Source organism: Gracilinanus agilis, chromosome 1 (genome assembly GCF_016433145.1).
Source record: "Gracilinanus agilis isolate LMUSP501 chromosome 1, AgileGrace, whole genome shotgun sequence".
Lineage (NCBI taxonomy): Eukaryota > Metazoa > Chordata > Mammalia > Didelphimorphia > Didelphidae > Gracilinanus > Gracilinanus agilis.
In genome coordinates, this window is record NC_058130.1 from 783,968,319 (window position 1) to 784,092,274 (window position 123,956).

General features: G+C 47.2%; 1 protein-coding gene across 2 annotated transcripts; it reads left to right on the forward strand.

The window, feature by feature from the left end:
* Positions 1–37,712: 37,712 nt before the first annotated feature.
* Positions 37,713–115,491, forward strand: MAPK1 (mitogen-activated protein kinase 1). 2 transcript variants are annotated; one of them, XM_044674716.1, is made up of 9 exons: positions 37,713–38,021; positions 91,255–91,437; positions 95,797–95,986; positions 103,289–103,405; positions 105,829–105,943; positions 106,513–106,644; positions 108,235–108,344; positions 109,506–109,632; positions 112,913–115,491. In XM_044674716.1, the coding sequence occupies exons 1-8, from the start codon at positions 37,906–37,908 to the stop codon at positions 109,620–109,622; spliced, it is 1,080 nt and encodes a 359-aa protein (XP_044530651.1). In that variant the 5' UTR covers positions 37,713–37,905; the 3' UTR covers positions 109,623–109,632; positions 112,913–115,491. The 2 variants fall into 2 exon arrangements, with proteins under 2 accessions (XP_044530651.1, XP_044530658.1); XM_044674723.1 differs by lacking the exon at positions 106,513–106,644.
* The last annotated feature ends 8,465 nt before the right edge of the window (positions 115,492–123,956 follow it).

The window sequence follows — 123,956 nt, forward strand, 5'->3', positions numbered from 1 at the left end:
AAGACCACCAAAGGGTCAAGATGGGAAAGAGGAGAATGTGGCCAGGGCAGGGGTGATGGCAGGGGGGAAACCCAAAGGGTCAGAGGTATGACTGAAAACAGGATTAAGAGTCATAAGACAGAAGGAAAGGAGACTGTGATCAGATACAGGCATCTCAGCGTTTGTGAACGTAGAAGTGGACCATTGGTGGGTGGTGGCAAGATCAAGCCTCTGAACATCTCAGTGGGTGGCTTTGGTGGGATGGAGGAGTAGCTCATGGAAAATGAGTCAGTGGAGGAATCGGGAGTTTAGAGTGCCTGAGGGAGGCACCGAACGGAAGGAGAATGTCCCTTGTGGGGTAGTGGCTGGGGGATTGAAGGAAGACTCGACGGGCCCCTTGGGGTGTCATTGGGCTGGCAGCATGACCCCTCGAGATGAAGGCTTCTGCTGGGGCTCCTGCTGCCTCAGCTCTGAGCTTCCAAAAAAGAGCTAATACACTGGTATGCCTGGGAAGGAGGAGCCCGGAGAGGCCTGCCGGGCCCCTGCAGGTGTCTCCTAGGAAACCTCCAAGGATGCTGAGGAGCTGAATGACGGCGACTTGGGTACCAAATGGGAACTCTGCCACTGCAAGGCTGGCTGGGCCTCCACTTGTTCCTCTGGCCAACGGAAGGCTCTCGGGCCCCTCCTAAATGTGGTCCTGGGGGTGGGAGAAGAGGCAGAACTGAAGGGGAGGTGGATCGTGGGACGTGGCCCCTGGCCTTCCCCACTGGGTCCTGCCCTTCTTGACTCCAAAATGTGTCTCCCACAAGCCTGGGCCCATTCAGTGAGTTTTTGCCACCTGAAATCAAAGTGTGGCAGTTGGGGCTCCCAGAGCCCCGGGACGAGGGCAAGGGGAGAGGGGGCTGCCCGCCTCTGTTGGCAGAGGGGGAGGGTGCCCTTCCTGGAGCCAGCTCCGAGCCGCCCTGGCTGCTTTCTTCTAGCTCGTGCCCCCACACGGTGTCAAGGCAACAGCTGCTCCGAGGCCCGCGTGACTCCTCCCAAGAGCCGCTTTCAAAGCATGTAATTAGAGGGAGGGAGTGCTAGGAGACGGCAACCAGGGAACACGAACGGAGCCGCAGGCTGCCAAGGCACAGGGAGCCAGCGCCTGCCCATCTCGTGGATGGGCGGAGGGCACGCGGGCCTCCTCCCTCACAAGCTGTCCTGGAAATGCAGGAAGGCCCTGGCGGAGGCCGTCTCCATGCGGCCTGCTGGGGAGACTCAAACTCTGCCCTCCGGGAGCCCACGGCCTGGCCGGCCAGGAGCAGAGCCACCAGCGCTCCGACCAGAGTGCCCTGCTCTTTCTGCTGGGAGTGATCCCGAGTCAGCCTGCATCCAGGCCGCCCACCTCCCATCCTCTGGCTTCCCCCACCAATGCCTTCTCCAGACCCCCCAAGTTGTTCCCAAACCAGACAGCCCTAGAACCCTCAGCCGTACCTGCAGCCACTTCCACCTCCTGGACCGTAGGGCCCAACCACCTCCCTGGGGGAAGGCCTTCAAAGAGCGAATCACCCGCCTGCCTCAACAGACCTCTCTCCAGCCACCGATGCCCTTCCTGGACTCATCCCTCCCTGGTTAGCATCCTCTCCTCCCATCAGACTCTCCCCAGCCACCACTGGACAAACCCCATGTCCTGTCGCCCTCCCCCTAGCCCTAGACATCCCTCTCCGAGTCTATCCACCCCTTCCTCCGTGCTCTCTGGAATCCCTGTTCCAGAGCTAACAAACTTGCTTCATCTGAAATCTTTGCCTCTCCTCCTCCTTCTATCTTCTGGCTCCCACCGAGACCAGCTCCCTTCTCATGGCCCAGCCTTCTTCCTGGCCACCCTTTCCAGGACCAATTACACGTTCACGCCTAATCCCGGATGCCCTAATCAAGGCAGGGCAGAACCCTCCTTGTTGCCTGTTACCACTTCCATACGGTCCCTCCACCACCATCGCTTGGCCAACGCTGCTCCTTTGAGGTTCATTCAACCAACATTTGTCACCCCACCCGGATCTGGGCGACTGTTATCTACCAGTTCCCAGGAATTTAATGCTTGATTTAGTCTTTCTCTCCTCCCCAACTCCTGCCCTCATGCTGACACACAAGCAGATTTACTGATACTTCCTCAGATACCTCCCAGTTCCTCAACTGACCATTTTCCATGACCACATCAGGTGCATGCAGAGGATCAGAACCTTGGTTTCGCCACCATCTATCTACAAGTGGCCCACTCCCATGCTCAAGAACTCTGAAATTCCTCGATCTGGTCATAATATCTTATTTCATCTTTCCTTCTGTCTCAACCACTAACCCTGGTTTTGGTCATGACTATGATCTCCAATTCCTGCACCCCTTGGTTGTCCCTCCTGCCCTAGCTATACTCTTGACCCCTTGGGTGAACTGGTCCAACTCTACATTGTCTTCTTCTCCTGAATCTCTTGCTCCCGTATCCTATCACTGATCTCTACTGGTCAAGCTTCAGTCTTGGGTTTCTCCTTTGTACCTGCTTGCAATCACTGAAACGAGCAGGAGAAGACCACAAATCTGTTCTGGCCAAGTTTGCTATGAATTTATGTTCCATAATCTTAACTGGGCTCTCACTGCAGCAAGGCATTTCATTTACATGTACCTCCCTTATTGATTCACTCTCCCACCCTCCATATCAACTCTGCAAATCTTTTTATTCCTCCTTAAGCCTCCCATAGCTCTCCCTCCTCCCATCCTCTCTGCTGAGAATCTGGCCTCATTTTACTGAAAAAAAATTTTATTTTTGAAACTTATTCAATGAGAGTTCCCTTTTTTCTCCTCCTCCATTCCCCTGCTATTTCCTTCACCTTTATCTCACATGAAGAGGTGGACCTTCTCCTTTGATTCCATCCTACATCCTCCAGCAGATAATTCTCCTTTTCTCACTCACCTTCCATCTCCGCCTGTCTACTGGCTGCTTCTCTATTGCTTACAGAGATTTGTGTCTCCCCTGCTCTCAAAAAACTCTCACCTGATCCATCCATCCTCACTCCATAGCATCCCATCACTCTTCTTTTCTTTGGCCAACCCTCTTGAGACAAGAGAGACAAGAGGTGCTGCCACTTCCTTCCCTCTAGTTTTCTCTTCCAAACTTCCTGCAATTGGACTCCAATCTCATCATTCGACTGACCCTGCTTCTCAAGGTTGCCAACAATTTCTCTCTTTAAAAATGATTCTATTTTATTTTTATCTTACCTAAATTTCTCCCTGTATCCTTTCTCCTTCCTGTCTATAATAAGTCATGCCATAGAAGAACATTTTTAGAAAGAAGAGAAAAAAGGAGCTGTCTTCTTCCCGGTATTCTTTGGGACCAATTTTTGTCTCTATCATTTGGCAACATTCGCTTTCACTTCCTTTGGGGTTGTCCCTCCTTCCTCATTTCCGCTGTCATGGTCCTAATGACCTCATAACTAACTCAGGCTCCTCAGTATCTAGCAGAGAAAACAATCCCACCACTCTACTAGACACAAGCCTTCCAGAAATGGTTTCTGTTCATTTAATGGAAAGGTTAATATTATTCAAAATCAAAGTGTTTCTAGTTTAGAGAGAAAGCAATCCTAACCGATAAAATCCCCCTACGCCCTTGGACGTCTCTCGACCAAAGATAATCTGGAAGAACATTTACAGGAAACTTGAAGGAGGAAAATGCCACAACATGATAAAATGCAATTTGGGATTCCCATTCTTCTATGTCTGCCATTTTTGTTGTTGTGTCTGACTCTTTGGCAGACCCCCATTTGGGGTTTTCTTGGCAGGGATTCTGGACTGGTCTGCCATTTCCTTCTCCAGCTCATTTTGCAAATGAGGAAACTGAAATAAACAGGGTAAAGTGACTTGCCTAAGGCCACACAGGTAGCAAGTCTCCGAGGCCGGGTTTGAACTCACGAAGATGTGCCATTCTGATTCCAATCCCCACACCCTATCCACTGGGCTGCCTGGCTGCACGTGCTTTCACAATATATCTAAGTCCCTCCTCTTCACTCACACAACCACCTCCCTGTATTTCCAGGACTCTTCTGCCATTCAGAGACTCTGTCCCATGACATTCGCCTTCCCCCTCCATGGCCCTGGGCTGGCTGTCCTCCATGTCGAGCACGTTCTCTCTCCTCCCCTCTGCCTCCCTGCTTCCCTTGAGACTCAGCTCTGATACTTCCCTCCCGCCTCCCCCCCAGCCCACTTTACAGGTCTCTGTCTTGTAGGCACAGAGTGATATGCACGCAGAGATTGTGGGAAAATAGATGGAAGAGCTAAACTGGAGCCAAACTGTAAAGGGCTTGGAATGCAAAGGGAGGGCTTGTGCTTGATTCTGCCTAGAGGAGCTTCCTGAGCAGGGGAGGGTCCTGGTCAGAACCAAGCATTAGAAACATCAGTATGGCAGCTCTTTGGAGGAGGGATTGCAGAGGGGAGATACCAGATGGGGCCACCATTTGGGAGGCGAGTGGCAAGAGCCTAGGCTGAGGTGATGGCCATGGGGGCAGAGAGGAGGGGATGGATGCAAGAGCCAGCGATTCTGGAGACAGACTCAATAAGACTGGACAAAATATTGGAAAAGGAGGACAAGGGGAAAGAAGGGAGTCCAGGAGGACTGGGGGGTTGTGAAGCCCAGTGCCTGGAAGAATGGTGGTGCCATAGAAATCAGTAAGTCAGTCAATAAGCACCTATTGTCATTATCTGGGACAAGATGGAGGCCATTTGAATGACAGGACTGGCAACTGAGAATCTCAGAATGTCCCCAGGTGCCGTGAGACAAGGGCAAAAAGCAGTTGGCCCCAGCCCTATAAATACCCCCAAGTGACAAGGCAAGGGAGTTCAGACAAGACAAGGAGCAGGGACTTGGGAAGGTGGGAGGGGAAGGGTGAAGGGTAAGGCTGAAACCTGTGACCTGTTATCCTACTGAGAGAGCTAGTGATCAATCAACATCCTTGTTAACAGAGCTGAGAGAGTTTACTGATTCATCAATCAACATCATCAAATAGCCTTCCCTAATCTCTGGCTTGGCTGTGGCCAGGTCAGGTCAGAGTTAGTGAGAGGGTGAAGAACCTCCAGTGTCTACAAACCTGGCTATCTCCAGACCTTGATCAACAACTTAGATTAATAGCCAATCAATTAACAATAGGGTTCCTGAATCCTCAATCCTGTTACCTTGTTTCCTTACCCCATTAATAGATTCAATACAGTGTTTACCAACAAGTATCTTTCCTGAGTGGTGATTATACCAAAGCCCTTGAGAAGGGGAGATCAATATGCAGCCAGATAACAATGTTTCCAATAGCTAATCAATAGCCTTATCAACAACTAATCCAACCTCAGGTTGGGACCTAGAGAGGTCAACCATCCACACAGCCTCTCAGGGGTTCCCTGCCTGGGCAAACTGTTAGAAGGGGATAACTGACAAGCTCATCCAACCAAGCTTGTCAGGGAGGAGAGGCATAGATTATACCAACAACAGCTGAGAGAGGAGAGTGTGCTTTCTCCCTCACCAACTATAGCCAGCTTAAGCCTGGGCATACTATTCCTCTTCCATCCATATTATCTGTGAGATCCATCTATACAATCAATTCTCAAAAGATCCAGAAAGATCAAGAGAGATATATATCTCCATTTCTTTTAACACTACTAAGTGTCAGGAATCAAAGAAAGCTGCTCCCAATCTATTGAGGAAGTTAGGGAGAGGGAGGGCTGGGGAAAACCATCATTAGTCCCATTTAGGGCGCACTGAAGGGGATGCTGGTGCAGCCTGTGCAGGCAGAGCTTTCTGGGAGGCTAAGGATTGCTGAGTGGCCCTTTCTGATTGGGTCATTTTATTGCCTTAAAGGGGCCAAAACAATTGTGTGGGAAGTCCTGAAAAAAGTGGCCTTTGGGAAGAAAAAGGCTTATTAGCAGAGCTGCCAGTAAGCTAAGATGGGCTTTCCAATCGCTGACTGTGCCCAGCAGTAGACCAAGGATGGGGATGCCTGTGGTCCAGAGCTCTGGTGTGCCCATCCACACGTGGGTTCCCTCCTCATCCCATCAAGTCCCAGCTGAAACCTGCCTTCTACAAGAACCCTTTCCTGTTCTCCCGAGTCTCCGTGCCTTCCTGCTGTTGACCATCTCCAGCATATTCCGTGTAAAGTGTGTTTGTTCATAATTGTTGGCATGTCATCGCCCCATCGGACTGGGAGCTCCTTGAGAACGAGGACCGTCTGGGGCTTTCTTTGTGTGCCCAGCACTTAGGGCAATGCCTGGTATAGAGCAGGTGCTTAATAAATGCACATGGACTAAGGAGCAATGCCTACCACTGTGCATGGGATGGAGCCCAAGGGAAGCCCCTGGATCTAGCAGTTAAGCTTAAATCAGCCATTCGAGGTGCTCCAGATGGATGAATTTCTACTTGTCGAAGTGAGGCGAAGAGATGAGCTACTCACTGAATGCCGACACTGCAGGTGAAGCCCCCATCTGGGGGAGCCTCCTTTCATCCGTAGAAGAAATCTGGATGAAGCCGTGTTTTGTGTCCTTTCTGTGGACACAGTAAAGAGTTTTCTTGGAAGCGGAGCCATGTGGGGACGCAGCACTTGCATGATGCATGTTTAACGGTTTTTTCTCCCTTTCGTAAAAAAAAGCAGAGCGGGCTTCCAAGCCCCTTCCCCTCGCGAGGAGAGCAGCTTCTTTAAAGGGCATCCTCAGCTGGACTCTGCGAGACAGGCCCCCTTCTGAGGCTACTGGATGCGTGTGGTCCTTAGGGTCCTCAGGAGAAACTGCCCGTCATCCCCGTCCTCCTCCCCAGGACCTGCCCTCCAGAGCTTACATTCGAACGGAGGACGCTGCCTAGGAGGGAGCCCTAGAGGGATAGGCTTGGAGGAGGCATCCCTAGGAAGGATGACTCCCCCCTCCCTACCCCCCCCCCCCCATTGATCCCTGATTGCTTGGCATTCCTTCTTCTGTGAGGGAATAAACGACTTGATTCATGGCAGTCCTTTGGGTCCCTCTTTGGACGTGCCCTTCTCCCCAGCTAGGGAGAATCCTAAGTGTAGAGCCTTGAAAATTGGGGGCCTAGAGTGGTCCGGCCACTAATCCCAAAGTGATGGACCTAGAAAAGGCTTCAAGGCCAGATCCACTGTGCAGAACTGGCATGTTACAGCCCCAGATTTCATAGAGAGACAGTCATGGGTTTGCCATAATAAAATAGAATTATTTTAAACTCTTACTTTCTGTTTTAGAACCTATACTGTGGATCGGTTCTAAGGCAGAAGAGCAGTAAGGACTAGGCGATGGGGGTTAAGCTTTGCCCAGGGTCACACATCTGAGGCCAGATTTGAAGCCACGCCCTCCTGATTCCAAGCCTGGCTCTCTAACCACTGAGCCATCTCGCTTCCCCCTGCCCACCCATCCCCAGACTTTTTTAAATTAAAAAAAAAAGAATTAGAAATAAAACCTTTCACAGGGGAAATCCTTTATAGAAACATTTTCTGCGAAGGTCCGAGGTCCAAGATGGATTGGGAATTGGCACTCGTGGAAGTGAATCAAAGCCATTTCCTGGGAGGTAAGTGGTCCACGTGGGCAGACTCGGGAAGAAACCCCACCGTCCCAGGCCCGTGAAAGAATGCGCCACGTCATTAAGAAAAGGACAACAACTGGGAGAGCCCACCATGGACGCAGCAGTGTGGCCACGATGGTGTGTGGGGGCAGCTGATGGGAGAGCTGTTCATTGAAGCAGCAATGCTGGAAAAGAGGGTGAAACAGCCCCCCGATGTCATTAGGGGGCACGTGTGCAGCCAGAGAGGACCCACAAGGAGGGAGGACCTTTGTGCATGAAAACAGCCAGAGCCACGCTCTTAGCAAGAATTCAAAACAGGCTCCCCGATTCCCCTCGGTAGGAAAATGGCTGAGCAACTTGTGGTAAATGAAGGCAATAACGTCAGGGGGCACAGTGTGGAGAGTGCACTGGGTCTGGAATCAGGAAGATCAGAGTTCAAATCTTGCCTCCAACATTTACTTGGCAATGGGACCCTGGGCAAGCCACTTAATTTCTATTTGCCTCAGTTTCCTCAACAGAAAAAAAAAGGGATACAAATGGTACTCATCTCCCAAGTTAGTTGTAAGGACCAAATGTCTGTAAAGTGCTTGGCACAGAAGCTGGCACAAAGTAGGTGCTATGTAAATGTTAGCTATCGTTAATAACAATAATACAGGGGCAGCTGGGTAGCTCCCTGGATTGAGAGTCAGACCTAGAGACGGGAAGTCCTGGGTTCAAATCTGGCCTCAGACACTTCCCAGCTGTGTGACCCTGGGCAAGTCACTTGACCCCCATTACCTATCCTTACCACTCTTCTGCCTTGGAGCCAATACATAGAAGTTAAGGGTTTAAAAAAATTGAAAAAACAAAAACAATAATACATTTAGAGTCCTAGACTTGGAATCAGGAAGACTCCTCTTCCTAAGTTCAAACCTAGCCTCAGGGACTTCCCAGCTGTGTGACCCTGGGCAAGTCACTTCACCCCGTTTGCCTTGGTTTTCTCATCTTTAAAATGAGCTGGCGAAGGAAATGGCCAACCACTCTGGTGTCTTTGCCACGAAAGCCCCCTATGGGGTCCCACAAAGAGCTGGACAAGCCTGAAATGACTGAACAACACAATGACAGATTCAGAATAATCTGGAAAAACTTGCATGAATCTAGGCAGCAAGGCAGCATAGTGGATAGAGAGTTGCGTTTGGAGTCCCAAAAGACCCAAGTTCAAGTCCAATCTCAGGCACTTCTTAGTGGTGTGAGCCAGGACAAGTCACTTCACTGCAGACTGCCTCAGTTTCCCCCTCTGTGAAATGGGGTAAGAGCCGCCGTCTTCAAGGACTGTTGTGAGCATCAAATGAGAGATAACTTTGCCAACAAAGTACGGCGTAAATGCTGGCCGTCGGGATTATTAAATGATGCCGAGTGGAATTCATAGGATCTGGGAACAATTTCCAGAAAGGCGACCGAGCTGGAAAGACTCAGAGCTCTGGCGGATGCAATAACAAATCGTGACAGCCGAGGAACGCTGATGAAACCCGCCACCTGTGCCTTGGCAAGCGGGATGGAGGAGGGAGGCAGCAGGAGCCGGGCCAGAGCACCCAATGGTTCTGCTTGAGCACAATTATCCCTCAGAGTGGAGCCTTCTGCGGGGGCGCTGAGCGGGGCACCCCAAGAGAGGGGGAGACCACCGAAGGCGCTCACGGGGCACAGGCGGCCGCCGGCGGCCACCTTCTCCCACTCCAGCGCGTGCAAGTGCAGAAAGAAGGGCGCCAACAGCAGAGAAAGAGCCACTGATGGGGCCCAGGAAGGGCTGGAGAAGGCGTGGACCCCTCGTGGCCCCTTTGCCAAGGGGGAAGAGGCTTCCCCCATTGGACTCTCCATTGTGGGCCTGAAGAATGGCACCCCCTTGGGGTCTTTGGAAAGGGAAGCTTTGTGCCAGGGGACTCGCTCCAGAGCAGAAGATGATAGTGGAGGGGAAGATGGTTCTTCCCCTTCCCTCCCCCCCCCCCAATTGGCCAGAAGGTCTCCCAATGGGAGTGAGGAGAAAGAGAGAAACAGAGACAGAGACAGAGAGGGAGAGAGACAGAAAGGGAGAGACAGAGAGAGAGACAGAGAGTGACAGGGGGGGGGGGGAGAGAGAAACAGAGAGGGAGAGACAGAGAGAGAGACAGAGAGAGTGACAGAGAGAGTGACAGAGAGAGAAAGAGAGAGAGAGACAGAGAGACAGAAAGAGAAAGGAAGAGAGAGACAGAGAGAGAGACAGGCAGAGTGAAGAGAATGATGGAGACAGAGAGACAGACAGACAAATAGACAGACAGACAGAGGGAGAAAGAGAGAGACAGAGGCAGAGACAAAAATGGAAAGAGAGAGAGGAGGGAGGAAGCTCCCTGGAGTGGGGACCCCAGAAGAAGAGAAGAAAGACAGCTCTGGATTCAAGAATCGGCCCCTGCAGCGGGAAGTCCAGGCTCGGGTGGACAAGGTCCAGGTTTCCTCTTGGGGAAGCTTGGCGAGGGCTCGGCGAGAAGAGAAGGCGCTGGGGCTGCAGCTAGAGATTCGCCCGCCCGTGGCCCTGCGTGCCCTCTCCGGATGGGTCTCACTAGCCGTGTTCTCGGAGTTTGTGCCCTCGATTCCCGCTGATGCTGTGTGTGTGGTTGCTGATGGATGTGTCCCAGGGTGTGGGCAGGCCAAGATGGCCTGGACAGATGGGAACAGATGCCGAAGAGGGGTAAGAGGCAGCAGCAGATGGAGAGAAAGGCACACCAGGGCACGCAGACAGGTGAGGGGGGACGAGATGAGGCAGAGGTAGACCCAGAAAGCCTCTTTAGCAGGAGGCACTGGGGGGGGGCATTTGGGCAAATAGGGAGAGCGGCCCATTCTTCCAGGTCGCCACCCTGGGTCTGGAAGTCTGGTCAGCCTGAAGACTCTCTTGCGGATGTCTGTCTGGCTTGACATCCCCTCAACATCCCATCTCTCACCTCCATACCTTTGCATATGGCGCCCTCCATGCCTGAAATGATCGCCCTATTGACCTCCATCTCTTGGAAGGGCTCAGCTCAGTGGCACCTCCCTGATTGCCCAGATTTTTGCTGCCTCTGTCTCTCCTCAACACCCCCCCCCCCGGGGAAATATTTGCATTTCTTCTCCATCTGCTTTCTCCAGAAGAATGGAAGCCTCTTGAAGGCAGGGACAGATTCATTTTTGTCTGTGTCCCTAGCACCTGTCCAATTAACTGATTGAGGATAAACATTTATTAAGTCCCTACTGGGTGCCAGGCACTGTGCTAAGTGCTTTCCCAATGTAATCCCAGATCCAGGCCTCTTTCCCTACCCAGCACCTAGCACAGGGCTTTGAACACAGTAGGAGCAAAATCGATTCTCTGGGATGGAGCAGCTCCAAGTGGCTCTCAGGAGCTGATTGTTAAACGTTCAGCCCGAGCATTCACACCTCAGAAACGAGCAAGTGTTAGAAATGGGTGCTTGATCCATTGTTTGTCTAGCATCAAAAATGTTGAGAACATGAGAATAACGCAGAAGAGACTGAAAATTGGGTTGTGAACACAGGTCTGGTAGGGTCTAAAATTTTTTAAAAATATTTGGAGAGCCAGTTGTTAAATACTTCCCAGCATACCCAGCAGGTAAGGAAATTTTAGCCCAATGGACGGGCCGTTTAATAGCACGGCATAGCCCGGATCACAGACTATAGACAACTGGCCTTCTTTCGTTGTTATTCAAAGATATTTTCTTTTCCCCATTACTCTTCAGAACAATTTTCAATGTGCATTTTTCGAAATTCCAAAATCCAGGTTGTCTCCCCCCTCGGTCTACATCATTATCACATGAACAAACGTCCATAGTGGTCATGGATGAGTGGATTCTTCATTCACGCAAGGTCGTTGGAGCAGAGGAACCCAACCAGTGTCCTGGGGCCATGGAAGCATGGTGGACCTGGACCATCTCTCAGGAAGGGGGAATCCCACTTCCCCTTGGGCACTGCTCAGAGCCTGCTCCCCACTTCCTGGCTAAGCAGTGGAGAATGACTCATTGGGTCAGCTAGGGGGCACCAGAGGGTACAGAATGAATGCAGGACCTGGAATCAGGAAGATTCATCTTCCTGAGTTCAAATCTAACCTCAGACACTGTCTAGTTGTGTGACTCTGGGCAAGTCACTTCACCCTATTTGCCTCCCTTTCCCCATTTTGGAGGTGGCTAAGTGGTACAATGGATAGTGTGTTAGGCCTGCAGTCAGAAAGACCTAAATTCAAATCTGGCCTCAGAGATCTACTAGCTAGGTATAACCCTCTATGCCTCAGTTTCCTCATCTATAAAAATGAAAGAAATGGCCAACCACTCCGGGATCTTTGCCAAGAAAATCCCAAATGGGGTCATAAAGGGTCAGCTATGACTGAAAAGTGATTAAACAACATGATTTCATTGATGCAAGGACTTACTATAGGACAAAAATATATGAAGAATTTAGTGGAGGACTCAAATGTCATAATGGCCATTTAAACTTTTATTCTGGTGGCTAAAGGCAGACATGAAAGGTTTTTAAATAAGAAAGCACGGCAGTCATTGTGGATTAGGACTATCAGTTTGGCAGCCAAGGAAGGATGGAGTGGTGCATGAGGGGAGAGACTAGAAACAGGGAAATCAGTGAGAAGTTTGTTCTAGTTGTCTAGGAGAGAGGTGATAAGTGCTTGACTATGTGAGTAGAGAGAAGGGTCTATAACAGAGTTTGGGGAGACAGAATCCACCCCGGCAACACTCTCAGACTTGGGAACTGATGGGAGAGAAGAAGGAGTCAATAATATCCTGGAAACTGCCATGGCTGGAGAATTCCCCACCTTACAACCCATCTCCCCAGTGCTTGCCAGTCCCAGCTAGGTTAGTCCGTCACTGATACCATCCCTAAAACTTTTCCATCATGGTAGAACTCTTTGATGTTTGTGCTTGGCTAACAATAACTTCCAAGAAGGAATTCCATGTGAACTGGAACAACCTCCAGGAACTGATACAGAGTGAAAGGAGCAGAACCAGGAGAACCTTATACACAGAGATGGATATACTGTGGCACAATCGAATGCAATGGACTTCTCTACTAGCAGCAATGCAATGATCCAGTACAATTCTGAGAGATTTATGAGAAAGAAGCTCTCCCCATTTGGAGGAAGAACTGTGGGAGTAGAAACATGGAAGAAAAACAACTGCTTGATCACATGGATCGATGGAGATATGATTTGGGATGTAGACTCTTAAACGACCACCCCAGTGCAATTATCAATAATATGGAAATAGATCTTGATCATGTTAAAATCATTATCTGGGACAAGATGGATGCTACCTTGAATGTCAGGGCTGGCAGTTGAGAGTTTCAGAATGTTCCCGGGTGCCATGAGCCAGGGGTAAAAATCGGTTGACCCCACCCTATAAATACCACCAAGGAACAACAGTTGGGAGCTCAGACTTGAGCAAGCTCTTTGCAAGGACTTGGGACGGAGGGAGGTGAAGGGTGAAAAGGGTAAGCCTGAAACCTATAACCTGTACCTGACTGAGAGAGAGCTAGTGATCAATCAACACCATTGATAGTAGAGCTGAGAGAGTATACTGATTCATTTGTCAACATCAACATCATTAGCCTTCCCTTAATCTCTGGCTTGGCTGTGGTCAGGTCAAGTCAGAGTTAGTGAGAGGGTGAAGACCTCCAGTTACTACAAGCCTAGCTAACTCCAGATTTGATCAACAATTAGATTTATAGTCAATCAACTAGCAATAGGGTTCCCAGATCCTCAATCCTGTTACCTTGTTTTCCTTACCCCACTAATAGGTTCGATATAGTGTTTATCAACGAAGTACCTTCCCTGAGTGGTTATTATACCAAAGCCCTTGGAAAGGGGAGATCAATATGCAGTCAGATTCCAAACTGTGTGACCCTGGGCAAGTCACTTCACCCCCATTGCCCACCCTTACCACTCTTCCACCTATGAGCCAATACACAGAAGTTAAGGGTTTAAAAAAAAATGTACTCAGATAACAATGTTTCCAGTAGCCAATCAATAGCCTTATCTACAACTAATGCAACCTCAGGTTGGGACCTAGAGAGGTTAACCATCCACCCAACCTCTCAGGAGTTTCCAGCCTGGGCAAACTGTTAGGAAGGGAACAACTGACAGGCTTAATTAATCAAGCCTGTCAGGTAGGAGAGGCACAGATTACATCCATAGCAATTGTGAGAGGAGTGTATGTTTCCTCCCTCACCAGCTATAGCCAGTTTGGGCCTGAGCATACAAGCCCTCCCCATTCATACTATCTCTGAGATCCACATATACAATCAACATCTCATTTCTTTTTAACAATCAATGATACATGTAAAACCCAGTGGAATTGTGTGTCAGTTGGGGGGGGGAGGGAAAGAACATGAATCATGTAACCATGGAAAAATTTTCTTAATTAATCAATAAAAAAAACCCAATAACTTCCAAGAATTATGGGTCACTTCAGCACCATGATAAATAAGGAGGCAAGATAGGACTCTGGGCAGATCCTGCCACCTTAGGACTCCATGAACTCAGCAGCTTTCTTAGTCTCTCTAGGATCATATATGAACTCCTCTTGTATTTAAAGATCTTTGTGAACTGGCCTCACCCTACATCTTCTGCCTTATTACATATCACTTCCCTCTACGCACTCTTTGGCCAACTAAATTGGACCTCACAAATCCCTCACACAACACACCATCTCCCATCCTCGTTTCTTTGTATTGGCCATTCCCCACATCTCTGACGCTGAGGGAGACAGCCCAGGATGCTGAACCCAAGAGCCTTAGGACAGCAATGCTCCCAGCCCAATATCCAACCCTTGTGGAGATGCGCCAGGCCCATCTGGAACCAGAATGGAAAATTCTCGTCTCCAGATTTCTTGGCCCTTGTTGAATTCCTCCAGATTCTTGTTGAATCAAACAGTTCAGCATCAGAAGCGGATATTCAATCAGTTGAAATATTAAAGAAAAAGGGTTAGCCTTGGCTTTGTTGCTAAGGACCATGGGACTTTTCCATCTGCCCAACAGCTGAAACCATCCCAATATGTCACCTTATTAGTGTGCGAGCTCCTTGAAAGCCAGGATTGTCTAACTTTTTTAATGTATCCCTGGCGTTTAGCACAGAACTTTATGGAGTGAGGCCTCAGTGAATGCTTTATTCATCCATTCATCCAAGAAGGACACACTGATGCCTTGTTGGTGGAGCTCTGAACTGGTCTGACCATTCTAGAAAGCAACTGAAATAAGTAAAGAAAGTGGCTAAAGCATCCATGGCCCGTCCATGACGAAAAGAGAGACAAAAGTAGACATGGAAGCCTTTTTTGTGATAGCAAAGGACTGGAAGCAAAGCAAATGCCCATCAGCTGGGGCATGGCTGGACCACTTGGGATACATGAGAATGGCTATTGCGATCTAAGAAACGATACACACATAAGGGCATTCTGGAAAGTCTAATCTGATGCAAAGCATTAGAGCAACTTCCAAGGTACTGGCTTAATGGTTACAGCACCGGGCTTGGGTTCAAGGAGCCTCATCTTCCTGAGTTTAAATCCAGCTTAGACACTAGCTGTATGACCCTGAGCAAGTCGTGTGATCCTGGTTGCCTCAGTTTCCTCATCTGTCAAATGAGCTGGAGGAGGAAATGGCGAGTCACCCCACTGTCTTTGCCAAGAAAGCCCCAAATGGGGTTCCGAAGAGTCAGAACCCACTAAATAGTGACTCAACAACAAAAAAGTGATGTAGACACAGCAAGCAGGAAAGCAACATCTACAACAATTTAGAGCCACGTTGGTGGAAAGCACAGCTAGCTTGTGCTGGACCCGAAGGCTGTGTGGAGGATTGTAGGGACCAAGCTCGGCCCTAAAAAGGAGCCAGGCCGGGCCCCTCCTCGATTTTTTTACAGAAGGAGGAGTCCATGGGGGCAGAATACGATCGATGCTCTCATTCTATTCTTGCGTGGTTGGCTCAATTCTGAAGAACTTTATTTTTCTTTCTTACTCTTTTTAAATGTCTTTATCATAAGAGGTGACTCTCTGGGAGGGGGCAAAGGGAAGGATGCGGTGGGAAATCCTCAGATGAGCCCTGGCTGTGTAACCCGGGGCAAATCACTTCGCCTCTGTTGGCTTCAGTTTCCTTGTCTGTAAAATGGGGATGATAATAGCAGCCACCTCCCAGGGTTGTTGGGAGCCAAATGAGATCATCACTGTGACGCCCACCCCAGCAGGGACTGGCCTATAGAGGCTCCTTAATAAATGCCGGTGAGTTTATTGACCAGTTCCCTTTCCCCCTCGTAGAATAGGTGGCCAGATGAGTGCTCTGAATTCGGATGCTCTGAATCCTTGCCATTGGCTCCAGCTCAGTAGCATTGGTGGCACTGACCCATCCATCGGCAGGATTTCTTTGCTTTTTTAGTCCTCGGTTGAACTGTTGAGTCTTAGATCTGGGGACAGAGCACTGGGCAATTGTAGCCGAGATGTTCCTCCGGGATGCTGGGAATTCTTTCAGGGAAATTCTCCTTACAGCTGGATGGCCGTACGGATGCCCGAGGGGCAGACCCAGTCATCCAGCCCACTCTCCTCCATCTTGGCCGGCAGGCCTCTGTCAAGATCCCCCCCGATCTTTTTGGTCTGGGATATGGTGGGGTAGGGCTGGCTGAGAGCAGGCAGCCCCGACAGTCCCTCTCATGGCCAACTTTCCATAGCATTGAACATGTCCAGCTGAAAAGGAACCTTTGAGCTCATGTCGTCCAACATCCTCATTTTACAAATGAAGAAAGCGTCCCAGAAAGGGGAAGTAGCTCTCCAGAGTCACACGGGCAGTAGCGGGCATCGAGGTGGTGCCACCCTACATAGAGCATTGGATTCAGAGTCAGGAAGATCCGAGTTCAAATTCACCCTACGCAGGGCAAGTCACTTAACCTCTGTTTGCCTTGGTTTTCTCATCTGTAAAATGGAGAGAATAGCATCCACCTCCCAGGGCTGTCGTGAAGATTAAATGAGATAATAATTGTAAAGCACTTAGCACAGTGCCTGGCCTGTAATATTTTGTTGTTTCTTCATTTTTCAGTTGTCTTCAACTCTTCATGATCTCCTTTTGTGGGTTTTCTTATAAAAGATACTGGACTGGTTGGCCACGTCCTTCTCCAATTCATTTTACAGATGAGGAAACTGAGGCAAACAGGCTGAAGTGACTTGCCCAAGGTCACACAGCTAGGAAGTGTCTAGGCCCAATTTGAACTCCGGAAGATGACCACATAAAAAGAGTTATGTAAGTGTTAGCTAGTGATATGATGATGATGATGGCTATTATTATTATGTAACAGAGTTAAGATTGATGACTGAATCCTGCTTGTTTTTCGCTGCCCAGACTGGCCCCAGAGGGTGACGGAATAATCGAGGAGGCGGTCTTGGGCTGATGGGAAATGGGGACGGGAGGGATCCCTTTGGAGAGCCGGGATGGCCCTGCTCTTGGAACGTCTGACTTTGGGACCCCGCAGACCTGCCTCATCCGCCCAGAGGCTCTGGCTTTGGCTTCAGACACAGACTTCCACCCACCTGGCAGGCACTGAAGATTTTTCACCCCCAGGAGATACGCCTGGGCTAAGGGCTAGCCGGGCACCCTGAACCACTGCAGGATAACCACAGCAATCATCATCATCAGAGCGCATTGCTGATGGCCACCCATTCTGGGGCTCTCTGAAACTTAGAGCAGTTTTTGGGGTAACATCCCTGCAGGACAGGTAAAAAGGTGTAACGGGGTGATGGGGTGAACGCCGGGGCCCCTCTCTCTCCAGCCCAGCACACAAGCCCATTTCCATGGAAAGTATCCTGGCCAATGGGGCCACTCTTGGAGCTGGGGAGGGGAGATCCCTGCTTCCCTGCTCAGAAAAGGACTGTCTTATTACTGTCCTCATTTACAGGCTGAGCTCCCAATATTGGGTCCAGGATTTGAACTCGGGTCTCCAGAATCCAACCTCAGAGCCCTCGCCACACTGCGCAGCCTCCTTTAGCCAAAGAACATGGCGGAAGACACAACTCATGTGCCACCTCCGGCCGTGCACAGGCCAGCCGGGCCCCAGTCGGCTCTTAGCTGTCTGTCACCTCCCTCAGAGGAGGGATTGGATTACTTGGCCCCAAATCCTGCCAGCTCTATCTTGGCTACCCCACCATGACTAGGCTGACCTGATTGGCCGTCTCCATGACAACCCTTGTGCTTGAAGTTCCACCTGTGCTTGTTGGCATCCCAGAATTGTCATCTGGGATGACGGGGGGATCCCACCTGGTTCTGCGCCCTTTCAAGGGTTTGGCCCTACGTGTGCCCCCGAGACAGCCCAGGACACGGCCTCCCCCTGCCAGGGCTTTCTGCCCCCCAAGCCCAGGCAGCTTTTATGAGGCAAATTCTAGGAGCAGAGATTGGAGGCAGCAGGGAGCTTGAAGGTCATCTTCTTTTGACAGTCAGTCAGTCGGTCAACTCACCATGAGCACCTACTATGTGCAGGGCACTGGCTGGGATTAAAAAAAAAATCAAAAGGCAGTTCCTGCTCCCAAGGAATACACAGTCTAATGGGGGAGACAACCCGGCAACAGCTCGGTACAAACAAGCTATAAATAGGAAAATGGGAGGCAATCTACAGAGGAGGCGGCGTGGGAATTAAGGGGGATTGAGGAAAGACTTCCTGGAGGAGAAGGGATTTTACCTGGGACCTGAAGGAAGAGAGGGAAGCCAGGAGGCAGGGATGAGGACGGAGAGCATCCAGGCTTGGGGGACAGCCAGAGAGAATGCCCAGAGCCAAAAGATGGAGGGTCTTGTTCTAGGAACCGTCACAAGGCCAGAGTCACTGGGTTTTAGAGTATATGGGGAGGGCAGAACCGTATAAAGTATAAGAAGACTGGAAAGATGGTGGGTGGGGGGCATGAGCCTTGAATGCCAAAGTCAGGATTTTGTATTTGGTCCTGGAGAACCATTGTAGTTTGTTGCCTGGACTCAGGGTGATATGTTCGGATTGGCTCTTGGGTACCAGGGGGAGAGTAGACTGGAATGAGGAGAGACTTGAGGCAGCCGGACCCCCCGACAGCTATTATAATACTCTGGGGGTGAGACGGAGAGAGTCTGCACCAAGGTAGGGGCTATCAGAGGAGAGTACTGGGGAGATGTCATGTGAAATGGATGCGAGATGCTGCCGCGGTGAAATGGACGGCTCTTGCTTGGCACCATCTTGGATATGGAGGGCGAGAGGCAGGGAGGAGGCCAGGATGACTCGGGGATGATGCGGTCTTCTACAGTAATAGGGAAGTGGGGGGGGGGTAGATAATGAGTTCAGTTTGGGACACAGTAGGCTTAAGATGGGACCTTCGGGTCAAGCGGTCCAATGGGCAGGTGGAGATGGGAGCCTGGAGGGCAATCGAGAGCTTAGGGCTGGCTGAATAAATCCAAGAATCCTCAGCCTGGAGATGGCATCTGAATCCACGGGATGGGGGAGATGACCCGGGCCAAGAGGATGGTGGGAGAAGAGAAGGCAGTCGGGCACTGTGGGACACCCAAGTGTAGCAGGCCCTTGGATGGAGATCCTCCAAAGAGAATCGTGAAGGAGTGGGGGGCCACGCATCTAGGAGGAGAACCAGGAGAGGAGAGGGCCCCAAACCCAGGAAGAGGAGTGTCAGGAGGAGGGCGAGCGAGACTACGAAAGGCTGCGGAGAGGTCAAGAACGATGAGGTCCGAGAAAAGGCCATGGACCAGATTTGGTGGCGAAGAGGCCATTGGTGTTGGAAGTCTGAAACTAGACGATAGGGTAGGAAGAAGGTGCGAGGAGAGGGAGTGGCGGCGCCTGTGTAGACCGTCTCCTCAAGGAGGTTAGCCACAAAAGGGAGGACAGATATGGGACAATACCCAATGGGAACAGATGGACCACGTGAAGTTGTTTTTGAGGATGAGGGAGAAATGGGTGTGTTTTCAGGAAGTGAGGAAAGAGCTAGGAGACTGGGAAGGCTGGAAAATGAGTGAAAGTGTAAGGGGATAGCAGGGCAGTCTGGTGAGGACGACAGGATGGGACGGGATCGGTGGCTTCACATCAGCAACTGCTTCATTTTAGTTTTAATTTTTTTTAATATTCTAAACACCAAGTGCAATAAATCTTTGTTGATTGGGAAGTCCATTGAACTGAGTTGTTGGGATAGTCTCCTGAGGCTGGTATCCCTTATCCCACCTAGCCTCACACGCTAAATAGGTCAGTCTGCCTCCCCATCCCCCAACTCTCAAACATTTCCCATGGCTCCCCCAGGATGAGAGATGAGATCCTCAGGGTGGCCCTGAAGCACACAACAGTCTGGCTCCCACCTGTCTTTCCAAGCCCTTTGTGTTCCCAATGCAGCTGGCCAGAGAGCTGCTCCTCCTGGAACTCACCTTGTGACTTTGCAGAAATGGTCTCCAGCTTGTACCTGGACCATCCGCTCTCCTCATTTCTATCTGGTGGAAGTCTTGGCTTCTTTCAAAGCCCCCGAGGCATTCTCTCTCTTCTGGTCTCTTTCTTTCTCTGACTCTGTTGGTCTCTATATCTATTTCTTTCTGTCTCTCTTCTCCCTTTCTTTTTCTCTCCTCTCTTCTCCCCTTTTTCCTCTCTCCATTTGAGTCTCTCCTCTTTGTCTCTGTGTCTCTCTCCCTCTCTGACTCTCTTTGCCTCAGACTCTCTGTCCTTCCCTCATCTCTTTGTGCCTCTCTCCATCTCTCTGCCTCTGTCTGGGTGTCTTGGTTTCCTTGCACCCCTTTAGCAGAGTGTAATGCCTTCCTTGAGAACAGAGAATCTTTTTTCCTCGTATCCCCAGTGTCTGATATATAGTAGGTGCTTAATAAGTGGCTGTGTCCATTCTTTCTCCCTGTAAGTATATACTCAATTGAATGTAAGTTGAGCCTCCAGCCACCTCCTCCTTCTGTGACCAGGAGCTCCTGAGGTTTTGCTTCGAATCCTGAGCCCTTGAAACTAATAATGAGAATATCTGCTAACATTTACACAGAGCTGACTATGCGCTAAGAGTCTCACAGTGATCTCATTGGATCCTTGTAACAACAGGGAGGAAGGCGCTATCATTACCCCCATTTTAAAATGAGGAAACTGAGGTTGAGGTGTGATAGGAATTGTTTGCTGAATTGATTTGACCTCAGAATCCATTCTCCTGTCTGTACCTAAAAATAGCCAGCATGATGGAATACTATTGTGCTATAAGGAATAATGAACTGGAGGAATTCCATGTGAACTGGAATTGATGCAGAGTGAAAGGAGCAGAAACAAGAGAACATTGTACACAGAGACTGATAGATACATTGTAGTACAATTGAACATAACGGACTTCTCTACTAGCAGCAATATAATGATCCAGGATAATTCTGAGGGACTTATGAGAAAAAACACTTTCCACGTCCAGAGAAAGAACTGTGGGAGCAGAAACACAGAAGAAAAACAACTGCTTGATCACATGGGTCAATGGGGATATGATTGGGGATGCAGACTAAACGATCACCCTAGAACAAATAATAATAATATGGAAATAGATCTTGATCAATGACACATGTAAAACCCAGTGGAATTACTTGTTGGCTACAGGAAGGGGGAGGGAAAGAACACAAACATGTAACCATGGAAAAATATTCTAAATTAATTAATTAAATACAATTATTCAATTCAAAAAAGAAAAAAAAATAACCAGCAGCAAAATGCTCCCTAACAAGCCTGCCAGAGGGTCAGCGAGCCTTAGGCCCAGAGGGAGCCCAGTGCATTCTGGAAGAGATTTGATGCTAAGGGAATCTGTCCTTACAGTCAGACCCAAGGTTGCTGCTTGACACCTTCCCCTCCCTGGCCCAGCCCTGCCTCCTGGGGCCAAGCAGAATGAGCCTGAGCCCACTTCCAGGTGGTCCATCCATTGGAAGACTCTGGGAACCAGGGTAGGGCCTTGCCCCAGGGGCCTGGCAGTTCAGCACATAGCAACAGCTCTCCTCCCTCCCCTCCCTGCCCACCCTGCAGCTCTCTCAAACCAGGGACCCCCCCCATCTCCTGAAGCTTGTCCTGCACCCCAATAACTCTCCTGGCTTTTCTGGGGAGCCTGGCCAACTTTCTCCTCCACTTTCTCTGGGCAGGCCAGAGGCCTAGGCCAGCCAGTCTCTGAGGTCCAGGATCTAAACCTAAAGTGGCGGGATGATGGTGAGCCGGAAGGGAGGGCTGTGGCCAGTGGCTAAGCCCATCTGGCTGGCGGGGAGTCCAGAATCAGAATCCCCATCAGAAGCCAAATGGGAATCAGAATGTCCTCCAGTCCCTCCCTTGGTCTCACCTTTATAAGCCATTTTCTCCACCCACTAGCTCTCCCACATCACATCTCAGGAACCAATCATAGTTCCTTAATTTGCCTGGCACCATGGGAGAAGGAGGGGGAAGAGTGCTTGTGAAATCAGTTTCCTGTGTCATTGGTTTCAACTTCCTTTCATTATGGGCATGTGTATCCCTGCACATCTCAATGGTAAAGGACCTCCAGGTCCCTAATTGATTAAATTAAAATGGGAGGGGAATTCCAAGTCCCTGATTGATTAAATTAAAACAAAGGGAGATGAATTCCTTTCTCACACTTCTTGACCAGAGTCCTGGTAACACATAGAAAAGCTTAGGTTTGGCTCTTGTCTGAGGGAGCAGAAAGACATTCGCTGTGTGATAGAGTTCAGGTAGGGGACAGTTATTTATTTCCTTCACACAGAAGACTCACAAGCATGCACTGGCAGAGGCTGACCCATGAAGAGCATTGGTTTGGGCTCCTAGGTGACTTCCCCAGAGGCCAATACCCAAAGCACCAATATGTGAAACACTTTCTAGGACAGGCACTTGTGCGTTTTACCTTCCCCTCAGCTCTGCTGGGTCTGAAGAGCTTCCTTGAGGTAAACATCTTTGGATAAATGTGGAGATTAAAATCAATATGCAAAATACTAAATATTATATTTATGAATACTTTATTAATAATAAACCAACAGAGACCTAACTAAAAGGTTACTAACCAGCCCCCTCCCAGGAACAAAAGAGGAAGCGGGAGGAGTTACAGCCAAATATAAAACAATAAAGTGACCAAGCAAACGTGGAGGTACAGGAGAGTTTAAAGGGAATTTTGGGAAAACTAAGGGACTTATGGGGGATGAAGTCTAAGGTTCAAAATCTCCATTTATACATAACCAAGGTCAAGGACTGGGCTTGTCTTTGTGGTCATCCTCTCCAAGAAGCACCAGACGACTCATGGTGGGGACATGGTTCTGCTGACCTGTAGCCCAAGGAACCAGGCACTCTGGAGGATCCAAAAATGCCAGCCACATGATTGCTCTCTGCCCACCTATGTTCAGGGAAATAAACCTGAAGCAGAGAAGGCAGAGTCCCAAGGAGCAGGCTCAAGCTCCCCTTCTCTCCATCCCCACCCCTTCCAGGAAGCCCTTGAGAGGGTTACATCCTCTCCATTCTGGAGGCTAGAAGGCAGGAGGGAGCTGCAGAAGGCACCATCGCTCATGTCGAGGTCTACTGAGTGTGTGGCTCTTCCCGGCTCGGTGGCCGGTTCCCTCTGCTACAGCTTTGATGCAGCCCTTGTCTTATTATTCCAAAGGAACAAGACTTTCAGCAGTGAGACAGAACTCATGGACCCCTAGAAATGTTCCAGGGCCAGCAGATCAGGGTGCCATTACACAGATGGTAAATCAGAGACTTGGAGAGTTTCAAAGACCTGTAGCCAAACCCAGGACTCTAATTACTACCCCAAGTTGTTCTGTTCTTTCTCATATTATCCTTTGTGCCAAGAGGCCCCCAGAGAAATAAGGGTCTCCATCAGGGCTCCATCAAAGTCAATGCAGATGGCAGAGCCTTGCACTGATCCCTGCAGTCTGAAAATTGGACCACAGGATGGATGGATAACCCAATCAGAAAAGAGCTCAAGGTTATATCAGTTACAAAATGTATTTCTACATATAGATTATACCTAGTCTAAACAGTCTTCAAGGCTACCAGAACCTCACTTTATCTAAGTTTTATTTTAATAAAAAGAACCATCGACATATTTCAAAAGTGGATTAAAGTGTGAGAATGTTTGGGTTCATGGGGTTAAATTCAGTGTGAGAAAGCCATCCAGCGAAGGTATTTTTTTTAAACCCTTACCTTCTGTCTTGGAGTCAATACTGTTTATTGGCTCCCAGGCAGAAGGGTGGTAAGGGTAGGCAATGGGGGTTAAGTGACTTGCCCAGGGTCACACAGCTGGGAAGTGTCTGAGGCCAGACTTGAACCTGGGAGCTCCCATCTCTAGGCCTGGCTCTCCATCCACTGAGCTACCCAGCTGCCCCCCAAGTATTTTGTTTTGAAAAACCATGCTGTGTCCTTCTTGAGACAGAGAAAGAGAAAGATTAAAGCAGCTTCTGCTATTTTACTGAGGGTCTGAACTATTAACTCATTAAATGCTGGTTTATTATAGAGTAGGAAATTTCTATAAAGGGATTTTTATAAGGGAATTTCTATACTACAAAACTTGAGGCTATCCTAAAAATATAGATTATGACAATTTCAATAAAAAAAAAGTGTTGGTCAGAAGAGAGTCACACAGAGGGGTCTGATTGGGTTATCCGTCCATCCTGTGGTCCGATTTTCAGACCGCAGGGATCAGTGCAGGGCTCTGCCATCTGCATTGACTTTGATGGAGCCCTGATGGAGACCCTTATTTCTCTGGGGGGCTCTCGGCACCTTTGTGCAAATGTGTTTATAAATTTTATTCCACATACCTCTCCCCACCCTGAGAATGTAAACTCCCTGAGGACCAGGGCTATTTTTCTGCCCTGGACATTGTACATCCATAGTTGCTGGATTGGAAGAGAAGCTTGTTAACAAGGAAATTACGGGGATGACGATTCTCAGGAGCACAACTGAAAGGCTGGGCTGGGAAACAGGCCCAGGAAGGCAGAACTGGGTGGAAGAGACAAGCATGAGGACTTGGACCACTGTCTCTGGCTCTGGTTGCCAGGAACAAAGGGAGAAGGAAGTTGTTAGGGATGTTGGCAGGGCACGTTAGCCTCAGAGGAAGGGAAGGCCAGAATAATCAGAAACGGTCGAGGCTTTATCTCAGAAGATGCCATCTTTCCCTGAACTGGCACGAAGGCCGTTTTCTGAGAAGCTGAAGGTGTCTGGCATTGATGTGGGGGTTGCCCAGCTGTGGATGGGGGAAGGGAACTCGGTCTCCCCTCAGAGCTCCGGGCCATCACCGGTTAGTCATCGGGATGCTCACTAATAGAATCCAGTTCAGAACTAGAGACTTGAGAGGAATCAGATCGATAGAGGAGCTGGGGCCCCAGGGGGCACTCTCCCTGCTTACTGGCACAGTGAGAGGGCAAGTTTTATTATTATTATTATTTTTTTTATCAACCCTTACCTTCCATCTTGGAGTCAATACTGTTTATTGGCTCCCAGGCAGAAGAGTGGTAAGGGCTAGGCAATGGGGGTCAAGTGACTTGCCCAGGGTCACACAGCTGGGAAGTGTCTGAGGCCAGGTGTGAACCCCACGGCTCTATCCACTATGCTATCTATCTCTCCCCTTACTATATTGTCTAAGTAAATATCCATTTATAAAAGCTAATTGAGGTTAATTGGCTAAATGGACCTGAGTAAAGTGGGTTGGGAAGAGTCTGTGCCAGATATGGGAAATTTGAATCAATGACAATGGAAAAAAAGACACAAATCCTTCAGCGGAACCCTGGAGCCTTTGCTCGGGGAGAACGAGGCAGAGAGGTACTAACCCTACATCCTAATAAGACAAAGGAAACTCAGACCTCTAGGAGAGGGAATTCAGGGGAAAAGAGTGATGGGAGTAATTGGACAATTGATTGGCACAGGAAATGGCAGGGTTGATGTGGTTACTGTTCTCCACGACAGAACTGGGAAAGGGCCAGGATGGAATTTAAAATGGCATCCAGCATGACACCCAGATGGATGGGAGTTGACAGTGTAGGATTTCCAGACCCTGTTCTGGGAGGATCCTCATTAATCCATTACACAGATTAGGAACCCAAAACCCAGAGAGGCCAGGGATTGGCCCTAGGTCACACAGGCAGCTTTCTCTTGTGGCTCATTCAGTGATCCTGGAGGAGGATTCCTCGTCCCACACTCTTCCTCTTCCACCATCCATGGGCCACTTGTTCTCCTCTGTGTTTCTCCATCCATCTACATTGTCCTTTCCAAGACCTGCTGGGCATTTTTTGCCACCCAGAGCTCTTCTCTCCTCCTTCTGAAGGAGTCCAAGCACCTTCCTTTCTAATCCAAAATGTGACTTCAAGTTTGGGGACTTCAACCCGTATCTTATCTATCTTCCTAAATACACTGTCTTCTAGTTCTCCTTCCTCAACTCCACTGCTCAGCAGTGATGGGGCCACAGTGAGCTTGAAGTCAGGAAGACGTTCAAATTTAGTTTCAGACACTTGTTAGCTGTATGACTTTAAGCAAGTCACCTCACTTCAGTCAACACCCAGTCTTGCTCCAGATAAATTGTTTTCTTTCTTTAAATTACAGAGGTACAATCAAATGCAATGGACTTCTCCACTAGCAGCAATGCAATGATCCAAAACATTCCTGAGGGACTTCTGAGAAAGAAGCTCTCCACATCCAGAGAAAGAACTGTGGGAGCAGAAACACAGAAGAAAAACAACTTCTTGATCACATGGGTCAATCGGGATATGACTGGGGATGTAGACTCTAAACGATCACTCTAGTACAAATATCAATAATATGGAAATAGGTCTTGATCAATGACACATGTAAAGCCCAGTGGAATTGCATGTCGGCATTGGAAGGGGGGTGGGTGGAGGGGAGGGAAAGAACATGAATCATGGAATCATGGAAAATTTTTCATAATTAATCAATAAAATAAAAATAAATTAAAAAAATAAATAAATTACGGTGGTAACAACCTTGCTTCCATTGTCTGAGGGTCAGAGTAACCCAGTGCTTTACACATAGTTAAGTGGTTTTCTTTGCTTTTTTATCTTTATTATATTTTTTCCAGATTACAGGTAGATATAATTTTTAATCATTGTTTTCTGACATTTTGTGATCCATGCTCTCTCCCTCCCTGCCAACCTTCTCCCTTCCCAAGAAGGCAGGTAATATGATATAGGCTATACGTGTGCTATCATCCAGTCCTCATGTTCATCATGTTGAAAAAGAAGACTTGTATTGTTTATACTAGAAAAAAACTCCTGAAGGATATGAAGAATGGCCTGCTTCGATCTGCATTCAGATGCCACCTGTTCCTTCTGTGCTGGCGGAGGGCCTTTTTCATCATGAATCCCTTGGCATTGTCCGATTTGAATCCTTGCAATGATGAAAATACTTAAGTCCTTCCCAGCTGGTCATCGTACATTGTTGCTGTTACTGTGTACAGCATTCTCCTGGTTCTGCTCCCTTCACTTTGCATCAGTTCATAGAAGTCTTTCCAGGTGGTTTTGTGATTGACCAGCCCATCGCTTCTTCTGGCACAATAGCATTCCAGTACAAGCATAACCTGCTCGGCCACCTCCCAATGGATGGACATCCCATCACTTTCCAATTCTTTACCACCACAAAAAGAGCTGCAGTCAATCTTTATATACAGATAGACGGTTAAGTGTTCAATGAAGGTTTCATTGATTCATTTGTTCTTATCTCTGCAGAACTTCCTTTTGCTTTCTTTTCTGTTCATTTAAAAATGTTATTGATGCTCTTTTTCTGCCTTTTCTTTTGCATTTCTGTCCTTTTCTCTAAGCTCCCCCACCCCCAAAACAGCCCTCCCTCGTTAAAAATTAGTACAGTCAAGCAAAACAGATTGCTGTCTTGGCTGTATCTCAGACTGGCCGTCTTTCTGCACCTTGAGTTTATGACCTCTTTGGCAAGGGCAGGAGAGCATCTTTCAGCTTCAGTTTTCTGGTGTTTCCATTGGTCACCGCATCAATCAGAGCTCTGAAGTCTTCCAAAGTTGCTTTCTTTTACAAGGATGTTGTTCATTGTCTAAACTGGGCTTATTCATTTTGCTCCGTGTTGATTCACATGAATCTTGGCTGGTTTCTCTCAATTCTGTTCTCTTGCCATGATTTCTTCAGGCCCTTTGTGCTTCCACTTCGCTTCCAAGGAGAGGTTCCCCTGTGACTGTCTTTGTCCACGGAGGTCCTTTGCGCTCTGTGGGAGATAGGCCTCCTAATGGTGTTGCTGGCTCAGGGGGCACATCGTTTATGACTTTGGGCAGATAATTCCAAATTACCTTCCAGGATGGTCGAACCAGTGTACAGCTCCTCCCACAGCCTCGCCAATGACCACCATTTTCCGTTTTTGTTATCTGTGCCAATCTAATGGGCATGAGGTGAAAATTCAGGGTTGCTTTACTATGTTTTTCTCTTCATGATTGCTAGTTTACATTTCATCATCTTTTTATTTCTTTTGGCCAGATTGCTAATGAGGAATGGCTCTCATTCTCAGAGCAGTCCTTTATGTGAGAAAGTTCCTACAAAGATATTTTCTGAGTTTATTGGGATGCCAGTCTTTCTAATTCTATTTTTTAAGTGTCTTGGTAGTTTAGTAGGCATAGCACTGAAAAAGTGAATTAATTTAGGTAGGATTGTCATTTTTATTATATTAGTTCGTCCTACCCATGAGCAATTGATGTTTTTCCAACTGTTTAGATCTATTTTCATTTGTGTGAAGAGTGTTTTGTAGTTATGCTCATATTGGCAAGTAGATTCCCAGGTGTTTTATATTGTCTAGAGTGATTTTAAAATGGAGTTTCTTTTTCTAACTCTTGCTGCTGAGTTTTGTTGTACGTATATAGAAATGCTGATGATTTATGTCGGTTTATTTTGTACCCTGTGACTTTGCTAAAGTTGTTAATTATTTCTACTAGCTTTTTAGTTGATTTTCTTGGATTCTCTAGGTATACCATTATATCATCTGCAAAGAGTGATAGTTTAGTCTCCTCGTTGCCCACTTTAATCCCTTCAATTTCTTTTTTTTCCCCTCTAATTGCTACTACTAGCATTTCTAGTACAATATTAAATAGTAGTGGTGATAATGGGCATGGGTTGCCAGTCTTGCATTGTCATTTGTCAGCTAAACATCTCTACCTGAATGTCCTATGGGTATATCAAACTCAGCATGTCCAAAATGAACTCACTAGTCTCTCCCTTCCACCAATCCATCTCTTCTAGAGGCAGCTAGGTGGCTCATTGGGAAGAGCACTAGGTCTGGAATCAGCAAGATGAGTTCAAATTTAGCCTCAAACACTCATTAGCTGTTAATCTTTGTCTGTCTCAGTTTCCCCAACTGTAAAATGGAGGTGGTAACAGCATCTACCTTCTGGAATCAAATGAGATCATATTTGTAAAGGGCTTAGTACAGACCTAGCGCATAGTAGATGTTTAATAAAAGTTTTTCCCTTATGCCTCTTCTGTCAAAGGTATTTCCTTTCAGTCATCTAGGTTAGTAACCTCAACATTGGCCTCAATTCCTCATTTACCTCTCCAACCAATCAATTGCCAAATCTTTTACATTCTGTGTTCATGTCTGTCTGCCATTTTGTCCCCTTCCTTTCTATCTCACATGGACATCACCCTCATCAACTGCATTTCCATAACTTCTTAACTGGTCTCCCAGGCCCTGGCCCAGTACTGTCTCCAATCTTTCCTTCCTCCACATGGCTATCACTACGATATCCACATAGATATCACTAAAGCACAGGACTTCCTTTACTCAAGAAGCTTCAGAGGCTCCCTATTGCTTCTAGGCCAAAATGCAAATCCCTTTGTTGGACATTTAAAGCTCTTTATACAATCTGGGTTCAACCTCTAGTTCTAGAATAGTTTCACAGGAATGTCCTTCGTGTACCTTACTGCCCGGGAAACGGGTCTGTTTATAGTTAATCTGTACAGAATGTTCCATCTCTTGTCCCTGTGTCTTTGTTCTGGCTGACCCCTCTGCCTGGAATTCATGTCAGAGTCAATCCTTGCTCTTGCCTCTGGGAACACCTAGCTCTCTTCAAGGCTCAGCTCAAGTGCTTCCATGAAACCTTTCCCAATCTCCTCAGCTTCCAGGGTCTCCTCCCTTCCCTCACCCATTACACTGTATTAATTTTAAATTTGCAAAAGGATGTTTATGATGTAGTCCCCAAAGAAGTTGAGGAAACACCTCTTTCCCTCCACTTATAGAGCACCGATGATTGTTTAACGGCAACTTCCAAGGGAGGTAGATGGGCTCCATCCAACTTTCTGAGAGGATCCAAGGAACTCCCTGATTGGTTACCAGTGGCTGGCATGGCCTCCAAGAAGTTTGGCAACTGAATTGGGGAGACGGGTTCTTGGTGACAGAGATGCCTTTTCCCCTTCAAAGAAAGTTCAAAAGCAGCCCATGCTATCTTAGAACCTTTTCTTTGTCTTGGATTTTCAGACCTGAGTGTTCAGAGAATTGAAGAGAACATTCTTCTCTTCCACCATGCTCTCAGAGTAGAAAATGGTGACTTGCCGACTAAAGCACACGACTCAAAAAATTGTTTTAAATTTTATTTAATTGATTAATTAAGAAAAATTTTCCATGGTTACATGATTCATGTTCTTTCCCTCCCCTCCTCCCATTCCCCTGTAGCCAACACGCAGTTCCACTGGGTCTTACATGTGTCATTGATCAAGACCTATTTCTATATTATTGATATTCGCATTAGGGTGGTTGTTTAGAATCTACATCCCCAATCATATCCCCATCCATATATGTGATCAAGCAGTTGTTTTTCTTCTGTATTTCCACTCCCACAGTTCTTTCCCTGGATGTAGACAGTGTTCTTTCTCATAAATTCCTCAGAAATGTCCTGGATCATTGCATTGCTGCTAGTAGAGAAGTCCATTACATTCGATTGTGCCACAGATGACTCAAATGTATTAAATGTCTATTATGTGCTGAACACTGCAACTACAAAAACAAAAGTGCCCCACCCCCAACAGAGAGGGGAATTTCTGGACCTCCAGTGTCTGGCTGCCTTCTTTCTGGATTATTTGGTTTTTTCCTCTAAGATCAGGTAATGGACTTCTCATGTCTTAAAGGGGACTTTGTGGGGTTTCCCAAGTTGGAGAGTTTCTAAGGAACCCAGAGTTTCTGAACCGAAGCATTTAGACACCAGGCTCCCTAGAGGGAGATTTCCTTAACAGAGTACTCTTTAGAGAAGGAAGATGTCCACTGATGTGGGCTCCCCAGCCAGAGGCCTGGAGCCATATCAAGGAGTCTTGGGACTTGCGAATCCCTTTCCAGCTATTGTCATGAGTCACTTGGACAAGGCAGGCCTGGGGCAAATAGGAAGGAAGTATAACATTGGTCCCAAGCCCATTGCTATGAGCCTCTCTCTTTACTGGAGGAGATCCTTGCCCATTGCTGCTCCATGTGAGGGCAGAGCTGAATGAGTGAGAGTGAGAGAAGGGAGAACTCTTGAATTTTCTTTGAATTTCTTTGGGTCATGGAGGTCTCTTTAGGCTCTGGGTGCTTTTGGCTTCCAGCTTCAAAGGGAAAGATGGAAGGCGTCAACCCCACTTCAGGTAGCTCAAGAAAAAGACTGGGAAGCAGTTGCTAGGAGAGGAGATGGTTACTCACTGCATTCAATTCTTTGGGGGAAGTTCCCATTGGGTGAGATCTAGGATTTCCTTTCTTGGTTGAGATGAGTTACCTCACTTCCCATTCCTGATACGAGAACTCCTTCACTCAGGGTTGTCTGGAAAGTGGGCTCACATTTATACTTTCTCTGATTTCTACTTTGCTTCCTATTTGGATAAACAGGTTTCTTGGCTAAGTTCAACATATATTCATTGTGGAATTGGCATTTGGTGGGAAGAGAGCCACGCCTTGATCTAGAGCTTTGGGTTGGTCCTGCTTCTCCTCAATGAATGGGAAAAGAAGTTAGACTGAATCTGAAAACTTCACCCTCCTAGACTAAGAGTATTTGAAGGAGTAGATAAATGTAATTCTAGCCCAGGACCCCTCTCCCTGAGGAGAGCAGTGACCAACCTTTCAGTACCAACCTCCTGCTTCCCCTCCAGGCAAAAATGTGTCTCCTTTGGAGCAGGGCAGAGGAAGAAGAAGCTAGAGATGTGGCATCTGTGTCTGTCTGAGCCATACAGTGACACCTCCATGCTATGTGTGAGGGACAGTCCTCCCCACAGAAGCATTTGCTCAATGCCTTTTTCTTTCTCCCTCCTCCTCCCAGAAAAGGATCTCTGCTTTCTGAGGGAGCCTAACGGGTTACTTGAGTGCTTTACATTTCTTCATGGGCTCCTTCTAGTTGTTGTACAGGGTGAAATCACTTCGAAGTGTCTGAGGCAGGATTTGAACCTGGATCTTCCTGGTTTGAATCCTAATGCTTGGTCCCCTGTATCACCTTGCTGGCCAATGGAAACATCACGTGAAATCTTTCCTCTTTCCAAGTGATGGAATGTTTGATGTCTCTGATGCCAGATTTAGCAAGTTGATGTCAGGTGGCAGAGGACTGGGACTGAGAGTGCTTGGTCTCAGAGGGGAGAACCAGGACCAGTGGGAGGAAGTCACAAGTTGGGTTGGAGGCTCTTAGTTCGTCATTAAGGAAACACTTTCTAACAATAAGAGCCTTCCCAGAATGGCATGGGCTGCCTCCCGAGAGCTTCAGGGGCTGGCTGATTGCTTGTGAGGGAAGTTGTACGGAAAATTCGGGCTTCGGGTAGTCTTTGGTGCCGGAGCCACCTCAAACCTGTGTTGTTGTCCCAAGCAGACTGTTCATTTTCAGTGTGAGCATTTACACTTCCAGAATTAAGGAACCCACCAGATGGAGACTTTATCCATTGTCTAGACTTCGGAAAGTGATGGGCAAAGCGCCCATGATGCCAATTAATCTTTAAAGGTGCATCATGGGTACATAATTTTGGAGGACTAGATAGGAAACACCTCTGGTATGCTCCCTTCCACATCAAAATAATGGGAAGGCCTACTGACTGTAGAGTTCAAGATTGGTAAAGCACTTTCCTTATAGCTCGAGGTAAGGAGCACAGGATGATTGCCCTGTCCGATGACTTACCTAAAGTCACCCAGTCAGTAAGTGTCCAGGAAACAAAGAGAACTCCAGATTTCCTGGTTTGAAGATGGTAGACCATGACGAGGCTCCTGGGCTTCCCATCATAGACTCCAAAGCTTTCTCTACCTCAAGGATGGAAACTAGGGCTTGGGAAAGGACTCTGGCTATCTAGGGGGCTCCTGGAGACGTGGCTGGTTCAGAGTCAGAAACAGAGTCACATCACGAGTGGGGCTAGAAATCACAGACTTCCCAGCTGAGCCCACTGACTGATCACTCCATGCCAGTGAAGGTGGCTGGCAGGACCTTTAGTGGGTGAGAACACTTCTCTGATGAAGGCATAAAGCAGGGCTTGGAGAAGTCCTTAGTCAATTCTAAGATGCACTCTACACCCCAGAAAGCGTGGCAGAATTGGTTGAAGAACATTAGCCCTACCCTGCAGGACTTGGATTCAAAGAGCCAGCCAGGAAGAAGCCAGGTGGCCAGCCCTTAGAAGGGAGATCTCAGGAACGTCCCCCTGGAACACCTTTGTCAGAAGATGAGACCGACCAGGCAAAGGAAAGACTCTAATAACAATAGCTAGCATTTCCGTTTGCAGAGTATCATTTTTTTTTAAGCCCTCGCCTTCCGTCTTGGAGTCATACTATGTATTGGCTCCAAGGCAGAAGAGTGGTAAGGGCTAGGCAAGGGGGTTAAGTGACTTGCCCAGGGTCACACTGCTTGGAAGTATCTGAGGCCAGATTTGAACCCAAGACCTCCTGTCTCTAGGTCTAACTCATCATCCACTGAGCTACCCAGCTGCCCCCCACAAGAGTATCATTTTTAAATAACCCTTTCCTTCTGTCTTAGAATCGGTCTGTTCCAAGACAGAAGAGCCGGAAGGGCTAGGCATCTGGGGTGAAGTGACTTATCCTAGGAAGTGTCTGAGGTTGGATTTGAACCCAGGTCATCATGACTCCAGACCTGGCTGTCTATCCACTGAGCCACCTAGCTGCTCCTGTTTGCAAAGCATTTTATAAATAATATCCTCACAAAGTCCCAGGGAGATAGGTGCTATTATGATCCCCATTTTACAGATAAGGAAACCGAAGCAAGCACGGGCTAAGTGATTTGCTGAGGGTCACACGGCTAGTGAGTATTTGACTCCAGGACAAATGCCTACCCACCATGCCACTTGGCTGTCTGAAGGGCACCTATCATGCCCAGTAAAAAGCTATACATGCTGAAGGAAGATGGCAAGAGGATTCCATAAAGGGAGAAAAAGAATCCCAGAGCCTAGGCACCAGGAGTCACCTACCCTCTTAGCCAAGCGTTCTCTAGGACGGAGCCCATTTTCCCCAGTATTCTCCATGTTCTCATGGGATAGTGTGTCCCAGACTTTTCTGGGGGAAGCGTGGGAAATGTGGGAAATATAATTGTACTTTGGTCTTCTCCTTGCCTTCTCACTGCTTTATAAAAGCTATTTTTTTAAAAAATGTAGGTCATGTACCATTAGGAGCTTATCATAGCATTTGTTGCTGCTCAGTCATTTCAGGCCTGTCTTACTCTTTGGGAGCTCATGTCAGGGTTTTCTTGGTAAAGATACTGGAGTGGTTTCTCATTTCTTTCTCCAGCTCATTTTACAGATGAAGAAACTGAGGCAAACAGGGTGAAGTGACTTGGCCAGGGTCATACAGCTAGTTATTGTCTGCAGCTGGATTTGAATGAGGTTTTCCTGACTCTGGGCCTGGGTTTAAATGGCAAACCACTCCAGTATTTTTGCCAAGAAACCCCTAGCCAGGTCAGGAAGAGTTGGACCTGACTGAACAGCCACCAGAGGCTAATTGATGATAGTTGCTGATGGGGCCAGAACAACTGGTTAAATAAATGATACTGGGAAGCACACCAGGAGTTCCCTGCTCAGGAGGACGATAGAAGTTGGAGCCTTCTTTGTTGGACCCAGCCTGTCCTTGGAGAGTGGGAAGGAGAGATGGGGAAAGCAGCCCCAGACCCTGAGCTTCCATAGAGCTGCTGCAGATCTGGGTTCCTCAGAGGCCATCCTGTTCAACCCCCTTCATTTGACAGATTAGGAAACTGAGGCTCGGGAAGGAGAAGGGACAGGTCACGCAGGCAGGAAGCAGTAGAGGTAGAATTGGAATCCAGGCCCTAGACCTCTAAAGCCAATGCTTTGCTTTTCTCCTGGCTCTTCCTGCCTTCCAGAGCAGAGGAGAGCAGGGCTGTTCCCTCCCTCGCTTCCCTTAATCCCACCCCAGATGGCATCATCTTTTTTTGGCTGCCACAACACCCTGCTGACTCATATGGAACTTGCAGTCAGGCCACTCGGTCTTTTCTCATTCGATCTGTTATCTGGCTCCATTGCCCTCACCCTGGGTTCCGAACAGTCGGTTTTTCGGGAAATGAGAGCATCGCATCGATCTGGTAATCAGCAGCCTTTGAAGAGTTTTCCAATTAGCCACGGAGGCATCCACGTGTCCTTGGACGCACTGCTACCTCTTGGCACCGTCAGACCTTTTTTCTTTCTTGCTGAGCTCCATCTCTTGGGCATCAACAGCCTCACAGCCAGGGAGACTGGCAAAGAAGGAGATTCATTTAGCCTGGCATACTTTATTCTCAGTGAAGTCATCTTGGTTCCTGGCAATGACCACTCTTCTCTCTAATGGGTCACAGATCATCTGCTGGATAATATATTCTAGCATCTTAATGGGCACTTGGGTCCAGCCCAGAGGTTCCTATTTCCCAGAATCCACTGCGTTTCTCTTTTCAATCAATCCTCAAGCCATCAACATTTATTAAGTGCCTACTATGCGCCGGGCTGGGGATCCCAAAGGAGGCCAAAGACAGTCCCGGCCCCAAAGGAGCTTCTCTGAGCCTCTCCAGGTGGTTCTGGTGTTTCCTCAGTTTACTAAGAGCAGCTTTGGCATCAGAGAGGCGAGAGACGTTCCCCTGATGCCCTCCCAGCTCCCCACTGGGTCACGTCCAGTTTGTACCTCCTGCTTGAGGCACAGTGGCTGAGTGGGTGGATGGTGGTGGCTTATCTCTGGGTGTCTGGGTGTGTGTGGGCGACATGGTGATGGGCAGAGACAGGCAGTGGGTATTTCAGAGCAAGAGTGTGCGTGGGTGCCTCTAGGATGAGGCTGCTCTTGGGGCTGTGGAGGAGTGCGTGTGGGAAGGGGGGGCCAATGGGCTCCGTGCCTGGGGGGAGCTGAGGGAGGTCTGAGTGGGCTGTAATGGGATGCACAGAAAGAGGCCCCTTCTGCGTGGGGGGCCTCTGAGACTGTATCCCTGCTGGCCTCTCCAGGCATGTATAAGCCGCATCCTGGACCATTCTGTCACCTTTTGTCTTCCACACTGAAAGGGACCCCAGGAGGCGCTCAGTTCATCCTCCCCTTCCAGATGAGGGATCCAAGGCTCTGCAGGTGGCAGGGCTGGAACTGGTCCCAGGTCCTCTCACTTCAAAGCCAGGGTTTCCCCCCTAAAGCCTTGGCCCAAGAAACCTCTTTCAGCTTCATCTGAAAAATGGGGACAATAATAGCATTACCTGCTAACATGGTGGTCAGTGCTCTGCAGACCTTCTATGGAGCAGTTAGGTGGGGCCTGGAGTCAAAGGGCCCAGAGTTCAAATCTAGCCCCAGTCCCTTCACCACTGTTTGCCTCAGTTTCCTTCTAGCGCCTCCCTCCCAGATTGTTGCCAGGATCAAAGAGCTCATCTTTGTAAGGTGCCTGCGCAGCTCCTGGCAGGGAGCCAATAGTAGTGTCCTGTTAGCAGTTAGAATTTATTATTAGCTCTTCTTGCACTGGACCAAGATGAACCGTGTGGGGTTCGGAGTGGGCTGGAGTGACCTGTCTCTGGGTCTGGCCTGGCTCTGAATGTATGACCCCCAGTGTTTGGGCAGTGTGGGTGGGTGGGGGTCTGGCCACTGGTATATCTCCCAGGGGATCCTGGGTACAACCTCGGGGTGTGTCCCTGGGACCCCCCCCCACCTGAGTCAGTGTCTGGGGTGCAGGGGGGGCGGGGTGGAGCCTCAGGCTGGGACTCTAGGAGTGCCAGTGTAGATCAGGCCGCTGGGGTGTTTCTGAGGGGCCGAGTGGGGGTGCCTCGGCTGTGAATGTCTCGGGGTGTGGTCCTGGGACCCCCCACCTCTGAGTCAGTGTCTGGGGCGCAGACTCAAGCTCTGGCTGTGTGTGGGGCCCAAGCAGGAGTGATGACTAGCTGCTCCTGTGGGGGCGGGCGTGCGTGCTCAGGCATCCCCAGCCTGCGGGCCCTGGGCGGAGACTGGCCTCAGTGCGTGCCTGGGCAGATGTCTCTCCCGCCTGGTGTGTCTGGGGGCTGCAGGAGGGGCCCCTGCCTAGCCCAGTTAAAGCACAGCCGGGTGCTCCCCTCCCCCATTAGACTGGCAGATCCTCGAGGGCAGGGCCTGACCCCAGCCTCTCCCAGCATCCCCAGCACGTGGCACAGCGCTTGGCACACATTTAAGGCTTAACCAAGGATTCCTAGGTGGCTTAGTGCGCCGGCGCACACGTGGGTGGGTGGGTGGGTAGGTGGGTGGATAAACTGGGATTCTGCCTGCAGGGGCGCGGGGCGCATGTGTGGTTCCTTCTGCTTGGCTCTGGGTCCAGGACGTGGGCCGGTACCAGTGCCGGCCTGCAGGGGCGCCGGCAAACGGTTGCGTGTGGGCGGCGGTCGGGGGGGGGGGGCGGCGCATGCGCATTCCGCACTCTCTCGCGCTCTGTCAGTAGGGGGTGCGTGGGCGCGGCGGCCGCCTCGCTTGGCCTAAGTCCTCGAATTCTTCCTCTGAAACCTCCTTCGGTGGCCCCGGCCCTTCTCTTCGGCCTAGTCGTTGTTTTCCTCCCCGACTCTCGCCCCGGGTAGCGGCGTGTGCGCATGCGCAAGTGCATGCCCCTCCCCATGACTCCCCGCTAGTTCCCTGTCCACGTGACCCCGAAGTCGGCTCTTCTCCTCTCCAGCTTCTCCCCATCCCCGCCCGGCGGCCGGTCCTTCCGCATCGGCGCGCACCCGCGCAGGCCCCGCCCCTCGACGCGCGCCCACCCGCCCTCCGGCAGCCAGTCAGTCAGTCAGTCCGTCAGTCAGTCAGCGCCTCTGTCCGTCAGTTGGGCGGCAGGCAGGCGGGCAAGGAGGCAGGCAGGCAGACATTCCACGGGCCCGCCGTAGCGCTCCTTCGGTGGTTGGCGCCCGGCGCCCCCTCGTCTTCCTCGGCTTCGTCCTCCTTGTCCTCTTCCCTCTCCCCCTCGGCCCGGGCGGCGGTAGCGGCGGCCATCATGGCGGCGGGAGGCGGCGGCGCGGGTCCCGAGATGGTCCGCGGGCAGGTGTTCGACGTGGGTCCGCGCTACACCAACCTCTCGTACATCGGCGAGGGAGCCTATGGCATGGTGTGGTGAGTGCGGGGGAGGGGAGAGGACCCCTGCCAGGAACCCCCGCGGCGTCGTCCCGCCTCGGCTGCCGCCCAGGGAGGGCGAGGCCGTCCCGGGCGGGGCGGGAGAGGGTCCGGGTCGGAGCTACCCGCGTCCTCCGCGGCCTCAGGGCCTTCTCCCTGGCTTGCCTGGTTACCAGTAAGGGGGAGGGGGGGGCAGGGGAAACATGATGTGAATTTCAATGAGAGCTGGGCAGGGAGGGGGGGTGCAGGGGAGCCCGGAGCTGCCCAAGATGGCTGTTGGGGGGAGCCCAGCCCCGTCTCTTCTAAGGGTCCTCACCTGTACCCCCTGGGCCGCTTCGGTGCAGATGCGCGACGCCCTTCCCAGTGGAAGCAGCAGCTGCAGGAACGGTGTCAAGAATAGTAACAGTACCCAGACACGGGGCTGGCAAAGGGCTTTCCTGCCCCCGCCCCACAGGGATTGCCCCCATTTTACAGATGAGGAAACGGAGGCCCAGAGAGGGCTTACTGAAGGTCACCCAGCCACGGGCAGAGTTGGGACTCCGGGTGCTGCCTCCGACCCCGGGCATAAAAACCCTTCCGGAATTTCCCGTTCCAATTTCGCTGGGAGATGCCTAAGGGATGGGCCTACTTGAAGAGAGGAGCGGTGCTGCCACTGCCTCACCTTAACTTCCCTTCTCTTGAAGAGCTTTCAGGAGCGGCCCCTTCACGACTGCCTCCATCGGGGGTGTAAACTCCAGAGGGGTGCGGGACTACGGAGAACCAGTAATGCTTAATGGGCCCCCGCATTAGAAACTTGCCCTGACCCCGAGCCTTTTAGGTGGGCAGTCAAGTGTTACCCACTTGTTAACAGTGAGGAAACCTGAGACTCGGAGCTGCCCAGAGTCCCGGGTGGTATTTGAACTCAAGGATCCTCCCTTCAGCAAGTCAGAGTTGCCGTGTCTGTCACTGGTTTTTCATATTGACATTCAGCAGCATCTCAATTTTAACCATCCGTTTGGAAAGCCCTTGGGCCAGATCCCAGAGCCTGCGTTTTTGGGCAATGAAATGACCATCAGACTCTTGTTTCAAAAAACCCTGTTGTGTGATCTAGCATTGACATCCCCCAGTAAATCAAAGGCTCCTTAATGGCAAAAACTGCCCCCCTTTTTTCCTCTCCTTGTCTGTGACCCCCACCTGCTTCATTTCCTTGCCTGCTGTAGGTGTTTAATATTTGTTGAATTGAATCCTGTGAACATTGGTTAAACATTATTGCTTTGTGATCTTTGGAGGGTGGGGTTGAGGCTTGAATTTATTTATGCATTGGGCTTTTCCAAAAAACAGATTGATTGAACGATTAATAAAATGACAGAAGTATGGATGTGAAATTTTTCAGGTGTTTGGTTTCAAACCTATTTCTTCTCCTGTTCTAACCCCCAGATGGTTCCTGTGGATTCAGTTGTATTTTTGTTGTCAACCTAGGCATGCTTGTTTGATGTCCTAATAAGATAGGCAAGACCATATGGATTCAGTTGAATTTTTGTTGTCAGCCTAGACCTGCGAATTTGATGTCCTAATAAGATAGGTGCCTCCATATGGCAGCATCAAGTGGAGAGTGTTGAGATTGAGAGCAAATTCTTTATTAAAATGTATTGTTCAGTGATACATATGGAAATTGTTATTATCTTATTATCCTGCTCAAAAAACCCTTTTAGTTGCTGCTTCTTATCTGTGGGGTTCAGGCTTTTAAATTATACTCCTCTGAGCATTGTCCTCCTGCAATCTGACACTTTCTGCCCATTTATTGCACTGTTCCCCAAAGTGAGAGAGCTCAGCCGTGGTGGTCCTTTATTGAAGGCTTGCTCTTAGAATGCAGCAAGCGCTAATCATCTCTCCAGGACCTTTGCTTTTCAGCTGGCAGGCCTTTTCCCAATGGTTATTCTAGGACTTTCTCTATCCTTCAAGATTCAAATGAAGTCTACTCTCTCTCCCACGATGTCTTTTCTGTTCCTTCTTAGAACTCCATTAGATGTGTGCTAGGTCATTTAGCAGGAAAGAATATACTGCTTTATGACTCGTATTCTCTTAAAAAAAATTGCCACCCAGATCTTCCCTGTTATCGAAGCAGCAGAAGGCTGAACCTGCAGGAACGATTTTGTGTTGGGAACCATTCAAACTTAGAACACTTAATGATATGTATAATTGTTATTGGACATATGTAATTGGGCAGAAATTATAAGCAGTACTCAGAATTGACTGGTATTGCTTTATTCGTGGAAGGGAAATCTATCATTTTGATTGAAAACATTTCTTATGGCAATACACCATTCAGCATGGTTTCTACATTTCTAGAATAGAAGATACTGCCTTGTGTTATGTTGTGATGCATTATTCTGCATTGTCGATTGAGAATATAGAGATGTGAAAATACACTTTAGGTTTCTTTTCATTAGTAGAAGGACTTGACTGCTCTTGGAATTTACTTTTAAGAAAGGTTTTATCTATGCTTTCCCAGTAAAATTAATTTTTTTTCCCTCCTCCTGGAATTTAATTTACCCCCCTCCCCTGTTGATAGTTTTCTGCAGTACCCACATATGGTTAAATGTGAGCTCATATGTTGATATTAAGGAACCAGGATCCAGCTTCCCTGTGCCCCCATCTCCTTCCACCTGAAAGATGTGTCTTTTACTGGGTATCTCTCTATCCTGCTAGTCCCAGGTGTTCAGGTGCTGAACAAAGACCCCTAGCTAGTAGGGCACAAAGCGATTTCCAGTATAATTGCCTTGCTATGAAGTGAGGGTGGGAGCAGGTCTCAGGGTGGTACGGAGTTGGGAGAGAACACAGTGAACATGGACTTTGGACCCTTGGCACCTGCATGCTAAGGGTAGAAGGAGGAAAGGAAGAAGGTCACTGGGGAGGAGGGGAACCATTTGATGGCAGTGGCATCTATAACCTTGGGGAACTCATCAAAGCTTAGAATCCCAGAATTAGAACTAGGGACCCTCTGCAGGAATCCCTTCTCCAGCTTCTTCCACAGTTGACTATCCAGGGTCTGTTTTAATATCTTCAGTAAAAGCAAATTCATTGACTCCTGAGACAGCCTATTCCATTTTGAACAGTTATAGCTCTAGTAGGTAAGGGCTGGTAGGTGGTACAGTGGACAGAGAGGGACCTGGAGGCAAGAAGACCAGAATTAAAATACAACTTTAGAAGTTTATTAGCTGTGTGATGCTGGGCAAGTCAGTGAACCCTGTTTGTCTCAGGTTCTTCATCTGTCAAATTAACTGGAGAAGGAAATTACAAACCACTCCAGTATCTTTGGGGATGAGAAGGAGGGAATAGTAGAACAGAGATAATAGAGCATCAGTCTAGAATTTGAGGGTTCCTAGGAGACCATCTGTTCTTTTTAAACTAATATAATATTGCAGAACTTCTCTTCCTCCTACCTTTATCCCCTTCCCCCCAACAAAGAACCACCCAGCCATCTCAGCAGAAGAAACAATAAAACTTGGGAAATCAAGAAAAGTAATATTTTAAAGGGAAAATGGATCATTATGCTGCAGAAAATAAGCTAGCCTTCTCCAGTGTCTTTTGTTAGTCATGTCAGCAAACATTTATTAAACACTGTCAACAAGCATTTATAAAACACTGATGTCCCGCGCACTCTGATCACTAAGTGATGGGGGTGCAAAGAAAAACAAGGAACAATGCTGGCCCTCAGAGAGGCACAATCTAATAAAAAACCATCTCTGCACAGAGTTCATAGGAAGCTTCTTCTAGGGCCAGATGGGTTTGAGGTCATCTAGTTCAGCCTTTTCCTTTTACATTTGAGGAGCCATAAGTCATAGAGGAAATAAATGTGTGAGCTGGGGTATGAAGCCTGAACTGTTGACTTTTTAGGCTGGGTTCATCTTCTCTCTGCAGTTGTATCATAGCTTGGGGTCTGGGATCATGCAGCAGCTTTCCTTGTATCCCTTGCTGAGCCCCTTGGTGAACAGCATTACACACATCTTAGTTCAATTAATCACTAGAAATAATAGAAGGTTAGATCAGAGACTTATTTGCACAATTAAGGAATGTTGGGAATCCTCGCTCAAGCGATATTTATTGAGTGGCTTATATCAAGAAGGTTCAGGGCCTACTAAGAGCAAGATGAAGGCCACCAACAGGTGGGGTGGATCTTTGTTTAGACAACTTGGTGGCATGTACAGGGTATTGAAGCCAGTTCCTTTAATACCCATGTGACCATGGGAAGCCAGTCTATTTCTCTTTAGTTTCCTTAGTTGTAAAATGAAAGGGTTTGGACTAGATGGACTTCAAAAAAAAAAAGGTCCCTTGCAGCTCTAAATCTTTTGATTCCAAGATTGATGGGAAAACACAGGTAGGAATTGCACAAGATGAGAAGGTTTCCATCTGGGGATATGAAGAGGGAGTCTTTGCCCTCTTGGAGTTGTTGACCATTCAGCGTAGACCCAGAAATCTCTAAAATGCAGGTGTTTTCTGGATACCATTATCCATTTCTGACTAAAAATGTGATCCTTTGGGAAAACAGAAGGTCTAGTAGGGAATCATCAAGGAAGAGCTAAGATAAGAGTAGGCAGGGTTTGAATAGGGGGTCTTTTTCAGTGAGTAGGATGAGGACAGGGACAAAGGGAGAGAGACGGGAATGATTTTTTTCAAGGAGACTGGATTTGACTAAAATGCTGGATGTATTTTGGGCATTGTGGGAAATCTACTTGAACAGGTAGTGGTGCCATAGAAACCTGGGCAGACAGTTTTGATCAGCATTGGTAGAGAGAGCAAGCATCCAACTTACCCTGGTGAGTCCAAGAATCTTGAAGAATTGACAGGAACAGGAGTTTGGGGAATAGAGCAGTGGCTGGATTACGAGGGGTTTTAAAAGCTGACAAGAGGGATATGGGCCTGACCCAGTAGGCAGTAAAAGAGCCCTTCATTATAGATTTTTGACTGGAGAAAGATGTGACCCGCAGTGTCATAGGAAGAGTGTATAGGATGTGTCAAAGGGGTGATGCTGAAGGCAGGAAGACCACGAGAGTTTCAGGGTTGATAAGGACCTGGTTTGGGGTAATGAATGGCAGTGGAATGAAGGAGAATACATGAACCTGAAAGACATTTCACAGGAAGAGCCAAGATTTGGAGACAAATGGATTAAAGAACAATGGTGCTGCACGTGTGGCCTGGGGACCCAGAAGACCTGACTACTTTCATGGGAAGTGGGGGCGAGAATAAGCAATTGATATAGCACTTGTTCTATGCCAGGCCCTGTGCAAAGCGCTTTTTACAAAATCAGCCTAAGACATTTTAGTTCCTAATATGGTAAATATCAATAGATAGAACCCACATAAAGAAAGGTTCTTGGTGGCAGTGAGGAGAAGGGATCCTTAATAATTTTTAAGTGTATTAAGCAGTCCTGAGACCAAAAGTTTGAGAACCACTGTTATGGAGGATGGAAATAGGGGACATGCATTGCCTATCCTTTCTATCTTTCCATTATATCACCCCATGATTACAAGTCTTTATCAGCCCAGTGAAGGGCTTTCAGTAGCACTTGACTGAACTAGCCTTTCCTTCTCTACGCAGAGCTTGCTATTGTCTCCCTATCACCTCTCTGAGTAAAGTTCAAACTTCCTGGTTAGCATTCTAAGCTTTCGATAAGTCCTGACCTCAGAGTTGAGAGGGCCACCTTAGAAGTTCTCTAGGCCAGCCTCTGCTAGATGATTTCCAGTGATGGAGAACTCGACTATTCTACTTTGTACCACTCTTTTATGAAGGCGTCCTTTGTATTGACCCAAGTCAAAATTTGCCTTTTTTAACTTCAATTACTTCTACTTCTACACCCAGGGAGAATAAATGAATCACTTTTCCATGACTGCCCTTCTTATACTTAAAGATCTTTGTCATGTCCCTTCAAGTCTTCTCTCACTCCCTCTTGCCTCCCTCCTCCTTCTCTTTCTCTCTCTCTTTCTCCTGCAGTACTTTAATTGATCCTTATTAGAGCCTGGGTTCTTAAATCTCCTTCCTATCCCATCTCTCCCTCTTACCAAATGCTGTTTGTCTCATGGGATCTTCTTTCCTCATCCTTCAGTCCATCGGAGATCATCCTCCCCTAGACCTCACAGCACATTTGTCCCTGCCTCTTAAGAGTTACTTGTCTTTACTCCCTATTAGACTAGAAACTCCATGAAGGAAGGGTCCACCTCTTACCTTTGGAATTATCTGCTGTACTGAGTTAAAGAAATGACTGACTGAAATGAAAGGGCTGGTCGAATGAACAGGCTAACTTTTCTTTATTTGTGCTAAAGCCGACTCCTCCTCCTTTAACATGGCATTTCGTGAGTTTTTTTAAATGGCCACACTGTTCCCTTCAGTATTGTCTAACGTTTTTCCATTGGCTGTTGTTTGAACCTGGAAGAATTTTCCTCTGATTTTTATCTTGTTCTTCCCTCTGACAAAGAACAGTATGTATTTTCAACTGTAATGACTGTCTAGAAGTCATGTCTGGTAAGCCTTATTTAAAGTGAAACATGGAGTCCTTTTACATACTATGGGGGAAAGAGCATGGCACTTGGCTCAAGCCTGGAGGTTTGGGTTCAGCTGCTGACACTATCACTAGCCATATGACTAAGCATGTGGCTGTACAGGAAAGAAGTCCATGCAGAAGAATGATGCTGATGGCTTCAGGTGGTGTGGGCCACTTTAGAGTGAAGCTCTGAGCCTGAGCTTCCTCATCTGGGAAATTGAGATCATTCCTTCCCAAGCTAATTGTCTCCCAGGGGCTTTGGGGATGAAATGCTGCGTGTGTGAATGTACAGTGGTTTCTACATTTCAGATAGTACTGTTATTTATAAGATCCCCTCGCGCACTCGCTCTCTCTCTCTCTCTCTCTCTCTCTCTTGTTTTTTTACCCTAAAATTGTCTCTCTTATGACTTGATGGAGCCTCTTCTGGGCTGCACTCTACTCATCTATAAAATGAGGCTAATACCTCATATTTTGCCTACTTTACAAGGTTGTTGTGAGGAAAGAACTTTTCTGACAGTTATTATTTCAAAACAATCTTCAGACCTGAAGCTCCGACTAGGGGGATTCGGATCTGTCCCCAGTTGTTTTGTGTATGCCAGTGATATATTTAGTTCTTGTCCCAGGATAATAGAGAGGCCTTTGAAAAGTTCTCTGAAATAGCTCATTAGAATTGTGAAAGGTACTGAAACTAGGTAATAGCATGCCAGCAGCTTGGGTTTAGTGCTCTTGGTAAAACAGCACCCCCCCCCCCCTCCCGAGAGTGATGCAGAGATTGACTTTGTTTTGCAGAGGAAAAAATGGTCTCAGAGACATGAAGCAACTTGAACATGGTTGTCTGGCTGGGGAGTGGAGCTGGGCTTTGAACCCAGAAATCAACCTTGATTCCAAGCCAGTGAATTTTCCACTCTCCCTTATTGCCTCATAAGCAAGGACCAAGATGGGCTTCTTTGAGGCCCAGCTCTAGGGCTTCCAAGAGGTGAAGGGAAGAGTGTTGGAAGAGTAAGAACAGAGTAGGAATTGAAAAGGTTCAGAACTCCTTGGCTCTGACTTTGCTTCTGTCTCTCAGAAAGAAACAATGATTTTGAAACGGGAAAGGGTGGAGCAAACATGGGAGAGGGAATTGGAGCCCAAGATTCCAAGTTCAAGGACTCTCTGGCAGTTGGAAGGAGGAGGGACCTTTGAGGCCATTTCATCCAATCCCATCTGCAGGACTCCCTCTCCTAGATTCCTTAGAGATCTCCGATTCTGGTCCCATTCACCAGCTTTTTTTTTTTTTGCAGTGTGCTGGCATATGGTGGTTCATCTGGGTCTTGGCACTTGGATTTCAGTGCCCCCCAACCCTTTTATTGAATGTTCCATCTGGTCAAAGGAGCTTTGTCCTCATCAGAGGAAGCAAGGAGCTGTCTTGTGAATTATCTGTGATTGTTCCATCCTACCCAAGCTGAGATAGTAGTCATTCTTGGGCATCCTTTCTCTGCTGCTTTTTATTGGCCTTAAGCTCACTCACTTTACCTTGTTTTAAGCTTCTGACACTCTTGTTTCTGGGCCATCCCACTCTCTTGTCTTCCTCCTTTTCTGCCTTTGTTTTTGTATTTTGTAACAAGTTCTTTTGAGAAAATCATTGAAATGGGCTAATGATTCATCTTACAGTCCTCATTGGTGACTGAATGGGTCTCTAGTGGACCTTGGTCCCTACTTTTGCCTCCCTTGGGGTCCACATCTACCAGTGGTATTACTCAGTTGGGATATAAACAGTTTAGTCATTTTTCTTGCATAATTCCATGCTGAAATCCTGAGTCATTGGACCCCCTGGCAGCTCTGCCAGCAGCCTACCAGTATGTCCTCCCTGCCTGTCCTTGGCAATGTGGACTCTTCTAGTCTTTGTTCATCTTTTCCTGTTTGCAAAGAATGAGCTGGGACTTGAATCTTTTCATTTATTAAGAAATAAAAAATGAAGAGAACTCTCACTAAGTGGTTTGGCATATCCTCATGTGGTCCCTTACAGCTGCAGTTCTTTGGGAGCATTGGCAGCCTTTGACGTGAATTCTGTCTTGTACCTATTGAATTTAAGGTTTCCGTTGGATGTCCTATAGGCAGTGGAGATACATGACTAGAGCTCAGAGGAGAGAGGATGGATGGCAGTTCACCTTTTCCTCTTCATCAGAATTTTCTCTTTATGTCCTTGGAATTTCAATCTTGAGATGTCCTCATGCTTCTTCCTAGACAGACTTTTTCTGTAAAATTTTAGTGCCTGGGATCCTACCAATATTTAAGTCAATAAGTGTTTGCTAAGTACTTGCTACTGTGCCTGGCACTGTGCTGGGGCAGTGGGCACAAAGATCCGAATGGGGTTCTTGCCCTCAGAGAGCTTACATTCAATGGGGGAGGAGAGGGGAGACAACATTTACATACATAAGGAGTGCAAAGTAAATGTAGTTGCTTGGGAGGGTAGGGGGAGGCTCTAACAGCTGGGGGTGGGGTAGCATGAAAGGCCTCATGAAGAAAGGGAGGTGTGCTTGATCTGAATTTTGAGGGAAGCTAGAACTTAATTCTCAGACATAGAGGTGAGGAGGGGGCTGCATTCTAGGCTTGGGTAACAACAGCCTATGCAAAGGTGTGGAAATGGGAGATGGAGCATTGCGTCAACAATAGCAAGAAGTCTGGTCTGGTTGGACTGGACTGGACTGTGTGTAAAAGAGAATGATGTGGAACCATCTGGGAAAAGTCCAAGGGAGCCAGAGGGAAGGGTCTGGAAAGCCAAACCAAGACATTTGTATTTGATCCTAAAGGCTCAGAGTATTGAGGAACTGCTAAAGTTTCCTGAATAGGAGTGACCTGGCACACCTGTGCCAATGTATGGAATGTCACTTGGGCAGCTGTCTGGGGACAGGTGGGAAAGGGGAGAGGCTGGAAGCAAGGAGCCCCATTTTGTTCAGATGAGAGAGATGAGGAGGGTCTGGCCTTGGGGCAATGACTGTGTGATGGGAGAGACATATTGCGGAGGTGGACTGGAAAACAACTGATTGGATGTTGCTGGGAGGGAAGGGTTGTGGAGGACTTTGATTCAAGATGCATGTCCCACCACCCCTATCCATTCCTTTTCTATCACAGGCTGATTGCAGGAAGCAGTCACTTTGCCTTTGAAATTTTTTGTCTCTTTTTACCTCAGCAACCAGTTTCTTCTTATTGGATCTGAGTCGCCTTTGTTGATTCTCCCTCTTTTTTGGAGGATGACAGCAACTCTGTTCTGGGCAGAGAATGCCCCAGTGGTGCTCCGGATAAGGGGATTGACCTTTCCTCTTTACTGAGAAAATTGAGGGCATCCATCCTTTACTCCATCAACCTTTCTCAGTGCCCTGCTGCATTTTCACCCACTTCTTTTGTTTTAGTTCTTGAGGAAGAGTTGGCTCTTGTCTTCCAAGGTTAATTCCATTCCTGCTTGCCATTTCATCTTTTCCAAGGAGCTTGCCCTATCCGCAATTACACTAATCTTCATTCTCTTCCTATCTCTTGGCTCCTGTCCTGTTGTGTTACAAACATGCTAAAAAAGGTTTCACATCCCTGAAGAGTCTTTACTTGGTTTTGCTCTCCTATCTCATCCCTTTTATTGTCAGATTCAGAAAGAATGATCTGTTCTTGCTGCTTGCCTTTCTTCACTTCTCAAACACTTGCAGTCTGGCTTGTGATCCCTGGAAGCTTCTCTAACTAGAAACCAAAAGCCTTCCCGCAGCTAAATTCAAAGGCCTTTTTCTTCTGTCCTCATTCTGCCTGACCCATCTGAAGCTTCTGACACTAGTGACCATCCCTTCCTTCTGTGTACTCTTCCCTTGGCCTCCATGACACTGGTTCTCCTTTGTATCTGTCCCAGGGAATCTTTACTCTTTCCTTTGTTGTGACTCATGGTAAGACTCAGCCTGTCTCTTAACCTCTATTTCCCCATCCCTGGTAGATAGGATAATTCTTCTCCATTTCCCCAGGCACAATGACTAGTACATAATGAGAGCTTAATATATGGTTGTTGGTTGATAGGAAGGGAAGGGGATCAGATGTTTCCTGAGGTTTCATTTGGAGAGGCTAGAAGAATGGTGGTATCACTGACAGAAATAGGATCCCATGATTCCTTGTGTGGGGAGGAGGAGGCAATTTGTAAGGAAGATGATGAGCCAATTTTGGACATTTGAAAAAAAATTTAATTTAGCCCCACCCCCCAAATAAAAAGCTGTTTTCTTTCTTCTCTCATCCCCTCAATTAAAACAAAAAAAAGAAAAGCAAAACTTTTGTAACATATGTGCATGGTCAGTCAAAAATTTCTACATTGGCTATGTCCAAAAAGTTTATGCTTCAGGCTGCATTCTGTGTCTATCAACTCTCACTCTGAAAGTGGGAGCACGTTTCTTGACGGAATTGTGGCTGGACATTGCATTAATCAGAATTTACAAGGCTTTTAGAGTCATTTTGTCTTCATGATGTGGCTACTATTGTATGAATCACTCTCTGGGTTCTGTTAATTTTGTTCTGCTGAATCAGTTCTTACATGTCTTCCTAGGTTGCTCTTGAGACTGTTCCTTTCATCGTTTTTTTTTTTTTTTTTAAACTGCCTGGTAGTTTTGGGGGATCCTCTGTTGAGTTTTCAGTGGGCATAGACTTACAAGAAATTGTAAACCCAAGCTCTGTAGGCAAGAATTCAACAGTGAAGATGCAGGTGGCTGAGACTTTTCCAGCTTTGTTGAAGGAAAGAATTTTTAAGAATTTGCTTTTCTTAAATGATCTTTCTTTGAATCAGGATGATGAAGTACCTTAGCTTCATTCCCAACTGAAAGCTGCAGCAATTTTGTAAAAAGCCTTTCTTTCATACTTTCTTTTCTGAATCTCAAACTGAATGGGAACAAACACCAGAAAGGATCCTCATAACGGCACCAGCAGTGCTGAGGGAATCAGGCCAGGGTGCAGCTGACCCTCTGTTTGCTAAGACTGGTGAAATTGAGTATAATCACAGCATTCTGGGAAATGATATTTGATTAGGGTTTTCTCTCTGCTCTTACTCATATCCTTCTGGAGTTGGAAGGGATTTGAGAAATCATAGAATCCACCCTCCCACCCAGTGTACTAATGGCTTGTATAACCTCCCCGACAGGTGGTCTTCCAGCCAAACTGAGTAGATTTCCTTTGAGTAATTATGCCAAACTCAGAAAATGTTTACATAGAATATTCATTTGGGAGTTGAAGAAATGAAACCCTGGTGGGAGGTGACATTACAAATCTCCAAATGTGTGGAGAGAACTTCTTATCTGTTTTGAAGGATAGCATGTTAAAATCGCTAGGGTGGGGAGGCACCATGGAAAACGGTTAGTCATAGCTCACATTAATATAGAGTTTGGGAGTTTTAAAAGTGCTTTAATGGCTTTCTCTTGTTTGAGCCTTGTAACACTGTGAGGTAGGTGTAATTATCATCCCTGTTTGACAGATCAAGAAACTGAGGTTCAGTGAGGTTCTTTGTCACCTCCAAGTGACTGGTTCAGGGTCACACAGTGAGGTAAGTGCTAATGTGCTCTTTTGGTAGAGGGGGAAGAAAACACACATTACTTGTGTGTAATTTTAGAGAAGTAGGTCAGCTGCTGGTGTGATACCATATTTTTTGGAGCAAAGATTTCTGAATTATCTTTGAAAAGTAGACTTTTAGTAATAACTCAGTCAGTCATTATCGTTCAGTCACTTCAGCTGGGTCCAACTCTCCATGACCCATTTGGAGTTTCATCAGCAAAGAGACTGTGGTGGTTTGCCATTTCCTTCTCCAGCTTACTTGACAGATGAGGAAACTGAGGCAAATGGACTCACTCAGGGTCACACAGCTGATAAGTGTCTGAGGCCAGATTTGAATCCAGGAAGGTACATCTTCATGAGTACAGGCCCCATACTCTATCCACTGCCATCTGGCTATCCCTCAGGGAGCTCCTAGTCTAATGGGGGAGACTGCACACAAACAGCTATGAATAAGATAAATTGGGGAAGGCATTGAGATTAAGGACTGGGAGAGGCTCCTAATAGAAGGTGAGTTTTAGCTGAGATTTGAAGGAATCCAGGAGATGGAGACTTAGAGGGGTGGAGGCTGGCCAGTGAAGATACTTAGAAGCAGGAATTAGATCACCTTATGTGAAGACCCTCAAGGAGGCCAGTGTCCCTAGATCACTAAGGATGTAGAGGGGAGACATTGCTAGTCAAGGTAGTACAAGTGTTCTTACGTTATAGATGAAGAAATTGAGGCTCAGAGTTCAGAAGACTCGACTGAGGTCCCATGGCCACTGAGCATCACAGCTGATATGGTATGAGTTTCACCTGGATAATTCTTTTTTTTTTTTTAAATTTTTTTTTAGAATATTTTTCTATGGTTACATGATTTATAATCCCCCTCCCCCTTCCCCCCCCCCCCCAAAGCCAACAAGCAGTTCCACTGGGTTATACATGTATCATTGTTCAAAACCTATTTCTGTGTTATTTGTATTTGCAGTAGAGTGATCCAGTAGAACAAAAAACCCTAATCCTATCCCTATCTCACTACATGATTGAGCATATATTTTTCTAATGCATTTCTGGTTTTACAGTTCTTTCTCTGGATGTAGAAAATGTTCTTTCTCACAAGTTCCTCTGGATTGTCTTGGGTCATTGCATTGCTGCTAGTAGAAAAGTCTTTTACATCCGATTGTGCCATAATATATCAGTCTCTGTGTACAATGTTCTCCTGGTTCTGCTCCTTTCACTCTGCATCAATTCCTGGCGGTCTTTCCATTTCACATGGAATTCCTCCAGTTCATCATTCCTTTCAGCACAATAGTATTCCATCACCATCAGATACCACAATGTGTCCAGCCATTCCCCAATCAAGGAACACCCCCTAATTTTCCATTTTTTTGCCACCACAAAGAACACAGCTATGAATATTTTTTGTACACGTATTTTTTTCTTCTTATTTCTTTGGGGTACCAACCCAGCAGTGCTATATAGCTGGATCAAAGGGTTGACAGTATAATGGGGAAAAATCAGGGGAGGTGCCTTAAATATTACTTGTGGGCTCACTGGGGTGGATAGGAGACAGGAAGGGAGAATGGGTGAGACTTTACAAGTCTGGGAACCAGGTTTAACTATAAGGGAAAGACTATTGACTGAAATAACAGTTAAGCCTGACCAACTGTCACTCAGCCCCACCCAGCCTGGAATAAATACAGATTAATACATACACACAATGAGGACCTAAAATTACTAAAACACACAGGGAATCAGTTTAATAATAATATGAGGGGATTGGAAAGGGGGTTAGGTAAACTATGGCTAACAACCCAGGACTGGAGTCAAAAGGGTAAGATCCCATGCCAACCTGGCTTCTGCCAGGCTTTGACAGCTTGGCTAAGGACCTGGGAAGAGGGCTTGAACTTGGGATCTCACAACTCTTCCAGGGATGTTACAGGATGCCAGGAACCAACTCCTCCAGAACTGATGTAACCTGCATTGAAGTCTGCAAGCTGTCCACCAGATCACAGGCCACTTCCCTACTCAGTGCTGTCTTGCAGGATTGATGTCCTCTGCTTTCAATCTTCACCACACTCCAAGATCCCAGGGAACCAGGGTGCAACTCCACTAGCTCTGAGGTCTCCCAGGGTCAGTTACAGCTTGTCTCAACCACCATGGAGTCTTTCTCAGAGAGAGAGCAAGCCACTTCCTGCTTCCCCATTCCATGTGGAATTCTCCAGCTCTTCCTGCTAAGTCTCCTATATAACAACTAAATAATCTTCCTCACAACAACAGTCATTTAAAGCCATTTGTGCATAGTTCCAAATTCCCTCCAGAATGGTTGGACCAATTCACAACTCCACCAGCAATGCATTAATGTCCTAATTTTGCCACATCTCCTCCAACATTTATCACTTTCCTTTGCTATCATATTAGCTACTCTGCCAGGTGTGAGGTGGTACCTCAGAGTTGTTTTACTTTGCATTTCTCTAATCAGGAGGGACTTAGAACACTTTTTCATGTGCTTATTGATAGTTTTGATTTCATTATGTGAAAACTTCCTATTCATGTGCCTTGACCATTTGTTAATTGGGGAATGGCTTGATTCTTTGTAAATTTGACTTAGTTCCTTATGTAGTTGGGAAATGAAACCTTTGTCAGAGAATTTTGTTATAAAAATGTTCTCCCAGTTTGTTGCTTTCCTTCTAATTTTGGTTGCATTGGTTTTGTCTGTACAAACCCTTTTTAATTTGATATAATCAAAGACATTCATTTTGCGTTTTGCAATGTTCTCTGTCTCTTGCTTGGTCTTAAAATCTTTCCTTTCCCACAGATCAGACATCACCTGGATAATTCTGTGGGTAGTGCCATTGCACTCTTATGAACTGGCTTTCAACACTGTCTTCTTGGCTGGGTGGGCCTGCACCAACTAAGGAGTCTTCTCCCTAATCTCAGACCTTCCTATACTAGTTAGTCATCACTTTCCCTTCGGCACCCACAGTTCAGGCTTCCCTAGTGGGGGCAGTCCTGCTACTTGCTCTGACCACTGCCCACTCTTTCCTTTATTTTCTGGCCTCATTAAAACTAAACCCAGGCAATTCTTTTGGCTTTGTAAGCCTGGGACAGTGTGGGTTGGTCAACTCTGGCCTTCAGGCTGGACACCTTTGGTGGGCCTTCTTCCTCCAGCCATTTTGCCCCACCTTGTCTTGGCCCATCCTTTCCAGGTGGCAATGCTGAGCTCTCCCTCCTAACCAAATGAGTTTTTCTCCTAGTCTGTCTACCCTGTGGAAGTGCCCAGAATGAATCAGTCCAAAGCAGTGATGGCAAACCTATGACATGCATGTCAGCACTGACATGCGTAGCCATTTTCGATGACATGCAGCCACATACAGAGAAGTATGAGTCTGCATCCCGAGGATGAAACTTTTGCTGTGGTGTAGTGTAGACACTCTGTGCACTATAGATGACAATTCTATCTATATTAATTTACCTATTTTGGTTTATTAAATACAGTTATATATTACAATGATACATTTTTGTTATTTAAACTACAAATATCACGAAATTATGGTTTTCTTCTCACAGTGACACACCACCCCAGTTATTCTTGTTTTTTTGGCGAATTTTGACACACCAAGCTCAAAAGGTTGCCCATCACTGGTCCAAAGACTGAGAACTCAAGTCAACCTATGTTAGTTGGTGATTTCCATAGTTCTGTGATTCTTTAGTGGTCTTGGAGTCGTCTCATTTCCTCCACATCATCAAAAGTCAAAATCCTCTCCTCATGAGCTTTCTGTCTGGCTTTTCCCCTTCCTCATCCATCCTTAACACAGCTGTCCATTTGTCACTCCCATGTTCAAGAAGTAGCTTCAGTGGCTTCCTGTTCTCTCTAGGAAAGCTAAAGCACAGCTGAATAGTACAGCAGATGGAGTGCTGGGTCTGAAGTCAGGGAGACCTGAATTCAAATCCAGCCTCAGACACTTGATGACTGTGTGGTTTTGGGCAAGTCACTTAACCTCAATAGTGCTTCCATAGTTGTTATGAGGCTCAAATGAAATAATAACTGTGAAGCATCTAGCACAGTGCCTGGCACATAATAAACATTGGATATGTTAGCTATTCCTTGTTATTCTTCATGTTGGTGTTATTATTGTCATCTGAGGTCCTTTGCAGTCTGGCTCCTCCTCCTGACTCATTCTACATGATTTGGTAGACCCCTCAAGCATCAGAAGACTTGCTCTTTCAGCCCATCTCCAGTCCTTAACCACATAAGACCGTGAGGATTGGTTCTTTATGGTGAAATGGGAGGACTAGTTTCACTGCCTTTTCCTCAGGATGCTTGTGAGGAAAGTGGGCTGCTGTAAAGGCTTTAGGATGGGAAAGCCTTCTAGTAGTTGAAGGGCTATCCTGGGGAGGCTTCATCTCATAAGAGATTAGACTTGGGTGGAACTAGGAACACTAGGTGGAGGCTGCAGAATTATCATTAAAATTAAAATTGAGACTTGGTGTCAGGGAAAATTTTATAACGTTGAGAGCTCTCCAGAAGTGGAATAGGCAGCCCTCTTCCCTGGAGATCTTCAGGTCAAGACTAGGAGACATGAGAAGGGGAACTCTTGTTCTCATCTGCGTTAGCCTCTGAGGTCCCCTCAGTTCTGCAATATGGTGAATGTTGAGATTTGTTCTTTCAGCAATCCTAGGAGGAGCCAACTTAGAGGCCCTTAAAGGGTGCTGTGTGGATTTTAGGGGAATGGAGCCAGCTGGTATGGAACAGTCATTTGGTAATTAATGGGAAAGGGAGAGAATGGTGGCTTTGAGAGCCAGCAGGGTCAGTGCTAGGGTACTTTTTTTCCCTTAAAGATTAGGGAGCTCTCTAGATGTCCCCATTAGTACCTTTCACACAGGAGCTCTTGTTTTTTCTCACCCACTCTATTAGCTACTTCATCTCAGCCTTCTGACAAAGGGTTATTGAATTGAATTTGTTCTTTTAGATGACAAAAACATCCCTCCATTTCCATGGTAACTCAGTTTTTAAAAAATAGCCATTGATGGACATTTGCCAACAGCTTCTTGAAGTGTTTGCTTTTGCCCTGTGGTTTTTCAGGATCATTTCTCCTGGAACCTTGAGACTGTCTTCTCAAACCCAGCTGTTCCCCTTTGCTTTAGGTTTCTACCACATTGGTTTTAAAAAAGATTTTTGATGCCTTTTTTCCCACTTCACTTTTATTTTCTTTCAGGCCTCTCTTTTGTTAAAAAACAAACCCCAAAAAATCAAGCAAAACTGTTGGCACAAAAACTCCTCAAACAATGTATGCCACATTCTGTACCTTTAGAATGCCTGTTAGATGTCTCAAATCGGTTGTCCTTTCGACATCTTAGACGAAGCATGTTCCAAAGCAAATTCATTATCTTTTCTCCCGTCTTCTTTCTTCCTAGTTGCCCTCTTAATATGTGGCTACCACAATCATCCTAGGCACTCAGATTTACAGCCGCAGTGTCATCACCCATTCATTACAGCCAGTCTGTTCTGCCCTCTCACCATTCCCTAGATATGTCCCCATCTCTTTTAGGACACTGCCACTATCCTGGTGGAGAGGCCCTCATTACCTCCCACCAGGGCTAGTACAGCAGTTTTCTGGCTGGTCCCCTGCCTCAGGCCTCTCCATTCCAATTCATCTTCCATTTAACTGCCAGATTGATGGCCTTAAGTGCAGGAATGGCCATGCCACCCCTTTATTACACAGCAAATTCCAGTGGGCCCTGATTGCTGCCCTGGTCAAATAGGAAATCCTCTGTTGGGCTTTTCAGACCCCCCCCCCCCCTTCCTACCTTCCCATACTGATCTGCACAGCATGTAGGATTCATTGCCACAGGCCTCCTTGCAGTTCCTTGAACAAAACCCCATGTCCAGATCCCATACCTTTTACTGGTTATCCCTAGAGCATGGAATGATCTCTACTTCCTGGCTTCCTTCAAATCTTTGCTTAAATCCTACCTTCTACAAGCACCCCTAATTAACGTTACTGCTTTCTCTCTGAGATGATTGCCAGTCTATCCCATGTCTGTGTCCTTTTATGTATATCCTTGTGTCTGTGTGGTTTCCTTCTTTAGACTAAGCTCCTGGAGGCAGGTACTGCTTCTGCTTTTGTTTGCATTCCCCAGGGCATACATATCTCAGGCCCTGGAACATTTTTGTTGTTGTTCCCTCATTTCAATTGTGTCCAATTCTTTGTGAATCAGTTTGGGGTTTTCTAGGCAGAAATGTTTACCATTTTCTTCTTCAGTTTATTTGACAGATGAGGAAATTGAGGCAAACGGGGTTAAGTGGCTTGCCCAGAGTCACCCAGCTTGTAAGAGGCCCGATTAAACTTAGGTCTTCCTAACCCCCAGCCCAGTACTCTCTCCACTGCATCACTAGCTGCTCCCTGGAACATAGTAGGTGCCTAATAAATCCTTGTTGGCTGATTTTGACCCCTTCTCCTTAGCTTTGATTTGCACTGTTATTCAAATCTTTGCCTCTCTTTGTAGACTTGTTAGGCTAATGGCCCTGTTAATCTATTCGAATGTACACAGGGAATCTGCTGGCTTTTCTCCCTTTCTCCCTAATTCTTTGCATAGTGCTTAGTACATAGTAGGAGCAGAAAAATATTTTTCCCCTTTGTTCCTTCATTCTCTCACGTTATTGTTTAATGCGTGCTGGTTGAAGATGTGAATGAGTTTTTTTTTAATTCTAAAGAAGTTCCTAAGCTGCCTGGGCCTTAGTGTCCTAAGGAATGTGATTTGAGTTGTAGTCTATAGTTTCTAAGGTCCCTTCCTTCTAACGATAACTTGTAACTGATTAATATTAGAATATGATCTTGTGTTTGCTCAAGGATCCGGCACCTCTGCCCATTTTTTTTTTGTGTGTGAGCTTCCTCTGACAGTGCTGTTTAGTTCAGAAGTAATTATAGACAGGGGACCAACCAGGAGGTTATTGCTAGAGTCTTAGTGACAATCAAGGCCTCAACTGGATTGGTTGGAGTGGGAATGTAAAGGAGCAAAGTTTGACCCCCTAGTTAAATGTAGGGAAAAAAGAAGTCAGAGATAATAATGCTGGGTTTCCAACTGAGTCATCTGATGATTCGTGCGAGAGTGGTAGAGATATTGGCAGAAGCAAGAAAGCCAGGAGGGGGAGCTGATTACAGGGGTGATATAGAAAAGAAGATGTGGTGAATTTGAGGTGCCAGAGTACATTCATGCTAGAAGGATCTAATAATCAGCTGTAAATGTCGAGTTTAAGAAGCAAGGACCAAAGACAGAAACCAAGGGGACCTCTGCCTGGAGTGGGCATGAAAAGAGAGAGGAGATGCAAGGATAGAGAAGAGGGAAAGGATCCTGCTGAGCAGATGAGATAAGAAGAAAATGGCAGAGAGAGGTGGGGACACCAGCCAGCCGGTGGAATCAAGAAGGTCAAGGGAGGAGAGAGAAATTTCAGCAGGGTCAATCAGGTACTCTAGAAAAGGCATTTGGAATATTTACTTGAGATCAAAGCTAAATTGCCAGGAGTGGAAAACCTGGAGGTGACAGAGAGGCCAGATTTGAACCCTGGTCCTCCCAACTTTAGGTCTGGTGCTTTATTCACTGTGGTACCGGAACCGCCCCTTATTTCTCCTTTTTAGAGCCTGTTTTCTTATGGGCTTGTTATCTCAGTTACTTTGAAGAATTGTTTTGCATGCAAACTTTAAGTGCCAGGTAAATGAATACTGATCACAAACAGTTCTAGCCTGTTTGCCCTGGCCAACTAATGGTGGCACTTATGAGTGGGTTGGAGCATGCTGGCTTAGAACCTAAACTCCTTTGCAAAAGAGAATCATGATGGAAGATGGAATTGCACTGCCTTCTAAAATAGACAGTGGTACAGAAAACTTGATGTAAGATCCGTGAGTATTTAGGAATGAAATGAGAAAGAGCAGAATAACAAAGTCCTAGAATCTGGAGGGACCTCAGAAGCTGCCCAGCCAAATACAAACCTGAACAAGAATCCTCTCTAGGACGTCCACCAAGTGCTAATCTCCCCTTTCGAAGGAGCCCATTGCACTCTTCGGGAGTGAGGAGGTTTTTCCTGCCCTCTAACACTGAGGAATCTAATCTCTCTTCCATGGGACTGCCCTTCAAATACTAGAAGACAGTTTCAGGTCACTCATGTCTCCCTCTAGCCCATCTTCTCTTCTGTAGGATAAACATCCCTAATCCATTCAGTTGGTTTCTTTTGGATGTCAAGAACCAAAATATCATAGCAGTTTTCATCGAGCCTTAATCAAAACCTCATCTTTTTAACACCTGGTTACTTGTAGTGATACATTCTGTGGCTGTGAATCTTGGAACACCACCGCCTTCAGAAAATCTCAGGCTTGAGTCACCCCAGTGACAATAGAGAGCTCTATAGTGAGTGTCATTAAGTAGCAGCCTAGAGCCAATTACTGTGTGCAAGAAACATCAAAGAATTAATCAAGGAAATGTATGCTCAGGAGAGGTTGGCCAGCCACCTAGTGAGAGGGATGGACAGGAGATGGAAGGCTTAAATGCTACAGCATACACCCCGATTTCGGGACCTGTATAATGCTAAGAACCCTAGGGGGAGTCCTCTTCTAAGTTAGGGTTTGTAGGAAGACAGGAAGGGATGAAGTGGATTTCAGTCTGTATTTTGAATGGAGAGCCTAGTCAAGGAGGTCACAGGACATTGGGTTGTAGATTCAAAGCTGGAGGAAATCTCAGAATCCATTTAGTACCAACCCCAACCCCTTTCCCATTTTTTTTTTAAACCCTTGTACTTCGGTGTATTGTCTCATAGGTGGAAGAGTGGTAAGGGTGGGCAATGGGGGTCAAGTGACTTGCCCAGGGTCACACAGCTGGGAAGTGGCTGAGGCCGGGTTTGAACCTAGGACCTCCTGTCTCTAGGCCTGACTCTCACTCCACTGAGCTACCCAGCTGCCCCCCATTTTTTTTTTTAATGAGTAAGGAAGCTGACTTAGAATAGTACAACTTGCTTATGGTCACAGAGCTGGGATTTGACCCCGGCATTAATTAAATTATTGAAGGAATAAGGAGAGGGTTTGGTTGAGTTTTGAAGTATGAATTTGTTGTGAATCTGGTTATCATGGTTTAGTGACTTTCTTGCAGATCTTCAGTGGCCTTTAAGAAGAGAGTGACTCAGTCTGCGGGGTGGCTCAAGGCTTGACATGGTAAGAGGCCCAGGGGAGTAAAATTTGCCTTGCTTCAGGGACTCACAGCAGCATGGAAATGCCTGGTGGCCTATCCTGGGGAGGATATCCTATCCTGTGCTGTTTCTTATAAGAGTCTGAATCTCTCAGTTGTCACCAGCTATAAATTCCCTGTTGCACTAAGGGCTTCAGTAACTCATTCCAAAGATATGTACTGTTAAAGTAAAATAAACACACAGAACCGTGGCTCTCAGCTTATACGCCAAATGTTCATGCATTCCTAGAGGACAGATGACAAACTTAGCACCATTAGGATACCCTCCAACTTAATATACCGTCTAAATGTGGCCTAGCTCCTCTTGTAAGAGTTAGTGGCAAGGTGTTCTGAGCAGGGCAGCAGTGCTGTTATGGGAGGAACTGAAAGCCCCCTGGCCCAACAGATTTCATGAAGGGGAAGAGAGGAAGGCCTCTGCCCTGTATGTCATCAGGGCCTCATCTGTCCTAGAGGCCCTCCATTTCCCCTCTATTGTATCCTTTATGATAAGTATGTTGCCTCTGCCTCCTTCATAGAAATATTCCCAGATTTAGTGTTTCTTTTTTACTGGAGTTGTGGTCTATCATATTAATGAGTTTTATCACATATCAAAATTACTTGTGGGCATGAAACTTTCTGTTTAAAATAGAGCCTCACCACTATTGTTCACAGAGAGTGATTCCTATTATAGATTCAGGCACCAGATTTTTTTTTTTTAACCCTTACTTTCTGTCTTGGAATCAATACTGTATATTGGTTCCAAAGCAGAAAAGCAGTAAGGGCTAGGCGATGGGGGTTGCCCAAGGTCACATAGCTAAGAAGTGTCTGAAGTCAGATTTGAATCCAGGACATCCTGTCTCTAGGCCTGGCTCTGAAACTACTGAGCCACCTTGCTGCCCCTCAGGCACAAGATCTTTAAAAAACTGTTTCTTTTTCACCTCCATTTAGGCCTTGATAACTGCCATGAAAGGGTTTCTCAGATGCCTTCTTCTAAGTGAAGGTAGTGGTAGGGTTTTCAGAAGCTCTGTCAGAATAGCTATCCGGCAAGTCCCTTGGATGTCTTGTCATCTGCTTTCCACTGACACCAAACTCCTTCCTGTTTGGAAGTGAGTGCAAACTTGCCTCACTGCTGGCCATGCTTCACCAACTTCAAATATGTTGCTATTTCTAGAAACAATGATCAAATCAGACCTGGAAGGGACATTTCATGATTCTCCAGACCTTCCTTGGCTACCATTCCTCCATCGCTTTTGTCTGTTAGAAGATCAGCTCCTTGAAGGTCGGACCTTTCTTACTTTGGGGTTTATATCCACGGCCTAGTACGTTATTATCTGGCACATAGTAAGCTCTTGATAAATATTTTGGATTTCATCTTTATTTCATACCAAGCCAATAATAATAATAATAATAATAACAATAACAATAACACCAATAATAATAATGGCAACAGCTAGGATTCCTGTAGTGCTTGGTTTGAAGAGTAATGTAAAGAAAAACATCATCTCATTTTGGTGTTTAGGCCTAGTAATGGGCTTTGTGTCTGCCACTGAAGAATCATTAGGTTCAGTTTTGAGAAGTTTTCTTCAGAGGTGCATGCTAGAAAAAGGTGGATCTCCACATATGTATCATTGGACAGCCGCCACTCATAAAGACTGTTTCAACATGACAAAAAGGGGAATACCCTCACCAAGGAAACCACAGACTCTGGCTAATCAGTTTTAATCGAAGAGCTTCCCCAAGTCCCCTTTCTTTCTGCATCTTTGCTGACCTCTCCCATCCCCTGCTCCCTTTGCTGTTCATCCTTTAGTCCCAGAACCCCCTGAACACTAGCCCAGCCTTGTGTTCTCAGAAGCCTGCCACTTTATCTTGGAATACACTGGCATCGCAGTGTAACAAGAAGCAGAATGTTAAAGGCACTGAGAATAAGCATCTGTTGTCACAGAAAGTTTTCATTGGATTGAAATGGATGTAAACCATCAAGGGCTTTTTATAAAAAACTGGCTCCTCCTGCTAGCGGGGCCTGGGAGTGGCCTTTCCTAATCGTGTGAGGGTGAGCCCCCTTCCTCTTTGGACTGCTGAAGGGAGACTCAGGCCCCTTGTTCTCCAGTGTGTGCCAAGGTGAGAGTATTAAAATCAACATTTGATGCAGCCTACAGATGTTTTGTGGGGATGAGGGAAGCCCATGGTGGTGGTGGTGGTGGGGTCATCTGCTTCTCTCTAAGGTAAGCTCAGAGATCTCTGAAAGTGAGGTCAGATGCCATTAATAAATGTGCTGTTTTTCCAAATTTCAGGGATTCTTTGTCTTGTGATTTGTTGTTGTTGGGGAGCTGTGGTGTTTTGTGAAGCTAATAGGGGTTGAGCAGAGATGCAGAGGTGCCAGGCATCAGAAACACTGAGATTTACTGGATGAGAAGCTGAATTTCAATCAGTACTTCACAAAGCATGTGGTCAGTGGTCTCTGGAAGCTGCTTTTCCCTCTCTTCTTTCTCCTCCCAGCTCTGAGCTCTCTCCTCGACACATTCCCTTATCTGGGCCTCTTTATGCCTGGGACATGTTATTAAAACAATAATAGGGCTGTCAGTCTCCTGCCATGAGACTTGAATTCATTGCTGACTTTTGAAAAATGCCCTTTGTGGATTTCCCTTTCTTTTATGCCCTTCATAGTAATCCCTGGACACTCCTTGGCACCTTCTCTCATCTCTTCCTGGGGCTTCCTTTCCTCGTCCCTCTTTTGTCCTTCCCTGCCACTGCCCAGGAGGTTGGTGCCCTTCAAACTACCATACTGGCTCCTCCTTGCCCCTTCCAGGGAAGCACAGGCAGCACGTGGCAGGCTTTCCAGGTGGTGTACAGTGAAGAAAGAGACTTGTTTTACATTGCTAAATGGGGGCTTTTTTTCAACTGGCAATTTACAGTTATAATTATCCATTGCTCCCCCTCCCCCCAGTTCTCTACCTAGTTTAGCATCTGTTATGTAACACGACACCACCTGCTCGGATGAACAAAGCGTTCTTGCCAATTTAGGCATGAAGACTGTGTTTCGTTTTTGTCCATCGACATCTCTCCGAGGTCTGTAATGGTACCTGCGTTGGCATTTGCCCAAGGTCTGTGCTGCGCCTTTCCTGGGGATCTCAGCAGAACTGAGGAGACCTAGCTCTGGGCCATTTTTCATCTGACCAGCTCTGCCCAATCCTGCTTCTTTTGGCTCCTTAGAAACACCCAGTGAGGGGCGCCTCCTTTCAAGAGAGCCTCGTTTTCCCTGCAAGGCACAGAAAGGAACATCTGCTTGATCCCTGACCCAAGTGGGCAGTAGTCCAGCTCTTAAACTTGGGCCAAAAAGAGCTCTCCTTTCCCTGGACCTTTGCTTAATTTGGAGTGTGGCACAAGGCACACACCCTGCTATTCATTTGTGGCTTGCCCTGTCCAGGTTAGGACAAGCAGCCAGAGCAAACTTCTAGTGCCTGGGCATGCCTGCTTTTCACTGAGCTTCCATTTACCCAGCGGTTCTGGGGCGGGGCGCGGGGTTTCTTGGCCTGCTCTTCACCTCTCTTGGATATTTGTATCCATTCACTTGCCACATCTTGTAGCCCCTATACATGGCCTTCTCGCCATCTTGGCCACCGGACTGGCTCGTGCTTTTATTACTTCTCCCCTCCGGTATTGGTAACTGCTCAGCTTCAGTTTCACCCCAGTGATTATCTGGACAACTGCCCAGCTGGGCTACTCAACACACAGGTTCAGCCTGCTCAAGAAAGCCGTCTTCTTAGACTTTTTTTTCTCATCGATTCCTTTGATATTCTTGACCTTTTGCTCTTCCAGATGAATTCTGTTATTATTTTTTTCTAGCTCTATAAAATGATTTTTTCTTAGATTGTATTATAAGGAATCTTTCTGTTCCTCCCTCTTGAAGTGACAGAGACAGAGCTCATATGGAGACAGCGTACAAATTAAAACCTTCCTCTGATCTAAAACTTCTGCTTCTAACAAGAAATGAAGAAATTCCTTATAACAGTTGATATGGCACCAAATAAAAAAATTAGGTAGAACTGCCATTTTAATTTTTTTGACTCAGTTTATGCATGAGCAATGAATATTTCTCCAATTTTTTAGATCCGATTTTGTTTTAGTGAAAAATGTTTTGTGTTCATATAATGCCTTGGCTTTGTCTTGGCAAGTAGACCCTTAGTTTTATATTGTCTCCAATTACCTTAAATGGACTTTTTCTTTCTATCTCTTGCTGCAGGACTTTGTTAAAAATATATAGAAATGCTGATGATTTGTGTGGGTTTATTTTATATCCAGCAATTCTACTTAAATTGTTTATGATTTCCACTAGTTTTTTAGATGATTCTCTAGGATTCTCTAAGCTTATCGTGATATCACCTGCAAAGAGTGATCGTTTTGTTTCCTTATTGCCTATTCTAATTCTTTTAATTTCTTTTTCTTCTTTAATTGCTATAGCCAGCATTTCTAGTATAATATTGAACAATAGTGTTGATAATGGGCATCCTTGCTTCATGGACTCTGATCTTAATGGGAAGGTTTATCTCCATTACAGATAATGCTTGTTGATAGTTTTAGATAGATACTGCTTATCATTTTCAGAAAGCTCCATTTATTCTTATGCTTTCCTTTTTTTCCTTTCTATAATAATAACAATAATAATTACTATTATTATTATTATTTTAAACCCTTACCTTCTGTCTTGAAGTCAATACTGTGTATTGGCTCCAAGGCAGAAGAGTGGTAAGGCCTAGGCAATGGGGGTCAAGTGACTTACCCAGGGTCACATAGCTGGGAAGTGTCTGAGGCCAGATTTGAACCCAGGACCTCCCATCTCTAGGCCTGGCTCTCCATCCACTGAGCTACCTAGCTGCCCTCTCCTTTCTATTATTTTTAATAGGAATGAATATTGTATTTTGTCAAAAGCTTTTTCTGCATCTGTTGAGATGATTATATGATTTTTTGTTGGTTTTGTTATTGATATAGTCATTTATGCTGATAGTCTTTCTTCATTTCCTTGTATAAATCTCACCTGGTCATAGTGTATGATCTTTGTGATTTATTGTTGTAATCTCTTTGCTAGTGTTTTATTTAAATTTTTTTTCATCAGTATCATTAAAGAAATTTATATTCTTTCTTTCTGATTTTGTCCTTCCTGGTACCAACTTTGTGTTATAAAAGGAATTTGTTAGATTCCTCAGTCTATTTTTCCTAATAGTTTATATAGTATTAGAATTAATTGTTCTTTTAAGTGTTTGGTTGAATCCACTTGTAAATCCATGTCTTCCTGAGGATTTTTTCTTAGGGACATCATTGATGGCTTGTTCAACATCTTTTTCTAAGATAGGGTTATTTGAGTATTCTATTTCCTCTTCTATTAAGCTGGACAATTTATATTTTTGTGAATATTTATTCTTTTCACTTAGGATTGTTTGATTTATTGGCATATAATTGGGCAAAATAGATTCTATTAATTTCTTCATTAGAAGTGAATTAACCTTTTTATTTTTGATGCTGGCAATATGACTTTACTCTTTCTTTTTTTAAATCAAGTTAACCAATGGCTTATTTTATTTAGTTTTTTTCATAAAATCAGCTCCTGATTTTGCTTATTAGCTCAGTGGATTTCTTATTTTTAGTTTTATTAATCTTGCCTTTGATTTTCGAAATTTCCAATTTGGTGTTTAGTTGAGAATTTTTAATTTGTTTTTGTGATATTCTTGAATAATTTTATTAGATTTCAGATATTAGCTATGCAAATATATTTTCTTTATTAAGCATAATGAAGTGTTGTGGTATCGGTGTTGGTATTGTGTTCCAACTATTCATGATCTCTTGGCAAAGGTATTGGAGTGGTTTGCCCTTTGTTTCTCAAATGTGTCTCCATTTTACAGATGAGGAGCTGAGGCAAATAGATGTTAAATGACTTGCCCAGATCATATAGCTAGTGTCTAAGGACAGGTCTAAACTCAGATATTCTTTTCAGGCCTGACACTCTGCACTATATCATCTAACTATCCCACAGTGAAGTGAGGTAATTGCAAAACTGAGGAAGAATAACATGCAGCAAACAATATTAATTCTAGTTATTGTGTTTGCTGTCTGATTTGTTGAGGTTAAGGGGGAAGAGGAACTAGGTACCTGGGATAGGCAGAAGTTTCAGAAAGTCTCCTGCACAAAAAGATAAAAGAAACTAAAGAAAACAAGAGGAAGAAATCCTGTCAAATTCCAGTGATTTCTGGTCTTGATACTTGGGGTTCATTTTAGCACCTTGTTAAAAGAAGTTCTTGACTCATCAGGTTTCTTCATCTAGTTTTATCTGTTGGTAGGAGCCAGTTAAACCGCTTCCTCAAGGATGCTAGGAAATGATTCAGGGGCTTCCAGAAGTTTCACCAGTGGTCATCAAGCATTCCCACCCATCAACAATGTCTTTGAGATGGCCACCTTTGAGCCCTTCAGCACCAACCAAACTGTTTAGCAGACATCAGTTTCCTTCCGTTTGAGCTCTTGGTAGAGAGAATTACCAGGGTTCTAGAGTACTTCCTGCAAGGACGACCTGGAGTCAGGGGAAAGGTGATGAAGAGCAGCCTCTGTACCTGCTGAGGCATAGTCAGCCATTTGTCACATTTAAAAATTGCACATGCTTCCATGCTTCAGCCCCTGTGATTTCCTGAATGTGGTTACTTCTTGCTTCAGCACAAAACACAGCCCTTTTTTCCCTCAGATGGTCTTCACGAGACCCTGGTGACCAGTTTCCCTGTTGAGCTAGATGACTGGACTCTTCTCAGGTCCATATGGGAGAAGACTTTTCCCACCCCAGAGCACTTGCTAGCATTTGCCTATAGCTGTTGCTGTTGCTGCTACTGCTAATAATAGTAACAACATATATGTCTATGCATATATAATACATACATATATACACATATGTGTGTGTAGATAGTACTTTAAGAGCTGCAAAGCACTTTGCACATTATCTCATATGATCCTCACAACTCCCCTTTCTTTAGCTCTTCTGGGAATTCATGTTGGGCTTGTGTTCAATCTGCATTTTTTCTTTTAGGTTTTGCATATAGCTATTTTCATGTCATTGTCTTCTTCTGAGTTTGTATCTTCCCTGTTACCATAGTAGCCTTTTATGATTAAGTTCTTTTTTGTTTGTTTGCTCATTTTTCCTAGCCTGTTTCTTGACTTTGAACTCTCCTGTCTTACCTAGAACTTTGATCCACAATTGGGTAATGGGCAATGGAGTTGCTAGATAGGGCCCAGGCCTGCACTAGTGCTCACACAATGTCTCATCAGACATTCCATTCCCTTATTGTCTCTGGGAGGTGAGAGCTTCTGGTACTGCTGCCGCCACCGCCTTGAGAACCCATAGCTGGTGTTGCTGCCTTATGTACTCTGACCAGCTCCCACCTCAGCATCAAAGACTTTTTCTTCCAACTTCCTAAGCCGTTCTGGTCTGGAAAAATGCCCCACTTCAACCTTTTGTGCCTTTGCCATTCCAGAATTCCATTTGACACATTATTTAAAAATTGTGGGACAATGTTAGGAGAGTTTGGCTAGAATGCTCTTAGCTCTGGGGCTCCTTCTTAATGATGGGCGTTCAGCTTCATAATGTAGCTTCCAGAGTAGCAAAAATGTACACTGAATAGAATATCTCATCATTTTCTGATTATCTCTTTCTCTATCTGCCTTTCTCTTCCTCTATTTGTCTGTCTCCACTCTTTTCCCTCTTCTCTCTTCTCCTTTCTCTCTCTCCTCTCCTCTCTCCCTTCCTCCTCTTTCTTTCTCTTCTCCCTTTCTTTTTCTCTCCCCTCCTCTACTCTCTTCCTCCCCTTCACCTGCTTTCCTAGTCCTTTCTCTCTCCCTTCCTTCTTCCCTCCTTCCTCCTTTAAAAAAAGGACAAAAGGGTAGCACTTCTCCAGATTTTGGATGTGTTATTTGCAGTGGTATGAAACCCATTAAAATGTAAATATGCAAATTAAATGTAAATAAGTAAATTTAGAAATCTGTTTAGGTGGGTGGAGGGAGGAAATAGCAAATTGGATCAATTTACCCTTCATAAAACAAACTCCCAAGATGTACCATTGTTTTAAAGTAGTCATAAATCTTCCATAATTCTCTTTATGACATGCAAGAAGTTCTTGGGCAAATAGGGAGAGCGTTGTGCCTTACTTGGGTCTTCAGGTTCTAGAGCTCTAGCTTTGCTATTTACTAATAGTGTGCCTTTGTCTGAGGTTCTTTACTCCTCTAGCCTCTCTTTCTGCCCAGGACATTCTTTTTGGAGACCTCAGTGGTGTTGAATCCTAGCTTTAGAGGCAGAGGTGAGGTCTGGGGCTGGATGACCTGACTCTTCTACTCACTGTCCCCCAACGGTCATCTCTGAGCCCATTTCCTCGGCTATCTTGAGGATCAAATGAGATCATGGAAGATGCTTTTTGTCCTGTCAGTTTTAGTTGTGGCTTCTTTTAAAATTGAGAAGGCCTTCCCTTTATAATAGCTAATTTCCCTAGCCCTTTAGAGTTTGCAGAGTCCTTTCCAGAGATTATCTCATTATGAGGTAAGTGTTAGCAGTATGATCCCATTCTGACAGATGAGGTAACTGAGGTTCAAGGTTGTGAAGTCATTTTCCCATGGGCCCAGAGCTAATTCAGTGTCAAAGGCAGATTAGAACTAAAGATTTTCTGACTTCCGGTACAGTGCCTCAGTCATCCTTGGGTCACCTTTTCCCCTTTGGGCAGAAGCCAGCCTGTTTTATACCTTGAATCAAGGCCTTTGGCCCATGTTTGCCCTGATTTTCCCCAGCCAGGCTCTTCATCCTCCTTGCTGATCAGTGGTGGGAAGAATGAGTGAGATGTGTCAGCTGCCTGTGGAATTAACTTCTTAGCATGAAGTTTTTTCTAGAAAACACATATGCAGCTACCACCTGTTTTCAGAAATGCCCCTCTCCAGCCACTCTCCCCCAGCCCCAAAGTGCTCCTTGAGTGTTTTTACCTTTTGCAAAAGTTGGGAAGCATCAGTTCTGGGGTTTGTGGTTCAGGCCCTCATTCTCTCTTGTTTTTCCTGCTTCGGACTCTCTCCAAAACTCAGCCTTGGCCCCAGGACTCCCTGATCAAGAGCCTTCAGCTTCACATTTAGAACCCTTCAGAGGCTGGCTGCAGTTTATTCCCCATGACTCCCCATTCACCCAGGCTATCTCCAGAGCCAAACTGGCTTCTTGACTGCTGCCTGAACTCCATATTTTATATTTTTTATCTCCTTGTCTCTATAGCTTCTTCCAGATTCCACTTTGGTGCATCGTGCATATGCCTCAGATTGCTGGGATTTATATACCTAGTCAGCAGATGTGCCAGGCACAGGAGATACAAGTATGAAACAATCCCTGCTTGCTTAGAGCCCCTCCTGCCAACAGAATGGAAGCTCTTTGAGGGCAGGAGATGTTTTTTGTTTTGTTTTTGTCTAGCATAATGCTTGGCACTCGGTAGGTGCTCCATAAATGTTTATTGAGTTGGACTCTGACTTTTGGCTTGAACTTCATTCTGAACTTGCAGCAGCCCGGTTGTCTGAGTTGAATGGAGTTATTCAAGGATGGAGATACGTATCCCTCCCCCATTTTCTTTGCGTGTTCCTGATAGCAGATGTTGCTTCAAGTTCGTGGTACCCATCAGTAGAGTGTACGTGGCGCACAGCAGCCCAGGCAGTAGGCTTCTGGTGCATGCTTAGTACTGTTGTTTGAGGACACCATCCAGAAGGGAGAACCTACAAATGCAGTGTCAGAGCATGAGGATTACTGAAGAAGAGAGGGGATGAAAATGAGAAGTGTAAAGAGATGTACTAGCATTAGCTTTGACAGGCATCCTCAGATAGCATGGTAGAGCCTTCCGAATACATGATCTACACATCACTTGGCTCTGTGACGTGAGTACAGATGCAGCTCTTTTACAGATGAGGAAACAAATGGGCCTGGAGAGAAGGCCCAGCAGTGATTCCCATGTCAGAGATGGAGAGACCTCATTGTCTGATGGTCCAGCACTGACGGGGCCCAGCCTGAGAGAAATGGGGGAGAACGGGAGGAAGAAGTGATAGGAAGGGATGGGGTGGGGGGAAGCAGCTGGTAGAATGCCAGTTGGTGTTTGCATGGTACTTTACAGGAATAATAATGATGCCAGCCAGCTAGTAGCTAGCATTCTGTAGTTCCTACTGTGAATCAGGCTTTGAGTCGAGCTCTTTACAAATAGGATCTCTTTGGACCTTACAACAACCCTGGGAGGTAGGGACTCTTATTAATTACTCCCATTTTACAGATGAGGAAACTCAGATAGGCAGAGATTCCAGGACTTGCCCAGGGTCACACAGCCAATAAGTACCTAAGGCTGGATTTAAATTCAGGTCTAAACACTTACAAACCATTTCCATCTTCTCTTGGCTCCTTTGAGCCTTCTAACTCTGCTTCGTTTGGGTGAGTAATATAGTTTTGATCCTTCTTTTGTAAATGAGGAGAACCTGACTTTCAGAGAGCTGGCACTTGCCTAAGGTCAGCACCAGGAAGGGCAGAATCAGGTTCTCTGCCATCAACCCTCCTATTCTCTCCATGCCTCAAGAAGAGGAAACAATAACAACAGAGGAGAGGGGTTGCCAGGGATACCAGGGAAAGTGGAGATGGAGAGAGATTGCTGAAGCTGGGAGAGAAATCTGTGGGAATACACAGATTTGTCCACTCCAGTTTTCCCCAGTTTTCTTGGTCTGATTAGATCATTGACCTGGAGTGCTGGCTGCTCTTTGGATTGTCCTAATGCTTCTATCTTGTGCAATTTCTCCCAGGGACAGTCACATCTGCCCACCAGGGAAGGGTTAATTACCACTTGGGTTCTCTGGAGGGGAGCCAGAGCAGTATTGTCTGGGAGGCCCATCTGAGCAGGCCAGCCAGGAACTGACTAGACTAGGCAGAATTCTTCTCTGAGACTGACATGGCTGAGCAGGACTCTTCTCGGCTCAAGCAGTTTCAACAAAGAGCATGGCTCCTGTTTTATGCTTTTTTGTTTTTGGCTTCAGAGGAACATTTTCTCCTAGTGGCCCTATAGAGGCTACCCTGGAGCTCCGTTTAGAATTGACATTGAAGGTATCTTTGGAAATGAGGGAAGCTAGGAGAACGTTATACACAGCCACAGAATTAGTGCTGGAAGAATAAGCTGTGAATGTCACCTCCAGAAAGGGAAATATGAAAGACTTCATTTATATGTACATGTTGGTAACGCTTGACGATATATCTTTTGGGGTGGGGAGGTGCTAGGACACTAGTGGATGGCATTTATTATGTGGATATGAAGAAAAGTAAGCCAAACGTGTAAGAGATTTGTGATTTCATTCGTGCATCATCTTTTTCTTTGTATATGGAAATGCTTGTTTCATTTGGTTTTGTAAATTTTAGAATAAAAAGTAAATTTAAAAAAAAGTATCTTTTGTCACATAATTGACTTTGCTACTAATAGCAATGCAGCAATCCAGAACGATTCAGTGGGACTTATGGGAAAGAATGTTATTCACATCTAGAGAAAGAACTGTGGGAGTAGAAATCCAGAAGAAAACATGTGATTTATCACTTGTTTATATGAGTATGTGATTTGGAATTTTGGTTTTAAAGGATTACTCTTTTACAAAAATGAATAATATGGAAATGGGTTTGAATTATAATATATATACATGTAAACCAGTGGAATTGCTTGTCAGCTCCAGGAGGGGGAGGGAGAAGGGGAGGGAGAAAACATGAATCACGGAAAAAAATTAAAAATAAAAAATTTAATACCAAAAAAAAGTCTCTTTGGTATCTTTGTCAGTGGGAGCATTTACAGGATACCTTGAAAGCTCCTTCAGTCCCTCCATTTCCCCGTTCCATTCAAATCTTGAAATTGTACTTTCATTTGGTTATTTTTTTTATGGAATGTTGTAAAGGAGAACAAATAGAAGACCGAGTCAGCCCAGCACAGACCTAGAGACTTGTCCCATTTGGGGTTTTCTTGGAAAACACAGTGGACATAGTATGATTTTTAAAAATTTAAATTCTCAACTTAAACTTCTACAAAACATTTCTATATGCAAAGTAAAAAGAAGAAAGGTTATTATAAAACCATGACTGTCTTGTACAATTTGCTTTGTTTTAAAGTAGAGAACTCAACAGGTTTCTTTCCAAGCTGTCCTGCTTGTTTCTTCCTCATTTGTGCTCTTTTAAAAAAATGTGTCATTGGCCTGCTTATTTTTTTTTTTTTGAGGTTAGGTAACATAATTATGTTATTACCATTACTAATACTGCTAGCTCCTCCTTCCTACCTATTAGAGCCATCTCCAATTGGAATTAACTTCCTCAGGAGGTAATGGACAGCAGGAATCCCAAACGAAAGAGAAGCCTATATTTATTTCTGAACACGTGAACCTTTCTGCTGGTGGATGGGGTAGAATTCAACATAGGCTATTCTTGCACAGACCCAAACCCCAGTCAGGAACATGTGGAGCTCAGACCGAGGGGAGCAACAATTGGACATTGCCCCAGATCAGACCACTTTGGGAGCACTGGAAAGTTGTAGGTCCCCCGCCTGAGATTTGGGAATAATACAACATTCAGTTCCTCAAGAAAGCAACCATGGGACGGGCCCAGGCCTTCCTTTCAGAAGTGATGCAGAGCCCAGCCCTAAGTCCAAAGTCAGGAAGTAGGCTAGAAAGAGTGAATGATGCCTTATTGAGCTGTTCTGGTTAATGGATATTCAAGGCATGCACACAGAAAGGAATGACCCTCAGATTCTAGAAGCAAAGCCTCAGAGAAAGCACAGCCTGAGCCCAGACTCATTGAGGAGTCCTAGAAGAGATGCGTCAAGAGCTTTTAAAAAAGGGTTACAGGGGCAGCTGGGTAGCTCAGTGGATTGAGAGCCAGGCCTAGAGACGGGAGGTCCTGGGTTCAAATCCGGCCTCAGACACTTCCCAGCTGTGTGACCCTGGGCAAGTCACTTGACCCCTATTGCCCACCCTTACCACTCTTCCACCTATGAGACAATACACCGAAGTACAAGGGTTTAAAAAAAAAAAGGGTTACAGAATGGTTTTATGCAAGGGAATAGATTCCCCTGGCCCCCCACTCCAGCCTAAGTTAGATGGCCTGTCAGGTAAAGACCTAGAGGTAGCTGGTGTCACTGAGATCCCTTCCAACACTGATATTCCGGGATTCCTGGCTCTAGCAGGGGCAACTAGGAGTCATAATGGATGGAATTCTGCTGGCCTTGGGAGGCTGGAAGGACCAAGTTCGAGTCCTCCCTCAGATATCTGTTAGCTCTGTGACTCTGAGCAGTGGCCCCATTACCTGTTTTTGGTTTCAGTTTCTCCCCCTCTATAAAATGGAGATTGTAATAGTGCCTAACTCACAGAGTGATCTTGAGGATCAAATGATACAAACATAGATGAATGTGTGTTTATATTAAAACACTTTTAATAACTGTTATTTCCCACTATTGCTACCTGTATGATCTTGTGCAAATCATTAACTTCCATGCCTGATTCCTCACCTGTAAAATGGGGACAACAATATTGGCACTCCCTGTCTCCCTGGGGCCAGGGAATAAGCACGCAATTCTCTTACCTCCTACTGTGTGCCAGGTACTAAGCTAAGGCTTTACAACTAGTATCCCATTTAATAACAACATAGATGTAAAGCTCTGTGTAACTGGAATCAAGTCAAGTAAGTGTTAAGTGCCTCTGTGCTCTCAAGCCTTATGTTGGGGATACCAGACCAAAAATAAAACAGCCCCTGCCCTGGTGGAGCTGACATTGTATAGGGCAGAAAACCAGTGTTTGGAGGGATTGCTTTCAACCTTTCTGATTATTATCTCTAGTGACCTAGCCAGAACAGTGCTGAGTTAGGTACAGAGTAAGTACCTCCCATGTGCCAGGCACTGGGCTACGCCTTGAACCTGGTGGTACAAAAAGAGGCAAAACACTGTCTTTGCCTTTAAGGAGCTCACCGTCAAATGCAGGAGATGACGAGCAAACAGATCTGTACAAACATGCTGTATACGGGTTAGATCGGAAATTACAAAGAGAAAGTTCTAAAAAGAGAGATTGGGAAAGGCTTCCTATAGAAAATGAGGTTTTAGCTGGGCCTTGAAACTAGGGAAGGCAGTCAGTGGAGTTGAGGCGGGACACCATTCCAGGCATGGAAGACAGAGAAAATGCCCAGAGCTGAGGGAGGATGAAATGTCTTGTTCCTGCAACGAGGAGACTAGTGTTATTGGATGGAAGAGTATATGGTGGGGAGTGAGGTGTAAGGAGCCTGGAAAGGGAGGAGGTGGCCAGGTTAGAGCATTCTGAATTTGCTCCTGCAGGTCACTGGAGCTTATTAAAAGGATGATTGGATCTGAACTTTAGGAAAATCAATTTAGTGGCAGAAGGGAAGATGGTCAGGAGTGGGGAGAGACTTGAGGCAGTCATACTCCCTAGCAGGAAGGTGGAAGCATCAGAGGAGAGAAGTGGAGGATATATTGGGAGATGTTATGAAATGAGATCAAAACCCGCCTTGGCACCAGCTTGGAAATGGGAGAGTGAGAGATAGTGAGAACTCCAGGATGATGCCTAGATCATGAACTAAGGGACTGGGAGAATCCCACATATGAATATAGGGATGTGAACTAGACCCGAGGAGAATTTGGTATTGAGATTGGAGGTGGTAGGCTCAAGAAAGACCTTGTAGGAAGTGCTTGAGTTCAAGGGAAACGAGGGGTAAGAGAGGCAGAGATAAGGAGAGGATGCATTCTGGGGAGCCTGGGAGGAATACACTGCTTGTTCAAAGGCTTGAGATAAAAGCTGAGTGCAGAAAGGCAAGAAGGCTGGTTTGACCAAATTATGGTGTAGGAAGAGAGCTAAGGGAGTTGGGAATGATAGGCTACAGCTTGCTTTTAAAGGGATTTTTCAAAGCTTTTCAACAAAGGGGTTCAAATCTGATTCTAGCGGTGATAGAAAATCACTGGATTCTACTGAGTAGGGGAATAAGATGGTTAGACCTCTAATATCCATTTGACAAATTTGGAGGTTGGAGGCTTGAGGCAGGGAGTCCAGTTAGGAGGTTATTAAAACCGTCTCTGACAGAGGTGATGGGGTGGTAGAGTGACTGTGTAAACAGATGAAAAGTGCTGTGTAAATGTGGGCTGTCTTTATTATTGTCCAGGATCCTAAATTTCTTTTAAACATTAGTACTTCCAGGTGGTTCAGCGGATAGGCTTAAGATGAAGAAGACTCCTTTTCCCGAGTTCAAATCTGGCCTCAGACACTAGGTGGATAACCTTGGGCAAGTCACTTCACCCTGTTTGCCTCAGTTTCCTCATTGTTAAAATGAGCTGGAGAAGGAAATGGCAAACCACTCCAGTATCTCTGCTGAGAAAACCCCAATGGGGTCACGAAGAGTTGGACACAACTAAAATGATTAAACAACATCCTGATTCTAGGCCCAGCACTCTATTCACAGTGCCATCTAGCTGCCTCAATTATAATCAATAATAGTAGTCATAAAGAATTTTACAAGGAGAGAAAGTATGGTGTAGTGGGTTGAAGTGCTGGCCTTAGAGCACCAAGAACTTGGATTCTAGGCCTGCCTCTGGCAGAACCCAGATAAGTTACTGAACCTCAGGATTCAAGGTCAGTGGTGTCAAACTCAAAAATGAGGACCACCAAACAGTATGGAAGGATCCCTGCGGGGGCCACATATTGACCAAGAAAACCACATATTCATATTATATATATGTGTGTGTGTGTGTTTTATTGGATTTTTGTTTATTTTGTTAAGTATTTCCCATTTACATTATAATTTAGTTTAGACTGCACTAGAGAGTATCATGGGCACGTGGCATGTTTGTCACAGGTCCAATCTTTACCCTGCATTGTTTTAGTAATATAGCGAGGCCAGCCAGACCTCCCTGCCATCTCCCGCCCCCCATGTTTTATTTTCTTCATCTGGAAAAGGAAGGTTTTGGATTTAGTGACTTCTAAAATTATGTGATCTATGATTTGGACCCCAGTTAAATGAGCCTCTCAGTTCTTTAAGGAATTCTGGGTTTCTTTTATTTGAGAACCAAATTGCAAGGAATACATTTTCTTTTAAATCAGTTTGGTAGAATTATCTACCTACTTATTTTTGGAACATTAATTTGGATCAGTCAAACTGGCTGAATGTCTAAGACAAGTTAATTTTTATCTGTAAAGTACTGTACTGTACAGTTTTCTATTCAGATAATTAAAGTTCACAAAAATGGAGAGCTTTAAGAACAGCAGCTTAATGGCTTCTCTAAAAATAACCCATTCACAGTTGATAGGTAGCATTTTAATAGTTTAAAAATGCATACAGCATATGGCACTTAGACATTTCTAGATGGCATCCATTTTATTTAGACCAACTTTAACAACAGATTTTTACTGACCATCTACTCTGAGGATTGTCTATAGAGTAAAGATAGCTAGAAGAATCCAAGGGAGTCATCTTGTCCTTCCCTGGAGTCACTGTGAGAAACTGTTTGCTTGCTGCAGTGTTGCTACCATTGCTCAGAAACGTGTTTGGAACTTCCATTTAGAAATTGCTCTCAAACTCTTTATCTTTATTTACAACTCATTTTCTTTTGAAACCAGAATGCCTCACTCACCAATTCAGTTATTAAGCACTTACTCAGGGGTTTCAAAGATCTCACCTGGTTCTAAATCTGGACACTGTAGTGCCTGCCCTCAGACAGCTTAAAATCTAACGGAGGAGGCCTAGGACTCCTAAGCACAAGGAGTTTGATACCACTTGGCCTTCCTAATTTTTTCCTTTCTGAAGACGATTTAGAAGACAAGTTCTAAATTGGTTTTGAGCAACAATGACAGAAAGTTCTGGTCAGAAAATGGTCAGAAAATTCCTGGGTCCTGCTAAGCTCACCATGAGCTCACCTGTTCACCCTTTTTGCTGAGAATCCTGAGGATTTCCAATTTGATTCTCTCCCTGCAATCCCCCATCAGATGTCTCTATTTTCAAGTGTCTTCTCTACTGGGCTTCCAGGCTCTGCTTCCTTCTCAAGGTTAATCCCTCTGCTGGCGCTCTTAACCCCATGCCTCCCACCTCCCCTTAGCTATCGTTATATCAGGCATTTTATTTGCTTCCTTCTAAACCTCCAATTTCCAATCTCTTCCCCTCTACTGGCTCTTTTCTTTCTGTCTACAGACGTGCTCAGTTCCTTGTTCAGAATTAACTTTCACTAAAACCTGCCCACCCCTTTAAGCTACCATCCCATTCTTCTCTTTTACCACAAGATTTCTTGAAACACTGATCTGCTCTCATTGGCTCTTCTTCCTCACCTTTTTAAGGTTCAATCTTTTCAGTCTAGATTTTGATTATAAAGTTGCACCAAGACTTTTCTAGAGCAGAGGTCAGAGTGCTTCCTAATTTGGCAAATCCAATGTTTTTTTCAGTGTTTATTATTTTTGATCTTCTAGAAATATCTGGCACTGTTGACTACCTTCTCATTTAAAAAAAATGCTTAGACTACGTGTCCATGTTTCAGCATTCACTGCCGAATGCAGCAGCTATTCCCTGGCCAAACCCATTACTGAGTAGCATAAACGCTCTGATCTCTGTTTCCATCCTGGATTGGTTCAAACCCTGTCCTCCTCCATCCCCTCTTTGGCTGCCTCCCTACTCCTGTGAGCTTCCTATTTTTGGTGCTGGATTTTGTAGAGATGCTGAGTGGGCTTGGACCTATTGTAGCTCCACCAGTAGCAGCCTTTCTGGTCCCAAGGATTATGGGTGTGCCATATCACCGTAGCAACAACTACCTTGTCTTTCTTGGCATTCTCTCTTCATTTCGAAGCCTCCCATGACATTATACCATGACGGTTCTTGGCCTGCATTCCTGGGAATCCCCCTCTCAGATTCTCTCTCCTCCATGGGTTTTTTGTGACTCTCCTTAGGCTCCCACCTGTCTGACTGATTGTTCTAAGCCTCCTCTTAGGATCACCTTTTAGGCCCTGCTCTCTAGCCATGAGTTGTGTCATGCCCCTCTTTGCCCTTCCCAGCTGTTTCCAAACCACTCTGCTTGAAACTGGGCCGTTCTCCTCCTTCCCTTCCCACTGCAATCCATAGACTCTGGCCTGGGTATAGACCTGCCTCCCCTCCCCCCCCCTTCTATTTCCACCTTCTTCCTCTATTAGCAGGTAAGCTACCTGAGGGAGAGACTCTCTTCCTTGTTCATATTTGCATCTCCTGGGCTTAGCACAGCACCTGGTGCATAATAAATGGCAATAATGAATTCTTTATCATCCATTCATTAATTCACTTGTCAGAGAGTCAGTTCCTTGAAGGAAATTCAGGAGATGAGGAGGGGATGCATTTTAGTCCTTGGGCCATCTCCGCAGAGCCTTGTGTGAGGAGCAGTAGTAGACTGGTGTGGAATCGGTATTTTACCCTAGAGATAATAGGGAGCTGCTGCAGTAGCATCCCCACTTTTGGAAGATGACTTTGGCAGTCATGTTGATGGATTCGAGTGGGGAGAGACTTGAGGCAGCCATGCCTGGGTCTCCATTAGAAGGATCTCGCTTTAGCACGCGGGCCTGAAGAGAAAGGGCTGGCTGTAAGAAAAGCTGTAGAGATGAACCCAAGGTTTAGTAACTGGATGTGTGGGGCAAGTCAGAAGAGGGAGTTGGAGCTGGCACGAGGTAGCCATGACAGACATAGGAAGTTCAGGGAGGGGCAGCTTTTGAGGGAAAGATGACAAGTTCTGTTATAGACATTGAGTAGGAGCCTTTCAGCCTGACTCTTCCTATAGGCAGCTGATGCTGAGGACCTGGAGATCTGGCAAGATTAGGACTGAATATCTAGATCAATGAGTCATCTTCTTCGAGATGGTAATGAAGCCTTGAGAGCTGCTGAGAATGTAGAGAGAGAAGAGGGCCCCCGCCTTTGGGCACCTCCATGTTTAGGGGGACCAAGAACAGGATTCTGAGAAAGATTCTGGTCATCGAGAGGAGAGGGAAGAACAAGAGAAAGCAATGTTGGGAAAGCCCAGAGAAGGGAGTCCAGAGATGGTCAGCAGAAGGGCAAGAAGGATGAGGGCTGAGAATAGTTCCTTTGGTTTGGCAATGAAGATGTCGGGCATTTTGGACAGAGCTATTTCTGGTGAATGATGAGATGGGAAGCCATATTCTTGGACCCGTGTCTTGGCAGACTTTGAGAGGAAGCTGACATACAGAAGCTCCCCTCTTTGGTCACATTACATGTTAGTCGGACTCGACTCAGTAAAAATAGTGAATTTTTTTTTTTAGCCCTCACCTTCTGTCCTAGAATCAATACTGTGTATTGGCTCCCAGGCAGAAGAGTGGTGAGGGTGGGCAATGGGGGTCAAGTGACTTGCCCAGGGTCACACAGCTGGGAAGTGTCTGAGGTCAGATTTGAACCCAGGACCTCCCGTCTCTGGGCCTGACTCTCACTCCACTGAGCTACCCAGCTGCCCCCTAAACAGTGAATTCTGAAATAAGGAAGATGAACAGTCTGAGCCTAGTGAATGCATGAAAAGACTTCCTGGGTGCCAAACACAGTGCTGAGTGCTGGGAATAGAAAGAGAAAAGCAGACTGAGGAACTCAGGGAGTCAATTGACAGACCCACCCAGACTTCATAAGGAAATGTGACTGTGGTGTAGCTAACAAGGCCCAGGGGTCCTGAGAGTATATCAGCTTAGGAGGCAGAGCAATGGTAGGCCTTGTGGTTGTGGTCCTCCAGCTCACTGAATGGAATAGAGTTGGTGGCTTCATTCTCATTCAAATCAGGGGAGCAGTTGAGCAACTTAGATGGTTCTGGACAAGGGAGAAGATTATGGGAGAGAGCAATGGGGGCTCTGGTGGTGGTGCCTCCTACCTGTCCAGGAAAGAGGGAGGGAGTAAAAGAAAGCATGGGGTGGAGTGTGCCTCCACTATCCCAGATGGGTTTTGGGTGATTTGGCCTGGGGAGAGGAAGGCAGGAGGGAAAGGGACTCCTGGGGGGAATGGCAGGTTTTTCTATCTGCTTTCTTAGATGGTTCTGGGTGGCCTGACCTAAGGGAGGAGAGTCTTCCTGCCTCGTGCATCTGGCTTTTTTATTCTTTCCTGCACATAGTAGGTGCACACACTCCTTTGATTAGGCTGTGTGCTCCCTGCTTGGAATGTACTTTATTTTTTAGACAACTAGGACATATTTGAGGTCAGATTTGAACCCAGGTCCTTCTGACTCCAGGGCCTGGTGCTTTATCCACTGGACCATCTTACTGCCTCTTAGAATCTCTGGTGTCCTTTCAAGGTCAGTGAGTACAGTTACCACCTTTTACATGAAGCCTGCCTTGGACCCCCTAGCTGCTGGTCTGTCCGTCTGTCTGTCTCCCCACCTCCACCCCCAACGCCCCCTTTAAGTCTCTTGGCTAGATTATCAGCAACTTGAGGGCAGGAGTTGTTTTACTTTTGTCTTTGTATCCTTGGCATGTGGGCACATCATGCTGATTGGGATAATCAGTGGTTTTCTGCTCTCCCAGGATGGAGCTGTTCTAGATCTGAATTTGAACCTCGTGTTTGACCTCTTGCCCAGAGGCTTAGTCACAGGCTTTCAGGGAGCCCTTATCTTGGTCCTCTGTGGCAAGAAGGCATTGTCAGTCTCATAGCAAGAGAAAGAATCAGGTGTCCTGACCAGGGTCTGGCCATGTGCTTCTAGCTGCCCAGGGAGAGTGGCCTCTGAAAGAACTCCTGGGACCCTATGTGCGAGGACACAGGAGAAGGCTGGCAAAGGTCTCGAGGGCCCTGAGGTCCCCGGAAGAGTGGGTGGAGTGGGAGGGTCGCTAGACTGGGGGCTCCCTGGGGGCTGAGCAATAACTGTTACTGGTCCCTGGGATAAGAGGAGTCCTCAGGGAGAAGAGCGAGGGACACTTGGAATCTGGCCTTCCTGACTCGGCCTCTTCCTGCCTTTCCTTCTTTCCTTCTTCCCTGACTCGGTGACCTTGGTCTCCTGGCTATTCCTCGTGCAAAATGCCGTTTTTCCATCTCTAAGCTTTTGCGCTGGCGGTGCCCCACACCTGGAATCCTTTCCTTCCTGGCGCCCCTTATAACATGAGCATCTCTCTTGATTCTTTCTAATTTAGCTTTTCTACAGCTGTTTTCTACAGTTGTTTGCCTGTTGTCTCCCGTTAGCCTGGGAGCTTCTTGAGGGCAAGTACTGTCTTTGCCCTTTCTTTGTGTCCCCAGCCCTTGGCAGTGGCTGCCTGGCGCTTAGTATCTGCTTAAGAAACATGACTGACTGACAGGATAGAGAGCTCGCCTCACAGCCAGGAAGACCTGGGCTCAAAATCTTTCCCTGATCACCCAGGGACTGTGTGATCCTGGGCAGGTCACTGCTTGAAGCAATTCTGCAGGACTGTAAGTTGGAGAAACGGTTTGTGGCGCTATCAGTTGCAGAGGAGGCATTGACCTGTATAAGTAAAGGATGTTTTCCTCACCTGGGAGTTCCCCGTACCAGGGGAATCTCAGATCTCTTCCAGCCTCTCTACAGCCTCCTTGCTTCTTCCTCTTCCCATCCCAGTGGATACTTTTCAGGCCCCATTTTTGTCTTTTCCTTGCCTTCCCTTACTGTATTCCTCATATCTGGAATGGCTTTCCAAAGCCATCATATTTTCAGTAATGGACATTTCTGACTTTCTCCCCGTAGCTAGTCTTGACCTCACTGAGTTGGGAGGGCAGAGCCTTGGCAAAACCTAAAGCCACCCCCTTTGTCCAGATGGGGGTCGATGGCATATCTGAGTCTTTGCCCCATTACTCAGGAATCTGTATCTGTTCTCCCCCTCTCTAGCCCTAGCCCCGTGCACACGGCCTTGAATGGAGCAGATGTTTCCCAAGTCCAGGTTGGCGAGTTGTATAGTACAGAGTTTCAGACCAGAGTGTTGTTCCTGTCGTTTGAGTCCAGCGGGCTGCATGTCTGATGATTGTAGCCCTGCTAGGGACAGTAGGGCGAGTCCATGGGGGGCGGAGGTCACAGGACAATGGCAGCTTTTTTCTAACAAGTGGACGTGTCCTTAGAAGACCCAGTTCTCTAGGACTTTACTTTGTTGGAAATGATTTTGTTCTTTCTGGGCGGTTTACCCATGAGAGTAAAAGGCTTCAGAGCCTGGGCTGAGGCATGACTGAGACCTTGGGTTGTGAAGAGGAAGGCATCATGGCGCCTGGAATGAAGAAAGGATCAGAGGACCTGTCTGCCCTGTTGAGAGGAGAGAAATATTTCTTAAAGACGATAGAGGGGGAAATGTGTATCAGTTATACCAAAGCAAGTCACTTTCTAACTCTTGCTGCTGGGTTTTGATGGAAACATAAAGGAATGTCGATGATTTGTGTGGGGCTGTTTTGTTTCCTGCAACTTTGCTAAAGTTATTAATTATTTCTGCCAGCTTTTTAGTTGAATTTCTCGGATTCTCTCGGTATACCATCATGCCATCTGCAAAACATGATGGTTTAGTCTCCTCATTGGCTACTTTAATCCCTTCTATTTCTTTTTCTTTTCTAATTGCTACTGCTAGTATTCTTGTACAATATTAAATAGTAGTGGTGAGATTGGGCATCCCTGCTTCCCTCCGGAGCTTATTATCAAAGCAAGTCAGCAGCATCTATTAAGCATACCAGGAACTGTGCTAAGCCCCACGGCCACAAATAGTAGCCGAAGAAAGGCTGGCCTTGCCCCCAAAAAGCCTTTTAAAGGAAGCTGAGGGGACCAAGGGAAAGGGAATGGCAACAAGGGCCTTGGAAGATATTTTTAATTCTATACAAATGAAAACAACACAGCCAAGACTTTTTTAAATGTGGGAGAAACATTTTGTGTCAAATAGAGCCAATACAATTTTTAAATCAAAAAAGGTAAAGAACTGATAAAATATTTGGTGACCAGAGCCATTTCCTTACAGATTCAAAAGAATCACCAGCCTTTTTTGTTGCTCTGTGCTATGTAACTCAGACCGCTTACCCACATGCTTTTTTCATGTCATTCCTATCACAGACACCCCCCCTTTTTTATTTAGAATATTTCCCATGGTTACATGATTCATGATCCCTCCCCTTTCCTCCCCCCTCCCCCCCCAATCCAACAAGCAGTTCCACTGGGTTTTACATGTGTCATTGTTCAAAACCTGTTTTCGCATCACAGACACTTTTATAGGTCAGTGTCTGCCCATTCAGCAGGAGCATTTGTGTAATGCTGCGCTGGCCATTGTGGCAGCAGGAGAACTCGATGTGCCAAACGGCACATTGGCTTATTATGGCCTGGGAAGTGCAAGTGGTTTGAGGCCTCCCTCGATTTCAGCTCTTTGTTTTGTCACTCCAACAGTTGTGACCGATAGCAGTTTGAAGTTTTTGGTTGCTCGTGCTGCTCGTGATTACAGGAGGGCTTGGCATTGAGCAGACTCAGTCACGACTCCCATCATGACGTTGGGTCTTTTTCATTTTGAATAATTCTTAAGACTTTGGGGGTGGGGGAGTTACGGTGATCGTAGATTGTATTGGGACTTAAGTGCAATAGATAATAGCTGGAATCCTTAACGGGTTGTCTTGTTTCCAGAGCATTTTACCTAGTCATTTGTATTTTTTAGCAAGTTCCCCACAAGAGCCCTGTTATTCCCATTTAGAGCTGGGAAAACTGAGGCCATGGCCTCAGAGCTGCTGAATCTTTGAGGCAGTCAGCCTTCACACCCCCAGTTTGCCTATGAAGTGGCCTTTCAAGCCACTCTGCTCTGTAGTCACCCATGGCCTCCCTGCCCATCTTCACACAGCTGCCACAGGGGTCTTCCTTTGTCAGTGGCCCTCCTCCGCTTAGTAAACTCCAGTGAGGGCCCTCTTTACTACCTCTAGGACACAACGGACTTCAGATTAAGGGCTTTTCCCATTGCCTTACCCTCCCCAACCTCCCCTCCCCCCAATTGGGCTGTCTAGCCTCTTTCCATATTTCATTCCTTCTCCTTCTCAATGGTCCAGACAAATCAGCCATTCCATTCCTCCTCCAGAGAGAATCCTCTCCTCATCTCTCCTCTCTTGTGTCCTGTGGAGTGAGTAGAACCTGCCCGACCAGTTAACCTTCATAAGGGACAGCCGGGGGCATAATGGATGTATTGGGGTCAGGAAGACATCCTGCCTCAGACAGCCCTTCCCATGGAGCCAGCCCATTCTGCTTAGGGGCAGCTGGTCATTAGAAGGCTTTCCCTTTAGTTGAATTGAAATCTGCCTCCTCAGGACTTCTACCCATTGCTTTGACTTCTCTCTGGAGCCACGTAGAATAAGTCCATCCCCCCTTTCACACTGGCCCATCAATCAGCAATCATGTCTTTTTTCAACAGGTATTTATGAAGTTCTTACTCATGATAACCCCCACAGGACATTGGCCCTCCTTTCTCAGTGACTTCAGTGCTTGGCTCAGTACCTGCCTGCCCCCCTGTAGCTTCTGCTGTTATACCAGAAAACTGCAGATACTCTTATTTCCTATTTCCTCAGCCTGCTCTGGGCTTAGAAGTATACTTAGGCCTCTCCTCCATCACCCATCCACCCAGGAATGGCAGTGCCCGGAATCTGGCCATCCCCCACCAGTGTTCAGGAATTGTGAAGTTTCATTACCTGATTTTTTTTAGTCGTTCCACCTCTTTTGGTGCAGGACTATCCTTAAAGCTGCCCTTTTTCATCACCCTGAGCCCCAGACTCTTACCGTCCCCCCAGCCATCACACTTGCCCCACATTCTCTTCTCTTGCTTCCTTTGCTCCCTTATGGCCTTCCATGCCTTTGCAGACCCCCACCTGGGATTACTCATACCAACTACCTCATTTGCTCCTATTCTTCTGGTGCTGAATAGAGCTTAGCGGCAGCACAAAACCCTGTTGGCCAGGTCCGCTGCCCGTTTATTATCTGATCTAAACTAGGCCTTTACTTGAGGCCCTGTGCAGAGGCAAGGTAGCTGGGGAGGAGGAGAAGGAGGAGTGTGGGCAAGCAAGGAATGAAAGAAGGGGAGCATAGCTGAGGCCCCTCCTGGTAGATTATTACAAGTGGGAAGGGAATCACTGATCATGAACAGAGCCTTCAGGCATAGCTACCCCCCTGGTGAAGGAACAAGGCCAGAGACTCCAGTGGGAGTGAACTGAGCACAATCATGCTGAGGAAGCCAGTACTCTCCAAGTTTGACAGAAAAAAGAAACTGAGATGTATAGAAGTTTAAAATACCAGCCATAGTTGTGTGAATGTCGAAGCCAAGATTCAAACCCAGGTCTCTGTACCCCAAGAGTAGTACTCTTGCCCAGCATAAGAAGATACAGCCCTCCTCCCTAATGAGTTTATAATCTAATGCAATTCACTTCCAGCTCTGATTCTACAAATATAATTCAGAAGTGAAAGAACCTCCAGATTTCCGTGGCAGGGCCACTCCTTCCATCAATACAGATCATATTTCTTACTTGCCTTTCTATGTGGTCTCTTGTGAGTGGTGAGAACCTTAGCTGATGAGCTTATATTCTTGGCCTGACTATTGTTTGAGTTTAATATATTCTCCCTTTAGTCTCATGGCCTGATTTGAACAAGCCCCTGAGAGATGGATGATGTTTGCTCTTGGAGAAGTTACAGGTCAACAGAAGCATTTTTTTTCTAGACAGAGACCAATGTATTGATATTGAAGGAATTTGAGAGAGAAGGCAGTATTGCCATTTTTATCCTTGTTTGGTCATTTCAGTCTTATCTGACTTTTCGTGGCCCTATTTGGGGTTTTCTTGGTAAAGTTATTGGAGTGGTTTGCCATTGCCTTCTCTGGCTCATTTTATGGGTGAAGAAACTGAGGTTTACAGGGCTAAATGACTTGCCCAGGGTCATGCAGCTAGTAAGTGTCTGAGGCTGGATTTGAACTCAGGAAGATGGGTCTGGTCTCCTGACTCCAGGCCTGGTGCCACCTAGCTGCCCCTAATGTTGGTAACTGGCTGCAGTCATCACTAGGCAAGTAGCATTGACACTGCAGCTAAAGAAATGAGTGTGAGTTGCTGTTCCTGCTGATATCATGGCTGCTTCTGTGGCTGTTTCCAGTGGGGCTCAGGCTTGTTTGTCACAGGCTGGGTGACACCTCCTGAGTGAAGGCAGCCTGATTGCTCCCTCTGGTGAAAGTGAATCTTCTTTTGGCCCAGGCCTTACTTGATGTTGTTGGGATAATCTTGTGGAAGCTTAGATTGTTCTGTTCTGGCTGCAGAAGGTTAACTTTTCTGTTCTTTCTCTTGCTCTTCTGCTCTGTTCTCTTCCCACCCCCATCCTGACTTGACTTCCAGGTGATTTTTTTTCTTGTCAAGGCTCTAGTATTGCTGCCTTGAGAATGAATGAAATAGGCCCAATCACTTGAGCATCCAAATAGGATCCTTCTCTGATTCTTGACCAGGCCCTGGAGACCAAGTGGGCATCTGACCAGCATCATCCCAATGAACAATTCCTTCCTCTGAACCTTTTCCCAGATAAAGTGTTGGGTTGGGAAGCTAACTGGTAAGAAGTCCAGATCCCCTTCCCCAGCAGATTGCCTCCTCTGTCTTTTCCATTGCCTCACTTATATTCAACCTCTCCCTGCCTTCTGACTACTTCCCTTGTGTCTACAATCATGCCCATAGCTCCCCCATCAGCATTCACTTCCACCTCCATCCCCATTAGCTTCTCCTCTGTGGCTAAATTCTGAGAAGGCTCCTTCTCTTCTTAGCTCTCTGCAGGCTGGCTTCTGATCGCCTCCAATTGCATTGTTCTCTCCAAAGTTTCTTTTATTGCCCTACTCAGAACAATGGCTTTTTCTCAGCCCTCATCCTCCTTGATGTCTCTCTGCAGCCTGTGACCCCAGCAGTCACCTTCTTCCTCTTCAGATTCTTCTCTCTAGGTTTATGGGGCAGCCCTGGTTCCCCTCCTGGTTCCTTTGCACTCTTTGACAACTCCTTCTCCATCTCTTTTTGCCGCATCTTCACCCAGGCCACACCTACTAACTGGGTGTCCCACAGGGCTTACTCATGCTGTTCTAAGAGCCTCCGTGGCCTCCACATTGCCAGTATCTCCCTTCTGCAGTGTCCACGTAGTTGGCAAATAGCTAATCCATGAACACAAGAGAGAAGCTTTAGTGGCCGCCACTTGCCTCTAGCATAAAATACGAATCCCCTTCCTTGGCATTCAGCTTGGCTTTTAACTAATCTTTCCAGGCTGATGTCACATGATTTGCATCCAATGTCCATCCCTTCTCTGGCAGGACACGAGTAGCATTTTTATCATCAGAGCCCTGGAAACGTGGTTGAGCATCACATTGATTATAGGGGTCTTAAGACTTTTCAAAATTCACTTTTAACTGTGGAAGTAGGAACACAGAAGAAAAACAACTGCTTGATCACATGGTTCAATGGGGATATGATTGGGGATGTATAATCTAAACGATCACCCCAGTGCAAATATTAACAATATGGAAATAGATCTTGATCAATGACACATGTAAAACCCAGTGGAACTGCTTGTTGGCTATGGGAGAGGGGTGAGGGGAGGGGAGAGAAAGAACATGAATCATGTGACCATGGGAAAATACCCTAAATTAATTAATTAATTAAAGAGTTCAAGTTTAAAAACAAAAAACCTTTCGCTTTTACAGTGTGGTGGTTAAGGAAATGTATTGTTCTGCTGGCTGCTGATCAGATTTGTAGATGAGACAAAGCCAGTGTGGGAGATGACTGTCAGGATATAAAAAGATTTTGACAGGTTAGGACAATGGGTCAGATCCAATTAGGTGAGATTTAGTGGAGATACATGGAAAGTTCTATACTTGGTTCTGTGCAAGGATAGGCTGAATGACCTCAGCAGAGTTGTTTAGCCTGAAAAAGAGATGACTTGGGGAGAAAAGAAACCGTGGCAGCAGTCTGGAGGACTGGCCTATGGAAGAAGAGTTAGTCATGCTTTACTTGGCCTGAGGGATCAGAATTAGGAGCAGGGATGCTGCCAAGAGCAGGATTTAGACTTGGTGTGTGGGAAAAAACTTCCTAACAGAGCCATCCAGAAATGGAATGGGGCTCACTTTGGGGGCAAATAGGATATATGACTTCTTGAAGCCACCGTAGAAGGGCTTGTTCTTGGTCAGGTGCTGGTTGGATTCTTATGTTTTATGAAGTTGCTTCATTCGGAGATTCTGTGAATTGACTTATGGGAACAAGGGGCTATTTGCTTCCTCCTCCTTTATCCCCTTCTTCTAGGGCTTAGGAGGAAAAGCTGACTTTTTCTGTAGACTTTCTATGACTCTAATGTAGATTGTAGCTGTGGTTGGAAGTCACTGCTCACCAACAATGTACATACGTGCCTTTCTGGTTTTGCTTTTTTTCTTGGAGGGCCAAAAAATTGATCTAATACAAATTTATAAGAGCAAGATCTAACCCCTGATGGTGCCATGATGTGGTGGGTGGAGCAATGCATGTGGAGTCAGGAAAATCAAGATCAGCATCCTTCCTCTCGCTTTTACTGGTTAGGTGACTGGCAAATGATGTCATTTCTCTGTTCCTCAGTCCCCCTCTGTGCAGTGAGTATAACAATGTCTGGTGTACCCATTTTCTATCAGAATCGCCTTTTTCAGGAATCTACTGTGATTTTTAAATGCAGCATTTATATGTAAAGTATTTCTCAAACTCTAAATAAATATAATTGTTAATTATTTTTAATAAAGAAGAAAAACTATTACTATCTATTTGAAAATTGGTTGGATATCAGTCAGAAATACAAAGTAAAATAACTCTTGGATAACACCACAAGCCCAGTAAAGTTAAAAACAGTAAAATACATTTTAAAATGCAGGACTTGGGTGGGGAGGAATGAGTCAATCTCTTCTGCTAGGGGAACGCTAATCTGGAATGATCTTTTTGTAAAGCCCCATGACAGTGTGCAGTGAATGATTCAGAAGTGCTCTTGCCTTTACCCCAGTGCTACTGCTCTGAGCCTATACCAACTGTATTATTAAAGGGAAACAAAGATGTATCTGTCTGTATATTCCCAAGAAGACTATTTATGAGACCTAACCTCAATCTCTTCCTGTCAAGTGAAGCAGGAAAGAGCCTTGCATTTTTCAGATTCTATCAAAATAGATAATAGTGAGTACTGATGAAAGGGTGCTATACCGTCTTGTCAGCCTTTGCAAGGAGTTGAGTTTGCTACTTTAATTTAGAATGGAATCTGGACTTGGAGATAGGACCTTTCTTAAAGCACAGCTGTGGTCCACTTCAGCTTCTCTTGCTAAAATCTTCACAGGCGCCCCATTGCCTATAAAGTCTATACTCCTAATGCTCATGTTCAAGGCTTTCCATCTGGCTTTTGCATCTCTTTTTTCACATTGCTTTCCAGCCAATCTGGATTACTCACTGACGTGCTTTTGTATCTTATCTCCATGCCTTTGCTCACGAGTATCTATCATGTCTGTTTTGAAATTCCCTCTTTCTCTGTTCCTCTACCTGTCTTCATGCTCCTCCATGAAATTGGTCTTAATGCTTCCCCCAGCAGGAAGTAGCCTCTCCTTGAAATGTTTCCTAGCATGTCATTGTTTGGATCTCTTCTAGTCATTTGGATATATTCATTCACCCAATTTTTCAGGTGTAGAGCGATGTCTTTTCTCTTCCACCAGACCATCAGCTCTTAGACAAGTGAGAGGATGTGTTATTTCTCTCCTCCTTCCTCTTAATAAATGCTTGAATTGAATTGACAAAATCAGATACTCTCAGAATGCAACCTTCTTTCCTGGACCTCAGAACTCATTTTCAACAAGAGCACAAGTGACGTGTGCCTTTGGGTTAGTTCTGGGTTAGAAGGACGTTGATCACTTTCTGGTTTGGGGAAGGATCTGAAAATCTCAGACCTGTTTTAGTTATGTTGGGAGAGGTGAACCTAACAAATCTTGGTACTACTTTGGGATGGGGATCTGAAAATGAATGATTTCCTGGGGCCCTTCCTTTTCAAACATTCTGTAATTCAGTATTGGCGTCATATTTCCAGGTATAATCACTTTCCTCCTGAATTCTGACAGGCCTGTGGTATACCTGTGTGGGTGGCCATGTTGGTTTTTAGGTTGACTTTGGCTGCTTGTGATTTTGGGCAGTAGAGTTAGCTTTGTGAGCGCACAGACTTGTGTTAGAAATAAATAAGAAGTTGTTTTTTGAAAGAAGTATTTTACAGCCTTTTTCAGCAGAAGAAATATTGGCATACTCCATTTCATTTTGGCCACTTTGTACCACCTTCTTTAGGTGATTGCCCACAATTCCATTTAAGAAATGACTAATGGGATTCTTATAGGAGAATATCTGTAGGAGAAAAAGATTTTTTTAAAGAAAAGCAATACTGTTATGGTTTTCTACAAACTGAACTCTCATCCTGGCAAAGATCTTCCACTAGGAGAAAGCTGCTTTTGTTCCAGACAACTATCCAAGATAGAAGAGAGTCACGAGTCAAGCAGTTTAGGAGTCAGAAAGCCTGACTTCTAATCCTAACCTCGCTGTTTATTCCCTGGGTATTTTGCCCACTCCAGGCAATCCCCCAGTCATCTTTCAAATCCATCTTACTCAAGCACAAATCTCACCATGTCACCTTCTGTCCAATAAACCCAAATGGCCCTGTTACCTCCAGGATCAATATAAAATCCTCTGTATGGCTTTTATGACCCTTTATAATCTGCCCCTCCCCTCCAGCTGGTGCCTGCCCACCCCAGTCTTCTCATACCTCAGACCCCACCAATACTCTTTGGTCCTGTGACACTGGCCTTCTTATTTCTCAGATAAGACCCTCCATCTCCAGGCATTTCTCTGTCCTCCCCATCTGAAATGCTCTTCCTCTTCCTCCTCTCTGCCTCCCAGCTTCCCTGGCTTCCTTCAAGTCCCAGCTCATATCTCCCCTTCAGCAGGAAGCCTTCTCGTTCTCTCTGTTGCTTACCTCCTGTTTAGCCTGCCCAGAACTTGTCTTGTACATGCTTGTTTGCATATAGTCTCCTTCATTAGATTATAACTTCTAAAGGACAAGGACCACCTGTTGGCATTCTCAGTGCCTGGCATGGAGTAGGAGCTGAATAAATCCTTGGTGTCTCACTGACGTTTCCTCTTTGGTCTTCAGTTTTGTACCCTCATAAAGTAAATTAGAGCAAGAAACTGTGAGAGCACCTTCCAGCTCCAGCATTCTGAGGGGTTAAAGCATTTCAAATAGAGACCAATGGACGGTGCTGGTGTGTGTGGTTAGGCGTCTTTCTTGGGGAACTGTGTACAGCAGTGATTCGCAAAGTGGGTGCCATCGCCCCCTGGTGGGTGCTGCAGTGATCTAGGGGAGTGATGATGGCCACAGGGGCATTTATCTTTCCTATTCATTGCTATTAAAATTAAAAAAAAATTTAATTTCCATGGAGCTAAGTAATATTTTTTCTGGAAAGGGGACGGGAGGCCAAAAAAGTTTGGAAACCCCTGCTGTATAGGGATGGCTGGTAGAAGGAGCCCTCGGGGAGTAGAGGGCCGTGTTTGAGGACACGTGGACTGGTAGAGTTGCCCCCATTTGTTTGAGGGATTGCTCTGGAGAGCTTCAAGGAAAGGCCAGTGAACCATTTATGGAGAATGGATTAATGAGCTCTCATTAGGGGGTCAATGACCATATCAGGTACTTAGGATTGGGACAAAAGCAAAGCAATCAGGGCCCTCAAGGAGCTTCCCTGTTCCTAGATAGTCCTGTACAGAGCACAAAAGGTAATAATTCCTGGGCTGGAGAGGCTCCCATTCTGTGCTGCCCTTTTGCCCTAGAGTGGATCGTCTTCGGGAATGACGGATGCCTGGGGGTGGCCCTGTTGGGCACTGTCCATGTCGCCCAGATGGGAGCTTTTTCTCCTCAGCTTATCCATGATCTGAGCGTCATGCTGGCCCGGGATGGGTTTCTCACATCACCTCTCTCTCTCTTTCAGTTCTGCGTATGACAACGTCAACAAGGTCCGTGTGGCCATCAAGAAAATCAGCCCCTTTGAGCACCAGACCTACTGCCAGCGGACACTGCGCGAAATCAAGATTTTGCTACGCTTCCGCCATGAGAACATCATTGGCATCAACGACATCATCCGGGCACCAGCCATCGAGCAGATGAAAGATGTGTATCCTTTGTCCCAAGGAAGGCAGCTTCGGCCGACCGCTCAGAATCCCCTCTCAATTTAGCCTTCTTTTTCTGGAAGGCTTCCTCATTCCTCTGAACTGCTCAGGGCTGATTCCTCCCAGAACAGTGAGGTCACGTTACCTTCATACACCATTAATTGCCTCACTGCTACCAACAGACGTGCTTCCCCGTAGTTTCCAGTCCTTCGTTACCACAAAAGGAGAGCCCACTTTCTGTCCTTGATTTCCTTGGGGTTTCTGGATTAAAGGATATGGGCATTTCAGGGCAGCGAGGTGGCTCCGTGCATAGAGAGCCAGGAGGTCCTGGGTTTATTTATATTTGGCCTCAGATACTTCCCAGCTGGGTGACCCGGGGCAAATTGCCTAACCATTACCTCTTTTTTGCCTTGGAACCAATACTTGGTATTGATTCTAAGAGAGAAGGTAAGGACTTTTTTTTTTTTTAATTAAAAATAAAGTGGGGGCATCTGGGTAGCTCAGTGGATTGAGAGCCAGACCTAGAGACGGGAGGTCCTGGGTTCAAATCTGACCTCAGCCACTTCTCAGCTTTGTGACCCTGGGCAAGTCACTTGACCCCCATTGCCTACCCTTACCACTCTTCTACCTTAGAGCCAATACACGGTATTGATTCTAAGGTGGAAGATAAGGGTTTAAGAAAAAAAAAATAAAGGATATGGATATTTTGCAACTGAGGCTCCACATAAAGGTGAGGTGACTTGCCTAGGGTCACACAGATAAGTGTCAGGTGCAGGGTTGGAACTGAGACCCTCGTCCTCTTCCTCCTCTTCTGCAGACTGGATATTGCTGATAGACAAAAGATGGAGGTTGGATCCTCTCCAGTGGTGGAATTCTTAGATTGGACTGACATAAAACAAAAGTGATGATCTAGTTTGGGGTGTCGCTGCTAGCCTCACTTCCCCCAGGCTGTTGTAGGAACTCCTTAGTGGGCTTCCCATCTCAGTTTCCATCCCAGGCAGCCTCCCTCAGGGTTGCCAGAGTGATTTCCCTAAAGCCTAGGCCTATCTCTGTCACTTCCTTCCCCCCAAAATTTCCCTGGCTCTCTCACCTCCCCGACCAAATCCCAGCTCCTTTGTCATTCGGGCCCTTCACGAGCAGGCCCAACCTGCCTGGCCAGCCTGTTTCTCTCCTCCCTGCAATGTGGCCTAGCCAGATTGGCTTTTAGACTGCTCCTCTGCGCAGCAGGCTCCTTCCAGGCCCTGCGCCTTTGCCCAGGCTGTCCCCCAAGCCAAGGATGCTTTCATGGATCAGTTGTGACACATCACTCCCGTCTGAATCCTTTCTTGTTCCCTCCAGCTGCTGCCACAGAGGCTGGTGTTAAAGTGGAGGGAGAGCACTTGGTCCTGGAGTCAAGAAACCCTAAATCCAGACACAGGCACTTACTACCTTTAGGACCCTGGATGAGTCACTTCACCTCTGTCTGCCTTGGTTTCCTCCTTGGTAAAATGGGAATATTAATAGCTCTGCCTTCCACGGTTGTGAGGATCCAATGAGATTCTCTTTGTAAAAAGCACTTAATTAGCCCAGTGCCCGGCGCTGGGAGATAATCAATAAATGCTTATCCCCTTTCCCCACATAAAGCCCAAGTGCAGATGGATACCACCTCCTTCACTTGAGAGTTCTCCTCCTCACCCTCCACTGAATATTTTCTGGCAGAACACCGGCTCCTTTCCAGCCTCTGTGACTCCAAGAACAGGCTGGCTCCCTTCTCTAATGGCCAGGTTCTCCGGGCTGTGGTAGCCTGTAGCACAGACCAGAAATCGTTCATTTTCTCACTCACGGGGCCCATGGAGGGAAGCCATCCCAGCGTTTCCAAAATGAATTGGGATGCCTTTCTGCTGGGGGGCCAAGTCTGAGACTATTAACTACTACTGGGGGAAAGGAAGTGTCTAGCAAGATGGAAGAAGTCAGCTGCTTTTTAGACTGATAAACTGCCTTCCTTAATGAATGTCCGATATGTTTTGGGGGCAGTTTGGTGGCCCAGTGGACAGAGCACTGGGCTTGAAGTCCACAAACCCTGAGCTCAAATCTGGCCTCAGACAGTCACTAGCAGTATGACCTATACAAGTCATTTTACCTTTTTGCCTCATCTGTAGAATGGGGATGATAATTGTAGCATCCTCTCAGGGTAATTGTGAGGATCCAATGAAATAGTAATTGTAAAGTGCTTAGCACAGAGCCTGGAATGTAATAAGTGTCATAGAAATGTCCACTATTGTTGTTGTTGACTTATTCCAGAAGGTAAATGCTTGCATCAGAATCTTTTCACAGTACCCTCATTTATGTGAAAATGTCACAAGGAAGAGCAGGCTCCCTGAACACTCCCCTACCCTTGCACCCTCTAGATTTCAGAGGAAACCAGGCCCAGGGGGAGCAGAGACCCACAAATGCCTGGGACTACAGAGACCATCTGGGCCACCTTCTAGATGATGAAGACCCTCCTGGGGCAGGCCTGACAAGTGGTCTTCTGTGTCTTTTCTGAGGATGTCCATGGGCATGGGCACTGGGGGCAGAGGGGAGGCCCCATGATGCCAGCCCAAAGCAGCCTGTTCTGCTTCCAGATAGCTCTGATTATGACGTCGTAGCCCTGAGCCGCCGCCTGCTCCTGGGGCTGCCTGCACTTGGTGTTGAGTGGCAGACCTGGAATCACAAAAACTTGTGTTCAAATCCTGCCTCTCCCACTTAGCAGATATATGACCCCTCTGGGCCTCAGATTTCTCCTCAGGAGAATATGGGGGTTCAAAATCCTACATCTCCCTCACAGGAAAGAGAGATAGTTGTGAAAATAAAGTCAGACGAGTCTCCAGCACATTACAGAATCCAAAGGATTCTCTTTGGCTGGTGGCAGCAGGAGTGTGTGGAGGTGGCAGCGTTCCTGTTGTCGTCTCTCCTCTGGCATTGCTCTCCGGGGCCCAGGGGAGCAGATCAAATGGGGCTTTCAAGGGACCGGGTTTGGCTGCTCTGCCACCCCACCCCAAGGAGATTATATTTAGTTGTTTTAAAGAGATTCTGGCCCACTCTCCAACTAACTGGTCTTCCTGAAAACAAGATCATCTTTTTAGTTGAACTAAGTCTAGAACTAAATGGCTACCATAGTCCTCTGTAGATAATAAATATCTTATAAATATTTGTATAATGAATATATCAGAAGTCTTTCTTGATTCTCAGATTTCGTGAGGTTACTAGGCCAAATATTCTTTCCAATTTACAAATCAGAAAATTGGGACTCTGAAATATCTCTGACATGCATTTTCCCATTTCCAACTGTACCGTCCTTGGCAGTCCTTCAGAACCACTCTGCTAGATTATGATGTAGTTTCCTGTCTTTGTCCTTTTTGATTATTCTCCACCTCATTGCCACAGTAATATTCTTTTTACAGAAAGATTTGCCAGCAGGGATGTGCCGATGTCCACTCATACTGACCAGTGAAAGTTGATTGTTAAATTTTCAGTGTGAGCATTTCTGCCTCAGAAATCAGCAAAAACAACAAAGCAAGACTTGATTTATTGTTTTGTTTGTCTAGACTTTTTAAAAAAGAACATGGAAAAAATGTTAATGATGCAGGTCAAACTTAAAAGTCATACTTAAAAGATGTGCATCCCCCTTTCCGCCAAAGAACCAATGATTAAATACTTTAAGGGACAAAAAAAAAAAAGAGATTCTGGGAAGTTTTTCTGACTTCACCAGGTTAGAGGTGATTTCCTGCCCATCTTCTCCCCCACCAAAAAATATCATTTTAAGGGGAGGTGGAGACAGGATGATAAAGATGGGCACCAGGAGTTAAAGAGCTTCAAAGTTTACAAAATCCTTTACCAGACCTTTTTTCAGATGTCTTACACGTGCATCTCCATGGAGTAGCCAGGAACCAGGATCATACTATACTATTTTATAAATGGGGAAACTGAGGCTGACCATGCTTTGACTCTCTTGAGTAAAAGTAACCTATTTTATTGAAAAGCAGACTATAAGTGTTCTCTTTTCCTCTCTAATGTGCTGCCAATTGCTGTGCTGGAGACCTAGTTACCAGGGGAGATGAGGACTCTCTGGCTTTTGGTCTCTCACTTTTCTTATGCCCATAGCACACTTTGTCTGGAGCCCTTCTTTCCCCCGTTACTCTCTCCCTGTGTTGAGTGATTATTTTTATTGGTCCACCAACAGAATGGGGACTCCCTGAGGGAAGCGCCTGTGTCGTTTCTAGCTGAGCTCCTGCAGGATGGAGCCTAGGCCTTTTCCTATCATAGATGAATGGCGTGGTCGTCGTGATGCTGTCGTGGGATACCGTGTCCTCGAGGTTGCTCTTTTCCTTAATCTCATGGTGCAGATACATCGTACAGGATCTCATGGAAACGGACCTTTACAAGCTCTTAAAGACGCAACACCTCAGCAATGACCACATCTGTTATTTCCTTTACCAGATCCTAAGAGGTTTGAAATACATCCATTCAGCCAACGTCCTGCACCGCGACCTCAAACCTTCTAACTTACTGCTCAACACCACCTGCGATCTCAAGGTCAGTCAGCGGCGTCACCCCTGCACGCCCCGGCCCCTCGGGTCTTGCCGTGGCCAGACTTCATTTCATGGGCCCTGGACTGCTTTTTGGAGGGGTGGGGAAAGTTATGGGGGACTTTTCAAGACTCTCAAACTTTTTTTGGTATTAAAACGTTTGGCAGAGAGTTACTGCCCATTTTACTGGCTCCAGATCCTCCTACCATGTGGAGTCATCGCCTCAGCAGAATTGGGTCTCATTTTATTCATCCCTATGCAGATGTCTAAGCAAAAGTGTGACACCAAAGCATGTGCTGGGAATATGAGTTGGGGGTGGTGGTGGAGGGAAGTATTTAGTGAGCCCTGGGCTAATGCTGGGGGCATACTAATAGAGAGACACAGTGGTTCCTGCTCTCTGGAGTTCCCAGACCAGTAAGCAGAATGGCAGCAACACCTGCCTTCAAGTTCTGAGGGTGCAGGTGATACATCTCCATTTGTGGCGTTTCCATTGGGAAAAGGATGGCCGTTTCTGACATTGAACCATTGGTGGCACCAAAGACGTCAGTGACCAGAGCTTTCTCTTCTGAGCCATAGTAGCCTTGGGGGTACCTGTGAGGCAAGTACAATATCACGTCTCTGTAAGGGATGATGGGAGCTTATATGAGGATGTGTGCGTGATTGCAGCGGTATGTCTTGTCACACACATACGCACTACCCTTAGGGTTTTTTAGGGCCAAAAAATTATTTCACCATCTTTTTGTGGGTTATACAGAATTCTTTTGAGGATATTATATAATTTTTTGGAGAGTAATATGGTGGAGATTGGGTAGGTCTATGTAACTTCTCATTTGCCTATAATAATTTAGATGTTCGTTTTCTAAACTTTTAAGTTCCAAATTCTCTCCTCTCCCTCCCCACCCCTCTTCCTGAGATGGTGAGCAATTTGATCGAGGTTATACTTGTGCGATCATTGCAAAATATATTTTGATCCTGGTCATGTAATGGAAGAAGACTCCTATAAACCAAAGAAAGCACAAAGAAAATAACGCCCATGTGATTTCAGGAAGTTCTTAGTACCATGGATGTAGGTTACTGCTAATACAGATGTTGTCCGTGTTGAATATTGTTGAAGACATTCAGCCTTGCAAGTTAATTGCATTTGTGTCCAGGTTTCTTCCTTGACCAGTTCTTAACTGAGAGTTTCTGCCTAGCGGCTTCTGGCTCCCGTTTTCCTCTCTCTCTCAAGGTTCAAGTGACATTCTGTTCTTTGATCTTCGGTAGGCTTCCGTTGCCCCAGCCAGTCATTGCTTCTCGGCCGTTGTGGAACTGAATTTGATCTCTCTCCTTTGGGCAATGGCAATGTCCACTTGGTCCTTTGAACCCATTTGTGGCCAGTGCATCCGTCTCATAGATCCTTATTTTCAGGCAGTACTTACTGTCCTGTTGCCTCAGCCCAACTTGCTCATTTGCAGACATCTTTGCAGAGTTACCCCCTCGGGGGTTGCTTCCCACTCTTCCCCTCGGGGGCAGGCCCACTCCCACAGCAGTGGCACCGTTTGTTGTAGTCCCTCATGTGATAGTCCTTGGGTTTTCTAGCTCTCCCTGTAGTGCTCCTCTCTTGTACCCACTTTCCCTGTGCCTCTTGCCATTGCTGACAGCATCTTCTTAATGCTGACATGCTAACAAAGAAGCCAGCTGCACAAAGTATGTCTCCATTACCCATGGTGGGCAACACTGGGGGACCAGAAGCCTCTTCCCTGCCAGAATTAGCCTTGTGCCTCCTGCCTACTTAGGTTTGATGTCAGAAAGCACATACCTGACCCCAGTGTTTGTTTATTCCATATCAGGCCTTCGATAGTGAAAAGTCCTGAGACTTCTATGGATTCCCTAAGCATTTACAAGAGATGGAAAGACCAAAGCTTTACTGCTTATGGGATGTTGGGAAGCGCTTAGTATTTCTTTAAAAAAAAAAAAAATCCTTCTATCTTAGTGTCAGCTTGAAGATGAGAGAGAGCAAGGGCTGAGCAATCAGGGTTAAGTGACTTGCTCAGGGTCACCCAGCTAAGAAGTGTCTGTGGTCAGTTTGAACCCAGGACCTGCCAACTCCAGGCCTGGCACTTTTCACTGTCCTATCTAGGTGCCCCACTCTTAGTATTTCTAAGATGGTTTAGAATCGTTTGAGCGTATAGTACAGCCTCATCAGGTGATGTTGAGCCCTGGCTGTCCTTAGTTGAGAATTACTGCTCAGCCATCCTGGGCTCCAGTTCCCTGGCGGTACGGTGTGCTTTGGACCAGTTGGATTTCAAGGTCACGCATCCCACAGGCCAGTGATGGCTGTCTGAGCAGGGGGTTTCTACGGTTTTCTTGAATGGTGTGGTAGCACCCCGGCATTCTTTCAGGCATTATGATTTGCCTCTTGGCTGGCTCGGTCTGTCGTCATGGAAGGACTTTCCAAGGTCAGTTGATTGCTCATCGACTCATCTGCTCGTTAACCTCCTGCGGCGGGTCATGGTCAGCCAATAGGAGGGTGCTGGAGGGGCAGATGTCCAGGTAGGGTTTTCCCCATGGAATGTTCCAAGCACAGAAGCCAGAGGTCTGGAACAAGTAGCAGGTGTGCTGCAAAGGCCGTTATTTTATGTCCCCAGGACAGTGGCTTTTATAGATTCGTTGCTGCCATGTGTGACACTCCAGCAAGTGCTGGAAAAAATCTTAGTTCTTCCCTGAGCTCCGAGGACACAAGCCCAGATAGGGATGATACACAGTCTTCCATAATAAGCACATTCTGACCAAGTTCTGTGTGAATCACACGGCTGTTACTGACCAGGGACATCTGGAAATGACTCAAGCAGGAGGTGGCCTTTGAGATGGGCTCTATAGGCGGGAGAGGAATTCAGCAGGAGAACAAGAGAGGGAAGAGATTCCAGGCAGGGTGGATGTGCTCCAGAAAGCACAGGGTGTATTGAGGGATAGTGGCAAGTGGCCCACTAGGGGTGGGTACAATGATATTAGATGGAGACTAGGAAAATGGGGAGGGGGAGAATCAGATTGTGTAGTGCCTTGAATGCCAAGCAGAGGAATTGGCACAACTAGAAAACCTGAACAAGAAGGCTAGAAAAGTCAGAGTTAGGTCAAGTGCAAGAGATATTATTTCACTCAGACTGATAAGTCTTATTACCTACAGCCCCTACCCAGTCTGGTCCCTCCTTGATATTTGCCACTTTTCATGATTATTCAATATTATCTGGAGAAAAGAACCTGAGAGGCAGGGATAGGGTGGTGGTAAAGCTTTTTCTAAGCCTTTTAGAGATTGGTGTTTTGGAGATCAATTAGATTTATTCTTGGCCACAAAGCTGGGAGGTGAAAGGCGTAGATTGTCCAGTTTGGCTCGACAAAAGGTCAAGCTTCCCGTTATGGCTGTCCAGGAGTCGCGCAGTGGGCTGTGTGTGCACTCTATCCCTCCACTCTAAGTGAGGCCTGAAGGACAGTTTCCTGGGAAGACTGGGGAGGATGTAACTGCTCGGCATAGCTCTCCTAGATGACTTCTGAGGAGCTTTTCTTCTCTAAGATTCTGTGTAGTAGCGAATTGGAAATGAGGAGCCCTGTAGCCTTGGAGCTGTCTACACAGAGGCTGGAGGCCATTTTTGTTTGGTGCTAGAGTGGGCTTCCATGCTGCAGGGAAAGGTTAGGCTAGGGGACCGCTAAGAAGACTCCAGTTAAGATTCTGTGATTCTCTAAACATGGTAAATCCAGAAGTCATTTCCCCAGGCCTGAGAAGACAAGGCCATTTCAGTTTCTGTCTTCCTCTACCACCCAGACCACATATCCCTGAAGTCAGAAGAAAGTAAAAGGAGAGGCTTGGATGTAATGACCTCTGGGGGTTCTTAAAATCCCATGATTTTAAGGCAAGAAGGGTTGTGCAGAGATGTAGCTGTTGACCATGGCTCTTAACAGAACCAGCCAGTATTTCCTGAGCACCTAATGTGTGCAAGGCCCTGTGCTAAACACTTGAGATACAAAGACAAATGCTGTCATTACGTAGAGTGGGCTAGTGTTCACTCACTTGGCCACCCCTCAGCCGCTTTACATTCCAAAGCAGGAGCTCCAGTGATGAGGGCATTCACTTCCCTTAGACTTGGGAGTGGATTCAGGAAGGCCCAGTGTTGAGGTTCACGTCTCTGGTCTGGTATAGATAGAGAAGAGCAGATCAGGCTTAGATGCTGAGAGGGCTTGGATGGCGACGAAGCTGAAATGCAGTCTGTGTCCGTGGCCGTGGCTTTCAGTCTGTGCCCCTGAAGGCTCTTCCAGCTGCAAAGATTCTCCGAAATGAGGAAGCTCCATCCTCGTGGATTCTCTCATTTTCTGCACCAGGTCGCGATTTGGAATCCTACATGTTGCATTTCATAGGGAACGAGGACTCTTCCCCTCCCCACGGCCCTGGATGAGCCGCTGCTCGCTCTGTTCCCTCCCAGAAGAGAAGTTCCTGCTGTCCTCAAATGTGAACAACAAGACTCGCCATCTCTCCTTGGCGCTTCTCACATTTTCCCCTGCGTCGTTCTGTTGCCATCTTTGTTATGACATTCCCAAAGGCTATATTATAGTCTTCATCTCTCCATCTCCTAGCACTTCTTACCCACTGTGGGCCCTTCAGCCTGTTTAGTGGAGCCGAATGGAACATCTCTTGGTGCCTCCCTCCATGTTGTTGAACCCAGTTCCGGTCTCCCGGTGAATGAGCTCACCTTGCTTTTCCTCTTCCCCACCCTTCCCCTGTGGGTGGAGCTGGGCGCCACACTGTTCTTTCATTTTCAGAAGGTGTTCCTGGGAATTTGTTTGGGCGTGCCAGCTACATTTGGCCACTGGAGCTGTGGTTGTGTTCACTATGAACAGATCATGTGGGAGAGCCATTGATAAGTCTGGGTGGAGAGGTGAGAATTTGTGCAGGCCCGTGGCCAAGGCTTCTCTCGCTTATGCTTGTGTTTTGATGAATACTGCAATTTAAATGAATTTGCTTTTGGTCTAAGAAAAACACACACACACACACACACACACACACACACACACACACACACACAGATGTACTTCAACCGTTAGAATTGACTGGTGGGTTTTTTCCTCCTTTTTTTAGCTTTTAAACTTTTCTTAATATTGGCCATATTTTAAAAATTGGGTTTGTCATCACAATTATTGTAGATTATATAATAGCCTGATGAACTTTTGCAGAAGAGTTATAGAATCATCTGGTTTTCTTTCAAACAATTTAATTTTAAAAAAGAAAATGGATTATGGCTTAATTATTCTCCAGATCATAGAAATAAAATAAGTTTTATTAAATTTTCTTTCTTCTCTTATTTTGAATTAAAAATTTTTTTATTATGGAACATTTGCTTTTTTCCTTTTCCAAAAAAAGGAAAAAATAAAACCCCTATAAGCATAGTTAAGCAAAACAGAATTAGTCACATTCAGAAACGAGTCTCATTCTGCATAGTCTCAGTCAGGAGGGATGCTTCACTCTCAGTCTTCTGAAATCATGGTCTATCATTACTCTGATCTGAGTTCTTCTCAATTGTTCTGCTCTGGCCACTTAATCCTGCATTCGTTCATACAAGCCTTCCGAAGGTTTTCTGAAACCTTTTCTTTCTTCATTTCAGTCGGTCAGAGGATCAAAAAACATTAAGCTACTACTTTGTGTTAGGGGATCTGTGAAGTGTGACAGCACAATTCCATTCCGTTCTATTCCTGTGCCATCATTTGTTCTGCCATTCTCGCATCGATGGCCACTCCTTTACCTTCTGATTCTTTGCCACCACAAGGAGGAGCTTCTAAAAGTACTTTTGTCAATAGGAGATCATTCCGATCTCTTTGGGTTATGGACTTAGTGGTGGCTCTGTTTTGCTCCAGATGAATTTTGTTGGTTTTATTTTTAATTCTATAACTTAATCATTTGATAGTTTGGTATAGGGTTGAATAAGTAGAATCGAATTTATGATATTGGTTCAACTTAACCATGAGCACTTTATAGTCTTCTGCTTATTTATGTCTGTTCGTATCTATGTAAAGTGGGTTCCGTACTTGTATATATGTGCTTATGTGCTTCCTTAAATTCTTCTTGCTGGGTTTTTATTGGTAATAGATGCGCTGATGATTTATGGGCATTTACTTTATATCTTGCAACTTGGCTGAAGTTGTGCTTAAATTAATTTTTAGTTGACTTCTTTCAAGTTCTCCAAGTAAACCTTTTGAAAAAAGCCATAGAACTATGTTTCCTTTCCCGTACGTGTCCATGGCATTTCTTTTTCTTGTCTTACTCCTATAACCACCATGTCTAGCACTCTATCCAGTAGAAATGGGGATAATGGACAACCTTCCTGCCAGCTTAGTTTTAGATATTTACTAATATTTAGCATGTTATGGAAAGGTACCTCTATTTCTATTTTTTCTACTGTCTGTAACAGAAACGAGGGTTTGCCTTTACTGATAGAATTGTGATTGTTGTTATCAGTATGGTTATGTTTAGGATTTCCCTAATATTAATGTAACTCTACAGTCTCTACCCTGGTCATATGGCATGACCTTTGCAATATGTTGCAGCCTCTCTGTTAGTATTTTATTTTAACTTTTAGCACCAGTGTGCAGTAGATGTATTTCCTTCTGTCTTGATTCTCCTTGTTTAGGATGGTAAGACCATGTTTGCATTATCAGAGGAGCTTTGGTATAGTCTTTCTTACTTTTGCACAGTTTATGTAATTTTTGAATTGGTTTTTGAATATTTTATAACATCTACTTTGGAATCGAGGGTTCTTTTTTCCTTTGGGAACAAATTTGTGTCTTGCTTGATTTCTTTTTCTGAGATTGGTTTTTTAGAATCATTTAATCTCTATTCATTTTGCTATTTTGTACTTTTGAAAATATTCATGCATTTACTTAATTAACATATAGTTAGGTGAGGTGGACTCGAATGATATTCTTCATTTCTTTTTTGTGTCTTATGGTTTCTCCTTTCTCAGTTTTAGTACTGATTTTCATTTAATTTTCCAGCAGAATTGTGAAGATTCCCAAAGGTAGTGACTGCATCCAGTTCGAATGTTCTAAAAATCTCACTAAATCTGAACTTTTCCTTTCATCGAAGGACACTGCCACTCCACTGGGTTCTGTTCAAAGAAAGTTTGATAGCATTTGTTGTGATTCTCCAAGGCTTGGAAACCGACCATTGAGTGACGTTTAACTGGCTTCCAGATGTAATCTCAGTCTGGTCAGAGGGGATCAACATAACCATTAGCTGGCTATTTTATATTTCGGATTGACCACAGAAATTTCATTTTTTATCCCTCAGATCTGTGACTTTGGCCTGGCACGTGTTGCAGATCCAGACCATGACCACACAGGCTTCCTGACAGAATATGTGGCCACACGCTGGTACCGAGCACCTGAAATCATGCTGAATTCCAAGGTCAGTTCACAGTTGAGCATCCCACTGTTATACAGGGAAAATTGAAAAGATGCCCCGTTTCATCAGTATGGGTCCTCCTCCTGATTATCACAAGCCTCCCCACGTCGTAGTCATTTTCATGAGCTGCAGTGGCCACAAAACTTAACTCTATGGTTAGGCCCATCCTTGGACAATGGATAACCCCCACCACCCCTCAACCCCCAGAATTGCTTCTGTCTTTATTGGACGGCCCACAGCTTATATTTCATTGATGGAGTCTCCAAGAACCCAGGGTTATGAGCCAATCAAGGAGGACATTTGTGAGGACAAATCAGAACCAACAAATTTAGGTTCACAGAGTAGTATAACTCCCCCTTCTCCCTTTCTTTCCATAACCTTCAGTGACTGAGCCATGTGGCAGGCTGGGCTCTTTCCCCTTCTAAGCCATTGTCTCTCCTTCTGTTCATCACTGATTCCCATTGACTTTGGGCTGAGATGCTCCATGGGCTGTATTTGACTGACATCTTAGGACTGTAGAAGAAGGGAGAATTAGGGCTTAGGGAACTCCTCTCCTGGAGATTTCCTTTCCACACCCCAAGTCTGAGGCGGCAGTTGCCAAAGTTACTTAATATTACTTATAGGTAATGTGTATTGTTAGGGAAGCCAAGATAAGGAGCAGTTATTAAGCACCTCCCATACTAAGTGCTGGGAATACAAATCCAGGCAGAAAGATAGCCCAGGCCCTCAAGGAGCTTACATCCTAATGGCAGGAGGGACTAGCACACTACCTGGCGCATAGTAGGCATTCAACAAGAGTCGATTGATTAACAACACATGATGCAAGTGAAAATGTTTCAAAATGAAGATGGCCAGCCCTGCGTTCAGAATTCCTGATCTAAGCCTACTCCCCTTTGGTTCTGCTCATAAGGATCTCCCCAAAGTTCTCTGAATTGTTCCTATTTGCCAATTCTGAGAGTATTCCCCTCCTATGTTCTTTCCGGTTTTCCGTGATTCCCTACTACATTGTTTCCAGTGTTTTGGAAAGTGCTGCTACAAATAGTCCAATCTTCCAGAAAGCCCCCGATAGCTACCTCTCTCACCTCTTGTTCTCTTTACTGATCTTGGGGCCTTAGGTTAGACTCTTCCCAGTGGTGTAATGAACGTGGCTCTTATTAATGATCTGGAGCACTCTGAAGTCAGCCTTTCTTCTTTGGATACTCTGTTCACCACCTTTGACCACCTCCCCTTTGGGGTCATTTTTCTCTGTGGATCACTTCTCTGTGTATCTTTCTCAGAGACATTAAACATTGGTTGACAGCCTCTCCTTATGCTAACTGCATTCACTTTGTGTGTGCAGACGCTTTTACATTTTTTTAATATTTGAAATTGTCTGTTAGCATCTTTCACTTCTGCCTCTCACTTAAAATTCCAGTTCAGTGAGACAAAATAGAGCCAAGAACTCTGCCAAAGAATGTTAGAGAGTCTTTGGTGGGCAGAGAACTGGCTCGGTTCTAGTGGGGATGCTGTGACTTTTGAGAAGATGCAGACCCTCTCTGGTTCGGGCCTTTATTCACATGAGAATATCTTCTTGGTTTCCAGTGCTCTTCCTTTAAGTAGCTCTCTATCACTCCCATGATAAAACACAGACTCCCTAGTGTGAGCCCGAAGGCGCCTCCCCATCGAGCTGTGCCCTCTGCTTGGCAGCCACTAGAAACAGCCAACCAGCTCCTTTCCAAACTGACCACCTTCTTCCCTCCTCCATGCATTTGCACAAGCAGCCCCCTGGCCTGGAAGGAATCTTTGCTAGTTTACTTCAACAGTCCTTGTCTTCCTGTGAAGCCTTTCCTGATGCCCACAGTTTTAAAATATTCTCTCCTTCCTCAAATACTTCTCATGGGCCTTGCCTGGATCCCTCCTCTGCTGCACCTCCCTCCCTCCCCAACTCACAGCTGTTAGACTTCTCTTTACTTTGCACGTACTAGGCACATAAGAAGTGTTTGTCAAATTAAATTGTCTTGAATTTAGAAGGCATGAGGAGGGTAAACTCTCAGATTATCTTGAGTCAATCTCTGTGATGGAGGCTTGTGAGCAGAAGACCCAGATTCGAATTCTAGCTTGGTCTGATAAGTTCTTTAGAACCTTGGCTGTCACTTTCCCTGTCTAGGTAAGCCTCAGTTTGATGGGGAGCCAGAGTGTTTGGAGTAGGGCTTCTTCCCCCTTCTTGGGTCCATCTGACGAAGCCTCGGGACCCCTTCTCATAAGCAGGTTTGTAAACAATCTGAGGAAATGCCAGACTTCATGCAGAGATGAGTGAGAATAAAGTTGTCATCGTTTTTCTCAATTCCAAGTTCACCAAGGGAGGTTGAGCCGCTGTGCCCTGGAGGATGCCAGCCAGCCATGATCTCCATGTGGCTAACTTTCCCGTCCTCTCCTTTACTCTCCAGGGTTACACCAAGTCCATTGACATCTGGTCCGTGGGCTGTATTCTGGCTGAGATGCTCTCCAACAGGCCCATTTTCCCTGGAAAGCACTACCTTGATCAGCTGAACCACATTCTTGGTAAGATTTGGCAAGTGGGGCCATGTTGTCTCCATTTCAAAGCTTTGCCCCATCTCTTTTTAGGCAAAGCCCTTCCCTTCAGTGAGGCAGCAGATTCTGTATTCTAGCTAGGAATCGTAACTGTTTTTCACTTTTTCCTGGTTGTTGCTAGCTTTCAAATTCTCTGTGAAAGAAAAGGGGAAGTTGCACCTGTGGGAAATGCGGCAGGGATCATTTATTGCTGGCGCAGCCCCCAGGGCCACCCCGAAGTCCACAGATGTGGGCTGTATGCAGTGGCAGTGAGAAATGTTTGCTGGTGTTCTTTTCCTTGTTTGGCCATGTGGACACAAAGGCTTGGTGAGCTCTGCCTTTGAGCTCTGGCCCTCTTACTAGCAAGCCTTTCCCTCTGGGTCTCTCCCCATCTGTAAAATAGGAGATTTTGCTTGTTTTGTTTGATTTTTTTTTTAAACTTCTGGGGTGGGAATGGGGGGTTAAAAAAAAAAAAGCCAGCATGGGCCAGCTCTTTTGCCTTTCTCTGACATTTCTAAGTGCTTCTTCTTTTTTAAAATACAAATTCTTTCTTTTGATAGGCATTCTTGGGTCTCCATCACAAGAAGACTTGAATTGCATAATAAATTTAAAAGCCAGGAACTATTTACTCTCTCTTCCTCACAAAAACAAGGTGCCATGGAATAGACTCTTCCCCAATGCTGACCCCAAAGGTATGTGCTCCTCCTTCAGGCCCACCCTCTGGCTTGCAGTGGAATTTTCAGGCTGGAGCTACCTTCCTGTGAATTCTGGGATGGTCCGACAGGTGCTTTGGTTATTTTATCATTATTGTTTTTGTTACCAACATGTTGAAGCTGGCAAGCTTTTGTAAAGAAGCATTTGCACCCACTTGATTAAAATTTGATTGCTTCTTTGGCTTTCTCGGGGTGTGGGAGGGAGGGGCACCTAGAGAGCAAGGAGCCACTTGTTTCTGAATGTCCACTCAGGTTTCTCTAGGTTGTGTTTTGACAACGTCAATCTTTGCTCTCCATTCTGGAGCTCATTGGCACAGTACAGTTAAACCTGAGTCCGTTTCTGTAGTATTCAATTTGCCCAGGGTTAGATCAGGAGGTGGCAGGGATTCTCTGGGGGGAGAAATGTATTGACGATTCAATAGCAGGGAGAAACCGAACTGGTCACTGGGGTAGAAGGAATGGGAACTTGATTTCAAAAAGCTCAGCAGAAGGATAGGTATGATTGTTATGGTGGTGGTTGTTGTCATTTTTTGGGCATGTCCAGCTCTCAGTGACCCCATTGGGTGTTTTCTTGGCCAAGATCCTGGAGTGGTTTGCAATTTCTTTCTCCAGGTCATTTTGTAGATGGGGAAACTGAGGCCAGCAGAGTTAAGTGACTCGTCCAGGGTCACACAACTAGTAAGTGTCTGAGGCCAGATTTGAACTCACGAAGTTGAATCTTCCTGACTCCAGGACTTTCCACTGTACCATCTAACTGCCCTAGATATGCTACTACAGATTAAAATTTTGCAATATTAGTCAGCCCAGGATGGATGATCAACTTTAAAGAATGGCATTCTGAGTTTTGAAGAAGACAGAGGATACTCTGAGAGGCAAAGGTGAGGAGGAAGGAATGCCTTCCAGTCCTTGCCAGGGGGCAGCTGGCCCATGTCCCATGGAGCACTGGCTAAGGACCAGAGAGAAAGCCAGACTGACCAACCTGGCTGATCTCACAAGGTATAATGGGGCCAGGGCCTAATGGCCTCTCTTTCTTTTTTTAAATAGAACCCCTTACTTTCTGTCTTAGAATCCATACTAAGTACTCCAAAGCAGAAGAGCGGTAAGGGCTAGGCCATGAGGGTTAAGTGACTTGTCCAGGGTCACACAGCTAGGAAGAGTCTAGGGCCAGATTTGTACCCAGAATGTCCTAACTCTAGGCCTGCCTGTCTATCCACTGAGCCACCGAGCTGCGCCTTCTGATGATCTTTACAAACCAGAGGAGTTTGTCTGTGATCTTAGAGTCAGTCATGAGCTAATGCTCTGGGACCTGGGACGTGGCGCTCCGTCAGGGCTTCTGGCTCTAAATTCTCAGGAGTTAGTGAGGAGCCCAGGAATGGGGGGGCATCTGGACTTGCCCCGTCCTCAGGCACAGCTCCCCGTCGGATCGGATGCCTCAGAGAGCTTGGCATCAGGACGGCAGCCAGGGCGCAGGTGAAGTCTGGGGTGGGGGAGGTGGACATTGACCGCAGAGCCCACGGACCTCCAGGCTCATCCCCATTTTTAAAAAACTTAACTTCCTTCTCTTCGTAGCCCTGGATTTATTGGATAAGATGTTGACGTTCAACCCTCACAAGAGGATCGAAGTGGAGCAGGCACTGGCCCACCCCTACCTGGAGCAGTATTACGACCCGAGTGACGAGGTGAGGAGGGGACTCCCCCGGGGAGGGGGTGATGAGGCCCCTTTGGCTTCCTGGTGAATCCGCCCCGTCACCCGCAAACACGCTCAAATGGGCGAGCCGCTGGCCTTGGATGACGGAGGAGGGATTGATTGGGGAGGACGTTCATGGAGAGCTTGGAAGCCCTGCACGGGGCTTTGACTTTAAATTCACGACAACCCCGAGGCCGGCTTATGCTCATTCCTGGCAGAGCTGAGACACCCGAACCCCCTCGTGCATTCCTCCGGAGAGGGGCTGGGGGAGGGTGGCAGTGCTGGGCTGCGGTTTCCTTCCTGGTGGGTCTCTGAAGATCGGGGAGAGAGCGCAAAAGGCTCTAAACAAGCACACTCACCTCTGACTGCCCTGCTCTGGGACTGGACTGGGCTGAGCTCTGAGGACAAGAATGAAGAGAAACCTCTGTTTCTGGAGCATGGAGCCCCCAGCAGCAACCCAAGCCGCCCGTGGGCTGGGGCTGTCCTCCCCCAGTGACTCCCCGTCCTTGGTCTCCACGCCTGATGGCCGTGAGGCTTCTCCAAGTCATGGGAAGTTGCTCGACGTCCCCATCTTTAAGATGAGGGTCCTCGTTCCTGTCCCAGTCTGTCCCCTCACAAGCAGGGGGGGTTGCCACTTGCCCCGGTGCTGCACGTCCATTCCAGCCCCCCACATTCCAAATCTGTGGGTTCCCTGAGCGCCCCATGCTGTGTGCCTTCTGCCGTGACTGGGGAGCACTGGGCTGCCTCTCGGGGTGCTGCAGAAGTGCCCGCTGCTTAGCAGCCGCAGAATCCAGGCTAAATGGCTGTCAGGTCGCTGGGCGCGAGAGACGGGAGCCTCCTTTGGCTCCTTGAGGCGAGCACAGGTCAGACCTTCAGTCCTGCCGCCGAGGCCGGTACTTGGAGCTTGAAGCCTCTTTCCCCAAAGAAAACAAGCTTCGAATGGTGGTCAGGTCTCAGAGCAGCCCCTAAATGCCCATTTAGCCTGTCATGACCTGAACGATCATTTTCTATCGGTGGTTCTGTGGGAAACGCATTGAAGGCGGCTCCCAGCGGGGATGCCATGTCGAGGCAGCGGCGTTTGTGGAAGTGCGGCGGGTCGACTGTTCGGTGACCCGGCGTGGCGGCTGACGCACACTTCGGTTTCTCTCCCCAGCCTGTGGCCGAAGCCCCGTTCAAGTTCGACATGGAGCTGGACGACCTGCCCAAGGAGAAGCTGAAGGAGCTGATCTTTGAAGAGACGGCTCGATTCCAGCCCGGATACCGGACTTAACTTTGTGCAGGTGATTCGGATGCCGCCATCCCCAGGAGATCAGGCAGCCCTGCGAGGCCTGGGGGTGGGGGATCCCCCTTTCACAGGCACTGGGAGCAGCGCGCGTTCAGCGGCCCTCCGGGTCTTAAAGCGTGTTCCTTACAGCCACCCTATCGGCTAGGGGAGGCAGGGGTTGCGGCCCCACTTTATGGGGGAGGAGACGGGCTTTGGTTGAAAATGGTTCCAAGTCCCACCTTCAGTGTTGGACAAGGTGCCGCGGGCCTCGGGGCGGCGACTTCAGGACATCCTCCTCTACGGGGCGGCTCGGGGCCACCGTTAGGCATTGGGAGGGCATATCAGGCGAGGCTCATCCAGTCAGAGCCAAGCACGGGCAGCCCGCCGGACGTGCCCTGGACGACAAGATGGCCATTCTTTGGCTTTGCTCGTCTTCGCTCCTCCGGCCGCCTTTACTTAGCTGGGCTGGCCCTGTTCTCCGCTAACTTATCTGGTCTTTCTGAAGCCGTTTTGAAGGGAAGCATTCTCTGAAAGGCGGAAATGAGGAGGGAGACAGATGGGGCCCCCGCCGGAAGAGGCCGGCCAGCCGTAGTGTGGTGGGACCCATGGGGGCAGGGAGGGAGGGGAGGGAGGGGAAGAAGAGGCCCTTCAGGGCCAGCCTGGGGAGGCCGAGGCCACCCGAGGAAGCCCCTGAGAGCTGCTGACCCCAGGAGCGATGCGGTCCCCACTGGGCTCAGGAAGATTCTTTTTGTAGCTGCGCAGGAGGGGGTCCTGGAGAGTAGAGAGCAGAAGCCGGGCACTGCCACGCTCCAGGCTCTAGAGGTTGGGGGTGCTGGACGGCGGGTCCCACAGCTGTTGGAGAGAGAAGGGAGGAGGGAGCCACAGTGCCGCCAGGCTGGACGCATGGCGAGCTCTTCAGGGACTCGGGGATAAATCCCGGCATCGCCGACATTGCATGGAGAATCAGGGCGATGTTGTCTAGAAAATTCTCTCTCCCTGGGGCAAAACAAGAGAGGGGAAAATGGGGAAGGCTCCAGAAACATGTTTCAGCCCCCTGTTCCAGGGGCAAGGAATCGGGGGGCTGCGGGCAGAATTCTGGCCATAACAGTGGCAGATGTTTTGTATCCCCTTTCCAGAGGCTTCTGTAGGGTTAATCCTGTCAACATGAGAAGACCATTGAAATCTGCCTCCATTGTCAACACTCAGAGGAACAATAGTGAAAATGTCCGCTAAAAAACACTGGCTTGAGCCAGACAGGAATAGCTTCCTGCAGAGTAGGAACTGGGGGCTGCGAAAAGTCTCCGAGCATTTATTAAGCGCCTGCTCTGTACCAGACACTGTGCCAAGCTCTGGAGGTCCAGAAAAGGGCCCTAAATAAGCTCGCACTCGGCACTCCACTGCCCCGTGAGGTGGGGAGGTGACATGAGCGCTGTCCCCATTTTAGAGATAAGGAGACTAAGGAACAGCATTCCAGTGACTTGCCTGAAGTCACCCAACAGCAGATTCTTGGAGCCTCTGGTTGGAGCGGTCAGTCTGCTCCCAGGAAGAGACCCCCATCTGCCTCGGAAGGCAGGCCCTGCTCCAACCCTAGCAGTAGAGGATTGAAGGCCCAGAGTGTCAGACAGCGGCTCAGCAGCCTCTTGGGCTGAGCCCAGCCGTGGGGGCAGGTGCCTGAGGGCCCCCCGGCCTCTGAGTAGCCAAGGTAGGATCTGAACTCGGGGCTCCCCTGCCCAGCTCTACAGATCCCCAGTTGGTCAGAATAACCTTTCCCTGCAGTCTAAGAATGGTTCAAAAGTCAACCTTAAGTTGAACCTACGACCTCATTGCAATGGCTCTTGAGGCAGCTCAGTGGGAAGAGCAGTGTGCGAGTCCACCCTCAGACCGCACTAGCTGGTGTTCTTAGACGAGCCACTTCACCTGCCTGCCTCAGTTTCCTCAACTCTAAAATGGGTACCGCAGCGCCTGCCTCGCTGGGTCGCCGTCAGGGTCAGATGAGACTATCGGCAAAGCCCTCGCCCGGCACTTGGCATGTCGTAGGCACTTAATGAATGCTCGTCCCCCATTAGGAATAATATCGATATAGATGGATGTACTTAAAGCACTAATAGTTTATTATGATCCACGTTGGTCATTCAGCCACCCGCTGCTACGGCCACATTCAAATCACCCGCCTTTCCCTTCCGCCCACCTGGCTACTTCCTTCAAAAGAGAGCGAGAGAGAGAGCGAGAAAGTGTGAGAGAGAGAGAGAGAGAGAGGGAGGGAGGAAGAGAGAGAGAGAGAGACAGAGACAGAGAGACAGAGAGAGAGAGAGACAGAGAGACAGAGAGAGACAGAGAGAGAGACAGAGAGACAGAGAGAGAGAGAGAGAGAGAGAGAGAGGGAGGAAGGGAAAGAGGGAGAAAGGGGGGGGGAAGGGAAAGAGGGAGAGAGAGAGAGAGAGACAGAGAGACAGAGAGAGAGAGACAGAGACAGAGAGAGACAGAGAGAGAGAGAGAGAAAGTGTGTGAGAGGGAGAAAGAGAGAGAGAGCAAGAGCGTCCCAATCTAGTTCCCTATTTAAGCTTCGCTTTACATTGGCTCATGTCACCACGTAGGAAGGAAGCCCACTGGATCATGGGAAATGTAGTTCTCGAGTCCCCTGAGCATCCACAGGAAGTTTATATCACAGATGTTGATATTAAGACCCAGATTTCCATACGGCACCCCCTGAGGTCTGGAGTAAAGACTCGGCTTCTCTGTGGATCTTGTAAACATAACTTAAATGACAGAAATTTGGGGCTAAAAGAAAAGAGGACAAAGCAATGAACCAATGATTGCTGGCCACATTGACAAAAAGCCAGTTGGGGCCGTCCTCTTTGGCATATGAGTACATTCAACTCCCCACAGTTCAGTCAGCTGCACCCCAAAGTGCATTTGGATCTTCATGATCCAGCAAAGGCTCTTCAGGCATCCTCATGGCGCCGTCTCCAAACACGTTTGTTGTCTGGATTCTGGGGAGATGGCAGGATTCTTATCCTGAAATGACTCTCAAAGAATTTAAACTTCACATTATAGATTAAAAAACACACATTCCCTTTTGAGGAGAATTTTACACCCCTTCCAGGGAAGCTGCCCCCCCCCCCAGACTCCTCGTAAAGCCAGAAAGGCCTCGAGCGCTGCGTCACCCAGCCTGGGCTGCTCCCCAGGCTGCCGGGAGCCCCCTGCCCGGGCACGTGTGGAGCACGTGGGAAGCCCCCCGGGAGACCCTCCACGGCCGGCCTCTGCCTCCCCTTTAACGGTGCTCTCTTCTCTCGCAGGGACGCCCCTTCCCAGTTCTCGGTCCCTGGTCGTGTCCCTCCGGCCCGTCTCGGCTTCTCCACTTTCAGCCCCTCCGAGGGGCGCTTCGGTAGTTGTGGCTTCTCTGCTTCTGATGACTTCTTTCAGCCTGAAGAATCGTGATCGACACTCCCGTGTGTGTTCCCCATTGGTGACCCGTCACCGGCGCCGGCGGCCGTCCCCAGACTCTGGCCGCTCGCCCTCGTCTCGTCTCCTGCTTGCTTCCTGCCGTGAGAGGCACAGCGGCTCCTTCCACTCCCGAACCCGCGCCCGCCCGGCCCGCCACCGGCACCTTGTTTTCTCTCTTTGTCTTTGTGGGAGGCCGCTTAAAGGCGGTGACCTCCCTCGTTTGCACTTGGACTTCCCCGAGCAGGAACCCCAGAGAGCACCCTGAATTCAGCTTCAGACCCCCTGCGCCACCGCTTTCCCCAGCCTGCGTCCACGGGGCAGCCTCTCCGGCCACTCCTGTAACTGCTCTTTGTCCAGCCCCGGGGAGACGGGGATGTCCTTCCAAAGGGCCGAGCCGGCCGCCCCATAGCATGCTGGGGCCCCTGTGTGCCGGCTCCCCTCCCCAGGCTTGGCCCTTCCAAAGCTCCTGTCTGTGCAGTGGTGAGTGTTTACAAAAGTATGCAAAAAGGCCCTTCCCGGAGATGTGGGGCCCTGCCAGGGAGGGAGGGAGGGAGGCCTGCCTGGTGCTGGGAGCAGAGGAGGTGAGGAGGTGCCGCTCTTGCTCTCAGAGCCAGGCTGCCCCGTCTGCTCTCTCCCAGCCCCTGTCCCGGGGCCCTCCTTCCTCGAGGACGCCCCGGGTGTCCCCCTCCTCCTCTCGTGCCCTCCTCGCATGACTGTTGCTGCTTCCCAGACGCCTGTCTGCAGCGCCCCTCGCCCATGGGCGGAGACCCCAAATCTCTCATTACCTCTGAGTCGTGTCCACTGAGACTCGGGCTTCTCGGGCCCGCTCTCCTCCCCCCTCCCCCTCCCCCGTTCCCCCCCTCCTCCTCCTCCTCCCCTTCCTCCTCTCATGCCGGCACTCCCGCACTAAGGGGGACTTTGCATTTTCTCTGGGCTAGTGGGATGGCCTGTGGCCTGCCTTCCCCAGCTGGGTGTTGGAGGCCACTGGGAGACGCTCTCCTTTGGAAGGGAGCCTCTGGCGGCCTCCCGGCTGTGTGCGGCCTCCCAGCGCCAGCGTGCGGAGGGCCTAGAGAGCTCCCTCCCTCCCTGCCTCCCTGCCTCCGGCTCCCTTTCCCGAGGAGCGTGCATGACTTTACCTTCCCTGCTGCTCCCGATGACGCTTCTCCAATGGATTTATCTAGATTTAGAACTGGAAGCTGTAGGCCAGCCCCCTCGTCAGGCCTACAGAGTTCAAGTGACTCCCCCAAGGTCACACGTGACTCCAGGGCCTGGATGGGCAGCAGGTCCTCGGCCTCCACATTCAGCCCTCGTCCCTCTGGGCGTGCTGCTTCCTTTGCCTCAGTACTAAAAGGTCACCCTTGAGACCGCCCTCCCTCCCGGCCTCGGTGGGTCCCTCATCCGGTGCTCTGGGCAGCCCGCTCGGCTCGCGCCAAGCCCTTCGGCCCCCAGTTTGTAGTCGCCGTCGGCATCGGGCATGCCGGCAGAGCCCGCTAGGAACTAGTGGCCTTGGTTGAGACGCTTTCAAACCCCCCCGTGACACCAGATATGCAAGACCCCAACCCGGCTCCCCAGCCGGCTCTGACCCCAAAAGGCTTTTAACTGTTGAGCGCTCCTGGCGGCCTGGGGGTCCCCCGCGGGAGGAGCCCCCGAAGCCGGGAGGGACCCCGGAGAGCCCGAGGAAAACACGACACACTGCCCGCCTCGCCCGCCCCACGTAGACCATTCAGAGCAGCTCTTCAGCTCTTTTTCTTATGTTGATCTAATTTTTAAAGAATTGGTAACTTTTGTAGTCCGTAGTTCGGTACTAGTGTGTCCGCCTGCACCCGCAAACGCACGTGATCGGGGCCCTGCGAAGTACTTTTATATTTGTAAATCCCCGTTTCTGAGGAAGCCCCACTTGGTGGGAAATATTTTTGTAAATGCAGCCATTCAAAACTGTCGGGCAGTCCTGCTGCTGATCCTTTCTCGGGCTCTTCGACGGCTGTGCCGACGGCGGCCACGAGAGTCCGGCCAGCCCGGGAGGGCGCGTGAGAGCGGCGGCCGCTCGAGCGGGGGGCCTTCGCCCGGCGCGTCCCAGAAAACAAGCAACGGCTTTGTATGTACCTGCTTTGTCTTGTCGGTGCCTTTTAGTATTGTACCCTTAACCTCTGCATAAGTGACTTCATGGATGCTAAGTTTTAAAGAACACGGAAAAGGGAGATTTTTATTAAGAATCTGAATGTATATTATTCATTGTATTGTTTCAACTTAACATATCTCTCGTGGCATTTTGTGAGCTGGTTCATCTGTATAAAACGGTTGTAAGTAGCAAAGGTTTATCTTCCAGTGGATCCTTTGGCTGTCCTACCTTTGGAAAAAACAAACTTGATTCATTGAATGTTTATGGCTTTTTGACATCAAATCATTAAATTGTGGCCCTGTCTCACCCAAACTCGAGCGTCCTGTGCCTGTGTGGGGCGGGGCGGGGGGGCCCACTCGTCTCCTCCGCGAATCCCACCGTTCCCCCAGAAAAGGGGCGCCTGCTAGAACTCCACTGGGGAGGGGGGCTCTCGGGAGCGAAGGACGGCCCCCCTGCCCTGGACCGTCCGGAGGATGCGGGCCCTTTGTGGGACTGTGAGGGGGAAGGTGAGGCACGCACGAGTGGTGTTGAGCTTGCCCCGTGGTGATCCGCGGAAGGCCGACCCGTCCAGCTCTTCTTGTTCCCCAGGAGCGAATGGGCCTAGAAAGGCGAAGCCCCAGGGGCAGCAACCTTGGGGGAACCTGGCCCGGGGAGGATGCAACCCCTGGGCTTCTGATTCAGCTCCCATGATTCCCCCCCATCCCTCACCCCAAGCCTGGAGAAGAGGCCATTTCTGACATCCTGTCTAAGGAACAGGCCCCCAAGTGGAATCTGGGGGAACTGATAGATGGTTGTTTAACTTTCCTCCAGATTTCTAGAAAAAAGAAAGGAGAGCGAATGGTGGCCACCCCAATTCCCATCCTCACTGCTATTGCCGAGTCCTGTGAGCCGACCTACAAAGCACTTGGAAATCCATTATCTCCTGCTGGCTGCTCGGCTGGGTAAACGGGCGTTAATGAAGGTACTTCGGCCCAGCCTAGCGGCAGGTGAGGTTCGGCTGCGGAAGAACCTCCGCGTCGGCCCCTTCCCCGTCCGGGTTCCCCTCGACTCGCGAGGCTCCCGCATCGCTTTAGTCACAGCAGCCCTAAGAGGGAACAGCACAGACTGTGATGAGGGGGAGGTCAGTGGCTCATCCGAGATCCAGGCCCACGTCGTGGAACTTCACTCACTGACCGTGCGATTTGGGGGCCCCGGAACCCTCTTTCTGAACAGGAAGCCCTAAGACAAAACAGCCCCCAGAGCCTGGATGGCCATTTCCTCTGTCCAGCCAGGAGACCGGCCTCTCGTGGAGAGGGATCCCAGACCAACCGAAGGAGGCTCGGGATGAATTGTCAGATTTGTCTCAGGAACCTCCAACACCCCACCCCACCCCCCAGGGCAGGTCTTGCTCCCCTCGGACGGGTCTTGTTATTCTGGGCTCCTCTTTCCCCAAGACAGGCCTGTTTCTCTCTCCCCCACCTCCTCCGTGGCGCCTTCATCTCCCTCCTCAGTCGTGCCACAGTAGATGACAAGCATTTGTTAGGCGCCTGCCTCTCGGGCAAGATGGAGTCTGAGGTGTGACTTCAGGGAAGCCACGAGTGAGCGGGAAGGGGAAGAGCGTCAAACAGGGACGTGGCGATGAGAGGCAGAGTGCCTTGTAGAGGAACCGCCCGGGCCTCGGCTCACACCGGGGAGGGTTTGCTCTAGAAGTCATCGGGCTGTTCATTGGAGGGGAAGGTGAGTGGGACAGGGTAAGATCTGTACAAAGGCCTCTGCTCCACAAAATGAGTGCAGGAGAAACCAAGGCACGGAAGCTATTGCAACGGGCTAGGGGTGAGATGAGGGCCCACACCGGGGTGGTGGCAGTGCCGGAGGAGACAGGTGGGCATGCGGCAGGGGTGCTAGAAAGGGAAGATCATGGGATTTGGCGCCAGCTTGGATGTGGAGGGTGAGAGAGAGGGAGAAGTTGGGTGGGCGATGGAGGATGGCAATACCCTCGGCAAGAATAGGGAAGTTGGGAAGAGAAGTTTCAGAGGAAAGAAGGAATTCATTGGGACGCGTTGAATTTAAGATGTCTGGAATCGCCAGCTTTAGATATCCAATAGGCAGCTAGAGATATGAAATTGGAAGTTAGGAGAAAGGCTAGGATTGGATAAATAATCTGAGAGGCATCTGCATAGGGATAACTGAGCCCTTGACTGCTAAGGAAATGACCAAAAAAGCTAGTATAGGGGGAGAAGAAAAGAAGCCCCAAGACGGAGATTCAGGGGATACCTGTGCTTGGGGCCATGACCTGGATGAAGATCTAGGAAAATAAAATACCTTTGAAATTTAAAAAAAAAAAAAAAAAGGCACTTCCAGGACCTGGAAGTGGCCCCCTTTCCCACATATTCCCTAACCCTGAACCCACGTTCACTTTGATTCTAAATACATGTGTGACTGTGGCACAATCGAATGTAACGTTCTTCTCTACTAGCAGCAATGCAATGACCCAGGACAATCTGAGGGATTTATGGGAAAGATGCTACCCACATCCAGAGAAAGAACTGTGGGAGCGGAAACGCAGAAGGAAAACAACTGCTTGATCACATGGGTCGATGGGGGTGTGATTGGGGATGTAGACTCTAAACGATCACCCCAGTGCAAATAATAATATGGAAATAGATCTTGGTCAATGACACATGGAAAACCCAGTGGAATTGCTCATTGGCTACGGGAGGGGGGTGGGAGGAGGGGAGGGAAAGAACACGAATCATGGAACCATAGAAAAATATTTTCAGTTAATTAAATAAAACTTTGAATGAATGAATGAATGAATGAATGAATGAATGAATGAATGAATGAATGAATGNAAAACTTTGAATGAATGAATGAATGAATGAATGAATGAATGAATGAATGAATGAATGTGTGTGTGAGCAAGGGTCACAGGCTCGGGGGAAGGGGGGGTAACATTTTTCTGCTTTTTACTCTTAGTAAATAAAAGATTTAAGTTGGGCTGGCTGATATCAACTGATAACCAAAAGAGAACCATCACTGTTGGACATCCTTGAGCTGTAGGACCAGATGAGACATCCCAGACTCCTCAAGGTGCACCACTAGGACAAGAGGAGGGAAGCAGCTAGCCTTGCCCTACAGGAGACCGAGAGTTTGGGGGAGCCAGCGGAGAGCTTCCCGCCTATGTGTGTGTCTACAAAATACACAGCGGGATACTTTTTTCAGAACTTTTTTTTAAAAACTTGATTCCTTTTTCTTGGGGCATCACCGGTAAACATTTCTGCCTTGAAGAGAAGCAGAAGCTTCTTGGGCAGAGTGTGGGGCTCCCTCGTCTTGGAGGAGAGCCTGACTGTGTCTCTTGGCCCCAGACCCCCAGCGGCCTTCCTCTCTCTCCTCCGGGGGGCACATCCCCAGCTCACTCCTGGAAGGGCTGACCCTTCTACTACAGCGTATTCTTCTTCATTTCCTTATTCTGGGTTCCCTCTATTGTACCCCGCAAGCTGGACGGTGGAAAGACAGCCCCATTCTTTGGGGTTCTCCTTTCATATCTAGAAAAGCTCCATCGTGGCTCCCGGCTGACTGACTGACTGACTGGCTGCGGGACCCAAAGGTGAAGCCTGGAACCCCCGGAGGAAAGGGAAGGCGCCCCCTTCTCTTCCTCCTCTGAGCTCCCCAGCTTGCGTCTTCTTGGGCCCCTGAAAACCCCAATCGCTGCCGAAGGAATCTGGCAGCGCCTGGATGCCTCGCGGGGTTCTAGTGAAGATCAGCTGAGATGAGAGTCACAAAGAGCCCCCCACAGCCCCCCGCGGAGCCAGCCCTGTTCCCGGTTAGCCACGCGGTTACCCCCTGCGTTAGCCACACATCGGCCTGTCGCTGCCGTGGCTGGAAACTGAGACTCTCCCCAGGTCATGTCTCGGTCCGGAATTCTCTCTGGGAGTCCCACTAATAAGCCCATTTGTGCCCAAAGCCCTGTTCCGACTTCCTCATCCATAGAGGGAAGGAAACGCAAAGGATTTCAGATGGCGATTCCCAGAGAGGCCACCAGGTGGCCCTCTACGGAGCCCCCGAGAGGTCTCATCCGCAGCGAGGCTCAGGTCAGGCGCAATATCCAAGGCGGCCACGAGAGGGAGCCCCCGCCTGCGCTTGCGCCGGCTGCTCCTTCCAAAGGGCTGAGGCTCCCTGAATTCCTTAGTCTGGCAAATAAAATCAGTGTCCAAATATTGAAATGGGACATTCACTGCTTGTATTTTTCACTCCGGTTGTCCATGCTGGAAACGTGCAGAGACAGACAGACAGATAATATAGACAGACAGATATTAGACCTAGATAGATGGACATCAGAGAGAGAGAGAGAGAGAGAGAGAGAGAGAGAGAGAGGATGGAGAGACATAGATGGATGGAGATATAATGTAAAGCTAATGTAGCTAGAGATATAATATAGATAGATGGAGATATAATATAGAGGCATACAATATATATATAATATAGATAGAGACATAGATGGATGGAGATATAATACAGAGATAATATAGCTAGAGATATAATTATGTAACTAGAGATATAATATAGATGGATGGAGATATAATATAGAAATAATGTAGCTAAAGATATAATATAGATAGGTGGAGATATAGAGGCATATAATATATATAATATAGATAGAGTCATAGATGGATGGAGATATAATGTAAAGCTAATGTAGCTAGAGATATAATTATGTAGCTAGAGATAATATAGATAGATGGAGATATAATATAGAGGCATACAATATAGATATTTAATGTAGATAGAGACAAAGATGGATGGAGATTCTATAGTTACACGTATGTATATAGATGTATGTGTGTATACATGCATGTGTATGTGCCTATGTGTATATACTCCTACATACATAGATGGACTCGTCTGCAAAAGGCGATGCAGACTTTCCCCTGCTCTGCCCATTGTCTTTCTGCCACCCACTGGGCTTCAGGCCCCGGGGTTGGGTTTGGCAGCCTCAGACCACCCGCCCCATAGAAGAAGAAGGCAGGAGACGTCCAGTGGCTTCCTTCCACCATTGTGGCCTGTTTTTTACAAAGGAAGTCCTGCCGCACCTTTTCCTCTCTGGCCCGGGGCTGGCCGCGCTTGCTGAAGGAACCTTTGCCTCCCTCCCTTCCTTTGAATGCCTCCCACAGCCTTTTAGAGGCAGAGGGAGCTTCTGTTTCTAAGCTCACTTCCCTAACTTTAAAAATAGGGAAATTAGGTCAGCACCAATAATAAAAGCTTCCTAAGCCCGCCTTCCTCCCCAAATATCGGCAGCAGCATCTGTGGAAACCAGATAGATGCCCATCGTTGCAGAGCGGCTGGACTTGGGCTGCACGGATAGAACAGCACCGCTGACCAGTGCGGTCACGGCAGTCTCGTGCGTGGGGAAGACCTGTATCAACAGATTCAGAGTGAAGTCAGCAGAATCAGGAGAGCGACAGACAAAGATCGCCACAGTGTCAGCACAAAAGACAACAATGAAACAGGAGTCTGAATACTGTAGGAATGTGATGGCCAAGCTGGGTCCACAAGGAAAGATGGGAGGAGCCTCCTCTTTGCAGAGGTGGGGATCGGGCTGTGGAATGTAACATATAATGGAGGACTTGGCCGGGACGTACCTTCGTTTTGCTCCATAGTCTTTGAGGGCCAGAGATTTGTTTTGAAGGAGGCTTTCTGGGGTGGGGACGAGGAGGGACTGATTGGGAAATGGAGGTGATGTAAAATCAAAGGAAATCAATAAGAAGTTTAAATGGGGAAACTAAGGCCCCAAGATGTCAAAGTGGCTGACCACCAGTCAGTGGTTCAGTTGTTCCATCCTTAGAGATTCTTGTGTCCCCATCTAGCTGTTATATGGGAGGAGGAGGGGGAGAGGACTTATTAAAAACACACCACACTGGGCTTTTAGGTGCCGCTCAAATGGGTCTTGAGTGCTGCTGGGGACAGCCACCGTAGGTCCTGCCGGGGGGACTTGAGCAAAATCTTTTCAGTTTCTCCACACGGGCCTCCGTTTCCCACCCTATAAAAAAGAGAGGCCCGTCCCCAAGTCCCCTGCGCCCATGCGTCTGGCCCGGGCCGGGTCCGAGAAACAGAACTCCAGAGGCTTCTTTCTCACCCCAGACTCAGGGCGGCACCAGCAGCCCTTCAGAGCAGCGACGCCTCTCAGCTTCCGTGGCTGGGGCAAAGAATGGCCGAGGGAGGGACGGGGGGGGGATGATCCAGGCCGAAGCGTGCACACTGCAGAGGAAGAAACTGAGGAAAGTGAACTGAATGGCGAGGAGGGAGGCGCACAGCCTTCTCCCGAGGACTCTTGCTCATCTGGTCAGAAGGCCACAGTTCTCTTTATATCATCCTATTTGCTTCCAAGGGTAGCCAGGTGGCTCAGTGGATTTCAGAGGACCTGAGTTCAAATCCGATCTGAGGCTCTAGCTGTGTGACCTTGAATAAGTCACTTAGGCCTGTTTGCCTCAGTTTCCTCATCTGTCAAATGACTTGGAGAAGGAACACCAATAACTTTGCCAAGAAAACACCAAATGGGGTCACGAAGAATCAGACATGACAGAAATGACTGAACAACAATATTCACTTCACAGCACACCTCAGCTCTTCATCACATCCCTACCACGTCGCTCTATCCGCCCTAAGGTTCGCGGAGCTCATAAAGGGCTGTGCCTTTCCTGACCAGATATATTTCCCAAAACCTAGAGCTCAGAGGATCAGAGATTCAGAATTGGAAGGGACCTTCAGGGCCTTTGAGGGCTGTAGAAAGAGTACTGGATTGAGCATCAGAGGATCTGGGTTCAAATCCTGCCTCTGTTATCTGTTATCTCTATGACTCTGGGCAAGTCACTTTGACCCTCTGTAATGTGAAGATGCTGCCCTCGATGGCCTCAGAGGCCCCTTCCAGGTCCCTTATTATCATCTTATGTCTTCCCTTGAGTGTTGTCCAGCTTATCAGTGCCCTCCTCCAAAAGGGGGGCCTGCAGGTGCCCTGCGGCCAGGGCAGCATCCCGGTGATGAAAGCACAAGAGATCATCCCTGCCCTCAAGGAGCTCCCAGCCTCATGGGGAGGCCAGACAAGCCTTTGTACCTGATAAACTGGGGGAGGCTCTGAGGGAAGGCAGGAAAAAATAGGAGGACTGGGAAAGGCTTTCTTCAGAAGGGAAGGGAAGGGAGGATAGAGGGAGGAAAGAAAGACAAGAAGGAGGAAGGAAGGAGGAAGGAAAGGAGGGAGGGAGAGAAGATCAAAGTATGTGTATAGGGGATGGAGGGGTAAGGAGACTGTCCACACTGGAGTGGTTTGCCATTTCCTTTTCCAGAATATCTGACAGATGAGGAAACTGAGGTTAACTGAGTTAAGTGACTTGCCCAAGGTCATACAGCTAGCATGTGTCTGAAGATGAGCTGTCCTGACCCTGGGCCTGGCATTCACTGGGCCATGTAGCAGCCCTAGAGATATCCATAAAAACAAAAAGATGGACCCTCCCATTCTAATGGGGAAGCTCTTACACAAAAGAGAGTTGAAAAGAGGTGAGGGGTTGAAGAATTTGAAAGTCCAGGAAGTGAGGACCAGGGCCAAGAGAAGGATAAAGTGGGCTGGGCTGGCCCCTTCATAAAAGGGGAGAAGGAGGGGGCAGGGGGCAGGCTTCACAAGAGGATAGGCCAGGATGATGAGGCCCCAGGGGCTGAGGGAAATTCCAGGATGAGGCTGTAGTAGGGCCATAATTTTGGAATCCAGAAAGTCAGGAGTAGAGCCAGGTGGGAAAAGCCAGGAAGTCAGGAGGTGGAGATAGAGGGGAGCTTTCCAGGCATGGGGAACAGCCAGAAAAGATGTCTAGAGTCACGAGATGGAGTATGTTGTTCATGGAACAGCCAGGAGGCTGGTGTCACTGGGCCACATGGTATATAAGAGGGAATAAGATGTAAGAATGGCAGAAATAAGAGGAGAGAGAGGCAGCTGGGTGGATCAGTGGATAGAGAGCCATGCCAGGAGATGGGAGGTCCTGGGTTCCAATCTGGCCTCAGACACTTCCTAGCTGGGTGACCCTGGGCAAGTCACTTACCCCCCATTGCCTGGCCCTTACCACTCTTCTGCCTTGGAACCACTCCATAGTATTGATTCTATGAGAGAAGATGAGGGTTAAAAAAAATTAGGGGAAGGAACAAATTCTAAAGTCCTTTAAAAACAAACTAACATTTTCCATTTGATCTTATCAGTAATAAGGAGCCATTGGAATTGATTGAGTGAGTATATGTGTGTGAGAGAGACATGAGCAAATCTGCACTTTAGAAAACTCAATTTGGCAATAGGTTGGATGACAGGGTACAGAACGGTAGCCTTGAGGCAGGCAGACACTCCCCCCTCCCCGACCGCTACCGTGATAGTCCAGGTGGGGCAGTGCCAGAGGAGAGAAAGAGGAAGATACAAGAGATGTTACTGAGCTAGAAATGACAGGACTTGGCAACTGCCTGGACATGGGAGGTGAGAGAATAAGGAGTCCAAGGGGGCACCCAGGTTGCAAGTCTGGGTAACTGGAAGAATGGCAGAACCTTTCCTTCCCAGTAATAGGGAAGTTAGGAAGAAGAATGGGTTTAGGGCAAAAAGATAGCGGGTCAGCTCTGTACAGGCTGAGTGGAGATGTCTGAGAGACATCCAGCATCAGCATCCAATATGAAGCTAAAGATGAGGCTGGAGGGCAAGAGGTGGGAGGGGAAGGAGAGAGAGAGAGAGAGAGAGAGAGAGAGAGAGAGAGAGAGAGAGAGAGAGAGAGAGAGAGGGA

Excerpts from the sequence above, each read along its gene's own strand:
- MAPK1 (XM_044674716.1), top strand. The coding sequence starts at position 37,906 with ATGGCGGCGGGAGGCGGCGGCGCGGGTCCCGAGATGGTCCGCGGGCAG. Across the intron at positions 103,406-105,828 it reads AAATCATGCTGAATTCCAAG|GGTTACACCAAGTCCATTGA; the intron begins GTCAGTTCACAG and ends TTTACTCTCCAG. Across the intron at positions 105,944-106,512 it reads TCAGCTGAACCACATTCTTG|GCATTCTTGGGTCTCCATCA; the intron begins GTAAGATTTGGC and ends TTCTTTTGATAG.